This window comes from Camelus bactrianus, unplaced genomic scaffold (genome assembly GCF_048773025.1).
Source record: "Camelus bactrianus isolate YW-2024 breed Bactrian camel unplaced genomic scaffold, ASM4877302v1 HiC_scaffold_41, whole genome shotgun sequence".
In the NCBI taxonomy this organism is placed as follows: Eukaryota; Metazoa; Chordata; class Mammalia; order Artiodactyla; family Camelidae; genus Camelus; species Camelus bactrianus.
Genome location: NW_027413957.1, coordinates 662,439 through 806,617, shown reverse-complemented (window position 1 = coordinate 806,617; position 144,179 = coordinate 662,439).

Sequence of the window (144,179 nt, the reverse complement as noted above, 5' to 3'; positions counted from 1 at the left end):
TACCAACTCCAACTCGGTTATACAGTGAAACCTGCAGGAACTTCAAACCAGCACTAGGAAACAGACTGAAAAAGCAGAGTAAAAGTTTTCCCTGCAACCCGTTCCATTTTTGCTAGATGAACAAACGTCTCTCCACATGCTCAGTTCTTACAGATATGTGTGTGTGAAAGCCGTACTTCACCTTACTTGTTGGGAACACAAGGTTTCTTTTCAGCTGCAAACTCCACTCCATACATATATATGGGGAGGTAATAGCTCCAACTCGGTTTTACAGTGAAAAATGCAGGAACTTCAAACCGGCACTAGGAAACAGACTGAGAAACCTGAGTAAAAGTTCTCCTTCAAACCGTTCCCTTTGTGCTTGATGAACGAACGTCTGTCCAAATGCTCAGTTCTGAGAGATAAGTGTGTGTGAAAGCCGTCCTTCACCTAGCTTGTTGGGAACACAAGGTTTCTATTCAGTTCCAAAATCCACTCCATACATATATATGGGGACGTACTAGCTCCAACTCGGTTTTACAGTGAAAACTGCAGGAACTTCAAACCGGCACTAGGAAACAGACTGAGAAACCAGAGTAAAAGTTTTTCCTGCAACCGGTTCCCTTTGTGCTAGATGAACGAACATCTGTCCACATGCTATGTTCTGAGGGATAATAGTGTGTGAAAGCCGTACTTCACCTAGCTTGTTGGGAACACAAAGTTTCTTTTCAGTAGCAAACTCCACTCCATACATATATATGGGGAGGTACTAGCTCCAACACGATTTTACAGTGAAAGCTGCAGGAACTTCAAACTGGCACTAGGAAACAGACTGAGAAACCAGAGTAAAAGTTTCTCCTGCAACCCGTTCCATTTGTGCTAGATGAACGAACGTCTCTCCAAATGCTCAGGTCTTAGAGATATGTGTGTGTGAAAGCCGTCCTTCACCTAGCTTGTTGGAAACACAAAATTTCTTTTCAGTTGCAAACTCCACTCCATACATATATATGGGGAGGTACTAGCCCCAACTCGGTTTTACAGTGAAAACTGCAGGAACTTCAATCCGGCACTAGGAAACAGACTGAGAAACCAGAGTAAAAGTTTCTCCTGCAACCCGTTCGTTTTGTGCTAGATGAACGAACGTCTCTCCACATGCTCAGTTCTGGGAGATTAGTGTGTGTGAAAGCCGTACTTCACCTAGCTTGTTGGGAACACAAAGTTTCTTTTCAGTTGCAAAATCCACTCCATACATATATATGGGGACGTACTAGCTCCAACTCTATTTTACAGTGAAAACTGCAGGAACTTCAAACCGGCACTAGGAAACAGACTGAGAAAACAGAGTAAAAGTTTCTCCTGCAACAATTTCCCTTTTTGATTGATGAACGAACGTCTCTCCACATGCTCATTTCTGAGAGATAAGTGTGTTTGAAAGCCGTACTTCACCTAGCTTGTTGGGAACACAAGATTTCTTTTCCGTTGCAAACTCAACTCCATACATATATATGGGGAGGTACTAGCTCCAACTCGGTTTTACACTGAAAACTGCAGGAACTAAAACCGGCACTAGGAAACAGACTGAGAAACCAGAGTAAAAGTTTCTCCTGCAACCCGTTCCCTTTGTGCTAGATGAACGAAAGTCTCTCCACATGCTCAGTTGTGAGAGATAAGTGTGTGTGAAAGCCGTCCTTCACCTAGCTTGTTGGGAACACAAAGTTTCTTTTCAGTTGCAAACTCCACTCCATACATATATATGGGGAGGTACTAGCCCCAACTCGGTTTTGCAGTGAAAACTGCAGGAACTTCAATCCGGCACTAGGAAACAGACTGAGAAACCAGAGTATAAGTTTCTCCTGCAACCCGTTCCCTTTGTGCTGGATGAACGAACGTCTCTTCAAATGCTCAGTTTTGGGAGATAAGTGTGTGTGAAAGCCGTACTTCACCTAGCTTGTTCGGAACACAAGATTTCTTTTCAGTTGCAAAATCCACTCCATACATATATATGGGGAGGTACTAGCTCCAACTCGGTTTTATAGTGAAAACTGCAGGAACTTCAAACCGGCACTAGGAAACAGACTGAGAAACCAGAGTAAAAGTTTCTCCTGCAACCCGTTCCCTTTGTGCTAGATGAACGAACGTCTCTCCACATGCTCAGTTCTGAGAGATATGTGTGTGTGAAAGCCGTCCTTCAACTAGCTTGTTGGAAACAAAAAGTTTCTTTTCAGTTGCAAACTGCACTCCTTACATATATAAGGGGAGGTACTAGCTCCAACTCGGTTTTACAGTGAAAACTGCAGGAACTTCAAAACGGCACTAGGAAACAGACTGAGAAACCAGAGTAAAAGTTTCTCCTGCAACCCGTTCCCTTTGCGCTAGATGAACGAACGTCTCTCACCCTGGTCAGTTCTGAGAGATAAGTGTGTGGGAAAGCCGTCCTTAACTAGATTGTTTATGAACACTAAGTTTCTCTTCAGTTGCAAACTCCAATCCATACATATATATGGGGAGGTACTAGCTCCAAATCGGGTTTACAGTGAAAACTGCAGGAACTTCAAACCGGCACTTGAAAACAGACTGAGAAACCAGAGTAAAAGTTTCTCCTGCAACCCGTTCCCTTTGTGCTAGATGAACGAACGTCTCTCCACATGTTCAGTTCTGAGAGATAAGTGTGTGTGATAGCCGTACTTCACCTAGCTTGTTGGGAACACAAAGATTCTTTTCAGTTGCAAACTCCACTCCGTACATATATATGGGGAGGTACTAGCTCCAACTCGGTTTTACAGTGAAAACTGCAGGAACTTCAAACCGGCACTAGGAAACAGACTGAGAAACCAGAGTAAAAGTTTCTCCTGCACACCGTTCCCTTTGTGCTAGATGAACGAACGTCTCTCCACATGCTCAGTTCTGAGAGATATGTGTGTGTGAAAGCCGTCCTTCACCTAGCTTGTTGGGAACACAAAGTTTCTTTTCAGTAGCAAACTGCACTCCATATATATATGGGGAGGTACTAGCTCCAACTCGGTTTTACAGTGAAAACTGCAGGAACTTCAAACCGTCACTAGGAAACAGACTGAGATACCAGAGTAAAAGTTTCCCCTGCAACCCGTTCACTTTGTGCTAGATGAACGAACGTCTCTCCACATGCTAAGATCTGAGGGATAATAGTGTGTGAAAGCCGTACTTCACCTAGCTTGTTGGGAACACAAAGTTTCTTTTCAGTAGCAAACTCCACTCCATACATATATAAGGGGAAGTACTAGCTCCAACACGGTTTTACAGTGAAAACTGCAGGAACTTCAAACCGGCACTAGGAAACAGACTGAGAAACCAGAGTAAAAGTTTCTCCTGCAACCCGTTCCCTTTGTGCTAGATGAACGAACGTCTCTCCACATGCTCAGTTCTGAGAGATATGTGTGTGTGAAAGCCGTCCTTCAACTAGCTTGTTGGGAACACAAAGTTTCTTTTCAGTTGCAAAATCCACTCCATAAATATATATATGGGGAAGTACGAGCTCCAACTCGGTTTTACAGTGAAAACTGCAGGAACATCAAACCGGCACTAAGAAACAGACTGAGAAACCAGAGTAAAAGTTTCTCCTGCAACCCGTTCCCTTTGTGCTAGATGAACGAACGTCTCTCCACATGCTCAGTTCTGAGAGATAAGTGTGTGTGAAAGCCGTCCTTCACCTAGCTTGTTGGGAACACAAAGCTTCTATTCATTGCAAACTCCACTCCATACATATATATGTTGAGGTACTAGCTCCAACTCGGTTTTACAGTGAAAACTGCAGTAACTTCAAACCGGCACTAGGAAACAGACTGAGAAACCAGAGTAAAAGTTTCTCCTGCAACCCGTTCCCTTTGTGCTAGATGAACGAACGTCTCTCCACATGTTCAGTTCTGAGAGATAAGTGTGTGTGATAGCCGTACTTCACCTAGCTTGTTGGGAACACAAAGATTCTTTTCAGTTGCAAACTCCACTCCGTACATATATATGGGGAGGTACTAGCTCCAACTCGGTTTTACAGTGAAAACTGCAGGAACTTCAAACCGGCACTAGGAAACAGACTGAGAAACCAGAGTAAAAGTTTCTCCTGCACACCGTTCCCTTTGTGCTAGATGAACGAAAGTCTCTCCACATGCTCAGTTCTGAGAGATATGTGTGTGTGAAAGCCGTCCTTCACCTAGCTTGTTGGGAACACAAAGTTTCTTTTCAGTAGCAAACTGCACTCCATATATATATGGGGAGGTACTAGCTCCAACTCGGTTTTACAGTGAAAACTGCAGGAACTTCAAACCGTCACTAGGAAACAGACTGAGATACCAGAGTAAAAGTTTCCCCTGCAACCCGTTCACTTTGTGCTAGATGAACGAACGTCTCTCCACATGATAAGATCTGAGGGATAATAGTGTGTGAAAGCCGTACTTCACCTAGCTTGTTGGGAACACAAAGTTTCTTTTCAGTAGCAAACTCCACTCCATACATATATAAGGGGAGGTACTAGCTCCAACACGGTTTTACAGTGAAAACTGCAGGAACTTCTAACCGGCACTAGGAAACAGACTGAGAAACCAGAGTAAAAGTTTCTCCTGCAAACCGTTCCTTTGTGCTAGATGAACGAACGTCTCTCCACATGGTCAGATCTGAGAGATAAGTGTGTGGGAAAGCCGTCCTTCAACTAGCTTGTTGGGAACACAAAGTTTCTTTTCAGTTGCAAAATCCACTCCATAAATATATATATGGGGAAGTACGAGCTCCAACTCGGTTTTACAGTGAAAACTGCAGGAACATCAAACCGGCACTAAGAAACAGACTGAGAAACCAGAGTAAAAGTTTCTCCTGCAACCCGTTCCCTTTGTGCTAGATGAACGAACGTCTCTCCACATGCTCAGTTCTGAGAGATAAGTGTGTGTGAAAGCCGTCCTTCACCTAGCTTGTTGGGAACACAAAGCTTCTATTCATTGCAAACTCCACTCCATACATATATATGTTGAGGTACTAGCTCCAACTCGGTTTTACAGTGAAAACTGCAGGAACTTCAAACCGGCACTAGGAAACAGACTGAGAAACCAGAGTAAAAGTTTCTCCTGCCACCCATTCTCTTTGTGCTAGATGAACGAACGTCTCTCCACATGCTCAGTTCAGAGAGATAAGTGTGTGTGAAAGCCGTCCTTCACCTAGCTTGTTTATGAATACAAAGTTTCTCTTCAGTTGCAAACTCCAATCCATACATATATATGGGGAAGTACCAACTCCAACTCGGTTATACAGTGAAACCTGCAGGAACTTCAAACCAGCACTAGGAAACAGACTGAAAAACCAGAGTAAAAGTTTTCCCTGCAACCCGTTCCATTTTTGCTAGATGAACAAACGCCTCTCCACATGCTCAGTTCTTAGAGATATGTGTGTGTGAAAGCCGTCCTTCACCTTACTTGTTGGGAACACAAGGTTTCTTTTCAGCTGCAAACTCCACTCCATACATATATATGGGGAGGTACTAGCTCCAACTCGGTTTTACACTGAAAACTGCAGGAACTTCAAACCGGCACTACGAAAGAGACTGAGAATCCAGAGTAAAAGTTTCTCCTGCAAACCGTTCCTTTTTTGCTAGATGAACGAACGTCTCTCCACATGCTCAGTTCTGAGAGATATTTGTGTGTGAAAGCCGTCCTTCACCTAGCTTGTTGGGAACACAAGGTTTCTTTTCATTTGCAAACTCCACTCCATACATATATATGGGGATGTACTAGCTCCAACTCGGTTTTACAGTGAAAACTGCAGGAACTTCAAAACGGCACTAGGAAACAGACTGAGAAATCAGAGTAAAAGTTTCTCCTGCAACCCGTTCCCTTTGTGCTAGATGAACGAACGTCTCTCCACATGCTCATTTCTGAGAGATAAGTGTGTGTGAAAGCCGTCCTTCAACTAGCTTGTTGTGAACACAAAGATTCTTTACAGTTGCAAACTCCACTCCATACATATATATGGGGAGGTACTAGCTCCAACACTGTTTTACAGTGAAAACTGCAGGAACTTCAAACCGGCACTAGGAAACAGACTGAAAAACAGAGTAAAAGTTTCTCCTGCAACCCGTTCCCTATGTGCTACATGAAAGAACGTCTCTCCACATGTTCAGTTCTGAGAAATAATTGTGTGTTAAACCGTCCTTCACCTAGCTTGTTGGGAACACAAAGTTTCTTTTCAGTTGCAAACTCCATTCCATACATATATATGGGGAGGTACTAGCTCCAACTCGGTTTTACAGTGAAAACTGCAGGAACTTCAAACCGGCACTACGAAACAGACTGAGAAACCAGAGTAATAGATTTTCCTGCAACCCGTTAGTATTGTGCTAGATGAACGAACGTCTCTCCACATGCTCAGTTCTGGGAGATAAGTGTATGTGAAAGCCTTACTTCACCTAGCTTTTTGGGAACACAAAGTTTCTTTTCAGTTGCAAACTCCACTCCATACGTATATATGGGGAGGTACTAGCTCCAACTCGGTTTTACAGTGAAAACTGCAGGAACTTCAAACCGGCACTAGGAAACAGACTGAGAAACCAGAGTAAAAGTTTCTCCTCCAACCCGTTCCCTTTGTGCTAGATGAATGAACGTCTCTACACATGCTCAGTTCTGAGAGATATGTGTGAGTGAAAGCCGACCTTAACCTAGCTTGTTGGGAACACGAAGTTTCTTTCCAGTTGCAAACTCCACTCCATACATATATATGGGGAGGTACTAGCTCCAACTCGGTTTTACAGTGAAAAATGCAGGAACTTCAAACCGGCACTAGGAAACAGACTGAGAAACCTGAGTAAAAGTTTCTCCTGCAACCCGTTCCCTTTGTGCTTGATGAACGAACGTCTGTCCACATGCTCTGTTCTGAGAGATAAGTGTGTGTGAAAGCCGTCCTTCACCTAGCTTGTTGGGAACACAAGGTTTCTATTCAGTTCCAAAATCCACTCCATACATATATAAGGGGACGTACTAGCTCCAACTCGGTTTTACACTGAAAACTGCAGGAACTTCAAAACGGCACTAGGAAACAGACTGAGAAACCAGAGTAAAACTTTTTCCTGCATCCGGTTCCCTTTGTGCTAGATGAACGAACGTCTGTCCACATGCTAAGTTCTGAGGGATAATAGTGTGTGAAAGCCGTAATTCACCTAGCTTGTTGGGAACACAAAGTTTCTTTTCAGTAGCAAAATCCACTCCATACATATATATGGGGAGGTAGTAGCTCCAACTCGATTTTACAGTGAAAACTGCAGGAACTTCAAACCGGCACTAGGAAACAGACTGAGAAACCAGAGTAAAAGTTTCTCCTGCAACCCGTTCCCTTTGTGCTAGATGAACGAAAGTCTCTCCACATGCTCAGTTCTGAGAGATAAGTGTGTGTGAAAGCCGTCCTTAACCTAGCTTGTTGGGAACACAAAGTTTCTTTTCAGTTGCAAACTCCACTCCATACATATATAGGGGTGGTACTAGCCCCAACTCGGTTTTACAGTGAAAACTGCAGGAACTTCAATCCGGCACTAGGAAACAGACTGAGAAACCAGAGTATAAGTTTCTCCTGCAACCCGTTCCCTTTGTGCTGGATGAACGAACGTCTCTCCAAATGCTCAGTTCTGGGAGATAAGTGTGTGTGAAAGCCGTACTACACCTAGCTTGTTGGGAACACAAAGTTTCTTTTCAGTTGCAAACTCCAATCCATACATATATATGGGGAGGTACTAGCTCCAACTAGGTTTTACAGTGAAAACTGCAGGAATTTCAAACCGGTACTAGGAAACTGACTGAGAAACCAGAGTAAAAGTTTCCCCTGCAACCCGTTCCCTTTGTGCTAAATGAACGAACGTTTCTCCACATGCTTAGTTCTGAGAGATATGTGTGTGTGAAAGCCGTCCTTCACCTAGCTTGTTGGGAACACAAAGTTTCTTTTCAGTAGCAAACTGCACTCCATATATAAACGGGAAGGTACTAGCTCCAACTCGGTTTTACAGTGAAAACTGCAGGAAATTCAAACCGGCACTAGGAAACAGACTAAGAAACCAGAGTAAAAGTTTCTCCTGCAAACCGTTCCCTTTGTGCTAGATGAACGAACGTCTCTCCACATGTTCAGTTCTGTGAGATAAGTGTGTGTGATAGCCGTACTTCACCTAGCTTTTTGGGAACACAAAGATTCTTTTCAGTTGCAAACTCCACTCCGTACATATATATGGGGAGGTACTAGCTCCTACTCGGTTTTACAGTGAAAACTGCAGGAACTTCAAACCGGCACTAGGAAACAGACTGAGAAACCAGAGTAAAAGTTTCTCCTGCACCCCGTTCCCTTTGTGCTAGATGAACGAACGTCTCTCCACATGCTCAGTTCTGAGAGATATGTGTGTGTGAAAGCCGTCCTTCACCTAGCTTGTTGGGAACACAAAGTTTCTTTTCAGTAGCAAACTGCACTCCATACATATATAAGGGGAGGTACTAGCTCCAACTCGGTTTTACAGTGAAAACTGCAGGAAATTCAAACCGGCACTAGGAAAAAGACTGAGAAACCAGAGCTAAAGTTTCTCCTCCAACCCGTTCCCTTTGTGCTAGATGAAAGAACTTCTCTCCACATGCTCATTTCTGAGAGATATGTGTGTGTGAAAGCCGTCCTTCAACTAGCTTGTTGGGAACACAAAGTTTCTTTTCAGTTGCAAACTCCACTCCATACATATATATGGGGAGGTACTAGCTCCAACTCGGTTTAACAGTGAAAACTGCAGGAACTTCAAACCAGCACTAGGAAACAGACTGAAAAACCAGAGTAAAAGTTTTCCCTGCAACCCGTTCCATTTTTGCTAGATGAACAAACGTCTCTCCACATGCTCAGTTCTTAGAGATATGTGTGTGTGAAAGCCGTCCTTCACCTTGCTTCTTGGGAACACAAGGTTTCTTTTCAGCTGCAAACTCCACTCCATACATATATATGGGGAGGTACTAGCTCCAACTCGGTTTTACACTGAAAACTGTAGGAACTTCAAACCGGCACTACGAAACAGACTGAGAATCCAGAGTAAAATTTTCTCCTGCAAACCGTTCCTTTTTTGCTAGATGAACGAACGTCTCTCCACATGCTCAGTTCTGAGAGATATGAGTGTGTGAAAGCCGTCCTTCACCTAGCTTCTTGGGAACACAAAGTTTCTTTTCAGTTGCAAACTCCACTCCATACATATATAAGGGGAGGTACTATCTCCAACTCGGTTTTACAGTGAAAACTACAGGAACTTCAAACCGGCACTAGGAAAAAGACTGAGAAACCAGAGTAAAAGATTCTCCTGCAACCCGTTCCCTTTGTGCTTAATGAACGAACGTCTCTCCACATGCTCAGTTCTGAGAGATAAGTGTGTGTGAAAGCCTTAATTCAACTAGCTTGTTGGGAACACAAGATTTCTTTTCAGTTGCAAACTCCACTCCATACATATATATGGGGAGGTAGTAGCTCCATCTCGGTTTTACACTGAAAACTGCAGGAACTTCAAACCGGCACTAGAAACAGACTGAGAAACCAGAGTAAAAGTTTCTCCGGCAACCCGTTCCCTTTGTGCTTGATGAACGAACGTCTCTCCATATGCTCAGTTCTGAGAGATATGTGTGTGTGAAAGCCGTCCTTCACATAGCTTGTTGGGAACACAAGGTTTCTTTTCAGTTGCAAAATCCACTCCATACATATATATGGGGAAGTACTATCTCCAACTCCGTTTTACACTGAAAACTGCAGGAATTTCAAAACGGCAGTAGGAAACAGACTGAGAAACCAGAGTAAAAGTTTCTCCTGCAACCCGTTCCCTTTGTGCTAGATGAACGAACGTCTCTCCACATGCTAAGTTCTGAGGGATAATAGTGTGTGAAAGCCGTCCTTCACCTAGCTTGTTGGGAACACAAAGTTTCTTTTCACTAGCAAACTCCACTCCATACATATATAAGGGGAGGTACTAGCTCCAACTCGGTTTTACAGTGAAAACTGCAGGAACTTCAAACCGGCACTAGGAAACAGACTGAGAAACCAGAGTAAAGTTTCTCCTGCAAACCGTTTCCTTTGTGCTAGATGAACGAACGTCTCTCCACATGGTCAGATCAGAGAGATAAGTGTGTGGTAAAGCCGTCCTTCAACTAGCTTGTTGGGAACACAAAGTTTCTTTTCAGTTGCAAAATCCACTCCATATATATATATATGGGGAGGTACGAGCTCCAACTCGGTTTAACAGTGAAAACTGCAGGAACTTCAAACCGGCACTAGGAAACAGACTGAGAAACCAGAGTAAAAGTTTCTCCTGCAACCCGTTCCCTTTGTGCTAGATGAACGAATGTCTCTCCACATGCTCATTTCTGAGAGATAAATGTGTGTGAAAGCCGTCCTTCACCTAGCTTGTTGGGAACACAAAGTTTCTTTTCATTGCAAACTCCACTCCATACATATATATGGGGAGGTACTAGCTCCAACTCGGTTTTACAGTGAAAACTGCAGGAATTTCAAACCGGCACTAGGAAACAGACTGAGAATCCAGAGTAAAAGTTTCTCCTGCAACACGTTCCCTTTGTGCTAGATGAACGAACGTCTCTCCACATGCTCAGTTCTGGGAGATAAGTGTGTGTGAAAGCCGTACTTCACCTAGCTTGTTGGGAACACAAAGTTTCTTTTCAGTTGCAAACTCCACTCCATACATATATAAGGGGAGGTACTAGCTCCAACTCGGTTTTACAGTGAAAACTACAGGAACTTCAAACCGGCACTAGGAAACAGACTGAGAAACCAGAGTAAAAGTTTCTCCTGCAACCCGTTCCCTTTGTGCTAGATGAACGAACGTCTCTCCACATGCTCAGTTCTGAGAGATAAGTGTGTGTGAAAGCCGTCCTTCACCTAGCTTGTTGGGAACACAAAGTTTCTTTTCAGTTGCAAACTGCACTCCATACATATATAAGGGGAGGTACTAGCTCCAACTCGGTTTTACAGTGAAAACTGCAGGAACTTCAAACCGGCACTAGGAAACAGACTGAGAAACCAGAGTAAAAGTTTCTCCTGAAACCCGTTCCCTTTGTGCTAGATGAACGAACGTCTCTCCACATGCTCAGTTTTTAGAGATATGTGTGTGTGAAAGCCGTTCTTCACCTAGCTTGTTGGAAACACAAAATTTCTTTTCAGTTGCAAACTCCACTCCATACATATATATGGGGAGGTACTAGCCCCAACTCTGTTTTACAGTGAAAACTGCAGGAACTTCAATCTGGCACTAGGAAACAGACTGAGAAACCAGACTAAAAGTATCTCCTGCAACCCGTTCCTTTTGTGCTCGATGAACGAAAGTCTCTCCACATGCTCAGTTCTGGGAGATTAGTGTGTGTGAAAGCCGTACTTCACCTAGCTTGTTGGGAACACAAAGTTTCTTATCAGTTGTAAAATCCACTCCATACATATATATGGGGAGGTACTAGCTCCTACTCGGTTTTACAGTGAAAACTGCAGGAACTTCAAACCGGCACTAGGAAACAGACTGAGAAACCAGAGTAAAAGTTTCTCCTGCAACCCGTTCCCTTTGTGCTAGATGAACGAAAGTCTCTCCACATGCTCAGTTCTGAGAGATAAGTGTGTGTGAAAGCCGTCCTTAACCTAGCTTGTTGGGAACACAAGGTTTCTTTTCAGTTGCAAACTCCACTCCATACATATATAGGGGAGGTACTAGCCCCAACTCGGTTTTACAGTGAAAACTGCAGGAACTTCAATCCGGCACTAGGAAACAGACTGAGAAACCAGAGTATAAGTTTCTCCTGCAACCCGTTCCCTTTGTGCTGGATGAACGAACGTCTCTCCAAATGCTCAGTTCTGGGAGATAAGTGTGTGTGAAAGCCGTACTTCACCTAGCTTGTTGGGAACACAAAGTTTCTTTTCAGTTGCAAACTCCACTCCATACATATATATGGGGAGGTACTAGCTCCAACTAGGTTTTACAGTGAAAACTGCAGGAATTTCAAACCGGCACTAGGAAACTGACTGAGAAACCAGAGTAAAAGTTTCTCCTGCAACCCGTTCCCTTTGTGCTAGATGAACGAACGTTTCTCCACATGCTTAGTTTTGAGAGATATGTGTGTGTGAAAGCCGTCCTTCACCTAGCTTGTTGGGAACACAAAGTTTCTTTTCACTAGCAAACTGCACTCCATATATATATGGGGAGGTACTAGCTCCAACTCGGTTTTACAGTGAAAACTGCAGGAACTTCAAACCGGCACTAGGAAACAGACTGAGAAACCAGAGTAAAAGTTTCTCCTGCAACCCGTTCCCTTTGTGCTAGATGAACGAACGTCTCTCCACATGCTCAGTTCTGGGAGATAAGTGTGTGTGAAAGCCGTACTTCACCTAGCTTGTTGGGAACACAAGATTTCTTTTCAGTTGCAAACTCCACTCCATACATATATATGGGGATGTACTAGCTCCAACTCGGTTTTACACTGAAAACTGCAAGAACTTCAAACCGGCACTAGAAACAGACTGAGAAACCAGAGTAAAAGTTTCTCCGGCAACCCGTTCCCTTTGTGCTTGATGAACGAACGTCTCTCCATATGCTCAGTTCTGAGAGATATGTGTGTGTTAAAGCCGTCCTTCACCTAGCTTGTTGGGAACACAAGGTTTCTTTTCAGTTGCAAAATCCACTCCATACATATATATGGGGAAGTACTATCTCACACTCGGTTTTACACTGAAAACTGCAGGAACTTCAAACCGGCAGTAGGAAACAGACTGAGAAACCAGAGTAAAAGTTTCTCCTGCAACCCGTTCCCTTTGTGCTAGATGAACGAACGTCTCTCCACATGCTAAGTTCTGAGGGATAATAGTGTGTGAAAGCCGTCCTTCACCTAGCTTGTTGGGAACACAAAGTTTCTTTTCACTAGCAAACTCCACTCCATACATATATAAGGGGAGGTACTAGCTCCAACTCGGTTTTACAGTGAAAACTGCAGGAACTTCAAACCGGCACTAGGAAACAGACTGAGAAACCAGAGTAAAAGTTTCTCCTGCAAACCGTTTCCTTTGTCCTAGATGAACGAACGTCTCTACACATGGTCAGATCAGAGAGATAAGTGTGTGGTAAAGCCGTCCTTCAACTAGCTTGTTGGGAACACAAAGTTTCTTTTCAGTTGCAAAATCCACTCCATATATATATATATGGGGAGGTACGAGCTCCAACTCGGTTTAACAGTGAAAACTGCAGGAACTTCAAACCGGCACTAGGAAACAGACTGAGAAACCAGAGTAAAAGTTTCTCCTGCAACCCGTTCCCTTTGTGCTAGATGAACGAATGTCTCTCCACATGCTCATTTCTGAGAGATAAGTGTGTGTGAAAGCCGTCCTTCACCTAGCTTGTTGGGAACACAAAGTTTCTTTTCATTGCAAACTCCACTCCGTACATATATATGGGGAGGTACTAGCTCCAACTCGGTTTTACAGTGAAAACTGCAGGAATTTCAAACCGGCACTAGGAAAAAGACTGAGAATCCAGAGTAAAAGTTTCTCCTGCAACCCGTTCCCTTTGTGCTAGATGAACGAACGTCTCTCCACATGCTCAGTTCTGGGAGATAAGTGTGTGTGAAAGCCGTACTTCACCTAGCTTGTTGGGAACACAAAGTTTCTTTTCAGTTGCAAACTCCACTCCATACATATATAAGGGGAGGTACTAGCTCCAACTCGGTTTTACAGTGAAAACTACAGGAACTTCAAACCGGCACTAGGAAACAGACTGAGAAACCAGAGTAAAAGTTTCTCCTGCAACCCGTTCCCTTTGTGCTAGATGAACGAACGTCTCTCCACATGCTCAGTTCTGAGAGATAAGTGTGTGTGAAAGCCGTCCTTCACCTATCTTGTTGGGAACACAAGGATTCTTTTCAGTAGCAAACTCCAACCCATACATATATACGGGGAGGTACAAGCTCCAACTCTGATTTACAGTGAAAACTGCAGGAACCTCAAACCGGCACTAGGAAACAGACTGAGAAACCAGAGTAAAAGTTTCTCCTGCAACCCGTTCCCTTTGTGCTGGATGAACGAACGTCTTTCCACATGCTCAGTTCTGAGAGATAAATGTGTGTGAAAGCCGTCATTCACATAGCTTGTTGGGAACACAAGATTTCTTTTCAGTTGCAAACTTCACTCCATACAAATATATGGGGAGGTACTAGCTCCAACTCGGTTTTACACTGAAAGCTGCAGGAACTTCAAACAGGCACTAGGAAACAGACTGAGAAACCAGAGTAAAAGTTTCTCCTGCAACCCGTTCCCTTTGTGCTAGATGAACGAACGTCTCTCCACATGCTAAGTTCTGAGGGATAATAGTGTGTGAAAGCCGTCCTTCACCTAGCTTGTTGGGAACACAAAGTTTCTTTTCACTAGCAAACTCCACTCCATACATATATATGGGGAGGTACTAGCTCCAACTCGGTTTTACAGTGAAAACTGCAGGAACTTCAAACCGGCACTAGGAAACAGACTGAGAAACCAGAGTAAAAGTTTCTCCTGCAAACCGTTTCCTTTGTCCTAGATGAACGAACGTCTCTACACATGGTCAGATCAGAGAGATAAGTGTGTGGTAAAGCCGTCCTTCAACTAGCTTGTTGGGAACACAAAGTTTCTTTTCAGTTGCAAAATCCACTCCATATATATATATATGGGGAGGTACGAGCTCCAACTCGGTTTAACAGTGAAAACTGCAGGAACTTCAAACCGGCACTAGGAAACAGACTGAGAAACCAGAGTAAAAGTTTCTCCTGCAACCCGTTCCCTTTGTGCTAGATGAACGAATGTCTCTCCACATGCTCATTTCTGAGAGATATGTGTGTGTTAAAGCCGTCCTTCACCTAGCTTGTTGGGAACACAAGGTTTCTTTTCAGTTGCAAAATCCACTCCATACATATATATGGGGAAGTACTATCTCACACTCGGTTTTACACTGAAAACTGCAGGAACTTCAAACCGGCAGTAGGAAACAGACTGAGAAACCAGAGTAAAAGTTTCTCCTGCAACCCGTTCCCTTTGTGCTAGATGAACGAACGTCTCTCCACATGCTAAGTTCTGAGGGATAATAGTGTGTGAAAGCCGTCCTTCACCTAGCTTGTTGGGAACACAAAGTTTCTTTTCACTAGCAAACTCCACTCCATACATATATAAGGGGAGGTACTAGCTCCAACTCGGTTTTACAGTGAAAACTGCAGGAACTTCAAACCGGCACTAGGAAACAGACTGAGAAACCAGAGTAAAAGTTTCTCCTGCAAACCGTTTCCTTTGTCCTAGATGAACGAACGTCTCTACACATGGTCAGATCAGAGAGATAAGTGTGTGGTAAAGCCGTCCTTCAACTAGCTTGTTGGGAACACAAAGTTTCTTTTCAGTTGCAAAATCCACTCCATATATATATATATGGGGAGGTACGAGCTCCAACTCGGTTTAACAGTGAAAACTGCAGGAACTTCAAACCGGCACTAGGAAACAGACTGAGAAACCAGAGTAAAAGTTTCTCCTGCAACCCGTTCCCTTTGTGCTAGATGAACGAATGTCTCTCCACATGCTCATTTCTGAGAGATAAGTGTGTGTGAAAGCCGTCCTTCACCTAGCTTGTTGGGAACACAAAGTTTCTTTTCATTGCAAACTCCACTCCGTACATATATATGGGGAGGTACTAGCTCCAACTCGGTTTTACAGTAGAAAACTGCAGGAATTTCAAACCGGCACTAGGAAAAAGACTGAGAATCCAGAGTAAAAGTTTCTCCTGCAACCCGTTCCCTTTGTGCTAGATGAACGAACGTCTCTCCACATGCTCAGTTCTGGGAGATAAGTGTGTGTGAAAGCCGTACTTCACCTAGCTTGTTGGGAACACAAAGTTTCTTTTCAGTTGCAAACTCCACTCCATACATATATAAGGGGAGGTACTAGCTCCAACTCGGTTTTACAGTGAAAACTACAGGAACTTCAAACCGGCACTAGGAAACAGACTGAGAAACCAGAGTAAAAGTTTCTCCTGCAACCCGTTCCCTTTGTGCTAGATGAACGAACGTCTCTCCACATGCTCAGTTCTGAGAGATAAGTGTGTGTGAAAGCCGTCCTTCACCTATCTTGTTGGGAACACAAGGATTCTTTTCAGTAGCAAACTCCAACCCATACATATATACGGGGAGGTACAAGCTCCAACTCTGATTTACAGTGAAAACTGCAGGAACCTCAAACCGGCACTAGGAAACAGACTGAGAAACCAGAGTAAAAGTTTCTCCTGCAACCCGTTCCCTTTGTGCTGGATGAACGAACGTCTTTCCACATGCTCAGTTCTGAGAGATAAATGTGTGTGAAAGCCGTCATTCACATAGCTTGTTGGGAACACAAGATTTCTTTTCAGTTGCAAACTTCACTCCATACAAATATATGGGGAGGTACTAGCTCCAACTCGGTTTTACACTGAAAGCTGCAGGAACTTCAAACAGGCACTAGGAAACAGACTGAGAAACCAGAGTAAAAGTTTCTCCTGCAAACCATTCCCTTTGTGCTAGATGAACGAACGTCTCTCCACATGCTAAGTTCTGAGGGATAATAGTGTGTGAAAGCCGTCCTTCACCTAGCTTGTTGGGAACACAAAGTTTCTTTTCACTAGCAAACTCCACTCCATACATATATATGGGGAGGTACTAGCTCCAACTCGGTTTTACAGTGAAAACTGCAGGAACTTCAAACCGGCACTAGGAAACAGACTGAGAAACCAGAGTAAAAGTTTCTCCTGCAAACCGTTTCCTTTGTCCTAGATGAACGAACGTCTCTACACATGGTCAGATCAGAGAGATAAGTGTGTGGTAAAGCCGTCCTTCAACTAGCTTGTTGGGAACACAAAGTTTCTTTTCAGTTGCAAAATCCACTCCATATATATATATATGGGGAGGTACGAGCTCCAACTCGGTTTAACAGTGAAAACTGCAGGAACTTCAAACCGGCACTAGGAAACAGACTGAGAAACCAGAGTAAAAGTTTCTCCTGCAACCCGTTCCCTTTGTGCTAGATGAACGAATGTCTCTCCACATGCTCATTTCTGAGAGATAAGTGTGTGTGAAAGCCGTCCTTCAACTAGCTTGTGGGGAACACAAAGTTTCTTTTCATTGCAAACTCCACTCCGTACATATATATGGGGAGGTACTAGCTCCAACTCGGTTTTACAGTGAAAACTGCAGGAATTTCAAACCGGCACTAGGAAAAAGACTGAGAATCCAGAGTAAAAGTTTCTCCTGCAACCCGTTCCCTTTGTGCTAGATGAACGAACGTCTCTCCACATGCTCAGTTCTGGGAGATAAGTGTGTGTGAAAGCCGTACTTCACCTAGCTTGTTGGGAACACAAAGTTTCTTTTCAGTTGCAAACTCCACTCCATACATATATAAGGGGAGGTACTAGCTCCAACTCGGTTTTACAGTGAAAACTACAGGAACTTCAAACCGGCACTAGGAAACAGACTGAGAAACCAGAGTAAAAGTTTCTCCTGCAACCCGTTCCCTTTGTGCTAGATGAACGAACGTCTCTCCACATGCTCAGTTCTGAGAGATAAGTGTGTGTGAAAGCCGTCCTTCACCTATCTTGTTGGGAACACAAGGATTCTTTTCAGTAGCAAACTCCAACCCATACATATATACGGGGAGGTACAAGCTCCAACTCTGATTTACAGTGAAAACTGCAGGAACCTCAAACCGGCACTAGGAAACAGACTGAGAAACCAGAGTAAAAGTTTCTCCTGCAACCCGTTCCCTTTGTGCTGGATGAACGAACGTCTTTCCACATGCTCAGTTCTGAGAGATAAATGTGTGTGAAAGCCGTCATTCACATAGCTTGTTGGGAACACAAGATTTCTTTTCAGTTGCAAACTTCACTCCATACAAATATATGGGGAGGTACTAGCTCCAACTCGGTTTTACAGTGAAAACTGCAGGAACTTCAAACCGGCACTAGGAAACAGACTGAGAAACCAGAGTAAAAGTTTCCCCTGCAACCCGTTCCCTTTGTGCTAGATGAACGAACGTCTCTCCACATGCTAAGATCTGAGGGATAATAGTGTGTGAAAGCCGTACTTCACCTAGCTTGTTGGGAACACAAAGTTTCTTTTCAGTAGCAAACTCCACTCCATACATATATAAGGGGAGGTACTAGCTCCAACTCGGTTTTACAGTGAAAACTGCAGGAACTTCAAACCGGCACTAGGAAACAGACTGAGAAACCAGAGTAAAAGTTTCTCCTGCAAACCGTTACCTTTGTGCTAGATGAACGAACGTCTCTCCACATGGTCAGATCTGAGAGATAAGTGTGTGGGAAAGCCGTCCTTCAACTAGCATGTTGGGAACACAAAGTTTCTTTTCAGTTGCAAAATCCACTCCATAAATATATATATGGGGAGGTACGAGCTCCAACTCGGTTTTACAGTGAAAACTGCAGGAACATCAAACCGGCACTAAGAAACAGACTGAGAAACCAGAGTAAAAGTTTCTCCTGCAACCCGTTCCCTTTGTGCTAGATGAACGAACGTCTCTCCACATGCTCAGTTCTGAGAGATAAGTGTGTGTGAAAGCCGTCCTTCACCTAGCTTGTTGGGAACACAAAGCTTCTTTTCATTGCAAACTCCACTCCATACATATGTATGGGGAGGTACTAGCTCCAACTCGGTTTTACAGTGAAAACTGCAGGAACTTCAAACCGGCACTAGGAAACAGATTGAGAAACCAGAGTAAAAGTTTCTACTGCAACCCGTTCCCTTTGTGCTAGATGAACGAACGTCTCTCCACATGCTCAGTTCTGAGAGATAAGTGTGTGTGAAAGCCGTCCTTCACCTAGCTTGTTGGGAACACAAAGTCTCTTTTCAGTTGCAAACTCCTCTCCATACATATATATGTTGAGGTACTAGCTCCAACTCTGTTTTACAGTGAAAACTGAAGGAACTTCAAACCGGCACTAGGAAACAGACTGAGAAACCACAGTAAAAGTCTCTCCTGCCACCCATTCCCTTTGTGCTAAATGAACGAACGTCTCTCCACATGCTCAGTTCAGAGAGATAAGTGTGTGTGAAAGCCGTCCTTCACCTAGCTTGTTTATGAATACAAAGTTTCTCTTCAGATGCAAACTCCACTCAATACATATATATGGGGAGGTACCAACTCCAACTCGGTTATACAGTGAAACCTGCAGGAACTTCAAACCAGCACTAGGAAACAGACTGAAAAACCAGAGTAAAAGTTTTCCCTGCAACCCGTTCCATTTTTGCTAGATGAACAAACGTCTCTCCACATGCTCAGTTCTTAGAGATATGTGTGTGTGAAAGCCGTACTTCACCTTACTTGTTGGGAACACAAGGTTTCTTTTCAGCTGCAAACTCCACTCCATACATATATATGGGGAGGTAATAGCTCCAACTCGGTTTAACAGTGAAAACTGCAGGAACTTCAAACCGGCACTAGGAAACAGACTGAGAAACCTGAGTAAAAGTTTCTCCTTCAAACCGTTCCCTTTGTGCTTGATGAAGGAACGTCTGTCCAAATGCTCAGTTCTGAGAGATAAGTGTGTGTGAAAGCCGTCCTTCACCTAGCTTGTTGGGAACACAAGGTTTCTATTCAGTTCCAAAATCCACTCCATACATATATATGGGGACGTACTAGCTCCAACTCGGTTTTACAGTGAAAACTGCAGGAACTTCAAACCGGCACTAGGAAACAGACTGAGATACCAGAGTAAAAGTTTTTCCTGCAACCGGTTCCCTTTGTGCTAGATGAACGAACATCTGTCCACATGCTATGTTCTGAGGGATAATAGTGTGTGAAAGCCGTACTTCACCTAGCTTGTTGGGAACACAAAGTTTCTTTTCAGTAGCAAACTCCACTCCATACATATATATGGGGAGGTACTAGCTCCAACACGATTTTACAGTGAAAGCTGCAGGAACTTCAAACCGGCACTAGGAAACAGACTGAGAAACCAGAGTAAAAGTTTCTCCTGCAACCCGTTCCTTTTGTGCTAGATGAACGAACGTCTCTCCACATGCTCAGTTCTGGGAGATTAGTGTGTGTGAAAGCCGTACTTCACCTAGCTTGTTGGGAACACAAAGTTTCTTTTCAGTTGCAAAATCCACTCCATACATATATATGGGGACGTACTAGCTCCAACTCTATTTTACAGTGAAAACTGCAGGAACTTCAAACCGGCACTAGGAAACAGACTGAGAAAACAGAGTAAAAGTTTCTCCTGCAACAATTTCCCTTTGTGATTGATGAACGAACGTCTCTCCACATGCTCATTTCTGAGAGATAAGTGTGTTTGAAAGCCGTACTTCACCTAGCTTGTTGGGAACACAAGATTTCTTTTCCGTTGCAAACTCAACTCCATACATATATATGGGGAGGTACTAGCTCCAACTCGGTTTTACACTGAAAACTGCAGGAACTTAAAACCGGCACTAGGAAACAGACTGAGAAACCAGAGTAAAAGTTTCTCCTGCAACCCGTTCCCTTTGTGCTGGATGAACGAACGTCTCTCCAAATGCTCAGTTTTGGGAGATAAGTCTGTGTGAAAGCCGTACTTCAACTAGCTTGTTCGGAACACAAGATTTCTTTTCAGTTGCAAAATCCACTCCATACATATATATGGGGAGGTACTAGCTCCAACTCGGTTTTACAGTGAAAACTGCAGGAACTTCAAACCGGCACTAGGAAACAGACTGAGAAACCAGAGTAAAAGTTTCTCCTGCAAACCGTTCCCTTTGTGCTAGATGAACGAACGTCTCTCCACATGCTCAGTTCTGAGAGATATGTGTGTGTGAAAGCCATCCTTCAACTAGCTTGTTGGAAACAAAAAGTTTCTTTTCAGTTGCAAACTGCACTCCTTACATATATAAGGGGAGGTACTAGCTCCAACTCGGTTTTACAGTGAAAACTGCAGGAACTTCAAAACGGCACTAGGAAACAGACTGAGAAACCAGAGTAAAAGTTTCTCCTGCAACCCGTTCCCTTTGCGCTAGATGAACGAACGTCTCTCAACCTGGTCAGTTCTGAGAGATAAGTGTGTGGGAAAGCCGTCCTTAACTAGATTGTTTATGAACACTAAGTTTCTCTTCAGTTGCAAACTCCAATCCATACATATATATGGGGAGGTACTAGCTCCAACTCTGGTTTACAGTGAAAACTGCAGGAACTTCAAACCGGCACTAGGAAACAGACTGAGAAACCAGAGTAAAAGTTTCTCCTGCAACCCGTTCCCTTTGTGCTAGATGAACGAACGTCTCTCCATATGTTCAGTTCTGAGAGATAAGTGTGTGTGATAGCCGTACTTCACCTAGCTTGTTGGGAACACAAAGATTCTTTTCAGTTGCAAACTCCACTCCGTACATATATATGGGGAGGTACTAGCTCCAACTCGGTTTTACAGTGAAAACTGCAGGAACTTCAAACCGGCACTAGGAAACAGACTGAGAAACCAGAGTAAAAGTTTCTCCTGCACACCGTTCCCTTTGTGCTAGATGAACGAACGTCTCTCCACATGCTCAGTTCTGAGAGATATGTGTGTGTGAAAGCCGTCCTTCACCTAGCTTGTTGGGAACACAAAGTTTCTTTTCAGTAGCAAACTGCACTCCATATATATATGGGGAGGTACTAGCTCCAACTCGGTTTTACAGTGAAAACTGCAGGAACTTCAAACCGTCACTAGGAAACAGACTGAGAAACCAGAGTAAAAGTTTCCCCTGCAACCCGTTCCCTTTGTGCTAGATGAACGAACGTCTCTCCACATGCTAAGATCTGAGGGATAATAGTGTGTGAAAGCCGTACTTCACCTAGCTTGTTGGGAACACAAAGTTTCTTTTCAGTAGCAAACTCCACTCCATACATATATAAGGGGAGGTACTAGCTCCAACTCGGTTTTACAGTGAAAACTGCAGGAACTTCAAACCGGCACTAGGAAAAAGACTGAGATACCAGAGTAAAAGTTTCTCCTGCAAACCGTTCCCTTTGTGCTAGATGAACGAACGTCTCTCCACATGGTCAGATCTGAGAGATAAGTGTGTGGGAAAGCCGTCCTTCAACTAGCTTGTTGGGAACACAAAGTTTCTTTTCAGTTGCAAAATCCACTCCATAAATATATATATGGGGAAGTACGAGCGCCAACTCGGTTTTACAGTGAAAACTGCAGGAACATCAAACCGGCACTAAGAAACAGACTGAGAAACCAGAGTAAAAGTTTCTCTTGCAACCCGTTCCCTTTGTGCTAGATGAACGAACGTCTCTCCACATGCTCAGTTCTGAGAGATAAGTGTGTGTGAAAGCCGTCCTTCACCTAGCTTGTTGGGAACACAAAGTTTCTATTCATTGCAAACTCCACTCCATACATATATATGGGGAGGTACTAGCTCCAACTCGGTTTTACAGTGAAAACTGCAGGAACTTCAAACCGGCACTAGGAAACAGATTGAGAAACCAGAGTAAAAGTTTCTCCTGCAACCCGTTCCCTTTGTGCTAGATGAACGAACGTCCCTCCACATGCTCAGTTCTGAGAGATAAGTGTGTGTGAAAGCCGTCCTTCACCTAGCTTGTTGGGAACACAAAGTCTCTTTTCAGTTGCAAACTCCTCTCCATACATATATATGTTGAGGTACTAGCTCCAACTCGGTTTTACAGTGAAAACTGCAGGAACTTCAAACCGGCACTAGGAAACAGACTGAGAAACCAGAGTAAAAGTTTCTCCTGCCACACATTCTCTTTGTGCTAGATGAACGAACGTCTCTCCACATGCTCAGTTCAGAGAGATAAGTGTGTGTGAAAGCCGTACTTCACCTAGCTTGTTTATGAATACAAAGTTTCTTTTCAGTTGCAAACTCCACTCCATACATATATATGGGGAAGTACCAACTCCAACTCGGTTATACAGTGAAACCTGCAGGAACTTCAAACCAGCACTAGGAAACAGACTGAAAAACCAGAGTAAAAGTTTTCCCTGCAACCCGTTCCATTTTTGCTAGATGAACAAACGTCTCTCCACATGCTCAGTTCTTAGAGTTATGTGTGTGTGAAAGCCGTCCTTCACCTTACTTGTTGGGAACACAAGGTTTCTTTTCAGCTGCAAACTCCACTCCATACATATATATGGGGAGGTACTAGCTCCAACTCGGTTTTACACTGAAAACTGCAGGAACTTCAAACCGGCACTACGAAAGAGACTGAGAATCCAGAGTAAAAGTTTCTCCTGCAAACCGTTCCTTTTTTGCTAGATGAACGAACGTCTCTCCACATGCTCAGTTCTGAGAGATATGTGTGTGTGAAAGCCGTCCTTCACCTAGCTTGTTGGGAACACAAAGTTTCTTTTCATTGCAAACTCCACTCCATACATATATATGGGGAGGTACTAGCTCCAACTCGGTTTTACAGTGAAAACTGCAGGAATTTCAAACCGGCACTAGGAAAAATACTGAGAATCCAGAGTAATAGTTTCTCCTGCAACCCGTTCCCTTTGTGCTAGATGAACGAACGTCTCTCCACATGCTCAGTTCTGAGAGATAAGTGTGTGTGAAAGCCGTCCTTCACATAGCTTGTTGGGAACACAAAGTTTCTTTTCAGTTGCAAACTCCACTCCATACATATATAAGGGGAGGTACTAGCTCCAACTCGGTTTTACAGTGAAAACTACAGGAACTTCAAACCGGCACTAGGAAACAGACTGAGAAACCAGAGTAAAAGTTTCTCCTGCAACCCGTTCCCTTTGTGCTAGATGAACGAACGTCTCTCCACATGCTCAGTTCTGAGAGATAAGTGTGTGTGAAAGCCGTCCTTCACCTATCTTGTTGGGAACACAAGGTTTCTTTTCAGTAGCAAACTCCAACCCATACATATATACGGGGAGGTACAAGCTCCAACTCGGATTTACAGTGAAAACTGCAGGAACTTCAAACCGGCACTAGGAAACACACTGAGAAACCAGAGTAAAAGTTTCTCCTGCATCCCGTTCAATATGCGCTAGATGAACGAACGTCTCTCCACATGCTCAGTTCTGAGAGATAATTGTGTGTGAAAGCCGTCCTTCACCTAGCTTGTTGGGAACACAAGGTTTCTTTTCAGTTGCAAACTCCACTCCATACATATATATGGGGATGTACTAGCTCCAACTCGGTTTTACAGTGAAAACTGCAGGAACTTCAAAACGGCACTAGGAAACAGACTGAGAAATCAGAGTAAAAGTTTCTCCTGCAACCCGTTCCCTTTGTGCTAGATGAACGAACGTCTCTCCACATGCTCATTTCTGAGAGATAAGTGTGTGTGAAAGCCGTCCTTCAACTAGCTTGTTGTGAACACAAAGATTCTTTACAGTTGCAAACTCCACTCCATACATATATATGGGGAGGTACTAGCTCCAACACTGTTTTACAGTGAAAACTGCAGGAACTTCAAACCGGCACTAGGAAACAGACTGAAAAACAGAGTAAAAGTTTCTCCTGCAACCCGTTCCCTATGTGCTACATGAAAGAACGTCTCTCCACATGTTCAGTTCTGAGAGATAATTGTGTGTTAAAGCCGTCCTTCACCTAGCTTGTTGGGAACACAAAGTTTCTTTTCAGTTGCAAACTCCACTCCATACATATATATGGGGAGGTACTAGCTCCAACTCGGTTTTACAGTGAAAACTGCAGGAACTTCAAACCGGCACTACGAAACAGACTGAGAAACCAGAGTAATAGATTTTCCTGCAACCCGTTAGTATTGTGCTAGATGAACGAACGTCTCTCCACATGCTCAGTTCTGGGAGATAAGTGTATGTGAAAGCCTTACTTCACCTAGCTTTTTGGGAACACAAAGTTTCTTTTCAGTTGCCAACTCCACTCCATACGTATATATGGGGAGGTACTAGCTCCAACTCGGTTTTCCAGTGAAAACTGCAGGAACTTCAAACCGGCACTAGGAAACAGACTGAGAAACCAGAGTAAAAGTTTCTCCTCCAACCCGTTCCCTTTGTGCTAGATGAATGAACGTCTCTCCACATGCTCAGTTCTTAGAGATATGTGTGTGTGAAAGCCGTCCTTCACCTTACTTGTTGGGAACACAAGGTTTCTTTTCAGCTGCAAACTCCACTCCATACATATATATGGGGAGGTACTAGCTCCAACTCGGTTTTACAGTGAAAACTGCAGGAACTTAAAACCGGCACTAGGAAACAGACTGAGAAACCAGAGTAAAGTTTCTCCTGCAACCCGTTCCCTTTGTGCTGGATGAACGAACGTCTCTCCAAATGCTCAGTTTTGGGAGATAAGTCTGTGTGAAAGCCGTACTTCAACTAGCTTGTTCGGAACACAAGATTTCTTTTCAGTTGCAAAATCCACTCCATACATATATATGGGGAGGTACTAGCTCCAACTCGGTTTTACAGTGAAAACTGCAGGAACTTCAAACCGGCACTAGGAAACAGACTGAGAAACCAGAGTAAAAGTTTCTCCTGCAAACCGTTCCCTTTGTGCTAGATGAACGAACGTCTCTCCACATGCTCAGTTCTGAGAGATATGTGTGTGTGAAAGCCATCCTTCAACTAGCTTGTTGGAAACAAAAAGTTTCTTTTCAGTTGCAAACTGCACTCCTTACATATATAAGGGGAGGTACTAGCTCCAACTCGGTTTTACAGTGAAAACTGCAGGAACTTCAAAACGGCACTAGGAAACAGACTGAGAAACCAGAGTAAAAGTTTCTCCTGCAACCCGTTCCCTTTGCGCTAGATGAACGAACGTCTCTCAACCTGGTCAGTTCTGAGAGATAAGTGTGTGGGAAAGCCGTCCTTAACTAGATTGTTTATGAACACTAAGTTTCTCTTCAGTTGCAAACTCCAATCCATACATATATATGGGGAGGTACTAGCTCCAACTCTGGTTTACAGTGAAAACTGCAGGAACTTCAAACCGGCACTAGGAAACAGACTGAGAAACCAGAGTAAAAGTTTCTCCTGCAACCCGTTCCCTTTGTGCTAGATGAACGAACGTCTCTCCATATGTTCAGTTCTGAGAGATAAGTGTGTGTGATAGCCGTACTTCACCTAGCTTGTTGGGAACACAAAGATTCTTTTCAGTTGCAAACTCCACTCCGTACATATATATGGGGAGGTACTAGCTCCAACTCGGTTTTACAGTGAAAACTGCAGGAACTTCAAACCGGCACTAGGAAACAGACTGAGAAACCAGAGTAAAAGTTTCTCCTGCACACCGTTCCCTTTGTGCTAGATGAACGAACGTCTCTCCACATGCTCAGTTCTGAGAGATATGTGTGTGTGAAAGCCGTCCTTCACCTAGCTTGTTGGGAACACAAAGTTTCTTTTCAGTAGCAAACTGCACTCCATATATATATGGGGAGGTACTAGCTCCAACTCGGTTTTACAGTGAAAACTGCAGGAACTTCAAACCGTCACTAGGAAACAGACTGAGAAACCAGAGTAAAAGTTTCCCCTGCAACCCGTTCCCTTTGTGCTAGATGAACGAACGTCTCTCCACATGCTAAGATCTGAGGGATAATAGTGTGTGAAAGCCGTACTTCACCTAGCTTGTTGGGAACACAAAGTTTCTTTTCAGTAGCAAACTCCACTCCATACATATATAAGGGGAGGTACTAGCTCCAACTCGGTTTTACAGTGAAAACTGCAGGAACTTCAAACCGGCACTAGGAAACAGACTGAGATACCAGAGTAAAAGTTTCTCCTGCAAACCGTTCCCTTTGTGCTAGATGAACGAACGTCTCTCCACATGGTCAGATCTGAGAGATAAGTGTGTGGGAAAGCCGTCCTTCAACTAGCTTGTTGGGAACACAAAGTTTCTTTTCAGTTGCAAAATCCACTCCATAAATATATATATGGGGAAGTACGAGCGCCAACTCGGTTTTACAGTGAAAACTGCAGGAACATCAAACCGGCACTAAGAAACAGACTGAGAAACCAGAGTAAAAGTTTCTCTTGCAACCCGTTCCCTTTGTGCTAGATGAACGAACGTCTCTCCACATGCTCAGTTCTGAGAGATAAGTGTGTGTGAAAGCCGTCCTTCACCTAGCTTGTTGGGAACACAAAGTTTCTATTCATTGCAAACTCCACTCCATACATATATATGGGGAGGTACTAGCTCCAACTCGGTTTTACAGTGAAAACTGCAGGAACTTCAAACCGGCACTAGGAAACAGATTGAGAAACCAGAGTAAAAGTTTCTCCTGCAACCCGTTCCCTTTGTGCTAGATGAACGAACGTCCCTCCACATGCTCAGTTCTGAGAGATAAGTGTGTGTGAAAGCCGTCCTTCACCTAGCTTGTTGGGAACACAAAGTCTCTTTTCAGTTGCAAACTCCTCTCCATACATATATATGTTGAGGTACTAGCTCCAACTCGGTTTTACAGTGAAAACTGCAGGAACTTCAAACCGGCACTAGGAAACAGACTGAGAAACCAGAGTAAAAGTTTCTCCTGCCACACATTCTCTTTGTGCTAGATGAACGAACGTCTCTCCACATGCTCAGTTTAGAGAGATAAGTGTGTGTGAAAGCCGTCCTTCACCTAGCTTGTTTATGAATACAAAGTTTCTTTTCAGTTGCAAACTCCACTCCATACATATATATGGGGAAGTACCAACTCCAACTCGGTTATACAGTGAAACCTGCAGGAACTTCAAACCAGCACTAGGAAACAGACTGAAAAACCAGAGTAAAAGTTTTCCCTGCAACCCGTTCCATTTTTGCTAGATGAACAAACGTCTCTCCACATGCTCAGTTCTTAGAGTTATGTGTGTGTGAAAGCCGTCCTTCACCTTACTTGTTGGGAACACAAGGTTTCTTTTCAGCTGCAAACTCCACTCCATACATATATATGGGGAGGTACTAGCTCCAACTCGGTTTTACACTGAAAACTGCAGGAACTTCAAACCGGCACTACGAAAGAGACTGAGAATCCAGAGTAAAAGTTTCTCCTGCAAACCGTTCCTTTTTTGCTAGATGAACGAACGTCTCTCCACATGCTCAGTTCTGAGAGATAAGTGTGTGTGAAAGCCGTCCTTCACCTAGCTTGTTGGGAACACAAAGTTTCTTTTCATTGCAAACTCCACTCCATACATATATATGGGGAGGTACTAGCTCCAACTCGGTTTTACAGTGAAAACTGCAGGAATTTCAAACCGGCACTAGGAAAAATACTGAGAATCCAGAGTAATAGTTTCTCCTGCAACCCGTTCCCTTTGTGCTAGATGAACGAACGTCTCTCCACATGCTCAGTTCTGAGAGATAAGTGTGTGTGAAAGCCGTCCTTCACATAGCTTGTTGGGAACACAAAGTTTCTTTTCAGTTGCAAACTCCACTCCATACATATATAAGGGGAGGTACTAGCTCCAACTCGGTTTTACAGTGAAAACTACAGGAACTTCAAACCGGCACTAGGAAACAGACTGAGAAACCAGAGTAAAAGTTTCTCCTGCAACCCGTTCCCTTTGTGCTAGATGAACGAACGTCTCTCCACATGCTCAGTTCTGAGAGATAAGTGTGTGTGAAAGCCGTCCTTCACCTATCTTGTTGGGAACACAAGGTTTCTTTTCAGTAGCAAACTCCAACCCATACATATATACGGGGAGGTACAAGCTCCAACTCGGATTTACAGTGAAAACTGCAGGAACTTCAAACCGGCACTAGGAAACACACTGAGAAACCAGAGTAAAAGTTTCTCCTGCAACCCGTTCAATATGCGCTAGATGAACGAACGTCTCTCCACATGCTCAGTTCTGAGAGATAATTGTGTGTGAAAGCCGTCCTTCACCTAGCTTGTTGGGAACACAAGGTTTCTTTTCAGTTGCAAACTCCACTCCATACATATATATGGGGATGTACTAGCTCCAACTCGGTTTTACAGTGAAAACTGCAGGAACTTCAAAACGGCACTAGGAAACAGACTGAGAAATCAGAGTAAAAGTTTCTCCTGCAACCCGTTCCCTTTGTGCTAGATGAACGAACGTCTCTCCACATGCTCATTTCTGAGAGATAAGTGTGTGTGAAAGCCGTCCTTCAACTACCTTGTTGTGAACACAAAGATTCTTTACAGTTGCAAACTCCACTCCATACATATATATGGGGAGGTACTAGCTCCAACACTGTTTTACAGTGAAAACTGCAGGAACTTCAAACCGGCACTAGGAAACAGACTGAAAAACAGAGTAAAAGTTTCTCCTGCAACCCGTTCCCTATGTGCTACATGAAAGAACGTCTCTCCACATGTTCAGTTCTGAGAGATAATTGTGTGTTAAAGCCGTCCTTCACCTAGCTTGTTGGGAACACAAAGTTTCTTTTCAGTTGCAAACTCCACTCCATACATATATATGGGGAGGTACTAGCTCCAACTCGGTTTTACAGTGAAAACTGCAGGAACTTCAAACCGGCACTACGAAACAGACTGAGAAACCAGAGTAATAGATTTTCCTGCAACCCGTTAGTATTGTGCTAGATGAACGAACGTCTCTCCACATGCTCAGTTCTGGGAGATAAGTGTATGTGAAAGCCTTACTTCACCTAGCTTTTTGGGAACACAAAGTTTCTTTTCAGTTGCCAACTCCACTCCATACGTATATATGGGGAGGTACTAGCTCCAACTCGGTTTTCCAGTGAAAACTGCAGGAACTTCAAACCGGCACTAGGAAACAGACTGAGAAACCAGAGTAAAAGTTTCTCCTCCAACCCGTTCCCTTTGTGCTAGATGAATGAACGTCTCTCCACATGCTCAGTTCTTAGAGATATGTGTGTGTGAAAGCCGTCCTTCACCTTACTTGTTGGGAACACAAGGTTTCTTTTCAGCTGCAAACTCCACTCCATACATATATATGGGGAGGTACTAGCTCCAACTCGGTTTTACAGTGAAAACTGCAGGAATTTCAAACCGGCACTAGGAAAAATACTGAGAATCCAGAGTAATAGTTTCTCCTGCAACCCGTTCCCTTTGTGCTAGATGAACGAACGTCTCTCCACATGCTCAGTTCTGAGAGATAAGTGTGTGTGAAAGCCGTCCTTCACATAGCTTGTTGGGAACACAAAGTTTCTTTTCAGTTGCAAACTCCACTCCATACATATATAAGGGGAGGTACTAGCTCCAACTCGGTTTTACAGTGAAAACTACAGGAACTTCAAACCGGCACTAGGAAACAGACTGAGAAACCAGAGTAAAAGTTTCTCCTGCAACCCGTTCCCTTTGTGCTAGATGAACGAACGTCTCTCCACATGCTCAGTTCTGAGAGATAAGTTTGTGTGAAAGCCGTCCTTCACCAATCTTGTTGGGAACACAAGGTTTCTTTTCAGTAGCAAACTCCAACCCATACATATATACGGGGAGGTACAAGCTCCAACTCGGATTTACAGTGAAAACTGCAGGAACTTCAAACCGGCACTAGGAAACACACTGAGAAACCAGAGTAAAAGTTTCTCCTGCAACCCGTTCAATATGCGCTAGATGAACGAACGTCTCTCCACATGCTCAGTTCTGAGAGATAATTGTGTGTGAAAGCCGTCCTTCACCTAGCTTGTTGGGAACACAAGGTTTCTTTTCAGTTGCAAACTCCACTCCATACATATATATGGGGATGTACTAGCTCCAACTCGGTTTTACAGTGAAAACTGCAGGAACTTCAAAACGGCACTAGGAAACAGACTGAGAAATCAGAGTAAAAGTTTCTCCTGCAACCCGTTCCCTTTGTGCTAGATGAACGAACGTCTCTCCACATGCTCATTTCTGAGAGATAAGTGTGTGTGAAAGCCGTCCTTCAACTAGCTTGTTGTGAACACAAAGATTCTTTACAGTTGCAAACTGCACTCCATACATATATATGGGGAGGTACTAGCTCCAACACTGTTTTACAGTGAAAACTGCAGGAACTTCAAACCGGCACTAGGAAACAGACTGAAAAACAGAGTAAAAGTTTCTCCTGCAACCCGTTCCCTATGTGCTACATGAAAGAACGTCTCTCCACATGTTCAGTTCTGAGAGATAATTGTGTGTTAAAGCCGTCCTTCACCTAGCTTGTTGGGAACACAAAGTTTCTTTTCAGTTGCAAACTCCACTCCATACATATATATGGGGAGGTACTAGCTCCAAATCGGTTTTACAGTGAAAACTGCAGGAACTTCAAACCGGCACTACGAAACAGACTGAGAAACCAGAGTAATAGATTTTCCTGCAACCCGTTAGTATTGTGCTAGATGAACGAACGTCTCTCCACATGCTCAGTTCTGGGAGATAAGTGTATGTGAAAGCCTTACTTCACCTAGCTTTTTGGGAACACAAAGTTTCTTTTCAGTTGCCAACTCCACTCCATACGTATATATGGGGAGGTACTAGCTCCAACTCGGTTTTCCAGTGAAAACTGCAGGAACTTCAAACCGGCACTAGGAAACAGACTGAGAAACCAGAGTAAAAGTTTCTCCTCCAACCCGTTCCCTTTGTGCTAGATGAATGAACCTCTCTCCACATGCTCAGTTCTTAGAGATATGTGTGTGTGAAAGCCGTCCTTCACCTTACTTGTTGGGAACACAAGGTTTCTTTTCAGCTGCAAACTCCACTCCATACATATATATGGGGAGGTACTAGCTCCAACTCGGTTTTACAGTGAAAACTGCAGGAATTTCAAACCGGCACTAGGAAAAATACTGAGAATCCAGAGTAATAGTTTCTCCTGCAACCCGTTCCCTTTGTGCTAGATGAACGAACGTCTCTCCACATGCTCAGTTCTGAGAGATAAGTGTGTGTGAAAGCCGTCCTTCACATAGCTTGTTGGGAACACAAAGTTTCTTTTCAGTTGCAAACTCCACTCCATACATATATAAGGGGAGGTACTAGCTCCAACTCGGTTTTACAGTGAAAACTACAGGAACTTCAAACCGGCACTAGGAAACAGACTGAGAAACCAGAGTAAAAGTTTCTCCTGCAACCCGTTCCCTTTGTGCTAGATGAACGAACGTCTCTCCACATGCTCAGTTCTGAGAGATAAGTTTGTGTGAAAGCCGTCCTTCACCAATCTTGTTGGGAACACAAGGTTTCTTTTCAGTAGCAAACTCCAACCCATACATATATACGGGGAGGTACAAGCTCCAACTCGGATTTACAGTGAAAACTGCAGGAACTTCAAACCGGCACTAGGAAACACACTGAGAAACCAGAGTAAAAGTTTCTCCTGCAACCCGTTCAATATGCGCTAGATGAACGAACGTCTCTCCACATGCTCAGTTCTGAGAGATAATTGTGTGTGAAAGCCGTCCTTCACCTAGCTTGTTGGGAACACAAGGTTTCTTTTCAGTTGCAAACTCCACTCCATACATATATATGGGGATGTACTAGCTCCAACTCGGTTTTACAGTGAAAACTGCAGGAACTTCAAAACGGCACTAGGAAACAGACTGAGAAATCAGAGTAAAAGTTTCTCCTGCAACCCGTTCCCTTTGTGCTAGATGAACGAACGTCTCTCCACATGCTCATTTCTGAGAGATAAGTGTGTGTGAAAGCCGTCCTTCAACTAGCTTGTTGTGAACACAAAGATTCTTTACAGTTGCAAACTGCACTCCATACATATATATGGGGAGGTACTAGCTCCAACACTGTTTTACAGTGAAAACTGCAGGAACTTCAAACCGGCACTAGGAAACAGACTGAAAAACAGAGTAAAAGTTTCTCCTGCAACCCGTTCCCTATGTGCTACATGAAAGAACGTCTCTCCACATGTTCAGTTCTGAGAGATAATTGTGTGTTAAAGCCGTCCTTCACCTAGCTTGTTGGGAACACAAAGTTTCTTTTCAGTTGCAAACTCCACTCCATACATATATATGGGGAGGTACTAGCTCCAACTCGGTTTTACAGTGAAAACTGCAGGAACTTCAAACCGGCACTACGAAACAGACTGAGAAACCAGAGTAATAGATTTCCTGCAACCCGTTAGTATTGTGCTAGATGAACGAACGTCTCTCCACATGCTCAGTTCTGGGAGATAAGTGTATGTGAAAGCCTTACTTCACCTAGCTTTTTGGGAACACAAAGTTTCTTTTCAGTTGCCAACTCCACTCCATACGTATATATGGGGAGGTACTAGCTCCAACTCGGTTTTACAGTGAAAACTGCAGGAACTTCAAACCGGCACTAGGAAACAGACTGAGAAACCAGAGTAAAAGTTTCTCCTGCAACCCGTTCCCTTTGTGCTTGATGAACGAACGTCTGTCCACATGCTCTGTTCTGAGAGATAAGTGTGTGTGAAAGCCGTCCTTCACCTAGCTTGTTGGGAACACAAGGTTTCTATTCAGTTCCAAAATCCACTCCATACATATATAAGGGGACGTACTAGCTCCAACTCGGTTTTACACTGAAAACTGCAGGAACTTCAAAACGGCACTAGGAAACAGACTGAGAAACCAGAGTAAAACTTTTTCCTACATCCGGTTCCCTTTGTGCTAGATGAACGAACGTCTGTCCACATGCTAAGTTCTGAGGGATAATAGTGTGTGAAAGCCGTAATTCACCTAGCTTGTTGGGAACACAAAGTTTCTTTTCAGTAGCAAAATCCACTCCATACATATATATGGGGAGTTACTAGCTCCAACTCGATTTTACAGTGAAAACTGCAGGAACTTCAAACCAGCACTAGGAAACAGACTGAGAAACCAGAGTAAAAGTTTCTCCTGCAACCCGTTCCCTTTGTGCTAGATGAACGAAAGTCTCTCCACATGCTCAGTTCTGAGAGATAAGTGTGTGTGAAAGCCGTCCTTAACCTAGCTTGTTGGGAACACAAAGTTTCTTTTCAGTTGCAAACTCCACTCCATACATATATAGGGGAGGTACTAGCCCCAACTCGGTTTTACAGTGAAAACTGCAGGAACTTCAATCCGGCACTAGGAAACAGACTGAGAAACCAGAGTATAAGTTTCTCCTGCAACCCGTTCCCTTTGTGCTGGATGAACGAACGTCTCTCCAAATGCTCAGTTCTGGGAGATAAGTGTGTGTGAAAGCCGTACTTCACCTAGCTTTTTGGGAACACAAAGTTTCTTTTCAGTTGCAAACTCCACTCCATACATATATATGGGGAGGTTCTAGCTCCAACTAGTTTTTACAGTGAAAACTGCAGGAATTTCAAACCGGCACTAGGAAACTGACTGAGAAACCAGAGTAAAAGTTTCCCCTGCAACCCGTTCCCTTTGTGCTAAATGAACGAACGTTTCTCCACATGCTTAGTTCTGAGAGACATGTGTGTGTGAAAGCCGTCCTTCACCTAGCTTGTTGGGAACACAAAGTTTCTTTTCACTAGCAAACTGCACTCCATATATAAACGGGAAGGTACTAGCTCCAACTCGGTTTTACAGTGAAAACTGCAGGAAATTCAAACCGGCACTAGGAAACAGACTAAGAAACCAGAGTAAAAGTTTCTCCTGCAAACCGTTCCCTTTGTGCTAGATGAACGAACGTCTCTCCACATGTTCAGTTCTGTGAGATAAGTGTGTGTGATAGCCGTACTTCACCTAGCTTGTTGGGAACACAAAGATTCTTTTCAGTTGCAAACTCCACTCCGTACATATATATGGGGAGGTACTAGCTCCTACTCGGTTTTACAGTGAAAACTGCAGGAACTTCAAACCGGCACTAGGAAACAAAATGAGAACCCAGAGTAAAAGTTTCTCCTGCACCCCGTTCCCTTTGTGCTAGATGAACGAACGTTTCTCCACATGCTCAGTTCTGAGAGATATGTGTGTGTGAAAGCCGTCCTTCACCTAGCTTGTTGGGAACACAAAGTTTCTTTTCAGTAGCAAACTGCACTCCATACATATATAAGGGGAGGTACTAGCTCCAACTCGGTTTTACAGTGAAAACTGCAGGAAATTCAAACCGGCAATAGGAAAAAGACTGAGAAACCAGAGCTAAAGTTTCTCCTCCAACCCGTTCCCTTTGTGCTAGATGAAAGAACTTCTCTCCACATGCTCATTTCTGAGAGATATGTGTGTGTGAAAGCCGTCTTTCAACTAGCTTGTTGGGAACACAAAGTTTCTTTTCAGTAGCAAACTGCACTCCATATATATATGGGGAGGTACTAGCTCCAACTCGGTTTTACAGTGAAAACTGCAGGAACTTCAAACCGTCACTAGGAAACAGACTGAGAAACCAGAGTAAAAGTTTCCCCTGCAACCCGTTCCCTTTGTGCTAGATGAACGAACGTCTCTCCACATGCTAAGATCTGAGGGATAATAGTGTGTGAAAGCCGTACTTCACCTAGCTTGTTGGGAACACAAAGTTTCTTTTCAGTAGCAAACTCCACTCCATACATATATAAGGGGAGGTACTAGCTCCAACTCGGTTTTACAGTGAAAACTGCAGGAACTTCAAACCGGCACTAGGAAACAGACTGAGATACCAGAGTAAAAGTTTCTCCTGCAAACCGTTCCCTTTGTGCTAGATGAACGAACGTCTCTCCACATGGTCAGATCTGAGAGATAAGTGTGTGGGAAAGCCGTCCTTCAACAAGCTTGTTGGGAACACAAAGTTTCTTTTCAGTTGCAAAATCCACTCCATAAATATATATATGGGGAAGTACGAGCTCCAACTCGGTTTTACAGTGAAAACTGCAGGAACATCAAACCGGCACTAAGAAACAGACTGAGAAACCAGAGTAAAAGTTTCTCCTGCAACCCGTTCCCTTTGTGCTAGATGAACGAACGTCTCTCCACATGCTCAGTTCTGAGAGATAAGTGTGTGTGAAAGCCGTCCTTCACCTAGCTTGTTGGGAACACAAAGCTTCTATTCATTGCAAACTCCACTCCATACATATATATGGGGAGGTACTAGCTCCAACTCGGTTTTACAGTGAAAACTGCAGGAACTTCAAACCGGCACTAGGAAACAGATTGAGAAACCAGAGTAAAAGTTTCTCCTGCAACCCGTTCCCTTTGTGCTAGATGAACGAACGTCCCTCCACATGCTCAGTTCTGAGAGATAAGTGTGTGTGAAAGCCGTCCTTCACCTAGCTTGTTGGGAACACAAAGTCTCTTTTCAGTTGCAAACTCCTCTCCATACATATATATGGGGAGGTAAAGTTCAAACTCGTTTTTACAGTGAAAACTGCAGGAACATCAAACCAGCACGAGGAAACAGACTGAGAAACCAGAGCAAAAGTTCCTCCTGCAACCCTATCCCTTTGTGCTAGATGAACGAACGTCTCTCCACATGCTCAGTTCTGAGAGATAAGTGTGTGTGAAAGCCTTCCTTCACCTAGCTTGTTGTGAACATAAAGTTTCTTTTCAGTTTCTACTCCAATCCATACATATATATGGGAGTTACTAGCTCCAACTCGGTTTTACAGTTAAAACTGCAGGAACTTCATACCGGCACTAGGAAACAGACTGGGAAACCAGAGTATAGTTTCTCCTTCAAACCGTTCCATTTGTGCTAGATGAACGAACGGCTCTCCACATGCTCAGTTCTGAGAGATAAGTGTGTGTGAAAGCCGTCCTTCACCTATCTTGTTGGGAACACAAGGTTTCTTTTCAGTAGCAAACTCCAACCCATACATATATACGGGGAGGTACAAGCTCCAACTCGGATTTACAGTGAAAACTGCAGGAACTTCAAACCGGCACTAGGAAACACACTGAGAAACCAGAGTAAAAGTTTCTCCTGCAACCCGTTCAATATGCGCTAGATGAACGAACGTCTCTCCACATGCTCAGTTCTGAGAGATAATTGTGTGTGAAAGCCGTCCTTCACCTAGCTTGTTGGGAACACAAGGTTTCTTTTCAGTTGCAAACTCCACTCCATACATATATATGGGGATGTACTAGCTCCAACTCGGTTTTACAGTGAAAACTGCAGGAACTTCAAAACGGCACTAGGAAACAGACTGAGAAATCAGAGTAAAAGTTTCTCCTGCAACCCGTTCCCTTTGTGCTAGATGAACGAACGTCTCTCCACATGCTCATTTCTGAGAGATAAGTGTGTGTGAAAGCCGTCCTTCAACTAGCTTGTTGTGAACACAAAGATTCTTTACAGTTGCAAACTCCACTCCATACATATATATGGGGAGGTACTAGCTCCAACACTGTTTTACAGTGAAAACTGCAGGAAATTTAAACCGGCACTAGGAAACAGACTGAAAAACAGAGTAAAAGTTTCTCCTGCAACCCGTTCCCTATGTGCTACATGAAAGAACGTCTCTCCACATGTTCAGTTCTGAGAGATAATTGTGTGTTAAAGCCGTCCTTCACCTAGCTTGTTGGGAACACAAAGTTTCTTTTCAGTTGCAAACTCCACTCCATACATATATATGGGGAGGTACTAGCTCCAACTCGGTTTTACAGTGAAAACTGCAGGAACTTCAAACCGGCACTACGAAACAGACTGAGAAACCAGAGTAATAGATTTTCCTGCAACCCGTTAGTATTGTGCTAGATGAACGAACGTCTCTCCACATGCTCAGTTCTGGGAGATAAGTGTATGTGAAAGCCTTACTTCACCTAGCTTTTTGGGAACACAAAGTTTCTTTTCAGTTGCCAACTCCTCTCCATACGTATATATGGGGAGGTACTAGCTCCAACTCGGTTTTACAGTGAAAACTGCAGGAACTTCAAACCGGCACTAGGAAACAGACAGAGAAACCAGAGTAAAAGTTTCTCCTCCAACCCGTTCCCTTTGTGCTAGATGAATGAACGTCTCTACACATGCTCAGTTCTGAGAGATATGTGTGAGTGAAAGCCGTCCTTAACCTAGCTTGTTGGGAACACGAAGTTTCTTTCCAGTTGCAAACTCCACTCCATACATATATATGGGGAGGTACTAGCTCCAACTCGGTTTTACAGTGAAAAATGCAGGAACTTCAAACCGGCACTAGGAAACAGACTGAGAAACCTGAGTAAAAGTTTCTCCTGCAACCCGTTCCCTTTGTGCTTGATGAACGAACGTCTGTCCACATGCTCTGTTCTGAGAGATAAGTGTGTGTGAAAGCCGTCCTTCACCTAGCTTGTTGGGAACACAAGGTTTCTATTCAGTTCCAAAATCCACTCCATACATATATAAGGGGACGTACTAGCTCCAACTCGGTTTTACACTGAAAACTGCAGGAACTTCAAAACGGCACTAGGAAACAGACTGAGAAACCAGAGTAAAACTTTTTCCTGCATCCGGTTCCCTTTGTGCTAGATGAACGAACGTCTGTCCACATGCTAAGTTCTGAGGGATAATAGTGTGTGAAAGCCGTAATTCACCTAGCTTGTTGGGAACACAAAGTTTCTTTTCAGTAGCAAAATCCACTCCATACATATATATGGGGAGTTACTAGCTCCAACTCGATTTTACAGTGAAAACTGCAGGAACTTCAAACCGGCACTAGGAAACAGACTGAGAAACCAGAGTAAAATTTTCTCCTGCAACCCGTTCCCTTTGTGCTAGATGAACGAAAGTCTCTCCACATGCTCAGTTCTGAGAGATAAGTGTGTGTGAAAGCCGTCCTTAACCTAGCTTGTTGGGAACACAAAGTTTCTTTTCAGTTGCAAACTCCACTCCATACATATATAGGGGAGGTACTAGCCCCAACTCGGTTTTACAGTGAAAACTGCAGGAACTTCAATCCGGCAATAGGAAACAGACTGAGAAACCAGAGTATAAGTTTCTCCTGCAACCCGTTCCCTTTGTGCTGGATGAACGAACGTCTCTCCAAATGCTCAGTTCTGGGAGATAAGTGTGTGTGAAAGCCGTACTTCACCTAGCTTGTTGGGAACACAAAGTTTCTTTTCAGTTGCAAACTCCACTCCATACATATATATGGGGAGGTACTAGCTCCAACTAGTTTTTACAGTGAAAACTGCAGGAATTTCAAACCGGCACTAGGAAACTGACTGAGAAACCAGAGTAAAAGTTTCCCCTGCAACCCATTCCCTTTGTGCTAAATGAACGAACGTTTCTCCACATGCTTAGTTCTGAGAGATATGTGTGTGTGAAAGCCGTCCTTCACCTAGCTTGTTGGGAACACAAAGTTTCTTTTCACTAGCAAACTGCACTCCATATATAAACGGGAATGTACTAGCTCCAACTCGGTTTTACAGTGAAAACTGCAGGAAATTCAAACCGGCACTAGGAAACAGACTAAGAAACCAGAGTAAAAGTTTCTCCTGCAAACCGTTCCCTTTGTGCTAGATGAACGAACGTCTCTCCACATGTTCAGTTCTGTGAGATAAGTGTGTGTGATAGCCGTACTTCACCTAGCTTGTTGGGAACACAAAGATTCTTTTCAGTTGCAAACTCCACTCCGTACATATATATGGGGAGGTACTAGCTCCTACTCGGTTTTACAGTGAAAACTGCAGGAACTTCAAACCGGCACTAGGAAAAAGACTGAGAAACCAGAGCTAAAGTTTCTCCTCCAACCCGTTCCCTTTGTGCTAGATGAAAGAACTTCTCTCCACATGCTCATTTCTGAGAGATATGTGTGTGTGAAAGCCGTCCTTAAACTAGCTTGTTGGGAACACAAAGTTTCTTTTCAGTTGCAAACTCCACTCCATACATATATATGGGGAGGTACTAGCTCCAACTCGGTTTAACAGTGAAAACTGCAGGAACTTCAAACCAGCACTAGGAAACAGACTGAAAAACCAGAGTAAAAGTTTTCCCTGCAACCCGTTCCATTTTTGCTAGATGAACAAACGTCTCTCCACATGCTCAGTTCTTAGAGATATGTGTGTGTGAAAGCCGTCCTTCACCTTGCTTCTTGGGAACACAAGGTTTCTTTTCAGCTGCAAACTCCACTCCATACATATATATGGGGAGGTACTAGCTCCAACTCGGTTTTACACTGAAAACTGCAGGAACTTCAAACCGGCACTACGAAACAGACCGAGAATCCAGAGTAAAAGTTTCTCCTGCAAACCGTTCCTTTTTTGCTAGATGAACGAACGTCTCTCCACATGCTCAGTTCTGAGAGATATGTGTGTGTGAAAGCCGTCCTTCACCTAGCTTGTTGGGAACACAAAGTTTCTTTTCAGTTGCAAACTCCACTCCATACATATATAAGGGGAGGTACTATCTCCAACTCGGTTTTACAGTGAAAACTACAGGAACTTCAAACCGGCACTAGGAAACAGACTGAGAAACCAGAGTAAAAGTTTCTACTTCAACCCGTTCCCTTTGTGCTAGATGAATGAACGTCTCTCCACATGCTCAGTTCTGAGAGATAAGTGTGTGTGAAAGCCGTCCTTCACCTATCTTGTTGGGAACACAAGGTTTCTTTTCAGTAGCAAACTCCAATCCATACATATATACAGGGAGGTACAGGCTCCAACTCGGTTTTACAGTGAAAACTGCAGGAACTTCAAACCGGCACTAGGAAAAAGACTGAGAAACCAGAGTAAAAGTTTCTCCTGCAACCCGTTCCCTTTGTGCTGGATGAACGAACGTCTCTCCACATGCTCAGTTCTGAGAGATAAGTGTGTGTGAAAGCCTTACTTCACCTAGCTTGTTGGGAACACAAAGTTTCTTTTCAGTTGCAAACTGCACTCCATACATATATATGGGGAGGTACTAGCTCCATCCCGGTTTTACACTGAAAACTGCAGGAACTTCAAACCGGCACTAGGAAAAAGACTGAGAAACCAGAGCTAAAGTTTCTCCTCCAACCCGTTCCCTTTGTGCTAGATGAAAGAACTTCTCTCCACATGCTCATTTCTGAGAGATATGTGTGTGTGAATGCCGTCCTTCAACTAGCTTGTTGGGAACACAAAGTTTCTTTTCAGTTGCAAACTCCACTCCATACATATACATGGGGAGGTACTAGCTCCAACTCGGTTTAACAGTGAAAACTGCAGGAACTTCAAACCAGCACTAGGAAACAGACTGAAAAACCAGAGTAAAAGTTTTCCCTGCAACCCGTTCCATTTTTGCTAGATGAACAAACGTCTCTCCACATGCTCAGTTCTTAGAGATATGTGTGTGTGAAAGCCGTCCTTCACCTTGCTTCTTGGGAACACAAGGTTTCTTTTCAGCTGCAAACTCCACTCCATACATATATATGGGGAGGTACTAGCTCCAACTCGGTTTTACACTGAAAACTGCAGGAACTTCAAACCGGCACTACGAAACAGACTGAGAATCCAGAGTAAAAGTTTCTCCTGCAAACCGTTCCTTTTTTGCTAGATGAACGAACGTCTCTCCACATGCTCAGTTCTGAGAGATATGTGTGTGTGAAAGCCGTCCTTCACCTAGCTTGTTGGGAACACAAAGTTTCTTTTCAGTTGCAAACTCCACTCCATACATATATAAGGGGAGGTACTATCTCCAACTCGGTTTTACAGTGAAAACTACAGGAACTTCAAACCGGCACTGGGAAACAGACTGAGAAACCAGAGTAAAAGTTTCTCCTGCAACCCGTTCCCTTTGTGCTAGATGAACGAACGTCTCTCCACATGCTCAGTTCTGAGAGATAAGTGTGTGTGAAAGCCGTCCTTCACCTATCTTGTTGGGAACACAAGGTTTCTTTTCAGTAGCAAACTCCAACCCATACATATATACGGGGAGGTACAAGCTCCAACTCTGATTTACAGTGAAAACTGCAGGAACCTCAAACCGGCACTAGGAAACAGACTGAGAAACCAGAGTAAAAGTTTCCCCTGCAACCCGTTCCCTTTGTGCTGGATGAACGAACGTCTTTCCACATGCTCAGTTCTGAGAGATAAGTGTGTGTGAAAGCCGTCGTTCACATAGCTTGTTGGGAACACAAGATTTCTTTTCAGTTGCAAACTTCACTCCATACAAATATATGGGGAGGTACTAGCTCCAACTCGGTTTTACACTGAAAACTGCAGGAACTTCAAACAGGCACTAGGAAACAGACTGAGAAATCAGAGTAAAAGTTTCTCCTGCAAACCGTTCCCTTTGTGCTAGATGAACGAAAGTCTCTCCACATGCTCAGTACTGAGAGATAAGTGTGTGTGAAAGCTGTCCTTCACCTACCTTGTTGGGAACACAAAGTTTCTTTTCAGTTGCAAACTGCACTCCATACATATATAAGGGGAGGTACTAGCTCCAACTCGGTTTTACAGTGAAAACTGCAGGAACTTCAAACCGGCACTAGGAAACAGACTGAGAAACCAGAGTAAAAGTTTCTCCTGAAACCCGTTCCCTTTGTGCTAGATGAACGAACGTCTCTCCACATGCTCAGTTTTTAGAGATATGTGTGTGTGAAAGCCGTTCTTCACCTAGCTTGTTGGAAACACAAAATTTCTTTTCAGTTGCAAACTCCACTCCATACATATATATGGGAAGGTACTAGCCCCAACTCGGTTTTACAGTGAAAACTGCAGGAACTTCAATCTGGCACTAGGAAACAGACTGAGAAACCAGAGTAAAAGTTTCTCCTGCAACCCGTTCCTTTTGTGCTAGATGAACGAACGTCTCTCCACATGCTCAGTTCTGGGAGATTAGTGTGTGTGAAAGCCGTACTTCACCTAGCTTGTTGGGAACACAAAGTTTCTTATCAGTTGCAAAATCCACTCCATACATATATATGGGGAGGTACTAGCTCCAACTCGGTTTTACAGTGAAACTGCAGGAACTTCAAATCGGCACTAGGAAACAGACTGAGAAACCAGAGTAAAAGTTTCTCCTGCAACCCGTTCCCTTTGTGCTAGATGAACGAAAGTCTCTCCACATGCTCAGTTCTGAGAGATAAGTGTGTGTGAAAGCCGTCCTTAACCTAGCTTATTGGGAACACAAAGTTTCTTTTCAGTTGCAAACTCCACTCCATACATATATAGGGGAGGTACTAGCCCCAACTCGGTTTTACAGTGAAAACTGCAGGAACTTCAATCCGGCACTAGGAAACAGACTGAGAAACCAGAGTATAAGTTTCTCCTGCAACCCGTTCCCTTTGTGCTGGATGAACGAACGTCTCTCCAAATGCTCAGTTCTGGGAGATAAGTGTGTGTGAAAGCCGTACTTCACCTAGCTTGCTGGGAACACAAAGTTTCTTTTCAGTTGCAAACTCCACTCCATACATATATATGGGGAGGTACTAGCTCCAACTAGGTTTTACAGTGAAAACTGCAGGAATTTCAAACCGACACTAGGAAACTGACTGAGAAACCAGAGAAAAAGTTTCTCCTGCAACCCGTTCACTTTGTGCTAGATGAACGAACGTTTCTCCACATGCTTAGTTTTGAGAGATATGTGTGTGTGAAAGCCGTCCTTCACCTAGCTTGTTGGGAACACAAAGTTTGTTTTCAGTAGCAAACTGCACTCCATATATATATGGGGAGGTACTAGCTCCAACTCGGTTTTACAGTGAAAACTGCAGGAACTTCAAACCGGCACTAGGAAACAGACTGAGAAACCAGAGTAAAAGTTTCTCCTGCAACCCGTTCCCTTTGTGCTAGATGAACGAACGTCTCTCCACATGCTCAGTTCTGGGAGATAAGTGTGTGTGAAAGCCGTCCTTCACCTAGCTTGTTGGGAACACAAGATTTCTTTTCAGTTGCAAACTCCACTCCATACATATATATGGGGAGGTACTAGCTCCAACTCGGTTTTACAGTGAAAACTACAGGAACTTCAAACCGGCACTAGGAAACAGACTGAGAAACCAGAGTAAAAGTTTCTCCTGCAACCCGTTCCCTTTGTGCTAGATGAACGAACGTCTCTCCACATGCTCAGTTCTGAGAGATAAGTGTGTGTGAAAGCCGTCCTTCACCTATCTTGTTGGGAACACAAGGTTTCTTTTCAGTAGCAAACTCCAACCCATACATATATACGGGGAGGTACAAGCTCCAACTCTGATTTACAGTGAAAACTGCAGGAACTTCAAACCGGCACTAGGAAACAGACTGAGAAACCAGAGTAAAAGTTTCTCCTGCAACCCGTTCCCTTTGTGCTGGATGAACGAACGTCTTTCCACATGCTCAGTTCTGAGAGATAAGTGTGTGTGAAAGCCGTCGTTCACATAGCTTGTTGGGAACACAAGATTTCTTTTCAGTTTCAAACTCCACTCCATACAAATATATGGGGATGTACTAGCTCCAACTCGGTTTTACACTGAAAACTGCAGGAACTTCAAACAGGCACTAGGAAACAGACTGAGAAACCAGAGTAAAAGTTTCTCCTGCAACCCGTTCCCTTTGTGCTAGATGAACGAAAGTCTCTCCACATGCTCAGTTCTGAGAGATAAGTGTGTGTGAAAGCTGTCCTTCACCTAGCTTGTTGGGAACACAAAGTTTCTTTTCAGTTGCAAACTGCACTCCATACATATATAAGGGGAGGTACTAGCTCCAACTCGGTTTTACAGTGAAAACTGCAGGAACTTCAAACCGGCACTAGGAAACAGACTGAGAAACCAGAGTAAAAGTTTCTCCTGAAACCCGTTCCCTTTGTGCTAGATGAACGAACGTCTCTCCACATGCTCAGTTTTTAGAAATATGTGTGTGTGAAAGCCGTCCTTCACCTAGCTTGTTGGGAACACAAAGTTTCTTTTCACTAGCAAACTCCACTCCATACATATATAAGGGGAGGTACTAGCTCCAACTCGGTTTTACAGTGAAAACTGCAGGAACTTCAAACCGGCACTAGGAAACAGACTGAGAAACCAGAGTAAAAGTTTCTCCTGCAAACCGTTTCCTTTGTGCTAGATGAACGAACGTCTCTCCACATGGTCAGAACAGAGAGATAAGTGTGTGGTAAAGCCGTCCTTCAACTAGCTTGTTGGGAACACAAAGTTTCTTTTCAGTTGCAAAATCCACTCCATATATATATATATGGGGAAGTACGAGCTCCAACTCGGTTTAACAGTGAAAACTGCAGGAACTTCAAACCGGCACTAGGAAACAGACTGAGAAATCAGAGTAAAAGTTTCTCCTGCAACCCGTTCCCTTTGTGCTAGATGAACGAATGTCTCTCCACATGCTCAGTTCTGAGAGATAAGTGTGTGTGAAAGCCGTCCTTCACCTAGCTTGTTGGGAACACAAAGTTTCTTTTCATTGCAAACTCCACTCCATACAAATATATGGGGAGGTACTAGCTCCAACTCGGTTTTACACTGAAAACTGCAGGAACTTCAAACAGGCACTAGGAAACAGACTGAGAAACCAGAGTAAAAGTTTCTCCTGCAACCCGTTCCCTTTGTGCTAGATGAACGAAAGTCTCTCCACATGCTCAGTTCTGAGAGATAAGTGTGTGTGAAAGCTGTCCTTCACCTAGCTTGTTGGGAACACAAAGTTTCTTTTCAGTTGCAAACTGCACTCCATACATATATAAGGGGAGGTACTAGCTCCAACTCGGTTTTACAGTGAAAACTGCAGGAACTTCAAACCGGCACTAGGAAACAGACTGAGAAACCAGAGTAAAAGTTTCTCCTGCAACCCGTTCCCTTTGTGCTAGATGAACGAACGTCTCTCCACATGCTCAGTTTTTAGAGATATGTGTGTGTGAAAGCCGTTCTTCACCTAGCTTGTTGGAAACACAAAATTTCTTTTCAGTTGCAAACTCCACTCCATACATATATATGGGAAGGTACTAGCCCCAACTCGGTTTTACAGTGAAAACTGCAGGAACTTCAATCTGGCACTAGGAAACAGACTGAGAAACCAGAGTAAAAGTTTCTCCTGCAACCCGTTCCTTTTGTGCTAGATGAACGAACGTCTCTCCACATGCTCAGTTCTGGGAGACTAGTGTGTGTGAAAGCCGTACTTCACCTAGCTTGTTGGGAACACAAAGTTTCTTATCAGTTGCAAAATCCACTCCATACATATATATGGGGAGGTACTAGCTCCAACTCGGTTTTACAGTGAAAACTGCAGGAACTTCAAACCGGCACTAGGAAACAGACTGAGAAACCAGAGTAAAAGTTTCTCCTGCAACCCGTTCCCTTTGTGCTAGATGAACGACAGTCTCTCCACATGCTCAGTTCTGAGAGATAAGTGTGTGTGAAAGCCGTCCTTAACCTAGCTTGTTGGGAACACAAAGTTTCTTTTCAGTTGCAAACTCCACTCCATACATATATAGGGGAGGTACTAGCCCCAACTCGGTTTTACAGTGAAAACTGCAGGAACTTCAATCCGGCACTAGGAAACAGACTGAGAAACCAGAGTATAAGTTTCTCCTGCAACCCGTTCCCTTTGTGCTGGATGAACGAACGTCTCTCCAAATGCTCAGTTCTGGGAGATAAGTGTGTGTGAAAGCCGTACTTCACCAAGCTTGTTGGGAACACAAAGTTTCTTTTCAGTTGCAAACTCCACTCCATACATATATATGGGGAGGTACTAGCTCCAACTAGGTTTTACAGTGAAAACTGCAGGAATTTCAAACCGGCACTAGGAAACTGACTGAGAAACCAGAGTAAAAGTTTCTCCTGCAACCCGTTCCCTTTGTGCTAGATGAACGAACGTTTCTCCACATGCTTAGTTTTGAGAGATATGTGTGTGTGAAAGCCGTCCTTCACCTAGCTTGTTGGGAACACAAAGTTTGTTTTCAGTAGCAAACTGCACTCCATATATATATGGGGAGGTACTAGCTCCAACTCGGTTTTACAGTGAAAACTGCAGGAACTTCAAACCGGCACTAGGAAACAGACTGAGAAACCAGAGTAAAAGTTTCTCCTGCAACCCGTTCCCTTTGTGCTAGATGAACGAACGTCTCTCCACATGCTCAGTTCTGGGAGATAAGTGTGTGTGAAAGCCGTACTTCACCTAGCTTGTTGGGAACACAAGATTTCTTTTCAGTTGCAAACTCCACTCCATACATATATATGGGGAGGTACTAGCTCCAACTCGGTTTTACACTGAAAACTGCAGGAACTTCAAACCGGCACTAGAAACAGACTGAGAAACCAGAGTAAAAGTTTCTCCGGCAACCCGTTCCCTTTGTGCTTGATGAACGAACGTCTCTCCATATGCTCAGTTCTGAGAGATATGTGTGTGTGAAAGCCGTCCTTCACATAGCTTGTTGGGAACACAAGGTTTCATTTCAGTTGCAAAATCCACTCCATACATATATATGGGGAAGTTCTATCTCCAACTCGGTTTTACACTGAAAACTGCAGGAACTTCAAACCGGCAGTAGGAAACAGACTGAGAAACCAGAGTAAAAGTTTCTCCTGCAACCCGTTCCCTTTGTGCTAGATGAACGAACGTCTCTCCACATGCTAAGTTCTGAGGGATAATAGTGTGTGAAAGCCGTCCTTCACCTAGCTTGTTGGGAACACAAAGTTTCTTTTCACTAGCAAACTCCACTCCATACATATATAAGGGGAGGTACTAGCTCCAACTCGGATTTACAGTGAAAACTGCAGGAACTTCAAACCGGCACTAGGAAACAGACTGAGAAACCAGAGTAAAAGTTTCTCCTGCAAACCGTTTCCTTTGTGCTAGATGAACGAACGTCTCTCCACATGGTCAGATCAGAGAGATAAGTGTGTGGTAAAGCCGTCCTTCAACTAGCTTGTTGGGAACACAAAGTTTCTTTTCAGTTGCAAAATCCACTCCATATATATATATATGGGGAGGTACGAGCTCCAACTCGGTTTAACAGTGAAAACTGCAGGAACTTCAAACCGGCACTAGGAAACAGACTGAGAAACCAGAGTAAAAGTTTCTCCTGCAACCCGTTCCCTTTGTGCTAGATGAACGAATGTCTCTCCACATGCTCAGTTCTGAGAGATAAGTGTGTGTGAAAGCCGTCCTTCACCTATCTTGTTGGGAACACAAAGTTTCTTTTCATTGCAAACTCCACTCCATACATATATATGGGGAGGTACTAGCTCCAACTCGGTTTTACAGTGAAAACTGCAGGAATTTCAAACCGGCACTAGGAAAAAGACTGAGAATCCAGAGTAAAAGTTTCTCCTGCAACCCGTTCCCTATGTGCTAGATGAACGAACGTCTCTCCACATGCTCAGTTCTGGGAGATAAGTGTGTGTGAAAGCCGTACTTCACCTAGCTTGTTGGGAACACAAAGTTTCTTTTCAGTTGCAAACTCCACTCCATACATATATAAGGGGAGGTACTAGCTCCAACTCGGTTTTACAGTGAAAACTACAGGAACTTCAAACCGGCACTAGGAAACAGACTGAGAAACCAGAGTAAAAGTTTCTCCTGCAACCCGTTCCCTTTGTGCTAGATGAACGAACGTCTCTCCACATGCTCAGTTCTGAGAGATAAGTGTGTGTGAAAGCCGTCCTTCACCTATCTTGTTGGGAACACAAGGTTTCTTTTCAGTAGCAAACTCCAACCCATACATATATACGGGGAGGTACAAGCTCCAACTCTGATTTACAGTGAAAACTGCAGGAACTTCAAACCGGCACTAGGAAACAGACTGAGAAACCAGAGTAAAAGTTTCTCCTGCAACCCGTTCCCTTTGTGCTAGATGAACGAACGTCTTTCCACATGCTCAGTTCTGAGAGATAAGTGTGTGTGAAAGCCGTCGTTCACATAGCTTGTTGGGAACACAAGATTTCTTTTCAGTTTCAAACTCCACTCCATACAAATATATGGGGAGGTACTAGCTCCAACTCGGTTTTACACTGAAAACTGCAGGAACTTCAAACAGGCACTAGGAAACAGACTGAGAAACCAGAGTAAAAGTTTCTCCTGCAACCCGTTCCCTTTGTGCTAGATGAACGAAAGTCTCTCCACATGCTCAGTTCTGAGAGATAAGTGTGTGTGAAAGCTGTCCTTCACCTAGCTTGTTGGGAACACAAAGTTTCTTTTCAGTTGCAAACTGCACTCCATACATATATAAGGGGAGGTACTAGCTCCAACTCGGTTTTACAGTGAAAACTGCAGGAACTTCAAACCGGCACTAGGAAACAGACTGAGAAACCAGAGTAAAAGTTTCTCCTGAAACCCGTTCCCTTTGTGCTAGATGAACGAACGTCTCTCCACATGCTCAGTTTTTAGAGATATGTGTGTGTGAAAGCCGTTCTTCACCTAGCTTGTTGGAAACACAAAATTTCTTTTCAGTTGCAAACTCCACTCCATACATATATATGGGAAGGTACTAGCCCCAACTCGGTTTTACAGTGAAAACTGCAGGAACTTCAATCCGGCACTAGGAAACAGACTGAGAAACCAGAGTATAAGTTTCTCCTGCAACCCGTTCCCTTTGTGCTGGATGAACGAACGTCTCTCCAAATGCTCAGTTCTGGGAGATAAGTGTGTGTGAAAGCCGTACTTCACCTAGCTTGTTGGGAACACAAAGTTTCTTTTCAGTTGCAAACTCCACTCCATACATATATATGGGGAGGTACTAGCTCCAACTAGGTTTTACAGTGAAAACTGCAGGAACTTCAAACCGGCACTAGGAAACAGACTGAGAAACCAGAGTAAAAGTTTCTCCTGCAACCCGTTCCCTTTTTGCTAGATGAACGAACGTCTCTCCACATGCTCAGTTCTGGGAGATAAGTGTGTGTGAAAGCCGTACTTCACCTAGCTTGTTGGGAACATAAAGTTTCTTTTCAGTTGCAAACACCACTCCATACATATATATGGGGTGGTACTAGCTCCAACTCGGTTTTACAGTGAAAACTGCAGGAAATTCAAACCGGCACTAGGAAAAAGACTGAGAAACCAGAGCTAAAGTTTCTCCTGCAACCCGTTCCCTTTGTGCTAGATGAACGAACGTCTCTCCACATGTTCAGTTCTGAGAGATATGTGTGTGTGAAAGCCGTCCTTCACCTAGCTTGTTGGGAACACAAAGTTTCTTTTCAGTTGCAAACTCCACTCCATACATATATAAGGGGAGGTACTAGCTCCAACTCGGTTTTACAGTGAAAACTACAGGAACTTCAAACCGGCACTAGGAAACAGACTGAGAAACCAGAGTAAAAGTTTCTACTTCAATCCGTTCCCTTTGTGCTAGATGAATGAACGTCTCTCCACATGCTCAGTTCTGAGAGATAAGTGTGTGTGAAAGCCGTCCTTCACCTATCTTGTTGGGAACACAAGGTTTCTTTTCAGTAGCAAACTCCAATCCATACATATATACAGGGAGGTACAGGCTCCAACTCGGTTTTACAGTGAAAACTGCAGGAACTTCAAACCGGCACTAGGAAAAAGACTGAGAAACCAGAGTAAAAGTTTCTCCTGCAACCCGTTCCCTTTGTGCTGGATGAACGAACGTCTCTCCACATGCTCAGTTCTGAGAGATAAGTGTGTGTGAAAGCCTTACTTCACCTAGCTTGTTGGGAACACAAGATTTCTTTTCAGTTGCAAACCCCATTCCATACATATATATGGGGAGGTACTAGCTCCAACTCGGTTTTACACTGAACACTGCAGGAACTTCAAACCGGCAGTAGAAACATACTGAGAAACTAGAGTAAAAGTTTCTCCGGCAACCCGTTCCCTTTGTGCTTGATGAACGAACGTCTCTCCATATGCTCAGTTCTGAGAGATATGTGTGTGTGAAAGCCGTCCTTCACCTAGCTTGTTGGGAACACAAAGTTTCTTTTCACTAGCAAACTCCACTCCATACATATATAAGGGGAGGTACTAGCTCCAACTCGGTTTTACAGTGAAAACTGCAGGAACTTCAAACCGGCACTAGGAAACAGACTGAGAAACCAGAGTAAAAGTTTCTCCTGCAAACCGTTTCCTTTGTGCTAGATGAACGAACTTCTCTCCACATGGTCAGATCAGAGAGATAAGTGTGTGGTAAAGCCGTCCTTCAACTAGCTTGTTGGGAACACAAAGTTTCTTTTCAGTAGCAAAATCCACTCCATATATATATATATGGGGAGGTACGAGCTCCAACTCGGTTTAACAGTGAAAACTGCAGGAACTTCAAACCGGCACTAGGAAACAGACTGAGAAATCAGAGTAAAAGTTTCTCCTGCAACCCGTTCCCTTTGTGCTAGATGAACGAATGTCTCTCCACATGCTCAGTTCTGAGAGATAAGTGTGTGTGAAAGCCGTCCTTCACCTAGCTTGTTGGGAACACAAAGTTTCTTTTCATTGCAAACTCCACTCCATACAAATATATGGGGAGGTACTAGCTCCAACTCGGTTTTACACTGAAAACTGCAGGAACTTCAAACAGGCACTAGGAAACAGACTGAGAAACCAGAGTAAAAGTTTCTCCTGCAACCCGTTCCCTTTGTGCTAGATGAACGAAAGTCTCTCCACATGCTCAGTTCTGAGAGATAAGTGTGTGTGAAAGCTGTCCTTCACCTAGCTTGTTGGGAACACAAAGTTTCTTTTCAGTTGCAAACTGCACTCCATACATATATAAGGGGAGGTACTAGCTCCAACTCGGTTTTACAGTGAAAACTGCAGGAACTTCAAACCGGCACTAGGAAACAGACTGAGAAACCAGAGTAAAAGTTTCTCCTGAAACCCGTTCCCTTTGTGCTAGATGAACGAACGTCTCTCCACATGCTCAGTTTTTAGAGATATGTGTGTGTGAAAGCCGTTCTTCACCTAGCTTGTTGGAAACACAAAATTTCTTTTCAGTTGCAAACTCCACTCCATACATATATATGGGAAGGTACTAGCACCAACTCGGTTTTACAGTGAAAACTGCAGGAACTTCAATCTGGCACTAGGAAACAGACTGAGAAACCAGAGTAAAAGTTTCTCCTGCAACCCGTTCCTTTTGTGCTAGATGAACGAACGTCTCTCCACATGCTCAGTTCTGGGAGATTAGTGTGTGTGAAAGCCGTACTTCACCTAGCTTGTTGGGAACACAAAGTTTCTTATCAGTTGCAAAATCCACTCCATACATATATATGGGGAGGTACTAGCTCCAACTCGGTTTTACAGTGAAACTGCAGGAACTTCAAACCGGCACTAGGAAACAGACTGAGAAACCAGAGTAAAAGTTTCTCCTGCAACCCGTTCCCTTTGTGCTAGATGAACGAAAGTCTCTCCACATGCTCAGTTCTGGGAGATAAGTGTGTGTGAAAGCCGTCCTTAACCTAGCTTGTTGGGAACACAAAGTTTCTTTTCAGTTGCAAACTCCACTCCATACATATATAGGGGAGGTACTAGCCCCAACTCGGTTTTACAGTGAAAACTGCAGGAACTTCAATCCGGCACTAGGAAACAGACTGAGAAACCAGAGTATAAGTTTCTCCTGCAACCCGTTCCCTTTGTGCTGGATGAACGAACGTCTCTCCAAATGCTCAGTTCTGGGAGATAAGTGTGTGTGAAAGCCGTACTTCACCTAGCTTGTTGGGAACACAAAGTTTCTTTTCAGTTGCAAACTCCACTCCATACATATATATGGGGAGGTACTAGCTCCAACTAGGTTTTACAGTGAAAACTGCAGGAATTTCAAACCGGCACTAGGAAACTGACTGAGAAACCAGAGTAAAAGTTTCCCCTGCAACCCGTTCCCTTTGTGCTAGATGAACGAACGTTTCTCCACATGCTTAGTTTTGAGAGATATGTGTGTGTGAAAGCCGTCCTTCACCTAGCTTGTTGGGAACACAAAGTTTCTTTTCAGTAGCAAACTGCACTCCATATATATATGGGGAGGTACTAGCTCCAACTCGGTTTTACAGTGAAAAATGCAGGAACTTCAAACCGGCACTAGGAAACAGACTGAGAAACCAGAGTAAAAGTTTCTCCTGCAACCCGTTCCCTTTGTGCTAGATGAACGAACGTCTCTCCACATGCTCAGTTCTGGGAGATAAGTGTGTGTGAAAGCCGTACTTCACCTAGCTTGTTGGGAACATAAAGTTTCATTTCAGTTGCAAACACCACTCCATACATATATATGGGGTGGTACTAGCTCCAACTCGGTTTTACAGTGAAAACTGCAGGAAATTCAAACCGGCACTAGGAAAAAGACTGAGAAACCAGAGCTAAAGTTTCTCCTGCAACCCGTTCCCTTTGTGCTAGATGAACGAACGTCTCTCCACATGTTCAGTTCTGAGAGATATGTGTGTGTGAAAGCCGTCCTTCAACTAGCTTGTTGGGAACACAAAGTTTCTTTTCAGTTGCAAACTCCACTCCATACATATATAAGGGGAGGTACTAGCTCCAACTCGGTTTTACAGTGAAAACTACAGGAACTTCAAACCGGCACTAGGAAACAGACTGAGAAACCAGAGTAAAAGTTTCTACTTCAATCCGTTCCCTTTGTGCTAGATGAATGAACGTGTCTCCACATGCTCAGTTCTGAGAGATAAGTGTGTGTGAAAGCCGTCCTTCACCTATCTTGTTGGGAACACAAGGTTTCTTTTCAGTAGCAAACTCCAATCCATACATATATACAGGGAGGTACAGGCTCCAACTCGGTTTTACAGTGAAAACTGCAGGAACTTCAAACCGGCACTAGGAAAAAGACTGAGAAACCAGAGTAAAAGTTTCTCCTGCAACCCGTTCCCTTTGTGCTGGATGAACGAACGTCTCTCCACATGCTCAGTTCTGAGAGATAAGTGTGTGTGAAAGCCTTACTTCACCTAGCTTGTTGGGAACACAAGATTTCTTTTCAGTTGCAAACCCCACTCCATACATATATATGGGGAGGTACTAGCTCCAAATCGGTTTTACACTGAAAACTTCAGGAACTTCAAACCGGCACTAGAAACATACTGAGAAACCAGAGTAAAAGTTTCTCCGGCAACCCGTTCCCTTTGTGCTTGATGAACGAACGTCTCTCCATATGCTCAGTTCTGAGAGATATGTGTGTGTGAAAGCCGTCCTTCACCTAGCTTGTTGGGAACACAAAGTTTCTTTTCACTAGCAAACTCCACTCCATACATATATATGGGGAGGTACTAGCTCCAACTCGGTTTTACAGTGAAAACTGCAGGAACTTCAAACCGGCACTAGGAAACAGACTGAGAAACCAGAGTAAAAGTTTCTCCTGCAAACCGTTTCCTTTGTGCTAGATGAACGAACGTCTCTCCACATGGTCAGATCAGAGAGATAAGTGTGTGGTAAAGCCGTCCTTCAACTAGCTTGTTGGGAACACAAAGTTTCTTTTCAGTTGCAAAATCCACTCCATATATATATATATGGGGAGGTACGAGCTCCAACTCGGTTTAACAGTGAAAACTGCAGGAACTTCAAACCGGCACTAGGAAACAGACTGAGAAATCAGAGTAAAAGTTTCTCCTGCAACCCGTTCCCTTTGTGCTAGATGAACGAATGTCTCTCCACATGGTCAGTTCTGAGAGATAAGTGTGTGTGAAAGCCGTCCTTCACCTAGCTTGTTGGGAACACAAAGTTTCTTTTCATTGCAAACTCCACTCCATACATATATATGGGGAGGTACTAGCTCCAACTCGGTTTTACAGTGAAAACTGCAGGAACTTCAAACCGGCACTAGGAAACAGACTGAGAAACCTGAGTAAATGTTTCTCCTGCAACCCGTTCCCTTTGTGCTGGATGAACGAACGTCTTTCCACATGCTCAGTTCTGAGAGATAAGTGTGTGTGAAAGCCGTCGTTCACATAGCTTGTTGGGAACACAAGATTTCTTTTCAGTTGCAAACTTCACTCCATACAAATATATGGGGAGGTACTAGCTCCAACTCGGTTTTACACTGAAAACTGCAGGAACTTCAAACAGGCACTAGGAAACAGACTGAGAAACCAGAGTAAAAGTTTCTCCTGCAACCCGTTCCCTTTGTGCTAGATGAACGAAAGTCTCTCCACATGCTCAGTTCTGAGAGATAAGTTTGTGTGAAAGCCGTCCTTCACCTAGCTTGTTGGGAACACAAAGTTTCTTTTCAGTTGCAAACTGCACTCCATACATATATAAGGGGAGGTACTAGCTCCAACTCGGTATTACAGTGAAAACTGCAGGAACTTCAAACCGGCACTAGGAAACAGACTGAGAAACCAGAGTAAAAGTTTCTCCTGTAACCCGTTCCCTTTGTGCTAGATGAACGAACGTCTCTCCACATGCTCAGTTTTTAGAGATATGTGTGTGTGAAATCCGTTCTTCACCTAGCTTGTTGGAAACACAAAATTTCTTTTCAGTTGCAAACTCCACTCCATACATATATATGGGGAGGTACTAGCCCCAACTCGGTTTTACAGTGAAAAATGCAGGAACTTCAATCTGGCACTAGGAAACAGACTGAGAAACCAGAGTAAAAGTTTCTCCTGCAACCCGTTCCTTTTGTGCTAGATGAACGAACGTCTCTCCACATGCTCAGTTCTGGGAGATTAGTGTGTGTGAAAGCCGTACTTCACCTAGCTTGTTGGGAACACAAAGTTTCTTATCAGTTGCAAAATCCACTCCATACGTATATATGGGGAGGTACTAGCTCCAACTCGGTTTTACAGTGAAAACTGCAGGAACTTCAAACCGGCACTAGGAAACAGACTGAGAAACCAGAGTAAAAGTTTCTCCTGCAACCCGTTCCCTTTGTGCTAGATGAACGAAAGTCTCTCCACATGCTCAGTTCTGAGAGATAAGTGTGTGTGAAAGCCGTCCTTCACCTAGCTTGTTGGGAACACAAAGTTTCTTTTCAGTTGCAAACTCCACTCCATACATATATAGGGGAGGTACTAGCCCCAACTCGGTTTTACAGTGAAAACTGCAGGAACTTCAATCCGGCACTGGGAAACAGACTGAGAAACCAGAGTATAAGTTTCTCCTGCAACCCGTTCCCTTTGTGCTGGATGAACGAACGTCTCTCCAAATGCTCAGTTCTGGGAGATAAGTGTGTGTGAAAGCCGTACTTCACCTAGCTTGTTGGGAACACAAAGTTTCTTTTCAGTTGCAAACTCCAATCCATACATATATATGGGGAGGTACTAGCTCCATCTAGGTTTTACAGTGAAAACTGCAGGAATTTCAAACCGGCACTAGGAAACTGACTGAGAAACCAGAGTAAAAGTTTCTCCTGCAACCCGTTCCCTTTGTGCTAGATGAACGAACGTTTCTCCACATGCTTAGTTTTGAGAGATATGTGTGTGTGAAAGCCGTCCTTCACCTAGCTTGTTGGGAACACAAAGTTTCTTTTCAGTAGCAAACTGCACTCCATATATATATGGGGAGGTACTAGCTCCAACTCGGTTTTACAGTGAAAACTGCAGGAACTTCAAACCGGCACTAGGAAACAGACTGGAAAACCAGAGTAAAAGTATCTCCTGCAACCCGTTCCCTTTGTGCTAGATGAACGAACGTCTCTCCACATGCTCAGTTCTGAGAGATAAGTGTGTGTGAAAGCCGTCCTTCACCTATCTTGTTGGGAACACAAGGTTTCTTTTCAGTAGCAAACTCCAACCCATACATATATACGGGGAGGTACAAGCTCCATCTCTGATTTACAGTGAAAACTGCAGGAACCTCAAACCGGCACTAGGAAACAGACTGAGAAACCAGAGTAAAAGTTTCTCCTGCAACCCGTTCCCTTTGTGCTAGATGAACGAAAGTCTCTCCACATGCTCAGTTCTGAGAGATAAGTGTGTGTGAAAGCCGTCCTTCACATAGCTTGTTGGGAACACAAAGTTTCTTATCAGTTGCAAAATCCACTCCATACGTATATATGGGGAGGTACTAGCTCCAACTCGGTTTTACAGTGAAAACTGCAGGAACTTCAAACCGGCACTAGGAAACAGACTGAGAAACCAGAGTAAAAGTTTCTCCTGCAACCCGTTCCCTTTGTGCTAGATGAACGAAAGTCTCTCCACATGCTCAGTTCTGAGAGATAAGTGTGTGTGAAAGCCGTCCTTCACCTAGCTTGTTGGGAACACAAAGTTTCTTTTCAGTAGCAAACTGCACTCCATATATATATGGGGAGGTACTAGCTCCAACTCGGTTTTACAGTGAAAACTGCAGGAACTTCAAACCGGCACTAGGAAACAGACTGGAAAACCAGAGTAAAAGTATCTCCTGCAACCCGTTCCCTTTGTGCTAGATGAACGAACGTCTCTCCACATGCTCAGTTCTGGGAGATAAGTGTGTGTGAAAGCCGTCCTTCACCTAGCTTGTTGGGAACACAAAGTTTCTTTTCAGTTGCAAACTTCACTCCATACATATATATGGGGAGGTACTAGCTCCAAATCGGTTTAACAGTGAAAACTGCAGGAACTTCAATCCGGCATTAGGAAACAGACTGAGAAACCAGAGTAAAAGTTTCTTCTGCAACCCGTTCCCTTTGTGCTTGATGAACGAACGTCTCTCCACATGCTAAGTTTTGAGAGATAAGTGTGTGTGAAAGCCGTCCTTCACATAGATTGTTGGGAACACAAGGTTTCTTTTCAGTTGCAAAATCCACTCCGTACATATATATGGGGAAGTACTAGCTCCAACTCGGTTTTACACTGAAAACTGCAGAAACTTCAAACCGGCACTAGGAAACAGACTGAGAAACCAGAGTAAATGTTTCTCCTGCAACCCGTTCCCTTTGTGATAGATGAACGAACGTCTCTCCACATGCTCAGTTCTGAGAGATAAGTGTGTGTGAAAGCCATCCTTCACCTAGCTTGTTGGGAACACAAAGTTTCTTTTCAGTAGCAAACTCCACTCCATACATATATATGGGGAGGTACTAACTCCAACTCGGTTTTACAGTGAAAACTGCAGGAACTTCAAACCGGCACTAGGAAAAAGACTGAGAAACCAGAGAAAAAGTTTCTCCTGCAACCCGTTCCCTTTGTGCTAGATGAACGAACGTCTCTCCACATGCTCAGTTCTGAGAGATAAGTGTGTGTGAAAGCCGTCCTTCACCTAGCTTGTTGGGAACACAAAGTCCCTTTTCAGTTGCACACTCCTCTCCATACATATATATGTTCAGGTACTAGCTCCAACTCGGTTTTACAGTGAAAACTACAGGAACTTCAAACCGGCACTAGGAAACAGACTGAGAAACCAGAGTAAAAGTTTCTCCTGCAACCCGTTCCCTTTGTGCTAGATGAACGAACGTCTCTCCACATGCTCAGTTCTGAGAGATAAGTGTGTGTGAAAGCCGTCCTTCACCTATCTTGTTGGGAACACAAGGTTTCTTTTCCGTAGCAAACTCCAACCCATACATATATACGGGGAGGTACAAGCTCCAACTCGGATTTACAGTGAAATCTGCAGGAACTTCAAACCGGCACTAGGAAACAGACTGAGAAACCAGAGTAAAAGTTTCTCCTGCAACCCGTTCCCTTTGTGCTGGATGAACGAACGTCTTTCCACATGCTCAGTTCTGAGAGATAAGTGTGTGTGAAAGCCGTCGTTCACATAGCTTTTTGGGAACACAGGATTTCTTTTCAGTTGCAAACTTCACTCCATACAAATATATGGGGAGGTACTAGCTCCAACTCGGTTTTACACTGAAAACTGCAGGAACTTCAAACAGGCACTAGGAAACAGACTGAGAAACCAGAGTAAAAGTTTCTCCTGCAACCCGTTCCCTTTGTGTTAGATGAACGAAAGTCTCTCCACATGCTCAGTTCTGAGAGATAAGTGTGTGTGAAAGCCGTCCTTCACCTAGCTTGTTGGGAACACAAAGTTTCTTTTCAGTTGCAAACTGCACTCCATACATATATAAGGGGAGGTACTAGCTCCAACTAGGTTTTACAGTGAAAACTGCAGGAACTTCAAACCGGCACTAGGAAACAGACTGAGAAACCAGAGTAAAAGTTTCTCCTGCAACCCGTTCCCTTTGTGCTAGATGAACGAACGTCTCTCCACATGCTCAGTTTTTAGAGATATGTGTGTGTGAAAGCCGTCCTTCACCTAGCTTGTTGGAAACACAAAATTTCTTTTCAGTTGCAAACTCCACTCCATACATATATATGGGGAGGTACTAGCCCCAACTCGGTTTTACAGTGAAAACTGCAGGAACTTCAATCTGGCACTAGGAAACAGACTGAGAAACCAGAGTAAAAGTTTCTCCTGCAACCCGTTCCTTTTGTGCTAGATGAACGAACGTCTCTCCACATGCTCAGTTCTGGAAGATTAGTGTGTGTGAAAGCCGTACTTCACCTAGCTTGTTGGGAACACAAAGTTTCTTATCAGTTGCAAAATCCACTCCATACATATATATGGGGAGGTACTAGCTCCAACTCGGTTTTACAGTGAAAACTGCAGGAACTTCAAACCGGCACTAGGAAACAGACTGAGAAACCAGAGTAAAAGTTTCTCCTGCAACCCGTTCCCTTTGTGCTAGATGAACGAAAGTCTCTCCACATGCTCAGTTCTGAGAGATAAGTGTGTGTGAATACCGTCCTTCACCTAGCTTGTTGGGAACACAAAGTTTCTTTTCAGTTGCAAACTCCACTCCATACATATATAGGGGAGGTTATAGCCCCAACTCGATTTTACAGTGAAAACTGCAGGAACTTCAATCCGGCACTAGGAAACAGACTGAGAAACCAGAGTATAAGTTTCTCCTGCAACCCGCTCCCTTTGTGCTGGATGAACGAACGTCTCTCCAAATGCTCAGTTCTGGGAGATAAGTGTGTGTGAAAGCCGTACTTCACCTAGCTTGTTGGGAACACAAAGTTTCTTTTCAGTTGCAAACTCCACTCCATACATATATATGGGGAGGTACAAGCTCCAACTAGTTTTTACAGTGAAAACTGCAGGAATTTCAAACCGGCACTAGGAAACTGACTGAGAAACCAGAGTAAAAGTTTCTCCTGCAACCCGTTCCCTTTGTGCTAGATGAACGAACGTTTCTCCACATGCTTAGTTTTGAGAGATATGTGTGTGTGAAAGCCGTCCTTCACCAGCTTGTTGGGAACACAAAGTCCCTTTTCAGTTGCACACTCCTCTCCATACATATATATGTTCAGGTACTAGCTCCAACTCGGTTTTACAGTGAAAACTACAGGAACTTCAAACAGGCACTAGGAAACAGACTGAGAAACCAGAGTAAAAGTTTCTCCTGCAACCCGTTCCCTTTGTGTTAGATGAACGAAAGTCTCTCCACATGCTCAGTTCTGAGAGATAAGTGTGTGTGAAAGCCGTCCTTCACCTAGCTTGTTGGGAACACAAAGTTTCTTTTCAGTTGCAAACTCCACTCCATACATATATAGGGGAGGTTATAGCCCCAACTCGATTTTACAGTGAAAACTGCAGGAACTTCAATCCGGCACTAGGAAACAGACTGAGAAACCAGAGTATAAGTTTCTCCTGCAACCCGTTCCCTTTGTGCTGGATGAACGAACGTCTCTCCAAATGCTCAGTTCTGGGAGATAAGTGTGTGTGAAAGCCGTACTTCACCTAGCTTGTTGGGAACACAAAGTTTCTTTTCAGTTGCCAACTCCACTCCATATATATATATGGGGAGGTACTAGCTCCAACTAGTTTTTACAGTGAAAACTGCAGGAATTTCAAACCGGCACTAGGAAACTGACTGAGAAACCAGAGTAAAAGTTTCTCCTGCAACCCGTTCCCTTTGTGCTAGATGAACGAACGTTTCTCCACATGCTTAGTTTTGAGAGATATGTGTGTGTGAAAGCCGTCCTTCACCTAGCTTGTTGGGAACACAAAGTCCCTTTTCAGTTGCACACTCCTCTCCATACATATATATGTTCAGGTACTAGCTCCAACTCGGTTTTACAGTGAAAACTACAGGAACTTCAAACCGGCACTAGGAAACAGACTGAGAAACCAGAGAAAAAGTTTCTCCTGCAACCCGTTCCCTTTGTGCTGGATGAACGAACGTCTTTCCACATGCTCAGTTCTGAGAGATAAGTGTGTGTGAAAGCCGTCGTTCACATAGCTTTTTGGGAACACAAGATTTCTTTTCAGTTGCAAACTTCACTCCATACAAATATATGGGGAGGTACTAGCTCCAACTCGGTTTTACACTGAAAACTGCAGGAACTTCAAACAGGCACTAGGAAACAGACTGAGAAACCAGAGTAAAAGTTTCTCCTGCAACCCGTTCCCTTTGTGTTAGATGAACGAAAGTCTCTCCACATGCTCAGATCTGAGAGATAAGTGTGTGTGAAAGCCGTCCTTCACCTAGCTTGTTGGAAACACAAAATTTCTTTTTAGTTGCAAACTCCACTCCATACATATATATGGGGAGGTACTAGCCCCAACTCGGTTTTACAGTGAAAACTGCAGTAACTTCAATCTGGCACTAGGAAACAGACTGAGAAACCAGAGTAAAAGTTTCTCCTGCAACCCGTTCCTTTTGTGCTAGATGAACGAACGTCTCTCCACATGCTCAGTTCTGGGAGATTAGTGTGTGTGAAAGCCGTACTTCACCTAGCTTGTTGGGAACACAAAGTTTCTTATCAGTTGCAAAATCCACTCCATACATATATATGGGGAGGTACTAGCTCCAACTCGGTTTTACAGTGAAAACTGCAGGAACTTCAAACCGGCACTAGGAAACAGACTGAGAAACCAGAGTAAAATTTCTCCTGCAACCCGTTCCCTTTGTGCTAGATGAACGAAAGTCTCTCCACATGCTCAGTTCTGAGAGATAAGTGTGTGTGAAAGCCGTCCTTCACCTAGCTTGTTGGAAACACAAAATTTCTTTTTAGTTGCAAACTCCACTCCATACATATATATGGGGAGGTACTAGCTCCAACTCGGTTTTACAGTGAAAACTGCAGGAACTTCAATCCGGCACTAGGAAACAGACTGAGAATCCAGAGTATAAGTTTCTCCTGCAACCCGTTCCTTTGTGCTGGATGAACGAACGTCTCTCCAAATGCTCAGTTCTGGGAGATAAGTGTGTGTGAAAGCCGTACTTCACCTAGCTTGTTGGGAACACAAAGTTTCTTTTCAGTTGCAAACTCCACTCCATACATATATATGGGGAGGTACTAGCTCCAACTAGGTTTTACAGTGAAAACTGCAGGAATTTCAAACCGGCACTAGGAAACTGACTGAGAAACCAGAGTAAAAGTTTCTCCTGCAACCCGTTCCCTTTGTGCTAGATGAACGAATGTTTCTCCACATGCTTAGTTTTGAGAGATATGTGTGTGTGAAAGCCGTCCTTCACCTAGCTTGTTGGGAACACAAAGTTTCTTTTCAGTAGCAAACTGCACTCCATATATATATGGGGAGGTAATAGCTCCAACTCGGTTTTACAGTGAAAACTGCAGGAACTTCAAACCGGCAGTAGGAAGCAGACTGAGAAACCAGAGTAAAAGTTTCTCCTGCAACCCGTTCCCTTTTTGCTAGATGAACGAACGTCTCTCCACATGCTCAGTTCTGGGAGATAAGTGTGTGTGAAAGCCGTACTTCACCTAGCTTGTTGGGAACATAAATTTTCTTTTCAGTTGCAAACACCACTCCATACATATATATGGGGTGGTACTAGCTCCAACTCGGTTTTACAGTGAAAACTGCAGGAACTTCAAACCGGCACTAGGAAAAAGACTGAGAAACCAGAGCTAAAGTTTCTCCTCCAACCCGTTCCCTTTGTGCTAGATGAAAGAACTTCTATCCATATGCTCATTTCTGAGAGATATGTGTGTGTGAAAGCCGTACTTCACCTAGCTTGTTGGGAACACAAAGTTTCTTTTCAGTTGCAAACTTCACTCCATACATATATATGGGGAGGTACTAGCTCCAACTCGGTTTAACAGTGAAAACTGCAGGAACTTCAATCCGGCTCTAGGAAACAGACTGAGAAACCAGAGTAAAAGTTTCTCCTGCAACCCGTTCCCTTTGTGCTTGATGAACGAACGTCTCTCCACATGCTCAGTTTTGAGAGATAAGTGTGTGTGAAAGCCGTCCTTCACATAGATTGTTGGGAACACAAGGTTTTTTTCAGTTGCAAAATCCACTCCATAAATATATATGGGGAAGTACTAGCTCCAACTCGGTTTTACACTGAAAACTGCAGAAACTTCAAACCGGCACTAGGAAACAGACTGAGAAACCAGAGTAAAAGTTTCTCCTGCAACCCGTTCCCTTTGTGATAGATGAACGAACGTCTCTCCACATGCTCAGTTCTGAGAGATACGTGTGTGTGAAAGCCGTCCTTCACCTAGCTTGTTGGGAACACAAAGTTTCTTTTCAGTAGCAAACTCCACTCCATACATATATATGGGGAGGTACTAGCTCCAACTCGGTTTTACAGTGAAAACTGCAGGAACTTCATACTGGCACTAGGAAACAGACTGAGAAACCAGAGTAAAAGTTTCTCCTGCAACCCGTTCCCTTTGTGCTAGATGAACGAACGTCTCTCCACATGCTCAGTTCTGAGAGATAAGTGTGTGTGAAAGCCGTCCTTCACCTAGCTTGTTGGGAACACAAAGTTTCTTTTCAGTAGCAAACTCCACTCCATACATATATATGGGGAGGTACAAGCTCCAACTCGGTTTTACAGTGAAAACTGCAGGAACTTCAACCCGGAACTAGGAAACAGACTGAGAAACCAGAGTAAAAGTTTCTCCTGCCACCCGTTCCCTTTGTGCTAGATGAACGAACTTCTCTCCAAATGCTCAGTTCAGAGAGATAAGTGTGTGTGAAAGCCGTCCTTCACCTAGCTTGTTGGGAACACAAGGTTTCTTTTCAGTTGCAAACTCCACTCCATACATATATATGGGGAAGTACTAGCTCCAACTCGGTTTTACAGTGAAAACTGCAGGAACTTCAAACCGGCACTAGGAAACAGACTGAGAAATCAGAGTAAAAGTTTCTCCTGCAACCCGTTCCCTTTGTGCTAGATGAACGAACGTCTCTCCACATGCTCAGTTCTGAGAGATAAGTGTGTGTGAAAGCCGTCCTTCACCTAGCTTGTTGGGAACACAAAGATTCTTTACAGTTGCAAACTCCACTCCATACATATATAAGGGGAGGTACTAGCTCCAACTCGGTTTTACAGTGAAAACTAAAGGAACTTCAAAGCGGCACTAGGAAACAGACTGAGAAACCAGAGTAAAAGTTTCTCCTGCAACCCGTTCCCTTTGTGCTAGATGAACGAACGTCTCTCCACATGCTCAGTTCAGAGAGATAAGTGTGTGTGAAAGCCGTCCTTCACCTAGCTTGTTGGGAACACAAGGTTTCTTTTCAGTAGCAAACTCCAATCCAGACATATATACGGGGAGGTACTAGCTCCAACTCGGTTTTACAGTGAAAACTGCAGGAACTTCAAACCGGCACTAGGAAACAGACTGAGAAACCAGAGTAAAAGTTCCTCCTGCAACCCTTTCCCTTTGTGCTGGGTGAACGAACGTCTCTCCACATGCTCAGTTCTGAGAGATAAGTGTGTGTTTAAGCCGTCGTTCACATAGCTTGTTGGGAACACAAGATTTCTTTTCAGTTGCAAACTCCACTCCATACATATATATGGGGAGGTACTAGCTCCAACTCGGTTTTACACTGAAAACTGCAGGAACTTCAAACCGGCACTAGGAAGCAGAATGAGAAACCAGAGTAAAAGTTTCCCCTGCAACCCGTTCCCTTTGTGCTAGATGAACGAAAGTCTCTCCACATGCTCAGTTCTGAGAGATAAGTGTGTGTGAAAGCCGTCCTTCACCTAGCTTGTTGGGAACACAAGGTTTCTTTTCAGTTGCAAACTCCACTCCCTATATATATATGGGGATGTACTAGCTCCAACTCGGTTTTACAGTGAAAAATGCAGGAACTTCAAACCGGCACTAGGAAACAGACTGAGAAATCAGAGTAAAAGTTTCTCCTGCAACCCGTTCCCTTTGTGCTAGATGAACGAACGTCTCTCCACATGCTCATTTCTGAGAGATAAGTGTGTGTGAAAGCCGTCCTTCAACTAGCTTGTTGGGAACACAAAGATTCTTTTCAGTTGCAAACTCCACTCCATACATATATACGGGGAGGTACTAGCTCCAACACTGTTTTACAGTGAAAACTGCAGGAACTTCAAACCGGCATTAGGAAACAGACTGAGGAACAGAGTAAAAGTTTCTCCTGCAACCCGTTCCCTTTGTGCTAGATGAAAGAACGTCTCTCCACATGCTCAGTTCTGAGAGATAAGTGTGTGTGAAAGCCGTCCTTCACCTAGCTTGTTGGGAACTCAAGGTTTCTTTTCAGTAGCAAACTCCAATCCATACATATATACGGGGAGGTACAAGCTCCAACTCGTTTTTACAGTGAAAACTGCAGGAAATTCAATCCGGCACTAGGAAACAGACTGAGAAACCAGAGTATAAGTTTCTCCTGCAACCCGTTCCCTTTGTGCTGGATGAACGAACGTCTCTCCAAATGCTCAGTTCTGGGAGATAAGTGTGTGTGAAAGCCCTACTTCACCTAGCTTGTTGGGAACACAAGATTTCTTTTCAGTTGCAAACTCCACTCCAAACATATATATGGGGAGGTACTAGCTCCAACTCGGTTTTACAGTGAAAACTGCAGGAACTTCAAACCGGCACTAGGAAACAGACTGAGAAACCAGAGTAAAAGTTTCTCCTGCAACACGTTCCCTTTTTGCTAGATGAACGAACGTCTCTCCACATGTTCAATTCTGAGAGATAAATGTGTGTTAAAGCCGTCCTTCAACTAGCTTGTTGGAAACACAAGGTTTCTTTTCAGTAGCAAACACCAATCCATACATATATACGGGGAGGTACAAACTCCAACTCGGTTTTACAGTGAAAACTGCAGGAACTTCAAACCGGCACTAGGAAACAGACTGAGAAACCAGAGTAAAAGTTCCTCCTGCAACCCGTTCCCTTTGTGCTGGATGAACGAACGTCTCTCCACATGCTCAGTTCTGAGAGATAAGTGTGTGTGAAAGCCGTCGTTCACATAGCTTGTTGGGAACACAAGATTTCTTTTCAGTTGCAAACTCCACTCCATACATATATATGGGGAGGTACTAGCTCCAACTCGGTTTTACACTGAAAACTGCAGGAACTTCAAACCGGCACTAGGAAACAGACTGAGAAACCAGAGTAAAAGTTTCTCCTGCCACCCGTTCCCTTTGTGCTAGATGAACGAACTTCTCTCCAAATGCTCAGTTCAGAGAGATAAGTGTGTGTGAAAGCCGTCCTTCACCTAGCTTGTTGGGAACACAAAGTTTCTTTTCAGTTGCAAACTGCACTCCATACATATATAAGGGGATGTACTAGCTCCAACTCGGTTTTACAGTGAAAACTGCAGAACTTCAAACCGGCACTAGGAAACAGACTGAGAAACCAGAGTAAAAGTTTCTCCTGCAACCCGTTCCCTATGCGCTAGATGAACGAACGTCTCTCCACATGCTCAGTTCTGAGAGATAAGTGTGTGTGAAAGCCGTCCTTCACCTAGCTTGTTGGGAACACAAGGTTTCTTTTCAGTTGCAATCTCCACTCCATACATATATATGGGGAAGTACAAGCTCCAACACGGTTTTACAGTGAAAACTGCAGGAACTTCAAACCGGCACTAGGAAACAGACTGAGAAATCAGAGTAAAAGTTTCTCCTGCAACCCGTTCCCTATGCGCTAGATGAACGAACGTCTCTCCACATGCTCAGTTCTGAGAGATAAGTGTGTGTGAAAGCCGTCCTTCACCTAGCTTGTTGGGAACACAAGGTTTCTTTTCAGTTGCAAACTCCACTCCATACATATATATGGGGAAGTACAAGCTCCAACTCTGTTTTACAGTGAAAACTGCAGGAACTTCAAACCGGCACTAGAAAAGAGACTGAGAAATCAGAGTAAAAGTTTCTCCTGCAACCCGTTCCCTTTGTGCTAGATGAACGAACGTCTCTCCACATGCTCAGTTCTGAGAGATAAGTGTGTGTGAAAGCCGTCCTTCACCTAGCTTGTTGGGAACACAAAGATTCTTTTCAGTTGCAAACTCCACTCCATACATATATAAGGGGAGGTACTAGCTTCAACTCGGTTTTACAGTGAAAACTAAAGGAACTTCAAACCGGCACTAGGAAACAGACTGAGAAACCATAGTAAAAGTTTCTCCTGCAACCCGTTCCCCTTGTGCTAGATGAACGAACGTCTCTCCACATGCTCATTTCTGAGAGATAAGTGTGTGTGAATGCCGTCTTTCACCTATCTTGTTGGGAATACAAGGTTTCTTTTCAGTAGCAAACTCCAATCCATACATATATACGGGGAGGTACTAGCTCCAACTCGGTTTTACAGTGAAAACTGCAGGAACTTCAAACCGGCACTAGGAAACAGACTGAGTAACCAGAGTAAAAGTTCCTCCTGCAAACCTTTCCCTTTGTGCTGGATGAACGAACGTCTCTCCACATGCTCAGTTCTGAGAGATAAGTGTGTGTGTAAGCCGTCGTTCACATAGCTTGTTGGGAACACAAGATTTCTTTTCAGTTGAACTCCACTCCATACATATATATGGGGAGGTACTAGCTCCAACTCGGTTTTACACTGAAACTGCAGGAACATCAAACCGGCATTAGGAAACAGACTGAGAAACGGAGTAAAAGTTTCTCCTGCAACCCGTTCCCTTTGTGCTAGATGAAAGAACGTCTCTCCACATGTTCCGTTCTGAGAGATAAATGTGTTTTAAAGCCGTCCTTCACCTAGCTTGTTGGGAACACAAGGTTTCTTTTCAGTAGCAAACTCCAATCCATACATATATACGGTGAAGTACAAGCTCCAACACGGTTTTACAGTGAAAACTGCAGGAACTTCAATCCGGCACTAGGAAACAGACTGAGAAACCAGAGTATAAGTTTCTCCTGCAACCCGTTCCCTTTGTGCTGGATGAACGAACGTCTCTCCAAATGATCAGTTCTGGGAGATAAGTGTGTGTGAAAGCCGTACTTCACCTAGCCAGTTGGGAACACAAGATTTCTTTTCAGATGCAAACTCCACTCCATACATATATATGGGGAGGTACTAGCTCCAACTCGGTTTTACAGTGAAAACTGCAGGAACTTCAAACCGGCACTAGGAAACAGACTGAGTAACCAGAGAAAAAGTTTCTCCTGCAACCCGTTCCCTTTGTGCTAGATGAACGAACGTCTCTCCACATGTTCAATTCTGAGAGATAAATGTGTGTTAAAGCCGTCCTTCACCTAGGTTGTTGGGAACACAAGGTTTCTTTTCAGTAGCAAACTCCAATCCATACATATATACGGGGAGGTACAAGCTCCAACTCGGTTTTACACTGAAAACTGCAGGAACTTCAAACCGGCACTAGGAAACAGACTGAGAAACCAGAGTAAAGTTCCTCCTGCAACCAATTCCCTTTGTGCTGGATGAACGAACGTCTCTCCACATGCTCAGTTCTGAGAGATAATGTGTGTGAAAGCCGTCGTTCACATAGCTTGTTGGGAACACAAGATTTCTTTTCAGTTGCAAACTCCACTCCATACATATATATGGGGAGGTACTAGCTCCAACTCGGTTTTACACTGAAAACTGCAGGAACTTCAAACCGGCACTAGGAAACAGACTGAGAAACCAGAGTAAAAGTTTCCCCTGCAACACGTTCCCTTTGTGCTAGATGAACGAAAGTCTCTCCACATGCTCAGTTCTGAGAGATAAGTGTGTGTGAAAGCCGTCCTTCACCTAGCTTGTTGGGAACACAAAGTTTCTTTTCAGTTGCAAACTGCACTGCATACATATATAAGGGGAGGTATAAGCTCCAACTCGGTTTTACAGTGAAAACTGCAGGAACTTCAAACCGGCACTAGGAAACAGACTGAGAAACCAGAGTAAAAGTTCCTCCTGGAACCCGTTCCCTTTGTGCTGGATGAACGAACGTCTCTCCACATGCTCAGTTCTGAGAGATAAGTGTGTGTGAAAGCCGTCCTTCACCTAGCTTGTTGGGAACACAAAGTTTCTTTCCAGTAGCAAACTCCACTCCATACATATATATGTGGAGGTACAAGCTCCAACTCGATTTTACAGTGAAAACTGCAGGAACTTCAAACCGGCACTAGGAAACAGACTGAGAAACCAGAGTAAAAGTTTCTCCTGCCACCCTTTCCCTTTGTGCTAGATGAACGAACTTCTCTCCAAATGCTCAGTTCAGAGAGATAATTGTGTGTGAAAGCCGTCCTTCACCTAGCTTGTTGGGAACACAAAGTTTCTTTTCAGTTGCAAACTGCACTCCATACATATATAAGGGGATGTACTAGCTCCAACTCGGTTTTACAGTGAAAACTGCAGGAACTTCAAACCGGCACTAGGAAACATACTGAGAAACCAGAGTAAAAGTTTCTCCTGCAACCCGTTCCATATGCGCTAGATGAACGAACGTCTCTCCACATGCTCAGTTCTGAGAGATAAGTGTGTGTGAAAGCCGTCCTTCACCTAGCTTGTTGGGAACACAAGGTTTCTTTTCAGTTGCAAACTCCACTCCATACATATATATGGGGAAGTACTAGCTCCAACTCGGTTTTACAGTGAAAACTGCAGGAACTTCAAACCGGCACTGGGAAACAGACTGAGAAATCAGAGTAAAAGTTTCTCCTGCAACCCGTTCCCTTTGTGCTAGATGAACGAACGTCTCTCCACATGCTCATTTCTGAGAGATAAGTGTGTGTGAAAGCCGTCCTTCACCTAGCTTGTTGGGAACACAAAGATTCTTTTCAGTTGCAAACTCCACTCCATACATATATAAGGGGAGGTACTAGCTCCAACTCGGTTTTACAGTGAAAACTACAGGAACTTCAAACCGGCACTAGGAAACAGACTGAGAAACCAGAGTAAAAGTTTCTCCTGCAACCCATTCCCTTTGTGCTAGATGAACGAACGTCTCTCCACATGCTCAGTTCTGAGAGATAAGTGTGTGTGAATGCCGTCCTTCACCTATCTTGTTGGGAACACAAGGTTTCTTTTCAGTAGCAAACACCAATCCATACATATATACGGGGAGGTACTAGCTCCAACTCGGTTTTACAGTGAAAACTGCAGGAACTTCAAACCGGCACTAGGAAACAGACTGAGAAACCAGACTAAAAGTTCCTCCTGCAACCCTTTCCCTTTGTGCTGGATGAACGAACGTCTCTCCACATGCTCAGTTCTGAGAGATAATTGTGTGTGAAATCCGTCCTTCACCTAGCTTGTTGGGAACACAAAGTTTCTTTTCAGTAGCAAACTCCACTCCATACATATATATGGGGAGGTACAAGCTCCAACTCGGTTTTACAGTGAAAACTGCAGGAACTTCAAACCGGCACTAGGAAACAGACTGAGAAATCAGAGTAAAAGTTGCTCCTGCAACCCGTTCCCTTTGTGCTAGATGAACGAACGTCTCTCCACATGCTCATTTCTGAGAGATAAGTGTGTGTGAAAGCCGTCCTTCAACTAGCTTGTTGGGAACACAAAGATTCTTTTCAGTTGCAAACTCCACTCCATACATATATATGGAGAGGTACTAGCTACAACACTGTTTTACAGTGAAAACTGCAGGAACTTCAAACCGGCACTAGGAAACAGACTGAGAAACAGAGTAAAAGTTTCTCCTTCAACCCGTTCCCTTTTTGCTAGATGAAAGAACGTCTCTCCACATGTTCAGTTCTGAGAGATAAATGTGTGTTAAAGCCTTCCTTCACCTAGCTTGTTGGGAACACAAGGTTTCTTTTCAGTAGCAAACTCCAATCCATACATATATACGGGGAGGTACAAGCTCCAACTCGGTTTTACAGTGAAAACTGCAGGAACTTCAATCCGGCACTAGGAAACAGACTGAGAAACCAGAGTAAAAGTTTCTCCTGCAACCCATTCCCTTTGTGCTAGATGAACGAACGTCTCTCCAAATGCTCAGTTCTGGGAGATAAGTGTGTGTGAAAGCCGTACTTCACCTAGCTTGTTGGGAACACAAGATTTCTTATCAGTTGCAAACTCCACTCCATATATATATATGGGGAGGTACTAGCTCCAACACGGTTTTACAGTGAAAACTGCAGGAACTTCAAACCGGCACTAGGAAACAGACTGAGAAACCAGAGTAAAAGTTTCTCCTGCAACCCGTTTCCTTTGTACTAGATGAACGAACGTCTCTCCACATGCACAGTTCTGAGAGATATGTGTGTGTGAAAGCCGTCCTTCACCTAGCTTTTTGGGAACACAAAGTTTCTTTTCAGTAGCAAACTCCACTCCATACATATATAAGGGGAGGTACTAGCTCCAACTCGGTTTTACAGTGAAAACTTCAGGAACTTCAAACCGGCACTAGGAAACAGACTAGAGAAACCAGAGTAAAAGTTTCTCCTGCAACCCGTTCCCTTTGTGCTAGATGAACGAACGTCTCTCCACATGGTCAGATCTGAGAGATAAATGTGTGGGAAAGCCGTCCTTCAACTAGCTTGTTGGGAACACAAAGTTTCTTTTCAGTAGCAAAATCCACTCCATAAATATATATATGGGGAGGTACGAGCTCCAACTCGGTTTTACAGTGAAAACTTCAGGAACTTCAAACCGGCACTAGGAAACAGACTGAGAAACCAGAGTAAAAGTTTCTCCTGCAACCCGTTCCTTTGTGCTAGATGAACGAACGTCTCTCCACATTGTCAGATCTGAGAGATAAATGTGTGGGAAAGCCGTCCTTCAACTAGCTTGTTGGGAACACAAAGTTTCTTTTCAGTTGCAAAATCCACTCCATAAATATATATATGGGGAGGTACGAGCTCCAACTCGGTTTTACAGAGAAAACTGCAGGAACTTCAAACCGGCACTAAGAAACAGACTGAGAAACCAGAGTAAAAGTTTCTCCTGCAACCCGTTCCCTTTGTGCTAGATGAACGAACGTCTCTCCACATGCTCAGTTCTGAAAGATAAGTGTGTGTGAAAGCCGTCCTTCACCTAGCTTGTTGGGAACACAAAATTTCTTTTCAGTAGCAAACTCCACTCCATACATATATAAGGGGAGGTACTAGCTCCAACTCGGTTTTACAGTGAAAACTTCAGGAACTTCAAACCGGCACTAGGAAACAGACTGAGAAACCAGAGTAAAAGTTTCTCCTGCAACCCGTTCCCTTTGTGCTAGATGAACGAACGTCTCTCCACATGGTCAGATCTGAGAGATAAATGTGTGGGAAAGCCGTCCTTCAACTAGCTTGTTGGGAACACAAAGTTTCTTTTCAGTTGCAAAATCCACTCCATAAATATATATATGGGGAAGTACGAGCTCCAACTCGGTTTTACAGTGAAAACTACAGGAACTTCAAACCGGCACTAGGAAACAGACTGAGAAACCAGAGTAAAAGTTTCTCCTGCAACCCATTCCCTTTGTGCTAGATGAACGAACGTCTCTCCACATGCTCAGTTCTGAGAGATAAGTGTGTGTGAATGCCGTCCTTCACCTATCTTGTTGGGAACACAAGGTTTCTTTTCAGTAGCAAACTCCAATCCATACATATATACGGGGAGGTTCTAGCTCCAACTCGGTTTTACAGTGAAAACTGAAAGAACTTCAAACCGGCACTAGGAAACAGACTGAGAAACCAGAGTGAAAGTTCCTCCTGCAACCCGTTCCCTTTGTGCTAGATGAACGAACGTCTCTCCACATGCTCATTTCAGAGAGATAAGTGTGTGTGAAAGCCGTCCTTCAACTAACTTGTTGGAAACACAAAGATTCTTTTCAGTTGCAAACTCCACTCCATACATATATATGGAGAGGTACTAGCTCCAACACTGTTTTACAGTGAAAACTGCAGGAACTTCAAACCGGCACTAGGAAACAGACTGAGAAACAGAGTAAAAGTTTCTCCTTCAACCCGTTCCCTTTTTGCTAGATGAAAGAACGTCTCTCCACATGTTCAGTTCTGAGAGATAAATGTGTGTTAAAGCCTTCCTTCAGCTAGCTTGTTGGGAACACAAGGTTTCTTTTCAGTAGCAAACTCCAATCCATACATATATATGGGGAGGTACAAGCTCCAACTCGGTTTTACAGTGAAAACTGCAGGAACTTCAATCCGGCACTAGGAAACAGACTGAGAAACCAGAGTATAAGTTTCTCCTTCAACCCGTTCCCTTTGTGCTAGATGAACGAACGTCTCTCCAAATGCTCAGTTCTGGGAGATAAGTGTGTGTGAAAGCCGTACTTCACCTAGCTTGTTGGGAACACAAGATTTCTTATCAGTTGCAAACTCCACTCCATATATATATATGGGGAGGTACTAGCTCCAACTCGGTTTTTCAGTGAAAACTGCAGGAACTTCAAACCGGCACTAGGAAACAGACTGAGAAACCAGAGTAAAAGTTTCTCCTGCAACCCGTTTCCTTTGTACTAGATGAACGAACGTCTCTCCACATGCTCAGTTCTGAGAGATATGTGTGTGTGAAAGCCGTCCTTCACCTAGCTTTTTGGGAACACAAAGTTTCTTTTCAGTAGCAAACTCCACTCCATACATATATAAGGGGAGGTACTAGCTCCAACTCGGTTTTACAGTGAAAACTTCAGGAACTTCAAACCGGCACTAGGAAACAGACTAGAGAAACCAGAGTAAAAGTTTCTCCTGCAAACCGTTCCCTTTGTGCTAGATGAACGAAAGTCTCTCCACATGGTCAGATCTGAGAGATAAATGTGTGGGAAAGCCGTCCTTCAACTAGCTTGTTGGGAACACAAAGTTTCTTTTCAGTAGCAAAATACACTCCATAAATATATATATGGGGAGGTACGAGCTCCAACTCGGTTTTACAGTGAAAACTTCAGGAACTTCAAACCGGCACTAGGAAACAGACTGAGAAACCAGAGTAAAAGTTTCTCCTGCAACCCGTTCCTTTGTGCTAGATGAACGAACGTCTCTCCACATTGTCAGATCTGAGAGATAAATGTGTGGGAAAGCCGTCCTTCAACTAGCTTGTTGGGAACACAAAGTTTCTTTTCAGTTGCAAAATCCACTCCATAAATATATATATGGGGAGGTACGAGCTCCAACTCGGTTTTACAGAGAAAACTGCAGGAACTTCAAACCGGCACTAAGAAACAGACTAAGAAACCAGAGTAAAAGTTTCTCCTGCAACCCGTTCCCTTTGTGCTAGATGAACGAACGTCTCTCCACATGCTCAGTTCTGAAAGATAAGTGTGTGTGAAAGCCGTCCTTCACCTAGCTTGTTGGGAACACAAAATTTCTTTTCAGTAGCAAACTCCAGTCCATACATATATAAGGGGAGGTACTAGCTCCAACTCGGTTTTACAGTGAAAACTTCAGGAACTTCAAACCGGCACTAGGAAACAGACTGAGAAACCAGAGTAAAAGTTTCTCCTGCAACCCGTTCCCTTTGTGCTAGATGAACGAACGTCTCTCCACATGGTCAGATCTGAGAGATAAATGTGTGGGAAAGCCGTCCTTCAACTAGCTTGTTGGGAACACAAAGTTTCTTTTCAGTTGCAAAATCCACTCCATAAATATATATATGGGGAGGTACGAGCTCCAACTCGGTTTTACAGTGAAAACTGCAGGAACTTCAAACCGGCACTAAGAAACAGACTGAGAAACCAGAGTAAAAGTTTCACCTGCAACCCGTTCCCTTTGTGCTAGATGAACAAACGTCTCTCCACATGCTCAGTTCTGAGAGATAATTGTGTGTGAAAGCCGTCCTTCACCTAGCTTGTTGGGAACACAAAGTTTCTTTTCATTGCAAACTCCACTCCATACATATATATGGGGAGGTACTAGCTCCAACACTGTTTTACAGTGAAAACTGCAGGAACTTCAAACCGGCACTAGGAAACAGATTGAGAAACCAGAGTAAAAGTTTCTCCTGCAACCCGTTCCCTTTGTGCTAGATGAACGAACGTCTCTCCACATGCTCAGTTCTGAGAGATTAGTGTGTGTGAAAGCCGTCCTTCACCTAGCTTGTTGGGAACACAAAGTTTCTTTTCAGTAGCAAACTCCACTCCATACATATATAAGGGGAGGTACTAGCTCCAACTCGGTTTTACAGTGAAAACTTCAGGAACTTCAAACCGGCACTAGGAAACAGACTGAGAAACCAGAGTAAAAGTTTCTCCTGCAACCCGTTCCCTTTGTGCTAGATGAACGAACGTCTCTCCACATGGTCAGATCTGAGAGATAAATGTGTGGGAAAGCCGTCCTTCAACTAGCTTGTTGGGAACACAAGGTTTCTTTTCAGTTGCAAAATCCACTCCATAAATATATATATGGGGGGGTACGAGCTCCAACTCGGTTTTACAGTGAAAACTGCAGGAACTTCAAACCGGCACTAAGAAACAGACTGAGAAACCAGAGTAAAAGTTTCACCTGCAACCCGTTCCCTTTGTGCTAGATGAACAAACGTCTCTCCACATGCTGAGTTCTGAGAGATAATTGTGTGTGAAAGCCGTCCTTCACCTAGCTTGTTGGGAACACAAAGTTTCTTTTCATTGCAAACTCCACTCCATACATATATATGGGGAGGTACTAGCTCCAACACTGTTTTACAGTGAAAACTGCAGGAACTTCAAACCGGCACTAGGAAACAGATTGAGAAACCAGAGTAAAAGTTTCTCCTGCAACCCGTTCCCTTTGTGCTAGATGAACGAACGTCTCTCCACATGCTCAATTCTGAGAGATTAGTGTGTGTGAAAGCCGTCCTTCACCTAGCTTGTTGGGAACACAAAGTCTCTTTTCAGTTGCAAACTCCTCTCCATACATATATAGTTGAGGTACTAGCTCCAAAACGGTTTTACAGTGAAAACTGCAGGAACTTCAATTCGGCACTAGGAAACAGACTGAGAAACAAGAGTAAAAGTTTCTCCTGCCACCCATTCCCTTTGTGCTAGATGAACGAACGTCTCTCCACATGTTCAGTTCGGAGAGATAAGTGTGTGTGAAAGCCGTCCTTTACCTAGCTTGTTTATGAATACAAAGTTTCTCTTCAGTTGCAAACTCCACTCCATACATATATATGGGGAGGTACCAACTCCAACTCGGTTTTACAGTGAAACCTGCAGGAACTTCAAACCAGCACTAGGAAACAGACTGAAAAACCAGAGTAAAAGTTTTTCCTGCAACCCGTTACATTTTTGCTAGATGAACAAACGTCTCTCCACATGCTCAGTTTTTAGAGATATGTGTGTGTGAAAGCCGTCCATCACCTAGCTTGTTGGGAACACAAAGTTTCTTTTCAGTTGCAAACTCCACTCCATACATATATAAGGGGAGGTACTAGCTCCAACTCGGTTTTACACTGAAATCTGCAGGAACTTCAAACCGGCACTAGGAAACAGACTGAGAATCCACAGTAAAAGTTTCTCCTGCAAACCGTTCCTTTTTTGCTAGATGAACGAACGTCTCTCCACATGCTCAGTTCTGAGAGATATGTGTGTGTGAAAGCCGTCCTTCACCTAGCTTGTTGGGAACACAAAGTTTCTTTTCAGTTGCAAACTCCACTCCGTAAATATATAAGGGGAGGTACTAGCTCCAAATCGGTTTTACAGTGAAAACTACAGGAACTTCAAACCGGCACTAGGAAACAGACTGAGAAACCAGAGTAAAAGTTTCTCCTGCAACCCGTTCCCTTTGTGCTAGATGAACGAACGTCTCTCCACATGGTCAGTTCTGAGAGATAAATGTGTGGGAAAACCGTCATTCAACTAGCTTGTTGGGAACACAAAGTTTCTTTTCAGTTGCAAATTCCACTCCATACATATATATGGGGAGGTACTAGCTCCAACTCGGTTTTACAGTGAAAACTGCAGGAACTTCAAAACGGCACTAGGAAACAGACTGAGAAACCAGAGTAAAAGTTTCTCCTGCAACCCGTTCCCTTTGTGCTAGATGAACGAACGTCTCTCCACATGCTCAGTTCTGAGAGATAAGTGTGTGTGAAAGCCGTCCTTCACCTAGCTTGTTGGGAACACAAAGTTTCTTTTCAGTAGCAAACTCCACTCCATACATATATAAGGGGAGGTACTAGCTCCAACTCGGTTTTACAGTGAAAACTTCAGGAACTTCAAACCGGCACTAGGAAACAGACTGAGAAACCAGAGTAAAAGTTTCTCCTGCAACCCGTTCCCTTTGTGCTAGATGAACGAACGTCTCTCCACATGGTCAGATCTGAGAGATAAATGTGTGGGAAAGCCGTCCTTCAACTAGCTTGTTGGGAACACAAAGTTTCTTTTCAGTTGCAAAATCCACTCCATAAATATATATATGGGGAGGTACGAGCTCCAACTCGGTTTTACAGTGAAAACTGCAGGAACTTCAAACTGGCACTAAGAAACAGACTGAGAAACCAGAGTAAAAGTTTCCCCTGCAACCCGTTCCCTTTGTGCTAGATGAACGAACGTCTCTCCACATGCTCAGTTCTGAGAGATAATTGTGTGTGAAAGCCGTTCTTCACCTAGCTTGTTGGGAACACAAAGTTTCTTTTCATTGTAAACTCCACTCCATACATATATATGGGGAGGTAATAGCTCCAACTCGGTTTTACAGTGAAAACTGCAGGAACTTCAAACCGGCACTAGGAAACAGATTGAGAAACCAGAGTAAAAGTTTCTCCTGCAACCCGTTCCATTTTTGCTAGATGAACAAACGTCTCTCCACATGCTTAGTTCTTAGACATATGTGTGTGTGAAAGCCGTCCTTCACTTTGCTTTTAGGGAACACAAAGTTTCTTTTCAGTTGCAAACTCCACTCCATACATATATATGGGGAGGTACTAGCTCCAACTCGGTTTTACACTGAAATCTGCAGGAACTTCAAACCGGCACTACGAAACAGACTGAGAAATCAGAGTAAAAGTTTCTCCTGCAAACCGTTCCTTTTTTGCTAGATGAACGAACGTCTCTCCACATGCTCAGTTCTGAGAGATATGTGTGTGTGAAAGCCGTCCTTCACCTAGCTTGTTGGGAACACAAAGTTTCTTTTCAGTTGCAAACTCCACTCCATAAATATATAAGGGGAGGTACTAGATCCAACTCGGTTTTACAGTGAAAACTGCAGGAACTTCAAACCGGCACTAGGAAACAGACTGAGAAACCAGAGTAAAAGTTACTCCTGCAACCCGTTCCCTTTGTGCTAGATGAACGAACGTCTCTCCACATGGTCAGATCTGAGAGATAAATGTGTGGGAAAGCCGTCCTTCAACTAGCTTGTTGGGAACACATAGTTTCTTTTCAGTTGCAAAATCCACTCCATAAATATATATATGGGGAGGTACGAGTTCAACTCGGTTTTACAGTGAAAACTGCAGGAACTTCAAACCGGCACTAAGAAACAGACTGAGAAACCAGAGTAAAATTTTCTCCTGCAACCCGTTCCCTTTGTGCTAGATGAACGAACGTCTCTCCACATGCTCAGTTCTGAGAGATAAGTGTGTGTGAAAGCCGTCCTTCACCTAGCTTGTTGGGAACACAAAGTTTCTTTTCATTGCAAACTCCACTCCATACATATATATGGGGAGGTACTAGCTCCAACTCGGTTTTACAGTGAAAACTGCAGGAACTTCAAACCGGCACTAGGAAACAGATTGAGAAACCAGAGTAAAAGTTTCTCCTGCAACCCGTTCCCTTTGTGCTAGATGAACGAACTTCTCTCCACATGCTCAATTCTGAGAGATAAGTGTGTGTGAAAGCCGTCCTTCACCTAGCTTGTTGGGAACACAAAGTCTCTTTTCAGTTGCAAACTCCTCTCCATACATATACATGTTGAGGTACTAGCTCCAACTCGGTTTAACAGTGAAAACTGCAGGAACTTCAAATCGGCACTAGGAAACAGACTGAGAAACAAGAGTAAAAGTTTCTCCTGCCACCCATTCCCTTTGTGCTAGATGAACGAACGTCTCTCCACATGCTCAGTTCAGAGAGATAAGTGTGTGTGAAAGCCGTCCTTCACCTAGCTTGTTTATGAATACAAAGTTTCTCTTCAGTTGCAAACTCCACTCCATACATGTATATGGGGAGGTACCAACTCCAACTCGGTTTTACTGTGAAACCTGCAGGAACTTCAAACCAGCACTAGGAAACAGACTGATAAACCAGAGTAAAAGTTTTTCCTGCAACCCGTTCCATTTTTGCTAGATGAACAAACGTCTCTCCACATGCTCAGTTCTTAGAGATATGTGTGTGTGAAAGCCGTCCTTCACCTTGCTTTTAGGGAACACAAAGTTTCTTTTCAGTTGCAAACTCCACTCCATACATATATATGGGGAGGTACTAGCTCCAACTCGGTTTTACACTGAAATCTGCAGGAACTTCAAACCGGCACTACGAAACAGACTGAGAATCCAGAGTAAAAGTTTCTCCTGCAAACCGTTCCTTTTTTGCTAGATGAACGAACGTCTCTCCACATGCTCAGTTCTGAGAGATATGTGTGTGTGAAAGCCGTCCTTCACCTAGCTTGTTGAGAACACAAAGTTTCTTTTCAGTTGCAAACTCCACTCCATAAATATATAAGGGGAGGTACTAGCTCCAACTCGGTTTTACAGTGAAATCTACAGGAACTTCAAACCGGCACTAGGAAACAGACTGAGAAACCAGAGTAAAAGTTTCTACTTCAACCCGTTCCCTTTGTGCTGGATGAACGAACGTCTCTCCACATGCTTAGTTCTGAGAGATAAGTGTGTGTGAAAGCCGTACTTCACCTAGCTTGTTTGGAACACAAGATTTCTTTTCAGTTGCAAACTCCACTCCATACATATATATGGGGAGATACTAGCTCCAACTCGGTTTTACAGTGAAAACTGCAGGAACTTCAAACCGGAACTAGGAAACAGACTGAGAAACCAGAGAAAAATTTTCTCCTGCAACCCGTTCCCTTTGTGCTAGATGAACGAACGTCTCTCCACATGCTAAGTTCTGAGGGATAATAGTGTGTGAAAACCGTCCTTCACCTAGCTTGTTGGGAACACAAAGTTTCTTTTCAGTTGCAAAATCCACTCCATAAATATATATATGGGGAGGTACGAGCTCCAACTCGGTTTTACAGTGAAAACTGCAGGAACTTCAAACAGGCACTAGGAAACAGACTGAGAAACCAGAGTAAAAGTTTCTCCTTCAACCCGTTCCCTTTGTGCTAGATGAACGAATGTCTCTCCACATGCTCAGTTCTGAGAGATAAGTGTGTGTGAAAGCCGTCCTTCAACTAGCTTGTTGGGAACACATAGTTTCTTTTCATTGCAAACTCCACTCCATACATATATATGGGGAGGTACTAGCTCCAACTCGGTTTTACAGTGAAAACTGCAGGAACTTCAAACCGGCACTAGGAAAAAGACTGAGAATCCAGAGTAAAAGTTTCTCCTGCAACCCGTTCCCTTTGTGCTAGATGAAAGAACGTCTCTCCACATGCTCAGTTCTGAGAGATAAGTGTCTGTGAAAGCCGTACTTCAACTAGCTTGTTGGTAACACAAAGATTCTTTTCAGTTGCAAACTCCACTCCATACATATATATGGGGAGGTACAAACTCCAACTCGGTTTTACAGTGAAACCTGCAGGAACTTCAAACCAGCACTAGGAAACAGACTGAAAAACCAGAGTAAAACTTTTTCCTGCAACCCGTTCCATTTTTGCTAGATGAACAAACGTCTCTCCACATGCTCAGTTCTTAGAGATATGTGTGTGTGAAAGCCGTCCTTCACCTTGCTTTTAGGGAACACAAAGTTTCTTTTCAGTTGCAAACTCCACTCCATACATATATATGGGGAGGTACTAGCTCCAACTCGGTTTTACAATGAAATCTGCAGGAACTTCAAACCGGCACTACGAAACAGACTGAGAATCCAGAGTAAAAGTTTCTCCTGCAAACCGTTCCTTTTTTGCTAGATGAACGAACGTCTCTCCACATGCTCAGTTCTGAGAGATAAGTGTGTGTGAAAGCCGTACTTCACCTAGCTTGTTGGGAAAACAAGATTTCTTTTCAGTTGCAAACTCCACTCCATACATATATATGGGGAGGTACAAGCTCCAACTCGGTTTTACACTGAAAACTGCAGGAACTTCAAACCGGCACTAGAAACAGACTGAGAAAAAAGAGTAAAAGTTTCTCCTGCAACCCGTTCCCTTTGTGCTTGATGAACGAACGTCTCTCCACATGCTCAGTTCTGAGAGATAAGTGTGTGTGAAAGCCGTCCTTCACCTAGCTTGTTTGGAACACAAAGTTTCTTTTCATTGCAAACTCCACTCCATACATATATAAGGGGAGGTACGAGCTCCAACTCGGTTTTACAGTGAAAACTACAGGAACTTCAAACTGGCACTAGGAAACAGACTGAGAACCAGAGTAAAAGTTTCTCCTGCAAACCGTTCCCTTTGTGCTAGATGAACGAACGTCTCTCCACATGCTCCGTTCTGAGAGATAAGTGTGTGTGAAAGCCGTCCTTCACCTAGCTGGTTGGGAACACAAGGTTTCTTTTCAGTAGCAAACTCCAACCCATACATATATACGGGGAGGTACAAGCTCCAACTCGGTTTTACAGTGAAAACTGCAGGAACTTCAAACCGGCACTAGGAAACAGACTGAGAAACCAGAGTAAAAGTTTCTCCTGCAACCCGTTCCCTTTGTGCTGGATGAACGAACGTCTCTCCACATGCTCAGTTCTGAGAGATAAGTGTGTGTGAAAGCCGTCGTTCACATAGCTTGTTGGGAACACAAGATTTCTTTTCAGTTGCAAACTTCACTCCATACAAATATATGGGGTGGTACTAGCTCCAACTCTGTTTTACACTGAAAACTGCAGGAACTTCAAACAGGCACTAGGAAACAGACTGAGAAACCAGAGTAAAATTTTCTCCTGCAACCCGTTCCCTTTGTGCTATATGAACGAAAGTCTCTCCACATGCTCAGTTCTGAGAGATAAGTGTGTGTGAAAGCCGTCCTTCACCTAGCTTGTTGGGAACACAAAGTTTCTTTTCAGTTGCAAACTGCACTCCATACATATATAAGGGGAGGTACTAGCTCCAACTCGGTTTTACAGTGAAAAATGCAGGAACTTCAAAACGGCACTAGGAAACAGCCTGAGAAATCAGAGTAAAAGTTTCTCCTGCAACCCGTTCCCTTTGTGCTAGATGAACGAACGTCTCTCCACATGCTCATTTCTGAGAGATAAGTGTGTGTGAAAGCCGTCCTTCAACTAGCTTGTTGGGAACACAAGGTTTCTTTTCAGTTGCAAACTCCACTCCATAAATATATATGGGGATGTACTAGCTCCAACTCGGTTTTACAGTGAAAACTGCAGGAACGTCAAAACGGCACTAGGAAACAGACTGAGAAATCAGAGTAAAAGTTTCTCCTGCAACCCTTTCCCTTTGTGCTAGATGAACGAACGTCTCTCCACATGCTCATTTCTGAGAGATAAGTGTGTGTGAAAGCCGTCCTTCAACTAGCTTGTTGGGAACACAAAGATTCTTTACAGTTGCAAACTCCACTCCATACATATATATGGGGAGGTACTAGCTCCAACACTGTTTTACAGTGAAAACTGCAGGAACTTCAAACCGGCACTAGGAAACAGACTGAGAAACAGAGTAAAAGTTTCTCCTGCAACCCGTTCCCTTTGTGCTAGATGAAAGAACGTCTCTCCACATGTTCAGTTCTGAGAGATAAATGTGTGTTAAAGCCGTCCTTCACCTAGCTTGTTGGGAACACAAAGTTTCTTTTCAGTTGCAAACTCCACTCCATACATATATATGGGGAGGTACTAGCTCCAACTCGGTTTTACAGTGAAAACTGCAGGAACTTCAAACCGGCACTACGAAACAGACTGAGAAACCAGAGTAATAGATTTTCCTGCAACCCGTTAGTATTGTGCTAGATGAACGAACGTCTCTCCAAATGCTCAGTTCTGGGAGATAAGTGTGTGTGAAAGCCGTACTTCACCTAGCTTGTTGGGAACACAAAGTTTCTTTTCAGTTGCAAACTCCACTCCATACATATATATGGGGAGGTACTAGCTCCAACTCGGTTTTACATTGAAAACTGCAGGAACTTCAAACCGGCACTAGGAAACAGACTGAGAAACCTGAGTAAAAGTTTCTCCTGCAACCCGTTCCCTTTGTGCTAGATGAACGAACGTCTCTCCACATGCTCAGTTCTGAGAGATAAGTGTGTGTGAAAGCCGTCCTTCACCTAGCTTGTTAGGAACACAAAGTTTCTTTTCAGTAGCAAACTCCACTCCATACATATATAAGGGGAGGTACAAGCTCCAACTCGGTTTTACAGTGAAAACTTCAGGAACTTCAAACAGGCACTAGGAAACAGACTGAGAAACCAGAGTAAAAGTTTCTCCTGCAACCCGTTCCCTTTGTGCTAGATGAACGAACGTCTCTCCACATGGTCAGATCTGAGAGATAAATGTGTGGGAAAGCCGTCCTTCAACTAGCTTGTTGGGAACACAAAGTTTCTTTTCAGTGGCAAAATCCACTCCATAAATATATATATGGGGAGGTACGAGCTCCAACTCGGTTTTACAGTGAAAACTGCAGGAACTTCAAACCGGGACTAAGAAACAGACTGAGAAACCAGAGTAAAAGTTTCTCCTGCAACCCGTTCCTTTGTGCTAGATGAACGAAAGTCTCTCCACATGCTCAGTTCTGAGAGATAAGTGTGTGTGAAAGCCGTCCTTCACCTAGCTTGTTGGGAACACAAAGTTTCTTTTCATTGCAAACTCCACTCCATACATATATATGGGTAGGTACTAGCTCCAACTCGGTTTTACAGTGAAAACTGCAGGAACTTCAAACCGGCACTAGGAAACAGATTGAGAAACCAGAGTAAAAGTTTCTCCTGCAACCCGTTCCCTTTGTGCTAGATGAACGAAAGTCTCTCCACATGCTCAGTTCTGAGAGATAAGTGTGTGTGAAAGCCGTCCTTCACCTAGATTGTTGGGAACACAAAGTCTCTTTTCAGTTGCAAACTCCTCTCCATACATATATATGTTGAGGTACTAGCTCCAACTCGGTTTTACAGTGAAAACTGCAGGAACTTCAAAGCGGCACTAGGAAACAGACTGAGAAACAAGAGTAAAAGTTTCTCCTGCAAACCGTTCCCTTTGTGCTAGATGAACGAAAGTCTCTCCACATGCTCAGTTCTGAGAGATAAGTGTGTGTGAAAGCCGTCCTTCACCTAGCTTGTTGGGAACACAAAGTTTCTTTTCAGTTGCAAACTTCACTCCATACATATATAAGGGGAGGTACGAGCTCCAACTCGGTTTTACAGTGAAAACTACAGGAACTTCAAACCGGCACTAGGAAACAGACTGAGAAACCAGAGTAAAAGTTTCTCCTGCAAAACGTTCCCTTTGTGCTAGATGAACGAACGTCTCTCCACATGCTCAGTTCTGAGAGATAAGTGTGTGTGAAAGCCGTCCTTCACCTAGCTGGTTGGGAACACAAGGTTTCTTTTCAGTAGCAAACTCCAACCCATACATATATACGGGGAGGTACAAGCTCCAACTCGGTTTTACAGTGAAAACTGCAGGAACTTCAAACCGGCACTAGGAAACAGACTGAGAAACCAGAGTAAAAGTTTCTCCTGCAACCCGTTCCCTTTGTGCTGGATGAACGAACGTCTCTCCACATGCTCAGTTCTGAGAGATATGTGTGTGTGAAAGCCGTCGTTCACATAGCTTGTTGGGAACACAAGATTTCTTTTCAGTTGCAAACTTCACTCCATACAAATATATGGGGTGGTACTAGCTCCAACTCGGTTTTACACTGAAAACTGCAGGAACTTCAAACCGGCACTAGGAAACAGACTGAGAAACAGAGTAAAAGTTTCTCCTGCAACCCGTTCCCTTTGTGCTAGATGAAAGAACGTCTCTCCACATGTTCAGTTCTGAGAGATAAATGTGTGCTAAAGCCGTCCTTCACCTAGCTTGTTGGGAACACAAAGTTTCTTTTCAGTTGCAAACTCCACTCCATACATATATATGGGTAGGTACTAGCTCCAACTCGGTTTTACAGTGAAAACTGCAGGAACTTCAAACCGGCACTACGAAACAGACTGAGAAACCAGAGTAATAGATTTTCCTGCAACCCGTTAGTATTGTGCTAGATGAACGAACGTCTCTCCAAATGCTCAGTTCTGGGAGATAAGTGTGTGTGAAAGCCGTACTTCACCTAGCTTGTTGGGAACACAAAGTTTCTTTTCAGTTGCAAACTCCACTCCATACATATATATGGGGAGGTACTAGCTCCAACTCGGTTTTACAGTGAAAACTGCAGGAACTTCAAACCGGCACTAGGAAACAGACTGAGAAACCAGAGTAAAAGTTTCTCCTGCAACACGTTCCCTTTGTGCTAGATGAACGAACGTCTCTCCACATGCTCAGTTCTGAGAGATAAGTGTGTGTGAAAGCCGTCCTTCACCTAGCTTGTTGGGAACACAAAGTTTCTTTTCAGTAGCAAACTCCACTCCATACATATATAAGGGGAGGTACAAGCTCCAACTCGGTTTTACAGTGAAAACTTCAGGAACTTCAAACCGGCACTAGGAAACAGACTGAGAAACCAGAGTAAAAGTTTCTCCTGCAACCCGTTCCCTTTGGGCTAGATGAACGAACGTCTATCCACATGCTAAGTTCTGAGGGATAATAGGTGTGAAAGCCGTTCTTCACCTAGCTTGTTGGGAACACAAAGTTTCTTTTCAGTTGCAAAATCCACTCCATAAATATATATATGGGGAGGTACGAGCTCCAACTCGGTTTTACAGTGAAAACTGCAGGAACTTCAAACCGGCACTAGGAAAAAGACTGAGAAACCAGAGTAAAAGTTTCTCCTGCAACCCGTTCCCTTTGTGCTAGATGAACGAATGTCTCTCCACATGCTCAGTTCTGAGAGATAAGTGTGTGTGAAAGCCGTCCTTCACCTAGCTTGTTGGGAACACAAAGTTTCTTTTCATTGCAAACTCCACTCCATACATATATATGGGGAGGTACTAGCTCCAACTCGGTTTTACAGTGAAAACTGCAGGAACTTCAAACAGGCACTAGGAAAAAGACTGAGAATCCAGAGTAAAAGTTTCTCCTGCAACCCGTTCCCTTTGTGCTAGATGAACGAACGTCTCTCCACATGCTCAGTTCTGAGAGATAAGTGTGTGTGAAAGCCGTCCTTCACCTTGCTTCTTGGGAACACAAAGTTTCTTTTCAGTTGCAAACTTCACTCCATACATATATAAGGGGAGGTACTAGCTCCAACTCGGTTTTACAGTGAAAACTACAGGAATTTCAAACCGGCACTAGGAAACAGACTGAGAAACCAGAGTAAAAGTTTCTCCTGCAACCCGTTCCCTTTGTGCTAGATGAACGAACGTCTCTCCACATGCTCAGTTCTGAGAGATATGTGTGTGTGAAAGCCTTCCTTCACCTATCTTGTTGGGAACACAAGGTTTCTTTCAGTAGCAAACTCCAACCCATACATATATAAGGGGAGGTACAAGCTCCAACACGGTTTTACAGTGAAAACTGCAGGAACTTCAAACCGGCACTAGGAAACAGACTGAGAAACCAGAGTAAAAGTTTCTCCTGCAACCCGTTCCCTTTGTGCTGGATGAACGAACGTCTCTCCACATGCTCAGTTCTGAGAGATAATTGTGTGTGAAAGCCGTCGTTCACATAGCTTGTTGGGAAAACAAGATTTCTTTTCAGTTGCAAACTTCACTCCATACAAATATATGGGGAGGTACTAGCTCCAACTCGGTTTTACAGTGAAAACTGCAGGAACTTCAAACCGGCACTACGAAACAGACTGAGAAACCAGAGTAATAGATTTTCCTGCAACCCGTTAGTATTGTGCTAGATGAACGAACGTCTCTCCAAATGCTCAGTTCTGGGAGATAAGTGTGTGTGAAAGCCGTACTTCACCTAGCTTGTTGGGAACACAAAGTTTCTTTTCAGTTGCAAACTCCACTCCATACATATATATGGGGAGGTACTAGCTCCAACTCGGTTTTACAGTGAAAACTGCAGGAACTTCAAACCGGCACTAGGAAACAGACTGAGAAACCAGAGTAAAAATTTCTCCTGCAACACGTTCCCTTTGTGCTAGATGAACGAACGTCTCTCCACATGCTCAGTTCTGAGAGATAAGTGTGTGTGAAAGCCTTCCTTCACCTATCTTGTTGGGAACACAAGGTTTCTTTTCAGTAGCAAACTCCAACCCATACATATATAAGGGGAGGTACAAGCTCCAACACGGTTTTACAGTGAAAACTGCAGGAACTTCAAACCGGCACTAGGAAACAGACTGGGAAACCAGAGTAAAAGTTTCTCCTGCAACCCGTTCCCTTTGTGCTGGATGAACGAACGTCTCTCCACATGCTCAGTTCTGAGAGATAATTGTGTGTGAAAGCCGTCGTTCACATAGCTTGTTGGGAAAACAAGATTTCTTTTCAGTTGCAAACTTCACTCCATACAAATATATGGGGAGGTACTAGCTCCAACTCGGGTTTACAGTGAAAACTGCAGGAACTTCAAACCGGCACTACGAAACAGACTGAGAAACCAGAGTAATAGATTTTCCTGCAACCCGTTAGTATTGTGCTAGATGAACGAACGTCTCTCCAAATGCTCAGTTCTGGGAGATAAGTGTGTGTGAAAGCCGTACTTCACCTAGCTTGTTGGGAACACAAAGTTTCTTTTCAGTTGCAAACCCCACTCCATACATATATATGGGGAGGTACTAGCTCCAACTCGGTTTTACAGTGAAAACTGCAGGAACTTCAAACCGGCACTAGGAAACAGACTGAGAAACCAGAGTAAAAGTTTCTCCTGCAACACGTTCCCTTTGTGCTAGATGAACGAACGTCTCTCCACATGCTCAGTTCTGAGAGATAAGTGTGTGTGAAAGCCGTCCTTCACCTAGCTTGTTGGGAACACAAAGTTTCTTTTCAGTAGCAAACTCCACTCCATACATATATAAGGGGAGGTACAAGCTCCAACTCGGTTTTACAGTGAAAACTTCAGGAACTTCAAACCGGCACTGGGAAACAGACTGAGAAACCAGAGTAAAAGTTTCTCCTGCAACCCGTTCCCTTTGGGCTAGATGAACGAACGTCTATCCACATGCTAAGTTCTGAGGGATAATAGGTGTGAAAGCCGTTCTTCACCTAGCTTGTTGGGAACACAAAGTTTCTTTTCAGTTGCAAAATCCACTCCATAAATATATATATGGGGAGGTACGAGCTCCAACTCGGTTTTACAGTGAAAACTGCAGGAACTTCAAACCGGCACTAGGAAAAAGACTGAGAAACCAGAGTAAAAGTTTCTCCTGCAACCCGTTCCCTTTGTGCTAGATGAACGAATGTCTCTCCACATGCTCAGTTCTGAGAGATAAGTGTGTGTGAAAGCCGTCCTTCAACTAGCTTGTTGGGAACACAAAGTTTCTTTTCATTGCAATCTCCACTCCATACATATATATGGGGAGGTACTAGCTCCAACTCGGTTTTACAGTGAAACCTGCAGGAACTTCAAACCGGCACTAGGAAAAAGTCTGAGAATCCAGAGTAAAAGTTTCTCCTGCAACCCGTTCCCTTTGTGCTAGATGAACGAACGTCTCTCCACATGCTCAGTTCTGAGAGATAAGTGTGTGTGAAAGCCGTCCTTCACCTAGCTTGTTGGGAAAACAAAGTTTCTTTTCAGTTGCAAACTTCACTCCATACATATATAAGGGGAGGTACTAGCTCCAACTCGGTTTTACAGTGAAAACTACAGGAACTTCAAACCGGCACTAGGAAACAGTCTGAGAAACCAGAGTAAAAGTTTCCCTGCAACCCGTTCCCTTTGTGCTAGATGAACGAACGTCTCTCCACATGCTCAGTTCTGAGAGATAAGTGTGTGTGAAAGCCTTCCTTCACCTATCTTGTTGGGAACACAAGGTTTCTTTTCAGTAGCAAACTCCAACCCATACATATATAAGGGGAGGTACAAGCTCCAACACGGTTTTACAGTGAAAACTGCAGGAACTTCAAACCGGCACTAGGAAACAGACTGAGAAACCAGAGTATAAGTTTCTCCTGCAACCCGTTCCCTTTGTGCTGGATGAACGAACGTCTCTCCACATGCTCAGTTCTGAGAGATAATTGTGTGTGAAAGCCGTCGTTCACATAGCTTGTTGGGAAAACAAGATTTCTTTTCAGTTGCAAACTTCACTCCATACAAATATATGGGGAGGTACTAGCTCCAACTCTGTTTTACACTGAAAACTGCAGGAACTTCAAACAGGCACTAGGAAACAGACTGAGAAACCAGAGTAAAAATTTCTCCTGCAACCCGTTCCCTTTGTGCTAGATGAACGAAAGTCTCTCCACATGCTCAGTTCTGAGAGATAAGTGTGTGTGAAAGCCGTCCTTCACCTAGCTTGTTTGGAACACAAAGTTTCTTTTCATTTGCAAACTGCACTCCATACATATATAAGGGGAGGTACTAGCTCCAACTCGGTTTTACAGTGAAAAATGCAGGAACTTCAAACCGGCACTAGGAAACAGACTGAGAAACCACAGTAAAAGTTTCTCCTGCAACACGTTCCCTATGCGCTAGATGAACGAACGTCTCTCCACATGCTCAGTTCTGAGAGATAAGTGTGTGTGAAAGCCGTCCTTCAACTAGCTTGTTGGGAACACAAGGTTTCTTTTCAGTTGCAAACTCCCCTCCATACATATATATGGGGTGTACTAGCTCCAACTCGGTTTTACAGTGAAAACTGCAGGAACTTCAAAACGGCACTAGGAAACAGACTGAGAAATCAGAGAAAAGTTTCTCCTGCAACCCGTTCCCTTTGTGCTAGATGAACGAAAGTCTCTCCACATGCTCATTTCTGAGAGATAAGTGTGTGTGAAAGCCGTCCTTCAACTAGCTTGTTGGGAACACAAAGATTCTTTACAGTTGCAAACTCCACTCCATACATATATATGGGGAGGTACTAGCTCCAACACAGTTTTACAGTGAAAACTGCAGGAACTTCAAACGGCACTAGGAAACAGACTGAGAAACAGAGTAAAAGTTTCTCCTGCAACCCGTTCCCTTTGTGCTAGATGAAAGAACGTCTCTCCACATGTTCAGTTCTGAGAGATAAATGTGTGTTAAAGCCGTCCTTCACCTAGCTTGTTGGGAACACAAAGTTTCTTTTCAGTTGCAAACTCCACTCCATGCATATATATGGGGAGGTACTAGCTCCAACTCGGTTTTACAGTGAAAACTGCAGGAACTTCAAACCGGCACTACGAAACAGACTGAGAAACCAGAGTAATAGATTTTCCTACAACCCGTTAGTATTGTGCTAGATGAACGAACGTCTCTCCACATGCTCAGTTCTGGGAGATAAGTGTGTGTGAAAGCCGTACTTCACCTAGCTTTTTGGGAACACAAAGTTTCTTTTCAGTTGCAAAATCCACTCCATACGTATATATGGGGAGGTACTAGCTCCAACTCGTTTTACAGTGAAAACTGCAGGAACTTCAAACCGGCACTAGGAAACAGACTGAGAAACCAGAGTAAAAGTTTCACCTCCAACCCGTTCCCTTTGTGCTAGATGAATGAACGTCTCTCCACATGCTCAGTTCTGAGAGATATGTGTGAGTGAAAGCCGTCCTTAACCTAGCTTGTTGGGAACAAGAAGTTTCTTTTCAGTTGCAAACTCCACTCCATACATATATATGGGAAGGTACTAGCTCCAACTCGGTTTTACAGTGAAAAATGCAGGAACTTCAAACCGGCACTAGGAAACAGACTGAGAAACCTGAGTAAAAGTTTCTCCTGCAACCCATTCCCTTTGTGCTTGATGAACGAACGTCTGTCCACATGCTCAGTTCTGAGAGATAAGTGTGTGTGAAAGCCGTCCTTCACCTAGCTTGTTGTTAACACAAGGTTTCTATTCAGTTCCAAAATCCACTCCATACATATATATGGGGACGTACTAGCTCAAACTCGGTTTTACAGTGAAAACTGCAGGAACTTCAAACCGGCACTAGGAAACAGACTGAGAAACCAGAGTAAAACTTTTTCCTGCATCCGGTTCCCTTTGTGCTAGATGAACGAACGTCTGTAAACATGCTAAGTTCTGAGGGATAATAGTGTGTGAAAGCCTTACTTCACCTAGCTTGTTGGGAACACAAAGTTTCTTTTCAGTAGCAAATTCCACTCCATAAATATATATATGGGGAGGTACGAGCTCCAACTCGGTTTTACAGTGAAAACTGCAGGAACTTCAAACCGGCACTAGGAAAAAGACTGAGAAACCAGAGTAAAAGTTTCTCCTGCAACCCGTTCCCTTTGTGCTAGATGAACGAATGTCTCTCCACATGCTCAGTTCTGAGAGATAAGTGTGTGTGAAAGCCGTCCTTCACCTAGCTTGTTGGGAACACAAAGTTTCTTTTCATTGCAAACTCCACTCCATACATATATATGGGGAGGTACTAGCTCCAACTCGGTTTTACAGTGAAAACTGCAGGAACTTCAAACCGGCACTAGGAAAAAGACTGAGAATCCAGAGTAAAAGTTTCTCCTGCAACCCGTTCCCTTTGTGCTAGATGAACGAAAGTCTCTCCACATGCTCAGTTCTGAGAGATAAGTGTGTGTGAAAGCCGTCCTTCACCTAGCTTGTTGGGAACACAAAGTTTCTTTTCAGTTGCAAACTTCACTCCATACATATAAAAGGGGAGGTACTAGCTCCAACTCGGTTTTACAGTGAAAACTACAGGAACTTCAAACCGGCACTAGGAAACAGACTGAGAAACCAGAGTAAAAGTTTCTCCTGCAACCCGTTCCCTTTGTGCTAGATGAACGAACGTCTCTCCACATGCTCAGTTCTGAGAGATAAGTGTGTGTGAAAGCCTTCCTTCACCTATCTTGTTGGGAACAAAAGGTTTCTTTCAGTAGCAAACTCCAACCCATACATATATAAGGGGAGGTACAAGCTCCAACACGGTTTTACAGTGAAAACTGCAGGAACTTCAAACTGGCACTAGGAAACAGACTGAGTAACCAGAGTAAAAGTTTCTCCTGCAACCCGTTCCCTTTGTGCTGGATGAACGAACGTCTCTCCACATGCTCAGTTCTGAGAGATAATTGTGTGTGAAAGCCGTCGTTCACATAGCTTGTTGGGAAAACAAGATTTCTTTTCAGTTGCAAACTTCACTCCATACAAATATATGGGGAGGTACTAGCTCCAACTCGGTTTTACAGTGAAAACTGCAGGAACTTCAAACCGGCACTACGAAACAGACTGAGAAACCAGAGTAATAGATTTTCCTGCAACCCGTTAGTATTGTGCTAGATGAACGAACGTCTCTCCAAATGCTCAGTTCTGGGAGATAAGTGTGTGTGAAAGCCGTACTTCACCTAGCTTGTTGGGAACACAAAGATTCTTTTCAGTTGCAAACTCCACTCCATACATATATATGGGGAGGTACTAGCTCCAACTCGGTTTCACAGTGAAAACTGCAGGAACTTCAAACCGGCACTAGGAAACAGACTGAGAAACCAGAGTAAAAGTTTCTCCTGCAACCCGTTCCCTTTGTGCTAGATGAACGAACGTCTCTCCACATGCTCAGTTCTGAGAGATAAGTGTGTGTGAAAGCCTTCCTTCACCTATCTTGTTGGGAACACAAGGTTTCTTTTCAGTAGCAAACTCCAACCCATACATATATAAGGGGAGGTACAAGCTCCAACACGGTTTTACAGAGAAAACTGCAGGAACTTCAAACCGGCACTAGGAAACAGATTGAGAAACCAGAGTAAAAGTTTCTCCTGCAACCCGTTCCCTTTGTGCTGGATGAACGAACGTCTCTCCACATGCTCAGTTCTGAGAGATAATTGTGTGTGAAAGCCGTCGTTCACATAGCTTGTTGGGAAAACAAGATTTCTTTTCAGTTGCAAACTTCACTCCATACAAATATATGGGGAGGTACTAGCTCCAACTCGGTTTTACAGTGAAAACTGCAGGAACTTCAAACCGGCACTACGAAACAGACTGAGAAACCAGAGTAATAGATTTTCCTGCAACCCGTTAGTATTGTGCTAGATGAACGAACGTCTCTCCACATGCTCAGTTCTGAGAGATAAGTGTGTGTGACAGCCGTCCTTCACCTAGCTTGTTGGGAACACAAAGTTTCTTTTCAGTAGCAAACTCCACTCCATACATATATAAGGGGAGGTACAAGCTCCAACTCGGTTTTACAGTGAAAACTTCAGGAACTTCAAACCGGCACTAGGAAACAGACTGAGAAACCAGAGTAAAAGTTTCTCCTGCAACCCGTTCCCTTTGGGCTAGATGAACGAACGTCTATCCACATGCTAAGTTCTGAGGGATAATAGGTGTGAAAGCCGTTCTTCACCTAGCTTGTTGGGAACACAAAGTTTCTTTTCAGTTGCAAAATCCACTCCATAAATATATATATGGGGAGGTACGAGCTCCAACTCGGTTTTACAGTGAAAACTGCAGGAACTTCAAACCGGCACTAGGAAAAAGACTGAGAAACCAGAGTAAAAGTTTCTCCTGCAACCCGTTCCCTTTGTGCTAGATGAACGAATGTCTCTCCACATGCTCAGTTCTGAGAGATAAGTGTGTGTGAAAGCCGTCCTTCAACTAGCTTGTTGGGAACACAAAGTTTCTTTTCATTGCAAACTCCACTCCATACATATATATGGGGAGGTACTAGCTCCAACTCGGTTTTACAGTGAAACCTGCAGGAACTTCAAACCGGCACTAGGAAAAAGACTGAGAATCCAGAGTAAAAGTTTCTCCTGCAACACGTTCCCTTTGTGCTAGATGAACGAACGTCTCTCCACATGCTCAGTTCTTAGAGATAAGTGTGTGTGAAAGCCGTCCTTCACCTAGCTTGTTGGGAACACAAAGTTTCTTTTCAGTTGCAAACTTCACTCCATACATATATAAGGGGAGGTACTAGCTCCAACTCGGTTTTACAGTGAAAACTACAGGAACTTCAAACCGGCACTAGGAAACAGACTGAGAAACCAGAGTAAAAGTTTCTCCTGCAACCCGTTCCCTTTGTGCTAGATGAACGAACGTCTCTCCACATGCTCAGTTCTGAGAGATAAGTGTGTGTGAAAGCCTTCCTTCACCTATCTTGTTGGGAACACAAGGTTTCTTTTCAGTAGCAAACTCCAACCCATACATATATAAGGGGAGGTACAAGCTCCAACACGGTTTTACAGTGAAAACTGCAGGAACTTCAAACCGGCACTAGGAAACAGACTGAGAAACCAGAGTAAAAGTTTCTCCTGCAACCCGTTCCCTTTGTGCTGGATGAACGAACGTCTCTCCACATGCTCAGTTCTGAGAGATAATTGTGTGTGAAAGCCGTCGTTCACATAGCTTGTTGGGAAAACAAGATTTCTTTTCAGTTGCAAACTTCACTCCATACAAATATATGGGGAGGTACTAGCTCCAACTCGGTTTTACACTGAAAACTGCAGGAACTTCAAACAGGCACTAGGAAACAGACTGAGAAACCAGAGTAAAAGTTTCTCCTGCAAACCGTTCCCTTTGTGCTAGATGAACGAAAGTCTCTCCACATGCTCAGTTCTGAGAGATAAGTGTGTGTGAAAGCCGTCCTTCACCTAGCTTGTTTGGAACACAAAGTTTCTTTTCAGTTGCAAACTGCACTCCATACATATATAAGGGGAGGTACTAGCTCCAACTCGGTTTTACAGTGAAAAATGCAGGAACTTCAAACCGGCACTAGGAAACAGACTGAGAAACCACAGTAAAAGTTTCTCCTGCAACACGTTCCCTATGCGCTAGATGAACGAACGTCTCTCCACATGCTCAGTTCTGAGAGATAAGTGTGTGTGAAAGCCGTCCTTCAACTAGCTTGTTGGGAACACAAGGTTTCTTTTCAGTTGCAAACTCCCCTCCATACATATATATGGGGTGTACTAGCTCCAACTCGGTTTTACAGTGAAAACTGCAGGAACTTCAAAACGGCACTAGGAAACAGACTGAGAAATCAGAGTAAAAGTTTCTCCTGCAACCCGTTCCCTTTGTGCTAGATGAACGAATGTCTCTCCACATGCTCATTTCTGAGAGATAAGTGTGTGTGAAAGCCGTCCTTCAACTAGCTTGTTGGGAACACAAAGATTCTTTACAGTTGCAAACTCCACTCCATACATATATATGGGGAGGTACTAGCTCCAACACAGTTTTACAGTGAAAACTGCAGGAACTTCAAACGGCACTAGGAAACAGACTGAGAAACAGAGTAAAAGTTTCTCCTGCAACCCGTTCCCTTTGTGCTAGATGAAAGAACGTCTCTCCACATGTTCAGTTCTGAGAGATAAATGTGTGTTAAAGCCGTCCTTCACCTAGCTTGTTGGGAACACAAAGTTTCTTTTCAGTTGCAAACTCCACTCCATGCATATATATGGGGAGGTACTAGCTCCAACTCGGTTTTACAGTGAAAAATGCAGGAACTTCAAACCGGCACTAGGAAACAGACTGAGAAACCAGAGTAAAAGTTTCACCTCCAACCCGTTCCCTTTGTGCTAGATGAATGAACGTCTCTCCACATGCTCAGTTCTGAGAGATATGTGTGAGTGAAAGCCGTCCTTAACCTAGCTTGTTGGGAACAAGAAGTTTCTTTTCAGTTGCAAACTCCACTCCATACATATATATGGGAAGGTACTAGCTCCAACTCGGTTTTACAGTGAAAAATGCAGGAACTTCAAACCGGCACTAGGAAACAGACTGAGAAACCTGAGTAAAAGTTTCTCCTGCAACCCATTCCCTTTGTGCTTGATGAACGAACGTCTGTCCACATGCTCAGTTCTGAGAGATAAGTGTGTGTGAAAGCCGTCCTTCACCTATCTTGTTGGGAACACAAGGTTTCTATTCAGTTCCAAAATCCACTCCATACATATATATGGGGACGTACTAGCTCAAACTCGGTTTTACAGTGAAAACTGCAGGAACTTCAAACCGGCACTAGGAAACAGACTGAGAAACCAGAGTAAAACTTTTTCCTGCATCCGGTTCCCTTTGTGCTAGATGAACGAACGTCTGTAAACATGCTAAGTTCTGAGGGATAATAGTGTGTGAAAGCCTTACTTCACCTAGCTTGTTGGGAACACAAAGTTTCTTTTCAGTAGCAAATTCCACTCCATACATATATATGGGGAGGTACTAGCTCCAACTCGATTTTACAGTGAAAACTGCAGGAACTTCAAACCGGCACTAGGAAACAGACTGAGAAACCAGAGTAAAAGTTTCTCCTGCAACCCGTTCCCTTTGTGCTAGATGAACGAACGTCTCTCCACATGCTCAGTTCTTAGAGATATGTGTGTGTGAATGCCGTCCTTCACCTAGCTTGTTGGAAACACAAAATTTCTTTTCAGTTGCAAACTCCACTCCATACATATATATGGGGAGGTACTAGCCCCAACTCGGTTTTACAGTGAAAACTGCAGGAACTTCAATCTGGCACTAGGAAACAGACTGAGAAACCAGAGTAAAAGTTTCTCCTGCAACCCGTTCCTTTTGTGATAGATGAACGAACGTCTCTCCACATGCTCAGTTCTGGGAGATTAGTGTGTGTGAAAGCCGTACTTCACCTAGCTTGTTGGGAACACAAAGTTTGTTATCAGTTGCAAACTCCACTCCATACATATATAGGGGAGGTACTATCCCCAACTCGGTTTTACAGTGAAAACTGCAGGAACTTCAAACCGGCACTAGGAGACAGACTGAGAAACCAGAGTAAAAGTTTCTACTGCAACCCGTTCCCTTTGTGCTGGATGAACGAACGTCTCTCCAAATGCTCAGTTCTGGGAGATAAGTGTGTGTGAAAGCCGTACTTCACCTAGCTTGTTGGGAACATAAAGTTTCTTTTCAGTTGCAAACACCACTCCATACATATATATGGGGACTTACTAGCTCCAACTCGGTTTTACAGTGAAAACTGCAAGAACTTCAAACCGGCACTAGGAAAAAGACTGAGAAACCAGAGCTAAAGTTTCTCCTCCAACCCGTTCCCTTTGTGCTAGATGAAAGAACTTCTCTCCATATGCTCATTTCTGAGAGATATGTGTGTGTGAAAGCCGTCCTTCACCTAGCTTGTTGGGAACACAAAGTTTCTTTTCAGTTGCAAACTTCACTCCATACATATATATGGGGAGGTACTAGCTCCAACTCGGTTTAACAGTGAAAACTGCAGGAACTTCAATCCGGCACTAGGAAACAGACTGAGAAACCAGAGTAAAAGTTTCTCCTGCAACCCGTTCCCTTTGTGCTTGATGAACGAACGTCTCTCCACATGCTCAGTTTTGAGAGATAAGTGTGTGTGAAAGCCGTCCTTCACATAGCTTGTTGGGAACACAAGGTTTCTTTTCAGTTGCAAAATCCACTCCATACATATATATGGGGAAGTACTAGCTCCAACTCGGTTTTACAGTGAAAACTGCAGGAACTTCAAACCGGCACTAGGAAACAGACTGAGAAACCAGAGTAAAAGTTTCTCCTGCAACCCGTTCCCTTTGTGCTAGATGAACGAAAGTCTCTCTATATGCTAAGTTCTGAGGGATAATAGTGTGTGAAAGCCGTCCTTCACCTAGCTTGTTGGGAACACAAAGTTTCTTTTCAGTAGCAAACGCCACTCCATACATATATAAGGGGAGGTACTAGCTCCAACACTGTTTTACAGTGAAAACTGCAGGAACTTCAAACCGGCACTAGGAAACAGACTTAGAAACCAGAGTAAAAGTTTCTCCTGCAACCCGTTCCCTTTGTGCTTGATGAACGAAAGTCTCTCCGCATTGTCAGATCTGAGAGATATGTGTGTGGGAAAGCCGTCCTTCAACTAGCTTGTTGGGAACACAAAGTTTCTTTTGAATTGCAAAATCCACTCCATAAATATATATATGGGGAGGTACGAGCTCCAACTCGGTTTTACAGTGAAAACTGCAGGAACTTCAAACCGGCACTAGGAAACAGACTGAGAAACCAGAGTAAAAGTTTCTCCTTCAACCCGTTCCCTTTGTGCTAGATGAACGAACGTCTCTCCACATGCTCAATTCTGAGAGATAAGTGTGTGTGAAAGCCGTCCTTCACCTAGCTTGTTGGGAACACAAAGTTTCTTTTCATTGCAAACTCCACTCCATACATATATATGGGGAGGTACTAGCTCCAACTCGGTTTTACAGTGAAAACTGCAGGAACTTCAAACCGGCACTAGGAAAAAGACTGAGAAACCAGAGTAAAAGTTTCTCCTGCAACCCGTTCCCTTCGTGCTAGATGAACGAACGTCTCTCCACATGCTCAGTTCTGAGAGATAAGTGTGTGTGAAAGCCGTCCTTCACCTTGCTTGTTGGGAACACAAAGTCTCTTTTCAGTTGCAAACTCCTCTCCATACATATATATGTTGAGGTACTAGCTCCAACTCGGTTTTAAAGTGAAAACTGCAGGAACTTCAAATCGGCACTAGGAAACAGACTGAGATACCAGAGTAAAAGTTTCTCCTGCCACCCGTTCCCTTTGTGCTAGATGAACGAACGTCTTTCAACATGCTCAGTTCAGAGAGATAAGTGTGTGTGAAAGCCGTCCTTCACCTAGCTTGTTTATGAATACAAAGTTTCTCTTCAGTTGCAAACTCCACTCCATACATATATATGGGGAGGTACTACCTCCAACTCGGTTTTACAGTGAAACCTACAGGAACTTCAAAACAGCACTAGGAAACAGCCTGAAAAACCAGAGTAAATGTTTTTCCTGCAACCCGTTCCATTTTTGCTAGATGAACAAACGTCTCTCCACATGCTCAGTTCTTAGACATATGTGTGTGTGAAAGCCATCCTTCACCTAGCTTTTAGGGAACACAAAGTTTCTTTTCAGTTGCAAACTCCACACCATACATATATATGGGGAGGTACAAGCTCCAACTCGGTTTTACAGTGAAAACTGCAGGAACTTCAAAACGGCACTAGGAAACAGACTGAGAAACCAGAGTAAAAGTTTCTCCTGCAACCCGTTCCGTTTGTGCTAGATGAACGAACGTCTCTCCACATGCTCAGTTCTGAGAGATAAGTGTGTGTGAAAGCCGTCCTTCACCTATCTTGTTGGGAACACAAGGTTTCTTTTCAGTAGCAAACTCCAATCCATACATATATACGGGGAGGTACTAGCTCCAAATCGGTTTTACAGTGAAAACTGCAGGAACTTCAAACCGGCACTAGGAAACAGACTGAGAAACCAGAGTAAAAGTTTCTCCTGTAACCCGTTCCCTTTGTGCTAGATGAACGAACGTCTCTCCACATGCTCAGTTCTGACAGATAAGTGTGTGTGAAAGCCGTCCTTCACCTAGATTGTTGGAAACACAAAGTTTCTTTTCAGTTGCAAACTACACTACATACATATATATGGGGAGGTACTAGCTCCTACTCGGTTTTACAGTGAAAACTGCAGGAACTTCAAACCGGCACTAGGAAACAGACTGAGATACCAGAGTAAAAGTTTCTCCTGCAACCCGTTCCGTTTGTGCTAAATGAACGAACGTCTCTCCACATGCTAAGTTCTGAGAGATAATTGTGTGTGAAAGCCGTCCTTCACCTAGCTTGTTGGGAACACAAGATTTCTATTCAGTTGCAAACTCCACTCCATACATATATATGGGGAGGTACTAGCTCCAACAATGTTTTACAGTGAAAACTGCAGGAACTTCAAACCGGCACTAGGAAACAGACTGAGAAACCAGAGTAAAAGTTTCTCCTGTAACCCGTTCCCTTTGTGCTAGATGAACGAACGTCTCTCCACATGCTCAGTTCTGGGAGATAAGTGTGTGTTAAAGCCGTCTTTCACCTAGCTTGTTGGGAACACAAAGTTTCTTTTCAGATGCAAACTCCACTCTATACATATATATGGGGAGGTACTAGCTCCAACTCGTTTTTACAATGAAAAATGCAGGAACTTTAAACCGGCACTAGGAAACAGACTGAGAAACCAGAGTAAAAGTTTCTCCTGCAACCCGTTCCCTTTGTGCTTGATGAACGAACGTCTCTCCACATGCTCAGTTTTGAGAGATAAGTGTGTGTGAAAGCCGTCCTTCACATAGCTTGTTGGGAACACAAGGTTTCTTTTCAGTTGCAAAATCCACTCCATACATATATATGGGGAAGTACTAGCTCCAACTCGGTTTTACAGTGAAAACTGCAGGAACTTCAAACCGGCACTAGGAAACAGACTGAGAAACCAGAGTAAAAGTTTCTCCTGCAACCCGTTCCCTTTGTGCTAGATGAACGAAAGTCTCTCTATATGCTAAGTTCTGAGGGATAATAGTGTGTGAAAGCCGTCCTTCACCTAGCTTGTTGGGAACACAAAGTTTCTTTTCAGTAGCAAACGCCACTCCATACATATATAAGGGGAGGTACTAGCTCCAACACTGTTTTACAGTGAAAACTGCAGGAACTTCAAACCGGCACTAGGAAACAGACTTAGAAACCAGAGTAAAAGTTTCTCCTGCAACCCGTTCCCTTTGTGCTTGATGAACGAAAGTCTCTCCGCATTGTCAGATCTGAGAGATATGTGTGTGGGAAAGCCGTCCTTCAACTAGCTTGTTGGGAACACAAAGTTTCTTTTGAATTGCAAAATCCACTCCATAAATATATATATGGGGAGGTACGAGCTCCAACTCGGTTTTACAGTGAAAACTGCAGGAACTTCAAACCGGCACTAGGAAACAGACTGAGAAACCAGAGTAAAAGTTTCTCCTTCAACCCGTTCCCTTTGTGCTAGATGAACGAACGTCTCTCCACATGCTCAATTCTGAGAGATAAGTGTGTGTGAAAGCCGTCCTTCACCTAGCTTGTTGGGAACACAAAGTTTCTTTTCATTGCAAACTCCACTCCATACATATATATGGGGAGGTACTAGCTCCAACTCGGTTTTACAGTGAAAACTGCAGGAACTTCAAACCGGCACTAGGAAAAAGACTGAGAAACCAGAGTAAAAGTTTCTCCTGCAACCCGTTCCCTTCGTGCTAGATGAACGAACGTCTCTCCACATGCTCAGTTCTGAGAGATAAGTGTGTGTGAAAGCCGTCCTTCACCTTGCTTGTTGGGAACACAAAGTCTCTTTTCAGTTGCAAACTCCTCTCCATACATATATATGTTGAGGTACTAGCTCCAACTCGGTTTTAAAGTGAAAACTGCAGGAACTTCAAATCGGCACTAGGAAACAGACTGAGATACCAGAGTAAAAGTTTCTCCTGCCACCCGTTCCCTTTGTGCTAGATGAACGAACGTCTTTCAACATGCTCAGTTCAGAGAGATAAGTGTGTGTGAAAGCCGTCCTTCACCTAGCTTGTTTATGAATACAAAGTTTCTCTTCAGTTGCAAACTCCACTCCATACATATATATGGGGAGGTACTACCTCCAACTCGGTTTTACAGTGAAACCTACAGGAACTTCAAAACAGCACTAGGAAACAGCCTGAAAAACCAGAGTAAATGTTTTTCCTGCAACCCGTTCCATTTTTGCTACATGAACAAACGTCTCTCCACATGCTCAGTTCTTAGACATATGTGTGTGTGAAAGCCATCCTTCACCTAGCTTTTAGGGAACACAAAGTTTCTTTTCAGTTGCAAACTCCACACCATACATATATATGGGGAGGTACAAGCTCCAACTCGGTTTTACAGTGAAAACTGCAGGAACTTCAAAACGGCACTAGGAAACAGACTGAGAAACCAGAGTAAAAGTTTCTCCTGCAACCCGTTCCGTTTGTGCTAGATGAACGAACGTCTCTCCACATGCTCAGTTCTGAGAGATAAGTGTGTGTGAAAGCCGTCCTTCACCTATCTTGTTGGGAACACAAGGTTTCTTTTCAGTAGCAAACTCCAATCCATACATATATACGGGGAGGTACTAGCTCCAAATCGGTTTTACAGTGAAAACTGCAGGAACTTCAAACCGGCACTAGGAAACAGACTGAGAAACCAGAGTAAAAGTTTCTCCTGTAACCCGTTCCCTTTGTGCTAGATGAACGAACGTCTCTCCACATGCTCAGTTCTGACAGATAAGTGTGTGTGAAAGCCGTCCTTCACCTAGATTGTTGGAAACACAAAGTTTCTTTTCAGTTGCAAACTACACTACATACATATATATGGGGAGGTACTAGCTCCTACTCGGTTTTACAGTGAAAACTGCAGGAACTTCAAACCGGCACTAGGAAACAGACTGAGATACCAGAGTAAAAGTTTCTCCTGCAACCCGTTCCGTTTGTGCTAAATGAACGAACGTCTCTCCACATGCTAAGTTCTGAGAGATAATTGTGTGTGAAAGCCGTCCTTCACCTAGCTTGTTGGGAACACAAGATTTCTATTCAGTTGCAAACTCCACTCCATACATATATATGGGGAGGTACTAGCTCCAACAATGTTTTACAGTGAAAACTGCAGGAACTTCAAACCGGCACTAGGAAACAGACTGAGAAACCAGAGTAAAAGTTTCTCCTGTAACCCGTTCCCTTTGTGCTAGATGAACGAACGTCTCTCCACATGCTCAGTTCTGGGAGATAAGTGTGTGTTAAAGCCGTCTTTCACCTAGCTTGTTGGGAACACAAAGTTTCTTTTCAGTTGCAAACTCCACTCTATACATATATATGGGGAGGTACTAGCTCCAACTCGTTTTTACAATGAAAAATGCAGGAACTTTAAACCGGCACTAGGAAACAGACTGAGAAACCAGAGTAAAAGTTTCTCCTGCAACCCGTTAATTTTGTGCTAGATGAACGAACGTCTCTCCACATGCTCAGTTCTGGGAGATAAGTGTGTGTGAAAGCCGTACTTCAACTAGCTTGTTGGGAACACAAAGTTTCTATTCAGTTGCAAACTCCACTCCATACATATATATGGGGAGGTACTAGCTCCAACTCGGTTTTACAGTGAAAACTGCAGGAACTTCAAACCGGCACTAGGAAACAGACTGAGAAACCAGAGTAATTGTTTCTCCTGTAACCCGTTCCCTTTGTGCTTGATGAACGAACGTCTCTCCACATGCTCAGTACTGACAGATAAGTGTGTGTGAAAGCCGTCCTTCACATAGCTTGTTGGAAGCACAAAGTTTCTTTTCAGTTGCAAACTCCACTCCATACATATATATGGGGAGGTACTAGCTCCAATTCGGTTTTACAGTGAAAAATGCAGGAACTATAAACCGGCACTAGGAAACAGACTGAGAAACCAGAGTAAAAGTTTCTCCTGCAACCCGTTCCGTTTGTGCTAGATGAACGAACGTCTCTCCACATGCTCAGTTCTGAGAGATAAATGTGTGTGAAAGCCGTCCTTCACCTAGCTTGTTGGGAACACAAGGTTTCTATTCAGTTGCAAACTCCACTCCATACATATATATGGGGAGGTACTAGCTCCAACTCGGTTTTACAGTGAAAACTGCAGGAACTTCAAACCGGCACTAGGAAACAGACTTAGAAACCAGAGTAAAAGTTTCTCCTTCAACCCGTTCCCTTTGTGCTAGATGAACGAAAATCTCTCCACATGCTCAGTTCTGAGAGATAAGTGTGTGTGAAAGCCGTCCTTCACCTAGCTTGTTGGGAACACAAGATTTCTTTTCAGATGCAAACTCCACTCCATACATATATATGGGGAGTTACTAGCTCCAACTCGGTTTTACAGTGAAAACTGCAGGAACTTCAAACCGGCACTAGGAAATAGACTGAGAAACCAGAGTAAAAGTTTCTCCTGCAACCCGTTAGTTTTGTGCTAGATGAATGAACGTCTCTCCACATGCTCAGTTCTGGGAGATAAGTGTGTGTGAAAGCCGTCCTTCACCTAGCTTTTAGGGAACACAAAGTTTCTTTTCAGTTGCAAACTCCACTCCATACATATATATGGGGAGGTACTAGCTCCAACTCGGTTTTACAGTGAAAACTGCAGGAACTTCAAACCGGCACTAGGAAACAGTCTTAGAAACCAGAGTAAAAGTTTCTCCTGCAACCCGTTTCCTTTGTGCTAGATGAATGAACGTCTCTCCACATGCTCAGTTCTGAGAGATATGTGTGAGTGAAAGCCGTCCTTAACCTAGCTTGTTGGGAACACAAAGTTTCTTTTCAGTTGCAAACTCCACTCCATACATATATATGGGGAGGTACTAGCTCCAACTCGGTTTTACAGTGAAAAATGCAGGAACTTCAAACCGGCACTAGAAACAGACTGAGAAACCAGAGTAAAAGTTTCTCCTGCAACCCGTTCCCTTTGTGCTTGATGAACGAACGTCTGTCCACATGCTCAGTTCTGAGAGATATGTGTGTGTGAAAGCCGTCCTTCACCTAGCTTGTTGGGAACACAAGGTTTCTTTTCAGTTGCAAAATCCACTCCATACATATATATGCGGACGTACAAGCTCCAACTCGGTTTTACACTGAAAACTGCAGAAACTTCAAATCGGCACTAGGAAACAGACTGAGAAACCAGAGTAAAAGTTTCTCCTGTAACCCGTTCCCTTTGTGCTTGATGAACGAACGTCTCTCCACATGCTCAGTCCTGACAGATAAATGTGTGTGAAAGCCGTCCTTCACTTAGCTTGTTGGAAACACAAAGTTTCTTTTCAGTTGCAAACTCCAATCCTTACATATATATGGGGAGGTACTAGCTCCAACTCGGTTTTACAGTGAAAACTGCAGGAACTTCAAACCGGCACTAGGAAAAAGACTGAGAAACCAGAGCTAAAGTTTCTCCTCCAACCCGTTCCCTTTGTGCTAGATGAAAGAACTTCTCTCCATATGCTCATTTCTGAGAGATATGTGTGTGTGAAAGCCGTCCTTCACCTAGCTTGTTGGGAACACAAAGTTTCTTTTCAGTTGCAAACTTCACTCCATACATATATATGGGGAGGTACTAGCTCCAACTCGGTTTAACAGTGAAAACTGCAGGAACTTCAATCCGGCACTAGGAAACAGACTGAGAAACCAGAGTAAAAGTTTCTCCTGCAAACCGTTCCCTTTGTGCTTGATGAACGAACGTCTCTCCACATGCTCAGTTTTGAGAGATAAGTGTGTGTGAAAGCCGTCCTTCACATAGCTTGTTGGGAACACAAGGTTTCTTTTCAGTTGCAAAATCCACTCCATACATATATATGGGGAAGTACTAGCTCCAACTCGGTTTTACAGTGAAAACTGCAGGAACTTCAAACCGGCACTAGGAAACAGACTGAGAAACCAGAGTAAAAGTTTCTCCTGCAACCCGTTCCCTTTGTGCTAGATGAACGAAAGTCTCTCTATATGCTAAGTTCTGAGGGATAATAGTGTGTGAAAGCCGTCCTTCACCTAGCTTGTTGGGAACACAAAGTTTCTTTTCAGTAGCAAACGCCACTCCATACATATATAAGGGGAGGTACTAGCTCCAACTCGGTTTTACAGTGAAAACTGCAGGAACTTCAAACCGGCACTAGGAAACAGACTTAGAAACCAGAGTAAAAGTTTCTCCTGCAACCCGTTCCCTTTGTGCTTGATGAACGAAAGTCTCTCCGCATTGTCAGATCTGAGAGATATGTGTGTGGGAAAGCCGTCCTTCAACTAGCTTGTTGGGAACACAAAGTTTCTTTTGAATTGCAAAATCCACTCCATAAATATATATATGGGGAGGTACGAGCTCCAACTCGGTTTTACAGTGAAAACTGCAGGAACTTCAAACCGGCACTAGGAAACAGACTGAGAAACCAGAGTAAAAGTTTCTCCTTCAACCCGTTCCCTTTGTGCTAGATGAACGAACGTCTCTCCACATGCTCAATTCTGAGAGATAAGTGTGTGTGAAAGCCGTCCTTCACCTAGCTTGTTGGGAACACAAAGTTTCTTTTCATTGCAAACTCCACTCCATACATATATATGGGGATGTACTAGCTCCAACTCGGTTTTACAGTGAAAACTGCAGGAACTTCAAACCGGCACTAGGAAAAAGACTGAGAAACCAGAGTAAAAGTTTCTCCTGCAACCCGTTCCCTTCGTGCTAGATGAACGAACGTCTCTCCACATGCTCAGTTCTGAGAGATAAGTGTGTGTGAAAGCCGTCCTTCACCTTGCTTGTTGGGAACACAAAGTCTCTTTTCAGTTGCAAACTCCTCTCCATACATATATATGTTGAGGTACTAGCTCCAACTCGGTTTTAAAGTGAAAACTGCAGGAACTTCAAATCGGCACTAGGAAACAGACTGAGAAACCAGAGTAAAAGTTTCTCCTGCCACCCGTTCCCTTTGTGCTAGATGAACGAACGTCTTTCAACATGCTCAGTTCAGAGAGATAAGTGTGTGTGAAAGCCGTCCTTCACCTAGCTTGTTTATGAATACAAAGTTTCTCTTCAGTTGCAAACTCCACTCCATACATATATATGGGGAGGTACTACCTCCAACTCGGTTTTACAGTGAAACCTACAGGAACTTCAAAACAGCACTAGGAAACAGACTGAAAAACCAGAGTAAATGTTTTTCCTGCAACCCGTTCCATTTTTGCTAGATGAACAAACGTCTCTCCACATGCTCAGTTCTTAGACATATGTGTGTGTGAAAGCCATCCTTCACCTAGCTTTTAGGGAACACAAAGTTTCTTTTCAGTTGCAAACTCCACACCATACATATATATGGGGAGGTACAAGCTCCAACTCGGTTTTACAGTGAAAACTGCAGGAACTTCAAACCGGCACTAGGAAACAGACTGAGAAACCAGAGTAAAAGTTTCTCCTGCAACCCGTTCCGTTTGTGCTAGATGAACGAACGTCTCTCCACATGCTCAGTTCTGAGAGATAAGTGTGTGTGAAAGCCGTCCTTCACCTATCTTGTTGGGAACACAAGGTTTCTTTTCAGTAGCAAACTCCAATCCATACATATATACGGGGAGGTACTAGCTCCAAATCGGTTTTACAGTGAAAACTGCAGGAACTTCAAACCGGCACTAGGAAACAGACTGAGAAACCAGAGTAAAAGTTTCTCCTGTAACCCGTTCCCTTTGTGCTAGATGAACGAACGTCTCTCCACATGCTCAGTTCTGACAGATAAGTGTGTGTGAAAGCCGTCCTTCACCTAGATTGTTGGAAACACAAAGTTTCTTTTCAGTTGCAAACTACACTACATACATATATATGGGGAGGTACTAGCTCCTACTCGGTTTTACAGTGAAAACTGCAGGAAATTCAAACCGGCACTAGGAAACAGACTGAGATACCAGAGTAAAAGTTTCTCCTGCAACCCGTTCCGTTTGTGCTAAATGAACGAACGTCTCTCCACATGCTAAGTTCTGAGAGATAATTGTGTGTGAAAGCCGTCCTTCACCTAGCTTGTTGGGAACACAAGATTTCTATTCAGTTGCAAACTCCACTCCATACATATATATGGGGAGGTACTAGCTCCAACAATGTTTTACAGTGAAAACTGCAGGAACTTCAAACCGGCACTAGGAAACAGACTGAGAAACCAGAGTAAAAGTTTCTCCTGTAACCCGTTCCCTTTGTGCTAGATGAACGAACGTCTCTCCACATGCTCAGTTCTGACAGATAAGTGTGTGTTAAAGCCGTCTTTCACCTAGCTTGTTGGGAACACAAAGTTTCTTTTCAGATGCAAACTCCACTCAATACATATATATGGGGAGGTACTAGCTCCAACTCGTTTTTACAGTGAAAAATGCAGGAACTTTAAACCGGCACTAGGAAACAGACTGAGAAACCAGAGTAAAAGTTTCTCCTGCAACCCGTTAATTTTGTGCTAGATGAACGAACGTCTCTCCACATGCTCAGTTCTGGGAGATAAGTGTGTGTGAAAGCCGTACTTCAACTAGCTTGTTGGGAACACAAAGTTTCTTTTCAGTTGCAAACTCCACTCCATACATACATATGGGGAGGTACTAGTCCCAACTCGGTTTTACAGTGAAAAATACAAGAACTTCAAACCGGCACTAGGAAACAGACTGAGAAACCAGAGTAAAATTTCTCCTGCAACATGTTCCCTTTGCGCTAGATGAACGAACGTCTCTCCACATGCTCAGTTCTGAGAGATAAGTGTGTGTGAAAGCCGTCCTTCACCTATCTTGTTGGGAACACAAGGTTTCTTTTCAGTAGCAAACTCCAATCCATACATATATACGGGGAGGTACTAGCTCCAACGCGGTTTTACAGTGAAAACTGCAGGAACTTCAAACCGGCACTAGGAAACAGACTGAGAAACCAGAGTAATTGTTTCTCCTGTAACCCGTTCCCTTTGTGCTTGATGAACGAACGTCTCTCCACATGCTCAGTACTGACAGATAAGTTTGTGTGAAAGCCGTCCTTCACATAGCTTGTTGGAAGCACAAAGTTTCTTTTCAGTTGCAAACTCCACTCCATACATATATATGGGGAGGTACTAGCTCCAATTCGGTTTTACAGTGAAAAATGCAGGAACTATAAACCGGCACTAGGAAACAGACTGAGAAACCAGAGTAAAAGTTTCTCCTGCAACCCGTTCCGTTTGTGCTAGATGAACGAACGTCTCTCCACATGCTCAGTTCTGAGAGATAAATGTGTGTGAAAGCCGTCCTTCACCTAGCTTGTTGGGAACACAAGGTTTCTATTCAGTTGCAAACTCCACTCCATACATATATATGGGGAGGTACTAGCTCCAACTCGGTTTTACAGTGAAAACTGCAGGAACTTCAAACCGGCACTAGGAAACAGACTTAGAAACCAGAGTAAAAGTTTCTCCTTCAACCCGTTCCCTTTGTGCTAGATGAACGAAAATCTCTCCACATGCTCAGTTCTGAGAGATAAGTGTGTGTGAAAGCCGTCCTTCACCTAGCTTGTTGGGAACACAAGATTTCTTTTCAGATGCAAACTCCACTCCATACATATATATGGGGAGTTACTAGCTCCAACTCGGTTTTACAGTGAAAACTGCAGGAACTTCAAACCGGCACTAGGAAATAGACTGAGAAACCAGAGTAAAAGTTTCTCCTGCAACCCGTTCCCTTTGTGCTAGATGAACGAAAGTCTCTCCACATGCTCAGTTCTGAGAGATATGTGTGTGTGAAAGCCGTCCTTCAACTAGCTTGTTGGGAACACAAAGATTCTTTTCAGTTGCAAACTCCACTCCATACATATATATGGGTAGGTACTACCTCCAACTCGGTTTTACAGTGAAAACTGCAGGAACTTCAAACCGGCACTAGGAAACAGTCTTAGAAACCAGAGTAAAAGTTTCTCCTGCAACCCGTTTCCTTTGTGCTAGATGAATGAACGTCTCTCCACATGCTCAGTTCTGAGAGATATGTGTGAGTGAAAGCCGTCCTTAACCTAGCTTGTTGGGAACACAAAGTTTCTTTTCAGTTGCAAACTCCACTCCATACATATATATGGGGAGGTACTAGCTCCAACTCGGTTTTACAGTGAAAAATGCAGGAACTTCAAACCGGCACTAGAAACAGACTGAGAAACCAGAGTAAAAGTTTCTCCTGCAACCCGTTCCCTTTGTGCTTGATGAACGAACGTCTGTCCACATGCTCAGTTCTGAGAGATATGTGTGTGTGAAAGCCGTCCTTCACCTAGCTTGTTGGGAACACAAGGTTTCTTTTCAGTTGCAAAATCCACTCCATACATATATATGCGGACGTACAAGCTCCAACTCGGTTTTACACTGAAAACTGCAGGAACTTCAATTCGGCACTAGGAAACAGACTGAGAAACCAGAGTAAAAGTTTCTCCTGTAACCCGTTCCCTTTGTGCTTGATGAACGAACGTCTCTCCACATGCTCAGTCCTGACAGATAAATGTGTGTGAAAGCCGTCCTTCACCTAGCTTGTTGGAAACACAAAGTTTCTTTTCAGTTGCAAACTCCAATCCATACATATATATGGGGAGGTACTAGCTCCAACTCGGTTTTACAGTGAAAACTGCAGGAACTTCAAACCGGAACTAAGAAACAGACTGTGAAACCAGAGTAAAAGTTTCTCCTGCAACCCGTTCCCTTTGTGCTAGATGAACGAACGTCTCTCCACATGCTCAGTTCTGAGAGATATGTGTGTGTGAAAGCCGTCCTTCAACTAGCTTGTTGGGAACACAAAGATTCTTTTCAGTTGCAAACTCCACTCCATACATATATATGGGGAGGTACTAGCTCCAACACTGTTTTACAGTGAAATCTGCAGGAACTTCAAACCGGCACTAGGAAACAGACTGAGAAACCAGAGTAAAAGTTTCTCCTGCAACCCGTTAGTTTTGTGCTAGATGAACGAACGTCTCTCCACATGTTCAGTTCTGAGAGATAAGTGTGTTTAAAGCCGTCCTTCACCTAGCTTGTTGGGAACACAAAGTTTCTTTTCAGTTGCAAACTCCACTCAATACATATATATGGGGAAGTACTACCTCCAACTCGGTTTTACAGTGAAAACTGCAGGAACTTTAAACCGGCACTAGGAAACAGACTGAGAAACCAGAGTAAAAGTTTCTCCTGCAACCCGTTAGTTTGGGCTAGATGAATGAACATCTCTCCACATGCTCTCTTCTGGGAGATAAGTGTGTGTGAAAGCCGTCCTTCACCTAGCTTTTTGGGAACACAAAGTTTCTTTTCAGTTGCAAACTCCACTCCATACATATATATGGGTAGGTACAAGCTCCAACTCGGTTTTACAGTGAAAACTGCAGGAACTTCAAACCAGCACTAGGAAACAGTCTTAGAAACCAGAGTAAAAGTTTCTCCCCCAACCCGTTCCCTTTGTGCTAGATGAATGAACGTCTCTCCACATGCTCAGTTCTGAGAGATATGTGTGAGTGAAAGCCGTCCTAAACCTAGCTTGTTGGGAACACAAAGTTTCTTTTCAGTTGCAAACTCCACTCCATACATATATATGGGGAGGTACTAGCTCCAACTCGGTTTTACAGTGAAAAATGCAGGAACTTCAAACCGGCACTAGAAACAGACTGAGAAACCAGAGTAAAAGTTTCTCCTGTAACCCGTTCCCTTTGTGGTTGATGAACGAACGTCTATCCACATGCTCAGTTCTGAGAGATATGTGTGTGTGAAAGCCGTCCTTCACCTAGCTTGTTGGGAACACAAAGTTTCTTTTCAGTTGCAAAATCCACTCCATACATATATATGCGGACGTACTAGCTCCAACTCGGTTTTACACTGAAAACTGCAGGAACTTCAAACCGGCAATAGGAAACAGACTGACAAACCAGAGTAAAAGTTTCTCCTGCAACCCGTTCCATTTTTGCTAGATGAACGAAAATCTCTCCACATGCTAAGTTCTGAGAGATAAGTGTGTGTGAAAGCCGTCCTTCACCTAGCTTGTTGGGAACACAAATTTTCTTTTCAGTTCCAAACTCCACTCCATACATATATATGGGGAGTTACTAGGTCCAACTAGGTTTTACAGTGAAAACTGCAGGAACTTCAAACCGGCGCTAGGAAATAGACTGAGAAACCAGAGTAAAAGTTTCTCCTGCAACCCGTTCCCTTTGTGCTAGATGAACGAACGTCTCTCCACATGCTCAGTTCTGAGAGATAAGTGTGTGTGAAAGCCGTCCTTCAACTAGCTTGTTGGGAACACAAAGATTCTTTTCAGTTGCAAACTCCGCTCCATACATATATATGGGGAGGTACTATCTCCAACACTGTTTTACAGTGAAAACTGCAGGAACTTCAAACCGGCACTAGGAAACAGACTGAGAAACCAGAGTAAAAGTTTCTCCTGCAACCCGTTCCCTTTGTGCTAGATGAACGAACGTCTCTCCACATGTTCAGTTCTGAAAGATAAGTGTGTGTTAAAGCCGTCCTTCACCTAGCTTGTTGGGAACACAAAGATTGTTTTCAGTTGCAAACTCCACTCCATACATATATATGGGGATGTAAATGCTCCAACTCGGTTTTACAGTGAAAACTGCAGGAACTTTAAACCAGCACTAGGAAACAGACTGAGAAACCAGAGTAAAAGTTTCTCCTGCAACCCGTTATTTTTGTGTTAGATGAACGAACGTCTCTCCACATGCTCAGTTCTGGGAGATAAGTGTGTGTGAAAGCCGTCCTTCACCTAGCTTGTTGGGAACACAAAGTTTCTTTTCAGTTGCAAACTCCACTCCATACATATATATGGGGAGGTACAAGCTCCAACTCGGTTTTACAGTGAAAACTGCAGCAACTTCAAACCGGCACTAGGAAACAGACTGAGAAACCAGAGTAAAAGTTTCTCCTCCAACCCGTTCACTTTGTGCTAGATGAATAATCGTCTCTCCACATGCTCAGTTCTGAGAGATATGTGTGAGTGTAAGCCGTCCTTAACCTAGCTTGTTGGGAACACGAAGTTTCTTTTCATTTGCCATCTCCACTCCATACATATATATGGGGAGGTACTAGCTCCAACTCGGTTTTACAGTGAAAAATGCAGGAACTTCAAACCGGCACTAGGAAACAGACTGAGAATCCAGAGTAAAAGTTTCTCCTGCAAACCGTTCCCTTTGTGCTTGATGAACGAAAGTCTGTCCACATGCTCAGTTCTGAGAGATATGTGTGTGTGAAAGCCGTCCTTCACCTAGCTTGTTGGGAACACAAGGTTTCATTTCAGTTGCAAAATCCACTCCATACATATATATGGGGACGTACTAGCTCCAATTCGGTTTTACACTGAAAACTGCAGGAACTTCAAATCCGCACTAGGAAACAGACTTAGAAACCAGAGTAAAAGTTTCTCCTGCAACCCGTTCCCTTTTTGCTAGATGAACGAATGTCTGTCCACATGCTAAGTTCTGAGGGATAATAGTGTGTGAATGCCGTACTTCACCAAGCTTGTTGGGAACACAAAGTTTCTTTTCAGTAGCAAACTCCTCTCCATACATATATATGGGGAGGTACTAGCTCCAACTCGGTTTTACAGTGAAAACTGCAGGAACTTCAAACCGGCACTAGGAAACAGACTGAGAAACCAGAGTAAAAGTTTCTCCTGCAACCCTTTCCCTTTGTGCTAGATGAACGAACGTCTCTCCACATGCTCAGTTCTTAGAGATATGTGTGTGTGAAAGCCGTCCTTCACCTAGCTTGTTGGGAACACAAAGTTTCTTTTCAGTTGCAAACTCCACTCCATACATATATATGGGGAGATACTAGCCCCAACTCGGTTTTACAGTGAAAACTGCAGGAACTTCAATCCGGCACTAGGAAACAGACTGAGAAACCAGAGTAAAAGTTTCTCCTGCAACCCGGTCCTTTTGTGCTAGATGAACGAACGTCTCACCACATGCTCAGTTCTGGGAGATTAGTGTGTGTGAATGCCGTCCTTCACTAGCTTGTTGGGAACACAAAGTTTCTTTTCTGTTGCAAACTCCACTCCATACATATATATGGGGAGGTACTAGCTCCAACTCGATTTTACAGTGAAAACTGCACGAACTTCAAACCGGCACTAGGAAACAGACTGAGAAACCAGAGTAAAAGTTTCTCCTGCAACCCGTTCCCTTTGTGCTAGATGAACGAACGTCTCTCCACATGCTCAGTTCTGAGAGATAAGTGTGTGTGAAAGCCGTCCTTCACCTTGCTTGTTGGGAACACAAAGTTTCTTTTCAGTTGCAAACTGCACTCCATACATATATATGGGGAGGTACTAGCTCCAACTCGGTTTTACAGTGAAAACTGCAGGAACTTCAAACCGGCACTAGGATACAGACTGAGAATCCAGAGTAAAAGTTTCTCCTGCAACCCGTTCCCTTTGTGCTAGATGAACGAAAGTCTCTCCACATGGTCAGTTCTGACAGATAAGTGTGTGGGAAAGCCTTCCTTCACCTAGTTTGTTGGGAACACAAAGTTTCTTTTCAGTTGCAAACTCCACTCCATACATATATATGGGGAGGTACTAGCTCCAACTCGGTTTTACAGTGAAAACTGCAGGAACTTCAAACCGGCACTAGGATACAGACTTAGAAACCAGAGTAAAAGTTTCTCCTGCAACACGTTCCCTTTGTGCTAGATGAACGAACGTCTCTCCACATGCTCCGTTCTGAGAGATAAGTGTATGTGAAAGCCGTCCTTCACCTAGCTTGTTGGGAACACAAAGTTTCTTTTCAGTTGCAAACTCCACTCCATACATATATATGGGGAGGTACTAGCTCCAACCCGGTTTTACAGTGAAAACTGCAGGAACTTCAAACCGGCACTAGGAAACAGACTGAGAAACCAGAGTAAAAGTTTCTCCTGCAACCCGTTACCTTTGTGCTAGATGAACGAACGTCTCTCCACATGCTCAGTTCTGAGAGATATGTGTGTGTGAAAGCCGTCCTTCACCTAGCTTGTTGGGAACACAAAGATTCTTCTCAGTTGCAAACTCCACTCCATACATATATATGGGGAGGTACTAGCTCCAACTCTGTTGTACAGTGAAAAATGCAGGAACTTCAAACCGGCACTAGGAAACAGACTGAGAAACCAGAGTAAAAGTTTCTCCTGCAACCCGTTCCATTTGTGCTAGATGAACGAACGTCTCTCCACATGCTCAGTTCTGAGAGATAAGTGTGTGTGAAAGCCGTCCTTCACCTAGCTTGTTGGGAACACAAAGTTTCTTTTCAGTAGCAAACTGCACTCCATACATATATATGGGGAGGTACTAGCTCCAACTCGCTTTTACAGTGAAAACTGCAGGAACTTCAAACCGGCACTAGGAAACAGACTGAGAAACCAGAGTAAAAGTTTCTCCTGCAACCCGTTAGTTTTGTGCTAGATGAACGAACGTCTCTCCACATGCTCAGTTCTGGGAGATAAGTGTGTGTGAAAGCCGTCCTTCACCTAGCTTGTTGGGAACACAAAGTTTCTGTTCAGTAGCAAACTCCACTCCATACATATATATGGGGAGGTACTAGCTCCAACTCGGTTTTACAGTGAAAACTGCAGGAACTTCAAACTGGCAGTAGGAAAGAGACTGAGAAACCAGAGTAAAAGTTTCTCCTGCAACCCGTTCCCTTTTCGCTTGATGAACGAACGTCTCTCCACATGGTCAGATCTTAGAGATAAGTGTGTGGGAAAGCCGTCCTTCAACTAGCTTGTTGGGAACACAAAGTTTCTTTTCAGTAGCAAAATCCACCCCATAAATATATATATGGGGAGGTACGAAATCCAACTCGGTTTTACAGTGAAAACTGCAGGAACTTCAAACCGGCACTAGGAAACAGACTGAGAAACCAGCGTAAAAGTTTCTCCTGCAAACCGTTCCCTTTGTGCTAGATGATCGAACGTCTCCCACATGCTCAGTTCTGAGAGATAAGTGTGTGTGAAAGCCGTACTTTACCTAGCTTGTTGGGAAAACAAAGTTTCTTTTCATTTCAAACTCCACTCCATACATATATACGGGGAAGTACTAGCTCCAACTCGGTTTTACACTGAAAACAGCAGGAAATTCAAACCGGCACTAGGAAACAGACTGAGAAACCAGAGTAAAAGATTCTCCTGCAACCCGTTCCCTTTGTGCTAGATGAACGAACTTCTCTCCACATGCTAAGCTCTCAGGGATAATAGTGTGTGAAAGCCGTCCTTCACCTAGCTTGTTGGGAACACAAAGTTTCTTTTCAGTAGCAACCTCCACTCCATACATATATATGTTGAGGTACTAGCTCCAACTCGGTTTTACAGTGAAAACTGCAGGAACTTCAAACCGGCACTAGGAAACAGATTGAGAAACCAGAGTAAAAGTTTCTCCTGCAACCTGTTCCCTTTGTGCTAGATGAACGAACGTCTCTCCACATGCTCAGTTCTGAGAGATAAGTGTGTGTGAAAGCCGTCCTTCACCTAGCTTGTTGGGAACACAAAGTTCCTTTTCAGTTGCAAACTCCTCTCCATAAATATATATGTTGAGGTACTAGCTCCAAATCGGTTTTACAGTGAAAACTGCAGGAACTTCAAACCGGCACTAGGAAACAGACTGAGAAACCAGAGTAAAAGTTTCTCCTGCAACCCGTTCCCTTTGTGCTAGGTGAACGAACGTCTCTCCACATGGTCAGATCTTAGAGATAAGTGTGTGGGAAAGCCGTCCTTCAACTAGCTTGTTGGGAACACAAAGTTTCTTTTCAGTAGCAAAATCCACTCCATAAATATATATATGGGGAGGTACGAGCTCCAACTCGGTTTTACAGTGAAAACTGCAGGAACTTCAAACCGGCACTAGGAAACAGACTGAGAAATCAGAGTAAAAGTTTCCCCTGCAAACCGTTCCCTTTGTGCTAGATGATCGAACGTCTCTCCACATGCTCAGTTCTGAGAGATAAGTGTGTGTGAAAGCCGTCCTTTACCTAGCTTGTTGGGAACACAAAGTTTCTTTTCATTTCAAACTCCACTCCATACATATATATGGGGAAGTACTAGCTCCAACTCGGTTTTACACTGAAAACAGCAGGAACTTCAAACCGGCTCTAGGAAACAGACTGAGAAACCAGAGTAAAAGTTTCTCCTGCAACCCGTTCCCTTTGTGCTAGATGAACGATATTGTATCCACATGCTAAGCTCTGAGGGATAATAGTGTGTGAAAGCCGTCCTTCACCTAGCTTGTTGGGAACACAAAGTTTCTTTTCAGTAGCAACCTACACTCCATACATATATATGGGGAGGTACTACCTCCAACTCGGTTTTACAGTGAAAACTGCAGGAACTTCAAACCAGCTGTAAGAAACAGACTGAGAAACCAGAGTAAAAGTTTCTCCTGCAACCCGTTCCCTTTGCGCTAGATGAACGAACGTGTCTCCACATGGTCAGATCTGAGAGATAAATGTGTGGGAAAGCCGTCCTTCAACTAGGTTGTTGGGAACACAAAGTTTCTTTTCAGTAGCAAAATCCACCCCATAAATATATATATGGGGAGGTACGAGCTCCAACTCGGTTTTACAGTGAAAACTGCAGGAACTTCAAACCGGCACTAGGAAACAGACTGAGAAACCAGAGTAAAAGTTTCTCCTGCAACCCGTTCCCTTTGTGCTAGATGAACGAACGTCTCTCCACATGCTCAGTTCTGAGAGATAAGTGTGTGTGAAAGCCGTCCTTAACCTAGCTTGTTGGGAACACAAAGTTTCTTTTCAGTTGCAAACTCCTCTCCATACATATATATGTTGAGGTACTAGCTCCAACTCGGTTTTACAGTGAAAACTGCAGGAACTTCAAACCGGAACTAGGAAACAGACTGAGAAACCAGAGTAAAAGTTTCTCCTGCAACCCGTTCCCTTTGTGCTAGATGAACGAACGTCTCTCCACATGCTCAGTTCTGAGAGATAAATGTGTGTGAATACCGTCCTTCACCTAGCTTGTTGGGAACACAAAGTTTCTTTTCAGTTGCAAACTCCACTCCATACATATATATGGGGACGTACGAGCTCCAACTCGGTTTTACAGTGAAAACGGCAGGAACTTCAAACCGGCACTAGGAAACAGACTGAGATACCAGAGTAAAAGTTTCTCCTGCAACCCGTTCCCTTTGTGCTAGATGAACGAACGTCTCTCCACATGCTCAGTTCTGAGAGATAAGTGTGTATGAAAGCCGTCCTTCACCTAGCTAGTTGGGAACACAAAGTTATTTTCAGTTGCAAACTGCACTCCATACACATATATGGGGAGGTACTAGCTCCAACTCGGTTTTACAGTGAAAACTGCAGGAACTTCAAACCGGCACTAGGAAACAGACTGAGAAACCAGAGTAAAAGTTTCTCCTGCAACCCGTTCCCTTTGTGCTAGATGAACGAAAGTCTCTCCACATGGTCAGTTCTGACAGATAAGTGTGTGGGAAAGCCGTCCTTCACTAGCTTGTTGGGAACACAAAGTTTCTTTTCAGTTGCAAACTCCACTCCATACATATATATGGGGAGGTACTAGCTCCAAATCGATTTTACAGTGAAAACTGCAGGAACTTCAAACCGGCACTAGGAAACAGACTGAGAATCCAGAGTAAAAGTTTCTCCTGCAACCCGTTCCCTTTGTGCTAGATGAACGAACGTCTCTCCACATGCTCAGTTCTGAGAGATAAGTGTGTGTGAAAGCCATCCTTCACCTAGCTTGTTGGGAACACAAGGTTTCTTTTTAGTTGCAAACTCCTCTCGATACATATATATGTTGAGGTACTAGTTCCAACTCGGTTTTACAATTAAAACTGCAGGAACTTCAAACCGGCCCTAGGAAACACACTGAGAAACCAGAGTAAATGTTTCTCCTGCAACCCGTTAACTTTGTGCTAGATGAACGAACGTCTCTCCACATGCTCAGTTCTGAGAGATAAGTGTGTATGAAAGCCGTCCTTCACCTAGCTTGTTGGGAACACAAGGTTTCTTTTCAGATGCAAACTCCACTCCATACATATATATGGGGAGGTACTAGCTCCAACTCGGTTTTACAGTGAAAACTGCAGGAACTTCAAACCGGCTCTAAGAAACAGACTGAGAAACCAGAGTAAAAGTTTCTCCTGCAACCCGTTCCTTTTGTGCTAGATGAACGAACGTCTCTCCACATGCTCAGTTCTGAGAGATAAGTGTGTGTGAAAGCCGTCCTTCACCTAGCTTGTTGGGAACACAAAGTTTCTTTTCAGTTGCAAACTCCACTCCATACATACATATGGGGAGGTACTAGCTCCAACTCGGTTTTACAGTGAAAACTGCAGGAACTTCAAACCGGCTCTAAGAAACAGACTGAGAAACCAGAGTAAAAGTTTCTCCTGCAACCCGTTCCTTTTGTGCTAGATGAACGAACGTCTCTCCACATGCTCAGTTCTGAGAGATAAGTGTGTGTGAAAGCCGTCCTTCACCTAGCTTGTTGGGAACACAAAGTTTCTTTTCAGTTGCAAACTCCACTCCATACATACATATGGGGAGGTACTAGCTCCAACTCGGTTTTACAGTGAAAACTGCAGGAACTTCAAACCGGCACTAGGAAACAGTCTGAGAAACCAGAGTAAAAGTTTCTCCTGCAACCCGTTCCCTTTGTGCTAGATGAACGAAAGTCTCTCCACATGGTCAGTTCTGACAGATAAGTGTGTGGGAAAGCCGTCCTTCACTAGCTTGTTTGGAACACAAAGTTTCTTTTCAGTTGCAAACTCCACTCCATACATATATATGGGGAGGTACTAGCTCCAAATCGATTTTACAGTGAAAACTGCAGGAACTTCAAACCGGCACTAGGAAACAGACTGAGAAACCAGAGTAAAAGTTTCTCCTGCAACCCGTTCCCTTTGTGCTAGATGAACGAACGTCTCTCCACATGCTCAGTTCTGAGAGATAAGTGTGTGTGAAACCATCCTTCACCTAGCATGTTGGGAACACAAGGTTTCTTTTTAGTTGCAAACTCCTCTCGATACATATATATGTTGAGGTGCTAGTTCCAACTCGGTTTTACAATTAAAACTGCAGGAACTTCAAACCGACCCTAGGAAACACACTGAGAAACCAGAGTAAAAGTTTCTCCTGCAACCCGTTAACTTTGTGCTAGATGAACGAACGTCTCTCCACATGCTCAGTTCTGAGAGATAAGTGTGTATGAAAGCCGTCCTTCAACTAGCTTGTTGGGAACACAAGGTTTCTTTTCAGTTGCAAAATCCAATCCATACATATATATGGGGAGGTACTAGCTCCAACTCGGTTTTACAGTGAAAACTGCAGGAACTTCAAACCTGCTCTAAGAAACAGACTGAGAAACCAGAGTAAAAGTTTCTCCTGCAACCCGTTCCTTTTTTGCTAGATGAACGAACGTCTCTCCACATGCTCAGTTCTGAGAGATAAGTGTGTGTGAAAGCCGTCCTTCACCTAGCTTGTTGGGAACACAAAGTTTCTTTTCAGTTGCAAACTACACTACATACATATATATGGGGAGGTACTAGCTCCAACTCGGTTTTACAGTGAAAACTGCAGGAACTTCAAACCGGCACTAGGATACAAACTTAGAAACCAGAGTAAAAGTTTCTCCTGCAACCCGTTCCCTTTGTGCTAGATGAACGAAAGTCTCTCCACATGCTCAGTTCTGAGAGATAAGTGTGTGTGAAAGCCGTCCTTCACCTAGCTTGTTGGGAACACAAAGTTTCTTTTCAGTTGCAAACTCCACTCCATACATACATATGGGGAGGTAGTAGCTCCAACTCGGTTTTACAGTGAAAACTGCAGGAACTTCAAACCGGCACTAGGAAACAGACTGAGAAACCAGAGTAAAAGTTTCTCCTCCAACCCGTTCCCTTTGTGCTAGATGAACGAACGTCTCTCCACTTGCTCAGTTGTGAGAGATATGTGTGTGTGAAAGCCGTCCTTCACCTAGCTTGTTGGGAACACAAAGATTCTTCTCAGTTGCAAACTCCTCTCCATACATATATATGGGGAGGTACTAGCTCCAACTCTGTTTTACAGTGAAAAATGCAGGAACTTCATACCGGCACTAGGAAACAGACTGAGAAACCAGAGTAAAACTTTCTCCTGCAACCCGTTCCCTTTGTGCTAGATGAACGAACGTCTCTCCACATGCTCAGTTCTGAGAGATAAGTGTGTGTGAAAGCCGTCCTTCACCTAGCTTGTTGGGAACACAAAGTTTCTTTTCAGTAGCAAACTGCACTCAATACATATATATGGGGAGGTACTAGCTCCAACTCGCTTTTACAGTGAAAACTGCAGGAACTTCAAACCGGCACTAGGAAACAGACTGAGAAACCAGAGTAAAAGTTTCTCCTGCAACCCGTTAGTTTTGTGCTAGATGAACGAACGTCTCTCCACATGCTCAGTTCTGGGAGATAAGTGTGTGTGAAAGCCGTCCTTCACCTAGCTTGTTGGGAACACAAAGTTTCTGTTCAGTAGCAAACTCCACTCCATACATATATATGGGGAGGTACTAGCTCCAACTCGGTTTTACAGTGAAAACTGCAGGAACTTCAAACCGGCAGTAGGAAACAGACTGAGAAACCAGAGTAAAAGTTTCTCCTGCAACCCGTTCCCTTTTCGCTTGATGAACGAACGTCTCTCCACATGGTCAGATCTTAGAGATAAGTGTGTGGGAAAGCCGTCCTTCAACTAGCTTGTTGGGAACACAAAGTTTCTTTTCAGTAGCAAAATCCACTCCATAAATATATATATGGGGAGGTACGAGCTCCAACTCGGTTTTACAGTGAAAACTGCAGGAACTTCAAACCGGCACTAGGAAACAGACTGAGAAACCAGAGTAAAAGTTTCTCCTGCAAACCGTTCCCTTTGTGCTAGATGATCGAACGTCTCTCCACATGCTCAGTTCTGAGAGATAAGTGTGTGTGAAAGCAGTCCTTTACCTAGCTTGTTGGGAAAACAAAGTTTCTTTTCATTTCAAACTCCACTCCATACATATATATGGGGAAGTACTAGCTCCAACTCGGTTTTACACTGAAAACAGCAGGAACTTCAAACCGGCTCTAGGAAACAGACTGAGAAACCAGAGTAAAAGTTTCTCCTGCAACCTGTTCCCTTTGTGCTAGATGAACGAACGTCTCTCCACATGCTCAGTTCTGAGAGATAAGTGTGTGTGAAAGCCGTCCTTCACCTAGCTTGTTGGGAACACAAAGTTCCTTTTCAGTTGCAAACTCCTCTCCATACATATATATGTTGAGGGACTAGCTCCAACTCGGTTTTACAGTGAAAACTGCAGGAACTTCAAACCGGCACTAGGAAACAGACTGAGAAACCAGAGTAAAAGTTTCTCCTGCAACCCGTTCCCTTTGTGCTAGGTGAACGAACGTCTCTCCACATGGTCAGATCTGAGAGATAAGTGTGTGGGAAAGCCGTCCTTCAACTAGCTTTTTGGGAACACAAAGTTTCTTTTCAGTAGCAAAATCCACTCCATAAATATATATATGGGGAGGTACGAGCTCCAACTCGGTTTTACAGTGAAAACTGCAGGAACTTCAAACCGGCACTAGGAAACAGACTGAGAAACCAGAGTAAAAGTTTCTCCTGCAAACCGTTCCCTTTGTGCTAGATGATCGAACGTCTCTCCACATGCTCAGTTCTGAGAGATAAGTGTGTGTGAAAGCCGTCCTTTACCTAGCTTGTTGGGAACACAAAGTTTCTTTTCATTTCAAACTCCACTCCATACATATATATTGGGAAGTACTAGCTCCAACTCGGTTTTACACTGAAAACAGCAGGAACTTCAAACCGGCTCTAGGAAACAGACTGAGAAACCAGAGTAAAAGTTTCTCCAGCAACCCGTTCCCTTTGTGCTAGATGAACGAAATTGTATCCACATGCTAAGCTCTGAGGGATAATAGTGTGTGAAAGCCGTCCTTCACCTAGCTTGTTGGGAACACAAAGTTTCTTTTCAGTAGCAACCTACACTCCATACATATATATGGGGAGGTACTACCTCCAACTCGGTTTTACAGTGAAAACTGCAGGAACTTCAAACCGGCACTAGGAAACAGACTGAGAAACCAGAGTAAAAGTTTCTCCTGCAACCCGTTCCCTTTGCGCTAGATGAACGAACGTCTCTCCACATGCTCAGTTCTGAGAGATAAGTGTGTGTGAAAGCCGTCCTTCACCTAGCATGTTGGGAACACAAAGTTTCTTTTCATTGCAAACTCCTCTCCATACAGATATATGGGGAGGTCCTAGCTCCAACTCGGTTTTACAGTGAAAACTGCAGGAACTTCAAACCGGCACTAGGAAACAGACTGAGAAACCAGATTAAAAGTTTCTCCTGCAACCCGTTCCCTTTGTGCTAGATGAACGAACGTCTCTCCACATGCTCAGTTCTGAGAGAAAAGTGTGTGTGAATACCGTCCTTCACATAGCTTGTTGGGAACACAAAGTTTCTTTTCAGTTGCAAACTCCAATCCATACATATATACGGGGAGGTACAGGCTCCAACTCGGTTTTACAGTGAAAACTGCAGGAACTTCAAACCGGCACTAGGAAACAGACTGAGAACCCAGAGTAAAAGTTTCTCCTGCAACCCCTTCCCTTTGTGCTAGATGAACGAACGTCTCTCCACATGCTCAGTTCTGAGAGATAAGTGTGTGTGAAACCCGTCCTTCACCTAGCTAGTTAGGAACACAAAGTTATTTTCAGTTGCATACTGCACTCCATACACATATATGGGGAGGTACTAGCTCCAACTCGGTTTTACAGTGAAAACTGCAGGAACTTCAAACCGGCACTAGGAAACAGACTGAGAAACCAGAGTAAAACTTTCTCCTGCAACCCGTTCCCTTTGTGCTAGATGAAAGAACGTCTCTCCACATGCTCAGTTCTGAGAGATAAGTGTGTTTGAATACCGTCCTTCACCTAGCTTGTTGGGAACACAAAGTTTCTTTTCAGTTGCTAACTCCACTCCATACATATATATGGGTAGGTACGAGCTCCAACTCGGTTTTACAGTGAAAACTGCAGGAACATCAAACCGGCACTAGGAAACAGACTGAGAACCGAGAGTAAAAGTTTCTCCTGCAAACCGTTCCCTTTGTGCTAGATGAACGAACGTCTCTCCACATGCTCAGTTCTGAGAGATAAGTGTGTGTGAAAGCCTTCCTTCACCTAGTTTGTTGGGAACACAAAGTTTCTTTTCAGTTGCAAACTCCACTCCATACATATATATGGGGAGGTACTAGCTCCAACTCGTTTTACTGTGAAAACTGCAGGGACTTCAAACCGGCACTAGGAAACAGACAGAGAAACCAGAGTAAAACTTTCTCCTGCAACCCGTTCGATTTGTGCTAGATGAACGAATGTCTCTCCACATGCTCAGTTCTGAGAGATAAGTGTGTGTGAAAGCCGTCCTTCACCTAGCTTGTTGGGAACACAAAGTTTCTTTTCAGTTGCAAACTGCACTCCATACACATATATGGGGAGGTACTAGCTCCAACTCGGTTTTACAGAGAAAACTGCAGGAACTTCAAACCGGCACTAGGAAACAGACTGAGAACCCAGAGTAAAAGTTTCTCCTGCAACCCGTTCCCTTTGTGCTAGATGAACGAACGTCTCTCCACATGCTCAGTTCTGAGAGATAAGTGTGTGTGAATACCGTCCTTCACCTAGCTTGTTGGGAACACAAAGTTTCTTTTCAGTTGCAAACTCCACTCCATACATATATATGGGGAGGTACGAGCTCCAACTCGGTTTTACAGTGAAAACTGCAGGAACTTCAAACAGCACTAGGAAACAGACTGAGAAACCAGAGTAAAAGTTTCTCCTGCAACCCGTTCCCTTTGTGCTAGATGAACGAACGTCTCTCCACATGCTCAGTTCTGAGAGATAAGTGTGTGTGAAAGCCTTCCTTCACCTAGTTTGTTCGGAAAAGAAAGTTTCTTTTCAGTTGCAAACTCCACTCCATACATATATATGGGGAGGTACCAGCTCCAACTCGATTTTACTGTGAAAACTGCAGGAAATTCAAACCGGCACTAGGAAACAGACTGAGAAACCAGAGTAAAAGTTTCTCCTGCAACCCGTTCCCTTTGTGCTAGATGAACGAACTTCTCTCCACATGCTAAGCTCTGAGGGATAATAGTGTGTGAAAGCCGTCCTTCACCTAGCTTGTTGGGAACACAAAGTTTCTTTTCAGTAGAAACCTCCACTCCATACATATATATGTTGAGGTACGAGCTCCAACTCGGATTTACAGTGAAAACTGCAGGAACTTCAAACCGGCAGTAGGAAACAGACTGAGAAACCAGAGTAAATGTTTCTCCTGCATCTCGTTCCCTTTGCGCTAGATGAACGAACGTCTCTCCACATGGTCAGATCTGAGAGGTAAGTGTGTTGGAAAGCCGTCCTTCAACTAGCTTGTTGGGAACACAAATTTTCTTTTCAGTTGCAAAATCCACCCCATAAATATATATATGGGGAGGTACGAGCTCCAACTCGGTTTTACAGTGAAAACTGCAGGAACTTCAAACCGGCACTAGGAAACAGACTGAGAAACCAGAGTAAAAGTTTCTCCTGCAACCCGTTCCATTTGTGCTATATGAACGAACGTCTCTCCACATGCTCAGTTCTGAGAGATAAGTGTGTGGGAAAGCCGTCCATCACCTAGCTTGTTGGGAACACAAAGTTTCTTTTCATTGCAAACTCCACTCCATACATACATATGGGGAGGTACTAGCTCCACCTCGGTTTTACAGTGAAAACTGCAGGAACTTCAAACCGGCACTAGGAAACAGATTGAGAAACCAGAGTAAAAGTTTCTCCTGCAACCTGTTCCCTTTGTGCTAGATGAACGAACGTCTCTCCACATGCTCAGTTCTGAGAGATAAGTGTGTGTGAAAGCCGTCCTTCACCTAGCTTGTTGGGAACACAAAGTTCCTTTTCAGTTGCAAACTCCACTCCATACATATATATGTTGAGGTAGTAGCTCCAACTCGGTTTTACAGTGAAAACTGCAGGAACTTCCAACCGGCACTAGGAAACAGACTGAGAAACCAGAGTAAAAGTTTCTCCTGCAAACCGTTCCCTTTGTGCTAGGTGAACGAACGTCTCTCCACATGGTCAGATCTTAGAGATAAGTGTGTGGGAAAGCCGTCCTTCAACTAGCTTGTTGGGAACACAAAGTTTCTTTTCAGTAGCAAAATCCACTCCATAAATATATATATGGGGAGGTACGAGCTCCAACTCGGTTTTACAGTGAAAACTGCAGGAACTTCAAACCGGCACTAGGAAACAGACTGAGAAACCAGAGTAAAAGTTTCTCCTGCAAACCGTTCCCTTTGTGCTAGATGATCGAACGTCTCTCCACATGCTCAGTTCTGAGAGATAAGTGTGTGTGAAAGCCGTCCTTTACCTAGCTTGTTGGGAACACAAAGTTTCTTTTCATTTCAAACTCCACTCCATACATATATATGGGGAAATACTAGCTCCAACTCGGTTTTACACTGAAAACAGCAGGAACTTCAAACCGGCTCTAGGAAACAGACTGAGAAACCAGAGTAAATGTTTCTCCTGCAACCCGTTCCCTTTGTGCTAGATGAACGAAATTGTATCCACATGCTAAGCTCTGAGGGATAATAGTGTGTGAAAGCCGTCCTTCACCTAGCTTGTTGGGAACACAAAGTTTCTTTTCAGTTGCAAACTCCACTCCATACATATATATGGGGAGGTACTAGCTCCAACTCGTTTTTACACTGAAAACAGCAGGAACTTCAAACCGGCTCTAGGAAACAGACTGAGAAACCAGAGAAAAGTTTCTCCTGCAACCCGTTCCCTTTGTGATAGATGAACGAACGTCTGTCCACATGCTCAGTTCTGAGGGATATGTGTGTGAGAAAGCCGTCCTTCACCTAGCTTGTTGGGAACACAAAGTTTCTTTTCAGTTGCAAACTCCACTCCATACATATATATGGGGAGGTACTAGCTCCAACTCGGTTTTACAGTGAAAACTGCAGGAACTTCAAACCGGCACTAGGAAACAGACTGAGAAACCAGAGTAAAAGATTCTCCTGCAACCCTTTCCCTTTGCGCTAGATGAACGAACGTCTCTCCACATGGTCAGATCTGAGAGATAAGTGTGTGGGAAAGCCGTCCTTGAACTAGCTTGTTGGGAACACAAAGTTTCTTTTCAGTAGCAAAATCAACTCGATAAATATATATATGGGGAGGTACGAGCTCCAACTCGCTTTTACAGTGAAAACTGCAGGAACTTCAAACCGGCACTAGGAAACAGACTGAGAAACCAGAGTAAAAGTTTCTCCTGCAACCCGTTCCCTTTGTGCTAGATGAACGAACGTCTCTCCACATGCTCAGTTCTGAGAGATAAGTGTGTGTGAAAGCCATCCTTCACCTAGCTTGTTGGGAACACAAGGTTTCTTTTTAGTTGCAAACTCCTCTCGATACATATATATGTTGAGGTACAAGTTCCAACTCGGTTTTACAATTAAAACTGCAGGAACTTCAAACCGGCCCTAGGAAACACACTGAGAAACCAGAGTAAAAGTTTCTTCTGCAACCCGTTAACTTTGTGCTAGATGAACGAACGTCTCTCCACATGCTCAGTTCTGAGAGATAAGTGTGTGTGAAAGCCATCCATCACCTAGCTTGTTGGGAACACAAGGTTTCTTTTCAGTTGCAAACTCCACTCCATACATATATATGGGGAGGTACTAGCTCCAACTCGGTTTTACAGTGAAAACTGCAGGAACTTCAAACCGGCTCTAAGAAACAGACTGAGAAACCAGAGTAAAAGTTTCTCCTGCAACCCGTTCCTTTTGTGCTAGATGAACGAACGTCTCTCCACATGCTCAGTTCTGAGAGATAAGTGTGTGTGAAAGCCGTCCTTCACCTAGCTTGTTGGGAACACAAAGTTTCTTTTCAGTTGCAAACTCCAATCCATACATATATATGGGGAGGTACTAGCTCCAACTCGGTTTTACAGTGAAAACTGCAGGAACTTCAAACCGGCACTAGGATACAGACTTAGAAACCAGAGTAAAAGTTTCTCCTGCAAACCGTTCCCTTTGTGCTAGATGAACGAACGTCTCTCCACATGCTCCGTTCTGAGAGATAAGTGTGTGTGAAAGCCGTCCTTCACCTAGCTTGTTGGGAACACAAAGTTTCTTTTCAGTTGCAAACTCCACTCCATACATACATATGGGGAGGTACTAGCTCCAACTCGGTTTTACAGTGAAAACTGCAGGAACTTCAAACCGGCACTAGGAAACAGACTGAGAAACCAGATTAAAAGTTTCCCCTGCAACCCGTTCCCTTTGTGCTAGATGAACGAACGTCTCTCCACTTGCTCAGTTCTGAGAGATATGTGTGTGTGAAAGCCGTCCTTCACCTAGCTTGTTGGGAACACAAAGATTCTTCTCAGTTGCAAACTCCACTCCATACATATATATGGGGAAGTACTAGCTCCAAATCTGTTGTACAGTGAAAAATGCAGGAACTTCAAACCGGCACTAGGAAACAGACTGAGAAACCAGAGTAAAAGTTTCTCCTGCAAACCGTTCCATTTGTGCTAGATGAACGAACGTCTCTCCACATGCTCAGTTCTGAGAGATAAGTGTGTGTGAAAGCCGTCCTTCACCTAGCTTGTTGGGAACACAAAGTTTCTTTTCAGTAGCAAACTGCACTCCATACATATATATGGGGAGGTACTAGCTCCAACTCGCTTTTACAGTGAAAACTGCAGGAACTTCAAACCGGCACTAGGAAACAGACTGAGAAACCAGAGTAAAAGTTTCTCCTGCAACCCGTTAGTTTTGTGCTAGATGAACGAACGTCTCTCCACATGCTCAGTTCGGGGAGATAAGTGTGTGTGAAAGCCGTCCTTCACCTAGCTTGTTGGGAACACAAAGTTTCTGTTCAGTAGCAAACTCCACTCCATACATATATATGGGGAGGTACTAGCTCCAACTCGGTTTTACAGTGAAAACTGCAAAAACTTCAAACCGGCAGTAGGAAACAGACTGAGAAACCAGAGTAAAAGTTTCTCCTGCAACCCGTTAATTTTGTGCTAGATGAACGAACGTCTCTCCACATGCTCAGTTCTGGGAGATAAGTGTGTGTGAAAGCCGTACTTCAACTAGCTTGTTGGGAACACAAAGTTTCTTTTCAGTTGCAAACTCCACTCCATACATACATATGGGGAGGTACTAGTCCCAACTCGGTTTTACAGTGAAAAATACAAGAACTTCAAACCGGCACTAGGAAACAGACTGAGAAACCAGAGTAAAATTTCTCCTGCAACATGTTCCCTTTGCGCTAGATGAACGAACGTCTCTCCACATGCTCAGTTCTGAGAGATAAGTGTGTGTGAAAGCCGTCCTTCACCTATCTTGTTGGGAACACAAGGTTTCTTTTCAGTAGCAAACTCCAATCCATACATATATACGGGGAGGTACTAGCTCCAACGCGGTTTTACAGTGAAAACTGCAGGAACTTCAAACCGGCACTAGGAAACAGACTGAGAAACCAGAGTAATTGTTTCTCCTGTAACCCGTTCCCTTTGTGCTTGATGAACGAACGTCTCTCCACATGCTCAGTACTGACAGATAAGTGTGTGTGAAAGCCGTCCTTCACATAGCTTGTTGGAAGCACAAAGTTTCTTTTCAGTTGCAAACTCCACTCCATACATATATATGGGGAGGTACTAGCTCCAATTCGGTTTTACAGTGAAAAATGCAGGAACTATAAACCGGCACTAGGAAACAGACTGAGAAACCAGAGTAAAAGTTTCTCCTGCAACCCGTTCCGTTTGTGCTAGATGAACGAACGTCTCTCCACATGCTCAGTTCTGAGAGATAAATGTGTGTGAAAGCCGTCCTTCACCTAGCTTGTTGGGAACACAAGGTTTCTATTCAGTTGCAAACTCCACTCCATACATATATATGGGGAGGTACTAGCTCCAACTCGGTTTTACAGTGAAAACTGCAGGAACTTCAAACCGGCACTAGGAAACAGACTTAGAAACCAGAGTAAAAGTTTCTCCTTCAACCCGTTCCCTTTGTGCTAGATGAACGAAAATCTCTCCACATGCTCAGTTCTGAGAGATAAGTGTGTGTGAAAGCCGTCCTTCACCTAGCTTGTTGGGAACACAAGATTTCTTTTCAGATGCAAACTCCACTCCATACATATATATGGGGAGTTACTAGCTCCAACTCGGTTTTACAGTGAAAACTGCAGGAACTTCAAACCGGCACTAGGAAATAGACTGAGAAACCAGAGTAAAAGTTTCTCCTGCAACCCGTTCCCTTTGTGCTAGATGAACGAAAGTCTCTCCACATGCTCAGTTCTGAGAGATATGTGTGTGTGAAAGCCGTCCTTCAACTAGCTTGTTGGGAACACAAAGATTCTTTTCAGTTGCAAACTCCAATCCATACATATATATGGGTAGGTACTACCTCCAACTCGGTTTTACAGTGAAAACTGCAGGAACTTCAAACCGGCACTAGGAAACAGTCTTAGAAACCAGAGTAAAAGTTTCTCCTGCAACCCGTTTCCTTTGTGCTAGATGAATGAACGTCTCTCCACATGCTCAGTTCTGAGAGATATGTGTGAGTGAAAGCCGTCCTTAACCTAGCTTGTTGGGAACACAAAGTTTCTTTTCAGTTGCAAACTCCACTCCATACATATATATGGGGAGGTACTAGCTCCAACTCGGTTTTACAGTGAAAAATGCAGGAACTTCAAACCGGCACTAGAAACAGACTGAGAAACCAGAGTAAAAGTTTCTCCTGCAACCCGTTCCCTTTGTGCTTGATGAACGAACGTCTGTCCACATGCTCAGTTCTGAGAGATATGTGTGTGTGAAAGCCGTCCTTCACCTAGCTTGTTGGGAACACAAGGTTTCTTTTCAGTTGCAAAATCCACTCCATACATATATATGCGGACGTACAAGCTCCAACTCGGTTTTACACTGAAAACTGCAGGAACTTCAATTCGGCACTAGGAAACAGACTGAGAAACCAGAGTAAAAGTTTCTCCTGTAACCCGTTCCCTTTGTGCTTGATGAACGAACGTCTCTCCACATGCTCAGTCCTGACAGATAAATGTGTGTGAAAGCCGTCCTTCACCTAGCTTGTTGGAAACACAAAGTTTCTTTTCAGTTGCAAACTCCAATCCATACATATATATGGGGAGGTACTAGCTCCAACTCGGTTTTACAGTGAAAACTGCAGGAACTTCAAACCGGAACTAAGAAACAGACTGTGAAACCAGAGTAAAAGTTTCTCCTGCAACCCGTTCCCTTTGTGCTAGATGAACGAACGTCTATCCACATGCTCAGTTCTGAGAGATATGTGTGTGTGAAAGCCGTCCTTCAACTAGCTTGTTGGGAACACAAAGATTCTTTTCAGTTGCAAACTCCACTCCATACATATATATGGGGAGGTACTAGCTCCAACACTGTTTTACAGTGAAATCTGCAGGAACTTCAAACCGGCACTAGGAAACAGACTGAGAAACCAGAGTAAAAGTTTCTCCTGCAACCCGTTAGTTTTGTGCTAGATGAACGAACGTCTCTCCACATGTTCAGTTCTGAGAGATAAGTGTGTTTAAAGCCGTCCTTCACCTAGCTTGTTGGGAACACAAAGTTTCTTTTCAGTTGCAAACTCCACTCAATACATATATATGGGGAAGTACTACCTCCAACTCGGTTTTACAGTGAAAACTGCAGGAACTTTAAACCGGCACTAGGAAACAGACTGAGAAACCAGAGTAAAAGTTTCTCCTGCAACCCGTTAGTTTGGGCTAGATGAATGAACATCTCTCCACATGCTCTCTTCTGGGAGATAAGTGTGTGTGAAAGCCGTCCTTCACCTAGCTTTTTGGGAACACAAAGTTTCTTTTCAGTTGCAAACTCCACTCCATACATATATATGGGTAGGTACAAGCTCCAACTCGGTTTTACAGTGAAAACTGCAGGAACTTCAAACCAGCACTAGGAAACAGTCTTAGAAACCAGAGTAAAAGTTTCTCCCCCAACCCGTTCCCTTTGTGCTAGATGAATGAACGTCTCTCCACATGCTCAGTTCTGAGAGATATGTGTGAGTGAAAGCCGTCCTAAACCTAGCTTGTTGGGAACACAAAGTTTCTTTTCAGTTGCAAACTCCACTCCAAACATATATATGGGGAGGTACTAGCTCCAACTCGGTTTTACAGTGAAAAATGCAGGAACTTCAAACCGGCACTAGAAACAGACTGAGAAACCAGAGTAAAAGTTTCTCCTGTAACCCGTTCCCTTTGTGGTTGATGAACGAACGTCTATCCACATGCTCAGTTCTGAGAGATATGTGTGTGTGAAAGCCGTCCTTCACCTAGCTTGTTGGGAACACAAAGTTTCTTTTCAGTTGCAAAATCCACTCCATACATATATATGCGGACGTACTAGCTCCAACTCGGTTTTACACTGAAAACTGCAGGAACTTCAAACCGGCAATAGGAAACAGACTGACAAACCAGAGTAAAAGTTTCTCCTGCAACCCGTTCCATTTTTGCTAGATGAACGAAAATCTCTCCACATGCTAAGTTCTGAGAGATAAGTGTGTGTGAAAGCCGTCCTTCACCTAGCTTGTTGGGAACACAAATTTTCTTTTCAGTTCCAAACTCCACTCCATACATATATATGGGGAGTTACTAGGTCCAACTAGGTTTTACAGTGAAAACTGCAGGAACTTCAAACCGGCGCTAGGAAATAGACTGAGAAACCAGAGTAAAAGTTTCTCCTGCAACCCGTTCCCTTTGTGCTAGATGAACGAACGTCTCTCCACATGCTCAGTTCTGAGAGATAAGTGTGTGTGAAAGCCGTCCTTCAACTAGCTTGTTGGGAACACAAAGATTCTTTTCAGTTGCAAACTCCGCTCCATACATATATATGGGGAGGTACTATCTCCAACACTGTTTTACAGTGAAAACTGCAGGAACTTCAAACCGGCACTAGGAAACAGACTGAGAAACCAGAGTAAAAGTTTCTCCTGCAACCCGTTCCCTTTGTGCTAGATGAACGAACGTCTCTCCACATGTTCAGTTCTGAAAGATAAGTGTGTGTTAAAGCCGTCCTTCACCTAGCTTGTTGGGAACACAAAGATTGTTTTCAGTTGCAAACTCCACTCCATACATATATATGGGGATGTAAATGCTCCAACTCGGTTTTACAGTGAAAACTGCAGGAACTTTAAACCAGCACTAGGAAACAGACTGAGAAACCAGAGTAAAAGTTTCTCCTGCAACCCGTTATTTTTGTGTTAGATGAACGAACGTCTCTCCACATGCTCAGTTCTGGGAGATAAGTGTGTGTGAAAGCCGTCCTTCACCTAGCTTGTTGGGAACACAAAGTTTCTTTTCAGTTGCAAACTCCACTCCATACATATATATGGGGAGGTACAAGCTCCAACTCGGTTTTACAGTGAAAACTGCAGCAACTTCAAACCGGCACTAGGAAACAGACTGAGAAACCAGAGTAAAAGTTTCTCCTCCAACCCGTTCACTTTGTGCTAGATGAATAATCGTCTCTCCACATGCTCAGTTCTGAGAGATATGTGTGAGTGTAAGCCGTCCTTAACCTATCTTGTTGGGAACACGAAGTTTCTTTTCATTTGCCATCTCCACTCCATACATATATATGGGGAGGTACTAGCTCCAACTCGGTTTTACAGTGAAAAATGCAGGAACTTCAAACCGGCACTAGGAAACAGACTGAGAATCCAGAGTAAAAGTTTCTCCTGCAAACCGTTCCCTTTGTGCTTGATGAACGAAAGTCTGTCCACATGCTCAGTTCTGAGAGATATGTGTGTGTGAAAGCCGTCCTTCACCTAGCTTGTTGGGAACACAAGGTTTCTTTTCAGTTGCAAAATCCACTCCATACATATATATGGGGACGTACTAGCTCCAATTCGGTTTTACACTGAAAACTGCAGGAACTTCAAATCCGCACTAGGAAACAGACTTAGAAACCAGAGTAAAAGTTTCTCCTGCAACCCGTTCCCTTTTTGCTAGATGAACGAAAGTCTGTCCACATGCTAAGTTCTGAGGGATAATAGTGTGTGAATGCCGTACTTCACCAAGCTTGTTGGGAACACAAAGTTTCTTTTCAGTAGCAAACTCCTCTCCATACATTTATATGGGGAGGTACTAGCTCCAACTCGGTTTTACAGTGAAAACTGCAGGAACTTCAAACCGGCACTAGGAAACAGACTGAGAAACCAGAGTAAAAGTTTCTCCTGCAACCCTTTCCCTTTGTGCTAGATGAACGAACGTCTCTCCACATGCTCAGTTCTTAGAGATATGTGTGTGTGAAAGCCGTCCTTCACCTAGCTTGTTGGGAACACAAAGTTTCTTTTCAGTTGCAAACTCCACTCCATACATATATATGGGGAGATACTAGCCCCAACTCGGTTTTACAGTGAAAACTGCAGGAACTTCAATCCGGCACTAGGAAACAGACTGAGAAACCAGAGTAAAAGTTTCTCCTGCAACCCGGTCCTTTTGTGCTAGATGAACGAACGTCTCACCACATGCTCAGTTCTGGGAGATTAGTGTGTGTGAATGCCGTCCTTCACTAGCTTGTTGGGAACACAAAGTTTCTTTTCTGTTGCAAACTCCACTCCATACATATATATGGGGAGGTACTAGCTCCAACTCGATTTTACAGTGAAAACTGCACGAACTTCAAACCGGCACTAGGAAACAGACTGAGAAACCAGAGTAAAAGTTTCTCCTGCAACCCGTTCCCTTTGTGCTAGATGAACGAACGTCTCTCCACATGCTCAGTTCTGAGAGATAAGTGTGTGTGAAATCCGTCCTTCACCTTGCTTGTTGGGAACACAAAGTTTCTTTTCAGTTGCAAACTGCACTCCATACATATATATGGGGAGGTACTAGCTCCAACTCGGTTTTACAGTGAAAACTGCAGGAACTTCAAACCGGCACTAGGAAACAGACTGAGAATCCAGAGTAAAAGTTTCTCCTGCAACCCGTTCCCTTTGTGCTAGATGAACGAAAGTCTCTCCACATGGTCAGTTCTGACAGATAATTGTGTGGGAAAGCCGTCCTTCACTAGCTTGTTTGGAACACAAAGTTTCTTTTCAGTTGCAAACTCCACTCCATACATATATATGGGGAGGTACTAGCTCCAAATCGATTTTACAGTGAAAACTGCAGGAACTTCAAACCGGCACTAGGAAACAGACTGAGAAACCAGAGTAAAAGTTTCTCCTGCAACCCGTTCCCTTTGTGCTAGATGAACGAAAGTCTCTCCACATGCTCAGTTCTGAGAGATAAGTGTGTGTGAAAGCCATCCTTCACCTTGCTTGTTGGGAACACAAGGTTTCTTTTTAGTTGCAAACTCCTCTCGATACATATATATGTTGAGGTACTAGTTCCAACTCGGTTTTACAATTAAAACTGCAGGAACTTCAAACCGGCCCTAGGAAACACACTGAGAAACCAGAGTAAAAGTTTCTTCTGCAACCCGTTAACTTTGTGCTAGATGAACGAACGTCTCTCCACATGCTCAGTTCTGAGGGATAAGTGTGTATGAAAGCCGTCCTTCACCTAGCTTGTTGGGAACACAAGGTTTCTTTTCAGTTGCAAACTCCACTCCATACATATATATGGGGAGGTACTAGCTCCAACTCGGTTTTACAGTGAAAACTGCAGGAACTTCAAACCGGCTCTAAGAAACAGACTGAGAAACCAGAGTAAAAGTTTCTCCTGCAACCCGTTCCTTTTGTGCTAGATGAACGAACGTCTCTCCACATGCTCATTTCTGAGAGATAAGTGTGTGTGAAATCCGTCCTTCACCTAGCTTGTTGGGAACACAAAGTTTCTTTTCAGTTGCAAACTACACTACATACATATATATGGGGAGGTACTAGCTCCAACTCGGTTTTACAGTGAAAACTGCAGGAACTTCAAACCGGCACTAGGATACAGACTTAGAAACCAGAGTAAAAGTTTCTCCTGCAACACGTTCCCTTTGTGCTAGATGAACGAACGTCTCTCCACATGCTCCGTTCTGAGAGATAAGTGTATGTGAAAGCCGTCCTTCACCTAGCTTGTTGGGAACACAAAGTTTCTTTTCAGTTGCAAACTCCACTCCATACATACATATGGGGAGGTACTAGCTCCAACCCGGTTTTACAGTGAAAACTGCAGGAACTTCAAACCGGCACTAGGAAACAGACTGAGAAACCAGAGTAAAAGTTTCTCCTGCAACCCGTTACCTTTGTGCTAGATGAACGAACGTCTCTCCACATGCTCAGTTCTGAGAGATATGTGTGTGTGAAAGCCGTCCTTCACCTAGCTTGTTGGGAACACAAAGATTCTTCTCAGTTGCAAACTCCACTCCATACATATATATGGGGAGGTACTAGCTCCAACTCTGTTGTACAGTGAAAAATGCAGGAACTTCAAACCGGCACTAGGAAACAGACTGAGAAACCAGAGTAAAAGTTTCTCCTGCAACCCGTTCCATTTGTGCTAGATGAACGAACGTCTCTCCACATGCTCAGTTCTGAGAGATAAGTGTGTGTGAAAGCCGTCCTTCACCTAGCTTGTTGGGAACACAAAGTTTCTTTTCAGTAGCAAACTGCACTCCATACATATATATGGGGAGGTACTAGCTCCAACTCGCTTTTACAGTGAAAACTGCAGGAACTTCAAACCGGTACTAGGAAACAGACTGAGAAACCAGAGTAAAAGTTTCTCCTGCAACCCGTTAGTTTTGTGCTAGATGAACGAACGTCTCTCCACATGCTCAGTTCTGGGAGATAAGTGTGTGTGAAAGCCGTCCTTCACCTAGCTTGTTGGGAACACAAAGTTTCTGTTCAGTAGCAAACTCCACTCCATACATATATATGGGGAGGTACTAGCTCCAACTCGGTTTTACAGTGAAAACTGCAGGAACTTCAAACTGGCAGTAGGAAAGAGACTGAGAAACCAGAGTAAAAGTTTCTCCTGCAACCCGTTCCCTTTTCGCTTGATGAACGAACGTCTCTCCACATGGTCAGATCTTAGAGATAAGTGTGTGGGAAAGCCGTCCTTCAACTAGCTTGTTGGGAACACAAAGTTTCTTTTCAGTAGCAAAATCCACCCCATAAATATATATATGGGGAGGTACGAAATCCAACTCGGTTTTACAGTGAAAACTGCAGGAACTTCAAACCGGCACTAGGAAACAGACTGAGAAACCAGCGTAAAAGTTTCTCCTGCAAACCGTTCCCTTTGTGCTAGATGATCGAACGTCTCCCACATGCTCAGTTCTGAGAGATAAGTGTGTGTGAAAGCCGTACTTTACCTAGCTTGTTGGGAAAACAAAGTTTCTTTTCATTTCAAACTCCACTCCATACATATATACGGGGAAGTACTAGCTCCAACTCGGTTTTACACTGAAAACAGCAGGAAATTCAAACCGGCACTAGGAAACAGACTGAGAAACCAGAGTAAAAGATTCTCCTGCAACCCGTTCCCTTTGTGCTAGATGAACGAACTTCTCTCCACATGCTAAGCTCTCAGGGATAATAGTGTGTGAAAGCCGTCCTTCACCTAGCTTGTTGGGAACACAAAGTTTCTTTTCAGTAGCAACCTCCACTCCATACATATATATGTTGAGGTACTAGCTCCAACTCGGTTTTACAGTGAAAACTGCAGGAACTTCAAACCGGCACTAGGAAACAGATTGAGAAACCAGAGTAAAAGTTTCTCCTGCAACCTGTTCCCTTTGTGCTAGATGAACGAACGTCTCTCCACATGCTCAGTTCTGAGAGATAAGTGTGTGTGAAAGCCGTCCTTCACCTAGCTTGTTGGGAACACAAAGTTCCTTTTCAGTTGCAAACTCCTCTCCATAAATATATATGTTGAGGTACTAGCTCCAAATCGGTTTTACAGTGAAAACTGCAGGAACTTCAAACCGGCACTAGGAAACAGACTGAGAAACCAGAGTAAAAGTTTCTCCTGCAACCCGTTCCCTTTGTGCTAGGTGAACGAACGTCTCTCCACATGGTCAGATCTTAGAGATAAGTGTGTGGGAAAGCCGTCCTTCAACTAGCTTGTTGGGAACACAAAGTTTCTTTTCAGTAGCAAAATCCACTCCATAAATATATATATGGGGAGGTACGAGCTCCAACTCGGTTTTACAGTGAAAACTGCAGGAACTTCAAACCGGCACTAGGAAACAGACTGAGAAATCAGAGTAAAAGTTTCCCCTGCAAACCGTTCCCTTTGTGCTAGATGATCGAACGTCTCTCCACATGCTCAGTTCTGAGAGATAAGTGTGTGTGAAAGCCGTCCTTTACCTAGCTTGTTGGGAACACAAAGTTTCTTTTCATTTCAAACTCCACTCCATACATATATATGGGGAAGTACTAGCTCCAACTCGGTTTTACACTGAAAACAGCAGGAACTTCAAACCGGCTCTAGGAAACAGACTGAGAAACCAGAGTAAAAGTTTCTCCTGCAACCCGTTCCCTTTGTGCTAGATGAACGATATTGTATCCACATGCTAAGCTCTGAGGGATAATAGTGTGTGAAAGCCGTCCTTCACCTAGCTTGTTGGGAACACAAAGTTTCTTTTCAGTAGCAACCTACACTCCATACATATATATGGGGAGGTACTACCTCCAACTCGGTTTTACAGTGAAAACTGCAGGAACTTCAAACCAGCTGTAAGAAACAGACTGAGAAACCAGAGTAAAAGTTTCTCCTGCAACCCGTTCCCTTTGCGCTAGATGAACGAACGTGTCTCCACATGGTCAGATCTGAGAGATAAATGTGTGGGAAAGCCGTCCTTCAACTAGGTTGTTGGGAACACAAATTTTCTTTTCAGTTGCAAAATCCACCCCATAAATATATATATGGGGAGGTACGAGCTCCAACTCGGTTTTACAGTGAAAACTGCAGGAACTTCAAACCGGCACTAGGAAACAGACTGAGAAACCAGAGTAAAAGTTTCTCCTGCAACCCGTTCCATTTGTGCTATATGAACGAACGTCTCTCCACATGCTCAGTTCTGAGAGATAAGTGTGTGGGAAAGCCGTCCATCACCTAGCTTGTTGGGAACACAAAGTTTCTTTTCATTGCAAACTCCACTCCATACATACATATGGGGAGGTACTAGCTCCACCTCGGTTTTACAGTGAAAACTGCAGGAACTTCAAACCGGCACTAGGAAACAGATTGAGAAACCAGAGTAAAAGTTTCTCCTGCAACCTGTTCCCTTTGTGCTAGATGAACGAACGTCTCTCCACATGCTCAGTTCTGAGAGATAAGTGTGTGTGAAAGCCGTCCTTAACCTAGCTTGTTGGGAACACAAAGTTTCTTTTCAGTTGCAAACTCCTCTCCATACATATATATGTTGAGGTACTAGCTCCAACTCGGTTTTACAGTGAAAACTGCAGGAACTTCAAACCGGAACTAGGAAACAGACTGAGAAACCAGAGTAAAAGTTTCTCCTGCAACCCGTTCCCTTTGTGCTAGATGAACGAACGTCTCTCCACATGCTCAGTTCTGAGAGATAAATGTGTGTGAATACCGTCTTTCACCTAGCTTGTTGGGAACACAAAGTTTCTTTTCAGTTGCAAACTCCACTCCATACATATATATGGGGACGTACGAGCTCCAACTCGGTTTTACAGTGAAAACGGCAGGAACTTCAAACCGGCACTAGGAAACAGACTGAGATACCAGAGTAAAAGTTTCTCCTGCAACCCGTTCCCTTTGTGCTAGATGAACGAACGTCTCTCCACATGCTCAGTTCTGAGAGATAAGTGTGTATGAAAGCCGACCTTCACCTAGCTAGTTGGGAACACAAAGTTATTTTCAGTTGCAAACTGCACTCCATACACATATATGGGGAGGTACTAGCTCCAACTCGGTTTTACAGTGAAAACTGCAGGAACTTCAAACCGGCACTAGGAAACAGACTGAGAAACCAGAGTAAAAGTTTCTCCTGCAACCCGTTCCCTTTGTGCTAGATGAACGAAAGTCTCTCCACATGGTCAGTTCTGACAGATAAGTGTGTGGGAAAGCCGTCCTTCACTAGCTTGTTGGGAACACAAAGTTTCTTTTCAGTTGCAAACTGCACTCCATACATATATATGGGGAGGTACTAGCTCCAAATCGATTTTACAGTGAAAACTGCAGGAACTTCAAACCGGCACTAGGAAACAGACTGAGAATCCAGAGTAAAAGTTTCTCCTGCAACCCGTTCCCTTTGTGCTAGATGAACGAACGTCTCTCCACATGCTCAGTTCTGAGAGATAAGTGTGTGTGAAAGCCATCCTTCACCTAGCTTGTTGGGAACACAAGGTTTCTTTTTAGTTGCAAACTCCTCTCGATACATACATATGTTGAGGTACTAGTTCCAACTCGGTTTTACAATTAAAACTGCAGGAACTTCAAACCGGCCCTAGGAAACACACTGAGAAACCAGAGTAAATGTTTCTCCTGCAACCCGTTAACATTGTGCTAGATGAACGAACGTCTCTCCACATGCTCAGTTCTGAGAGATAAGTGTGTATGAAAGCCGTCCTTCACCTAGCTTGTTGGGAACACAAGGTTTCTTTTCAGATGCAAACTCCACTCCATACATATATATGGGGAGGTACTAGCTCCAACTCGGTTTTACAGTGAAAACTGCAGGAACTTCAAACCGGCTCTAAGAAACAGACTGAGAAACCAGAGTAAAAGTTTCTCCTGCAACCCGTTCCTTTTGTGCTAGATGAACGAACGTCTCTCCACATGCTCAGTTCTGAGAGATAAGTGTGTGTGAAAGCCGTCCTTCACCTAGCTTGTTGGGAACACAAAGTTTCTTTTCAGTTGCAAACTCCACTCCATACATATATATGGGGAGGTACTAGCTCCAACTCGGTTTTACAGTGAAAACTGCAGGAACTTCAAACCGGCTCTAAGAAACAGACTGAGAAACCAGAGTAAAAGTTTCTCCTGCAACCCGTTCCTTTTGTGCTAGATGAACGAACGTCTCTCCACATGCTCAGTTCTGAGAGATAAGTGTGTGTGAAAGCCGTCCTTCACCTAGCTTGTTGGGAACACAAAGTTTCTTTTCAGTTGCAAACTCCACTCCATACATACATATGGGGAGGTACTAGCTCCAACTCGGTTTTACAGTGAAAACTGCAGGAACTTCAAACCGGCACTAGGAAACAGACTGAGAAACCAGAGTAAAAGTTTCTCCTGCAACCCGTTCCCTTTGTGCTAGATGAACGAAAGTCTCTCCACATGGTCAGTTCTGACAGATAAGTGTGTGGGAAAGCCGTCCTTCACTAGCTTGTTTGGAACACAAAGTTTCTTTTCAGTTGCAAACTCCACTCCATACATATATATGGGGAGGTACTAGCTCCAAATCGATTTTACAGTGAAAACTGCAGGAACTTCAAACCGGCACTAGGAAACAGACTGAGAAACCAGAGTAAAAGTTTCTCCTGCAACCCGTTCCCTTTGTGCTAGATGAACGAACGTCTCTCCACATGCTCAGTTCTGAGAGATAAGTGTGTGTGAAACCATCCTTCACCTAGCATGTTGGGAACACAAGGTTTCTTTTTAGTTGCAAACTCCTCTCGATACATATATATGTTGAGGTGCTAGTTCCAACTCGGTTTTACAATTAAAACTGCAGGAACTTCAAACCGACCCTAGGAAACACACTGAGAAACCAGAGTAAAAGTTTCTCCTGCAACCCGTTAACTTTGTGCTAGATGAACGAACGTCTCTCCACATGCTCAGTTCTGAGAGATAAGTGTGTATGAAAGCCGTCCTTCAACTAGCTTGTTGGGAACACAAGGTTTCTTTTCAGTTGCAAAATCCAATCCATACATATATATGGGGAGGTACTAGCTCCAACTCGGTTTTACAGTGAAAACTGCAGGAACTTCAAACCGGCTCTAAGAAACAGACTGAGAAACCAGAGTAAAAGTTTCTCCTGCAACCCGTTCCTTTTGTGCTAGATGAACGAACGTCTCTCCACATGCTCAGTTCTGAGAGATAAGTGTGTGTGAAAGCCGTCCTTCACCTAGCTTGTTGGGAACACAAAGTTTCTTTTCAGTTGCAAACTACACTACATACATATATATGGGGAGGTACTAGCTCCAACTCGGTTTTACAGTGAAAACTGCAGGAACTTCAAACCGGCACTAGGATACAAACTTAGAAACCAGAGTAAAAGTTTCTCCTGCAACCCGTTCCCTTTGTGCTAGATGAACGAAAGTCTCTCCACATGCTCAGTTCTGAGAGATAAGTGTGTGTGAAAGCCGTCCTTCACCTAGCTTGTTGGGAACACAAAGTTTCTTTTCAGTTGCAAACTCCACTCCATACATACATATGGGGAGGTAGTAGCTCCAACTCGGTTTTACAGTGAAAACTGCAGGAACTTCAAACCGGCACTAGGAAACAGACTGAGAAACCAGAGTAAAAGTTTCTCCTCCAACCCGTTCCCTTTGTGCTAGATGAACGAACGTCTCTCCACTTGCTCAGTTGTGAGAGATATGTGTGTGTGAAAGCCGTCCTTCACCTAGCTTGTTGGGAACACAAAGATTCTTCTCAGTTGCAAACTCCTCTCCATACATATATATGGGGAGGTACTAGCTCCAACTCTGTTTTACAGTGAAAAATGCAGGAACTTCATACCGGCACTAGGAAACAGACTGAGAAACCAGAGTAAAACTTTCTCCTGCAACCCGTTCCCTTTGTGCTAGATGAACGAACGTCTCTCCACATGCTCAGTTCTGAGAGATAAGTGTGTGTGAAAGCCGTCCTTCACCTAGCTTGTTGGGAACACAAAGTTTCTTTTCAGTAGCAAACTGCACTCAATACATATATATGGGGAGGTACTAGCTCCAACTCGCTTTTACAGTGAAAACTGCAGGAACTTCAAACCGGCACTAGGAAACAGACTGAGAAACCAGAGTAAAAGTTTCTCCTGCAACCCGTTAGTTTTGTGCTAGATGAACGAACGTCTCTCCACATGCTCAGTTCTGGGAGATAAGTGTGTGTGAAAGCCGTCCTTCACCTAGCTTGTTGGGAACACAAAGTTTCTGTTCAGTAGCAAACTCCACTCCATACATATATATGGGGAGGTACTAGCTCCAACTCGGTTTTACAGTGAAAACTGCAGGAACTTCAAACCGGCAGTAGGAAACAGACTGAGAAACCAGAGTAAAAGTTTCTCCTGCAACCCGTTCCCTTTTCGCTTGATGAACGAACGTCTCTCCACATGGTCAGATCTTAGAGATAAGTGTGTGGGAAAGCCGTCCTTCAACTAGCTTGTTGGGAACACAAAGTTTCTTTTCAGTAGCAAAATCCACTCCATAAATATATATATGGGGAGGTACGAGCTCCAACTCGGTTTTACAGTGAAAACTGCAGGAACTTCAAACCGGCACTAGGAAACAGACTGAGAAACCAGAGTAAAAGTTTCTCCTGCAAACCGTTCCCTTTGTGCTAGATGATCGAACGTCTCTCCACATGCTCAGTTCTGAGAGATAAGTGTGTGTGAAAGCAGTCCTTTACCTAGCTTGTTGGGAAAACAAAGTTTCTTTTCATTTCAAACTCCACTCCATACATATATATGGGGAAGTACTAGCTCCAACTCGGTTTTACACTGAAAACAGCAGGAACTTCAAACCGGCTCTAGGAAACAGACTGAGAAACCAGAGTAAAAGTTTCTCCTGCAACCTGTTCCCTTTGTGCTAGATGAACGAACGTCTCTCCACATGCTCAGTTCTGAGAGATAAGTGTGTGTGAAAGCCGTCCTTCACCTAGCTTGTTGGGAACACAAAGTTCCTTTTCAGTTGCAAACTCCTCTCCATACATATATATGTTGAGGGACTAGCTCCAACTCGGTTTTACAGTGAAAACTGCAGGAACTTCAAACCGGCACTAGGAAACAGACTGAGAAACCAGAGTAAAAGTTTCTCCTGCAACCCGTTCCCTTTGTGCTAGGTGAACGAACGTCTCTCCACATGGTCAGATCTGAGAGATAAGTGTGTGGGAAAGCCGTCCTTCAACTAGCTTTTTGGGAACACAAAGTTTCTTTTCAGTAGCAAAATCCACTCCATAAATATATATATGGGGAGGTACGAGCTCCAACTCGGTTTTACAGTGAAAACTGCAGGAACTTCAAACCGGCACTAGGAAACAGACTGAGAAACCAGAGTAAAAGTTTCTCCTGCAAACCGTTCCCTTTGTGCTAGATGATCGAACGTCTCTCCACATGCTCAGTTCTGAGAGATAAGTGTGTGTGAAAGCCGTCCTTTACCTAGCTTGTTGGGAACACAAAGTTTCTTTTCATTTCAAACTCCACTCCATACATATATATTGGGAAGTACTAGCTCCAACTCGGTTTTACACTGAAAACAGCAGGAACTTCAAACCGGCTCTAGGAAACAGACTGAGAAACCAGAGTAAAAGTTTCTCCTGCAACCCGTTCCCTTTGTGCTAGATGAACGAAATTGTATCCACATGCTAAGCTCTGAGGGATAATAGTGTGTGAAAGCCGTCCTTCACCTAGCTTGTTGGGAACACAAAGTTTCTTTTCAGTAGCAACCTACACTCCATACATATATATGGGGAGGTACTACCTCCAACTCGGTTTTACAGTGAAAACTGCAGGAACTTCAAACCGGCACTAGGAAACAGACTGAGAACCCAGAGTAAAAGTTTCTCCTGCAACCCCTTCCCTTTGTGCTAGATGAACGAACGTCTCTCCACATGCTCAGTTCTGAGAGATAAGTGTGTTTGAAACCCGTCCTTCACCTAGCTAGTTGGGAACACAAAGTTATTTTCAGTTGCATACTGCACTCCATACACATATATGGGGAGGTACTAGCTCCAACTCGGTTTTACAGTGAAAACTGCAGGAACTTCAAACCGGCACTAGGAAACAGACTGAGAAACCAGAGTAAAACTTTCTCCTGCAACCCGTTCCTTTTGTGCTAGATGAACGAACGTCTCTCCACATGCTCAGTTCTGAGAGATAAGTGTGTTTGAATACCGTCCTTCACCTAGCTTGTTGGGAACACAAAGTTTCTTTTCAGTTGCTAACTCCACTCCATACATATATATGGGTAGGTACGAGCTCCAACTCGGTTTTACAGTGAAAACTGCAGGAACATCAAACCGGCACTAGGAAACAGACTGAGAACCGAG